At 52.2% G+C, this 137,445-nt stretch overlaps 7 protein-coding genes and 1 long non-coding RNA gene across 33 annotated transcripts; 3 read left to right on the top strand and 5 right to left on the bottom strand.

Annotated features, from left to right (window-relative positions):
• Positions 1-1,443: 1,443 nt before the first annotated feature.
• Positions 1,444-16,885, bottom strand: LOC104667422. Its single transcript, XR_004052672.1, has 6 exons — positions 16,024-16,885; positions 8,987-9,054; positions 6,452-6,570; positions 5,292-5,333; positions 3,869-4,032; positions 1,444-2,231 (listed from the first exon to the last, which is right to left on the bottom strand). It is a non-coding gene; the product is annotated as an uncharacterized LOC104667422 (long non-coding RNA).
• A 7,528-nt stretch (positions 16,886-24,413) lies between these two features.
• On the bottom strand, positions 24,414-34,616 carry ZNF70 (zinc finger protein 70). Of its 3 annotated transcripts, none has more exons than XM_010369835.2 (2): positions 32,957-33,338; positions 24,414-28,050 (listed from the first exon to the last, which is right to left on the bottom strand). In XM_010369835.2, the coding sequence occupies exon 2, from the start codon at positions 27,969-27,971 to the stop codon at positions 26,631-26,633; it is 1,341 nt and encodes a 446-aa protein (XP_010368137.1). In that variant the 5' UTR covers positions 27,972-28,050; positions 32,957-33,338; the 3' UTR covers positions 24,414-26,630. The 3 variants fall into 3 exon arrangements, with proteins under 3 accessions (XP_010368137.1, XP_030770669.1, XP_030770668.1); XM_030914809.1 differs by lacking the exon at positions 32,957-33,338 and adding an exon at positions 34,547-34,616 and having other exon boundaries at positions 25,379-28,050; XM_030914808.1 differs by having other exon boundaries at positions 25,379-28,050; positions 33,227-33,324.
• Positions 34,617-34,960: 344 nt separating this feature from the next.
• VPREB3 (V-set pre-B cell surrogate light chain 3) lies at positions 34,961-36,672 on the bottom strand. The gene is made up of 2 exons (XM_010369838.2): positions 36,540-36,672; positions 34,961-35,416 (listed from the first exon to the last, which is right to left on the bottom strand). Exons 1-2 carry the CDS (start codon positions 36,586-36,588, stop codon positions 35,094-35,096), a joined length of 372 nt encoding a protein of 123 aa, XP_010368140.1. The 5' UTR covers positions 36,589-36,672; the 3' UTR covers positions 34,961-35,093.
• Positions 36,673-46,642: 9,970 nt separating this feature from the next.
• C13H22orf15 (chromosome 13 C22orf15 homolog) lies at positions 46,643-49,483 on the top strand. Of its 14 annotated transcripts, XM_030914797.1 has the most exons (8): positions 46,643-46,968; positions 47,202-47,366; positions 47,706-47,792; positions 47,858-48,021; positions 48,258-48,332; positions 48,412-48,521; positions 48,908-49,076; positions 49,341-49,452. In XM_030914797.1, exons 1-8 carry the CDS (start codon positions 46,959-46,961, stop codon positions 49,350-49,352), a joined length of 792 nt encoding a protein of 263 aa, XP_030770657.1. In that variant the 5' UTR covers positions 46,643-46,958; the 3' UTR covers positions 49,353-49,452. The 14 variants fall into 14 exon arrangements, with proteins under 14 accessions (XP_030770657.1, XP_030770656.1, XP_030770655.1 ...); XM_030914796.1 differs by having other exon boundaries at positions 47,202-47,300; positions 47,879-48,021; positions 48,908-49,481; XM_030914795.1 differs by having other exon boundaries at positions 47,202-47,300; positions 48,908-49,481.
• CHCHD10 (coiled-coil-helix-coiled-coil-helix domain containing 10) lies at positions 49,454-52,069 on the bottom strand. The gene is made up of 4 exons (XM_030914807.1): positions 51,458-52,069; positions 50,998-51,217; positions 49,748-49,895; positions 49,454-49,646 (listed from the first exon to the last, which is right to left on the bottom strand). The coding sequence occupies exons 1-4, from the start codon at positions 51,496-51,498 to the stop codon at positions 49,627-49,629; spliced, it is 429 nt and encodes a 142-aa protein (XP_030770667.1). The 5' UTR covers positions 51,499-52,069; the 3' UTR covers positions 49,454-49,626.
• Positions 52,070-57,034: 4,965 nt separating this feature from the next.
• Positions 57,035-68,617, top strand: MMP11 (matrix metallopeptidase 11). The gene is made up of 8 exons (XM_010369833.2): positions 57,035-57,188; positions 63,492-63,721; positions 64,662-64,805; positions 64,885-65,018; positions 65,162-65,403; positions 65,496-65,712; positions 66,527-66,784; positions 67,710-68,617. The coding sequence occupies exons 1-8, from the start codon at positions 57,081-57,083 to the stop codon at positions 67,841-67,843; spliced, it is 1,467 nt and encodes a 488-aa protein (XP_010368135.2). The 5' UTR covers positions 57,035-57,080; the 3' UTR covers positions 67,844-68,617.
• Positions 68,618-71,011: 2,394 nt separating this feature from the next.
• SMARCB1 (SWI/SNF related, matrix associated, actin dependent regulator of chromatin, subfamily b, member 1) lies at positions 71,012-115,894 on the top strand. 2 transcript variants are annotated; one of them, XM_010369832.2, is made up of 9 exons: positions 71,012-71,343; positions 76,726-76,837; positions 78,518-78,647; positions 85,372-85,509; positions 87,727-87,854; positions 97,809-97,975; positions 106,873-107,063; positions 114,929-115,060; positions 115,522-115,884. In XM_010369832.2, the coding sequence occupies exons 1-9, from the start codon at positions 71,251-71,253 to the stop codon at positions 115,559-115,561; spliced, it is 1,131 nt and encodes a 376-aa protein (XP_010368134.1). In that variant the 5' UTR covers positions 71,012-71,250; the 3' UTR covers positions 115,562-115,884. The 2 variants fall into 2 exon arrangements, with proteins under 2 accessions (XP_010368134.1, XP_010368133.1); XM_010369831.1 differs by having other exon boundaries at positions 71,044-71,343; positions 76,726-76,864; positions 115,522-115,894.
• On the bottom strand, positions 115,868-120,453 carry DERL3 (derlin 3). Of its 10 annotated transcripts, none has more exons than XM_030914784.1 (8): positions 120,197-120,446; positions 120,014-120,076; positions 119,850-119,923; positions 119,640-119,733; positions 118,943-119,159; positions 118,327-118,417; positions 117,605-118,225; positions 115,868-116,275 (listed from the first exon to the last, which is right to left on the bottom strand). In XM_030914784.1, exons 1-7 carry the CDS (start codon positions 120,287-120,289, stop codon positions 118,132-118,134), a joined length of 726 nt encoding a protein of 241 aa, XP_030770644.1. In that variant the 5' UTR covers positions 120,290-120,446; the 3' UTR covers positions 115,868-116,275; positions 117,605-118,131. The 10 variants fall into 10 exon arrangements, with proteins under 10 accessions (XP_030770644.1, XP_030770647.1, XP_030770643.1 ...); XM_030914787.1 differs by having other exon boundaries at positions 118,943-119,138; positions 120,197-120,442; XM_030914783.1 differs by having other exon boundaries at positions 120,014-120,079; positions 120,197-120,440.
• Between the last annotated feature and the right edge of the window lie 16,992 nt (positions 120,454-137,445).

Genomic DNA, 137,445 nt, shown 5'->3' with positions numbered 1-137,445 from the left:
GAGGCCAACCAGCATGGGAGGGAGAGTGGCCAGTCCACACTCAGTGCCCTTTCCTGTCTTGCAGGGTCCCACGGTGTCATCAGCAAGGGTCTGATCCGCTCACTGATGTGGAAGCTTCAGAGGGAGGAGCAGCTCCAGGAGCTCATCCTGGACCCACTGGCCCCTGCCTGCAGGAGGATGCAGGAGAGGGTCTGGCACCTCCTCCCCATGAGGAAGGCGAGAACAGGAGAAGCACTGGTGATGACCCTGACACCCAGCGGTCACCAAGAGCCTCCTGCGTGCCAGGCATTGTCTCCAAACCTCACATTTAGACAACCCTCCAGGGAGGCGATGTCTGCCTTCACAGGTGAGGAAACGGAGGCGCAGTGTCTTGTCTCTCACCCCAGACCACACGGGATCACAGTCTACATCCTGGCCTAAAAACCGGGGGAGCACAAAGACTCAGAGTTTGCGGTGATTGGGGGTGTTCCCACACTGGGCCCCTCATTGTGAGGATGGGCCCGTCACCGACCCCCAGAGTCCCTGCCTTGGCTGTGGTCACATCCGTTTGCTGGGGGTACCTCTTGCCTTCCCTAAGTCCAGGCTTCTCTTTCTTCTGAGAGTCTCATTAGAGGCCTGGGTATTTCTCCAAGTGTGGCCCCTGAATCAGACCCTGGGTGGTCTGTGGAAATGCATGTTCCCAGGCCCCAACCCTGCCCCATCATCTTAGGTTTGCACAGAGGTCCTTTCCCATGGGACCAGGAGAGTGGCTTTCTAGGAGAGAGCTTTCTCCCTGAAACTGCGGCCTCTCCAGCCTCCCCACATCCTCCTGTGTCCACTGTGACCACCATCCTTGCCATCACTTTCTGTGTCATCCCCAAGGGGAGCTCCTGAGGACAAGACTTTGCTCTGTTTGCTGCTCCAGACCAAAAGGTCGCAGTAGGAGAGCTTTGGCTCCAAGTTGAAATTCACCTGGCCCAAAAGAGCGCTGAGATGGGAAAGCCCAGCTCTTGCCTCAGCGTCTTGCTGTGTGAATGAATCAGTGAATCACCGCAGGGTGGGGACAGGGTGGCACCTTCCCTTGAGGGCTAGGTTGTGAGGGGGTGAAAAGAGGCCCACTCAGGCTGTTAGGAATGCCCTGTGTTGGCGGCCTGCTGGGAAGTACGTGGCCCTGGACGCACAAGCCATTAGCCTGCTCCTGGAGCTGCTGTAGTCACCCATGGGCAGGGTGTGCCTGAAGGCCACCAAGGCCCTCACCACGCTGCCAGAGGCCCCCGAAGACTGCAAGGTCCTGCAGGCAGGCCCACGTGCACACCTTCCGTGTCCCTGAGGAGGACTCTTACGACAAGGCCTACGAGGGCAAGACCTTACGGCAGGCGACCCAGATCGCCATGGACGTCATTGAGTGGAAGCCCTGAACCCCTCATTGGGTCAGATCTGATCAGCCACCTTTACACCTGAATCAATGCGCTCAGTCTCTTTATTTCAAGTCGGAATGGCACTGTTTGTTCCTGGAGCACAGTTACATCTCTTCTCACTCTCTTGGCAAAGGGGAAATGCCAGGCCTAGGAGCACCGGGTCCTGGGTGGTAAAGGCCAAACCCAGTGCTGGGGGTGGGTGGGAGGTGGCCTTGGAGTTTTACTGTCTGCTGGGGCCAAGAGTTCCCCTCAGAATGTAGACAGCAGAACTGAGACCTCCAGGCACAAAGCTGGGGGCAGGAACTTGGGCTGGGGTAAGGAAGGAACCCAGCTGCAGCAGGCACCAGCCAGGTTTCAGAAGCTCCAGTGATTGACCCATGGGGTGTGGCTGGGTGTCACTCTCCTCAGTCAGGTCTGCCCCCTCCCACCCTGGGTGGCAGGAAAGAAGGCAAAAGGTGAAACCCAATGCAGGTTCTTTTGACTGAGGATGACTACGTCTTTTGACTGAGGATGACAGGCTCCCCCAGGGATGAGAGCTCAGGAGAAGGAGAGGTTCTGGTTTCCTCCTTAAGATCTTCCCAGCGAATAGCTGCATTCTCCAGTCACCCAAGCACGCCCTCAGGCTGGCCTGAAGCCCAGCCACCTCGAAGGCACATTCCTGGTGCTGTCCAGGAGAGGAGCCTAGGAATCACAGGAGAGTCTCCGTCACTTCTTTACGCCAAGCCTGGGAAAATGCCTGACTGCAGAGCTTGAGTCTCCCTCAGATGTCCCTGCAGCATGTGATGGCCTGCCCTTTGGGTCAGCACCCTGGTCAGCTCCTAGAAGGGCTTCACCCTGGATGAAGAAGAGACAACCCCTTTTCAGTGAGTGCAGGCTCCCAGCTTTGTGCACTGTGACGTCATCCCACTAAGCAGCCTCCACGCCAGCATCTCCTGGGCTCCCACCTCTGCAGTCCAGGCTGAGGAGAAATTAGAGATGTGGGAACTCATCAGCCAGGGACAGAGGTGCCTCTGTTACAAGGGGAGGGCCAGGAACACAGCCTGTGTTAGGACCTAGAAGTCCTGAGCACCATATTCTTGCCTCCATTGTCCAGGGCCCATTTACCACACCATTATCAGCTTCCGGGATTTAAGAAGCTGTTACCAGGAGAGGTATGGGAGCCAGCCTAGAAGAGGCAACTGGTCTTCAACTATAGCCCAAAGGCACAAACTGCTACCCCAGACAGCTGAGGCTGGACACACCACCAGATTGCTCTTGTAGGGCACCACGTGGTCTCCATGTGGCTGAGCCCAACTGTCCATCCTCAGGCCTCATCTTTCTTCAGTCATGAGCATTTCCCCAGCGAAGCCTCACCACCTCCCCCTCCCTGAAACACTTCCAGGAAACGAGGCCACTTCTCTGCAATTTTGGTTGTTCAGTAACGTGGTATTGTGCTCTTTAAGAAACTGATACACACTATGGTATGTTTAAGCCTTTAAGGAAGTGGGAGGATACTGGGGGCTGCTGTGTGAGCACCTCTATGCTATACCAAGTCAGACCAGTGAGGGAAACTGGACCGCTAAACTGCAGGGCTACCTCCCCCTCCAGGATGCTTTTCACATCTTCCACAATCCCCTCACTGGAGTCCTGCCATGGCCCGGACTCATCTTAGGCCTCCCTGTTCTCTCCATCTGCTACTAGGGTGCCTTCCAATCAGATAATGAGCAGTGCTGTCACTGAACTGACTTCCCCGGGGGACTCATGGTCTTTGATGCATTCCAGGCTCCACCACAGTCTCGGCATCCACAGGCAACTGTGGTCCTGGCTGCTCTCTGCCATCAGGTTACCCTTCCATTTTTACTTATTGCCTAAAGAACTTCATACAAAATTCTATTTAAAAGCAGTTTACCCACAGTCCCACACAGAAAACATTAACATTTTTTTTTTTTTTTTTTTTTAGACAGAGTCTTGCTCTGTCACCCAGGCCGGAGTGCAGTGGCATGATCTCGGTTCACTGTAAGCTCCACCTCCCGGGTTCACGCCGTTCTCTCACCTCAGCCTCCCAAGTAGGCAGGCAAATCACCTGAGGTCAGGAGTTCGTGACAATACAAAAATTAGCTGGGTGTGGTAGTAGGCGCCTGTAATCCTAGCTACTCAGGAGGCTGAGGCAGGAGAATCGCTTGAACTCGGGAGGTGTAGGATGCAGTGAGCTGAGATTACACCACTGCACTCCAGCCTGGATTACAAAAGTGAGACTTCGTCTCAAAAATAACAATAATAATAATAAACCTTATATAACATGTTATTACAGTGGAATAGTATGCAACAGGAAAATGAAAGAACTATAGTTACACTTAAGAACATGAATGAATTTCAAAAACATAATGTAAGCAAAAAAGCCAGATGCCAAGAAATACATATTGACTTATGCTGTGTATAATAGTTCAAACCTAGAAAATTCTAAACAAATCATTAGCGGTCAGAGCGCTTACCTTAAGGGAGATGGCGGATAAATTTCAGGAAGAAAGTAGGGCTGTCTTCCCTTGTATCTTCAAGCGGGGAGCTCCCTCTCACCCTCTCTCATATTTCCTTCTGTACAATGATGTTGAAAGTCTCTAACAAAGAGGGTGCTGGTGACACATAGGTGGTCAGGGGTCTTACGAGAAAAAACAAATGACAGCATCAAACTCAGAGTTCTAGGTCTCACTTAGTTTTATATCTCACTATGTAAAATGCTTTCTGTAGCAGGGACTGAATCACATCGTGCTTCCTGCATACTTCTTGGTGATCTGTGAATAAGAAGTCTAGAACGGGCCAAGCATGGTGGCTCATGCCTGAAATCCCAGGACGTTGGGAGGCGGATGCAGGCGGGTCATGAGGTCAAGAGATCGAGACCATCCTGGCCAACATGATGAAACCCCATCTCTACTACAAATACAAAAATTAGCAGGGTGTGGTGGTGCATGCCTGTAGTCCCAGCTACTCAGGAAGCTGAGGCAGGAGAATCGCTTGAACCCGGGAGGGGGAGGTTGCAGTAAGCTGAAATCACGCCACTGCACTCTGGCCTAGCAACAGGGTGAGACCCCGTCAAAAAAAAAAAGAAAGAAAGAAAAAGAAAAATAAATCTAGCCCTTAAGAGATGAATATCAACTTAAAGAACAAAATCGAAGCCAAATTTTTGAAGAGAGGAAATAGTGTACTACTATCTTTTGTGGGAAGGAACTCTTGGCTTTCCCCAAAAATTAGAGAACTGGGGAGAAAGAAACCTCATCTCAGAATCTGTGATTGAGTTGGGAAGTGGAGGCTGGAAATGTGCTCAAGGTTAAACTTTCTTCCTCCTTTCAAAGGAGACTGAAGTTTTACCAGTGAGCCCAGAGTGAATATTCACTCCACCATCCACCCCGGGAGATCCCTTTAAACCAGGAGCGCACAGTGAGGACAGAAACATGAATATGCACTAACAAGTCCTGAAAGTTCAGAGGGTGATTCTCCATTTCCCCTTGGCACACAGCAGAAGAACTGTTTCTCTAGGTTCCAGGAAATGCCTGTGAGAGAGCTGTGTCCCCCAGATTCCCTTCATCACAGATGACACCCAGTGCTTAAGCCTACACCCCTTGTGCACAATCCCTAGGAGTACTGACTAATCCAAACCAAAGGCTCTGATGTTCCACAGGCAGAAAAGAGCAGGTGGACTGCAAAGAGAATCTCTCATGAACGCGGCACCCCCAAAGCCCATAGAGACAGTTCTCACCATGATGCCAAGAAACTGAAAAAAAGCCAGACCTCACACGTATTTCCATTTTCCTTCTGATTTCATACTCCCTCCTTCAGCCCCTCCTCACAAGTAGCAGGGATAACCTGGGGGCTCCTGGGAACCTTTTCCCATTGGATTTTTCCTGGCACGTAGTTCCCTACCTGGATGAGTCTCTTCATCACTAATACTCTCCAGCGTTAAGTCTTTAGAAAGAAAAACACCAGGATAAGTCATTAGACAGAGTGACTCACCCACTCCTCCTACTTTAGCTGAAGCTGAATGATGGGCTATTCTCCCACCCCACGCTGCTTCATACATGATCCCCTAATCTTTCTTCTGGGTTGACAAACCTCCCTACAGCTTCTCGGGCCAGAGTTCTATACTGGCAAAATCACTTTCATGAGAACCCCAATCCTCTTTCCCAGCAGGAACCCAGAATCAAGTTTCTACACACTGAAGCTAGCAAGTTTTTCCCTCTGTAAGTGAGTTATTTCATGGTACATACCGTTTTCTTTCCAAGCTGTTATCTGCAATTATATAAAACATCGGCCGGGCGCGGTGGCTCAAGCCTGTAATCCCAGCACTTTGGGAGGCCGAGATGGGTGGATCACAAGGTCAGGAGATCGAGACCATCCTGGCTAATACGGTGAAACCCCATCTCTACTAAAGAATACAAAAAACTAGCCGGGCGACGAGGTGGGCGCCTGTAGTCCCAGCTACTTGGGAGGCAGAGGCAGGAGAATGGCGTGAACCTGGGAGGCGGAGCTTGCAGTGAGCTGAGATCCGGCCACCGCACTCCAGCCTGGGCGACAGAGCCAGACTCCATCTCACAAAAAAAAAAAAAAAAAAAAAAAAAAAAAGAAAACATCATGAGAATCAGATTCTGCTGCGCACTTCACACAGATCTGTTATTCTCTGGACAACAATAAAATACCAAAAGGCAGTACAGTGATTGAGCCATAGGTCAAAGTCCCCAAAGCCTAGCACAGAGGATAGCTATAGAAAAACAAGACCTTTATTAGCAGAATTTACCTTTAAATTTAATTTTATATGCAAATGCACAATGCTTAATCTAAGGAGGAAAACTGGTATTGTGGAAAATGCCTCAGCATTCCAGGCATACTGGATGCCGTCATTGAAAAGCACGCTAGCAGACCATGTATCAGTTGGGAACACACGCCTACTGAATTCCAGTCCCACAAAGAGAATAGTGTACAGTGTACATAATGTGCACTGCCAGATTTTCATATCAAAATTAATTGAGAAGTAAAGCAATCAGGAAAGCAACATTGCTGTAGAAGACAAAAACAGTGGGTCTTACCTGGACATCATCATCATCGTCATCATCACAATCAACATCACAATCAACATCATCATCATCACCATCTTCGTCTTTGCATTGTGGTGAGCATCTTAAAAACAGGCTGTCCTCAGGATGAGCTGGAAGGACACAGAGGAAAGATCAGTGCACTGGTGGCTGGTGACTGTGAGTCACTCAGAGAGCTTTGCTGGATGTGGTGTATGGAGGTGGCTGATTAACAAGCATGGACTGAGTTGATGCTGGGTCTGTAACCCCTGATGGAGGGGATGGCAGAGAAGGGATCAGGAAAGACCATGAGACATGGACACCTTGGCCTTGTACTAGAGGCATCAGGCAGCAACACAAAACAGTCAACCCAAAATGGAACTAAAATGCACACTGAGGGTCAACGGAAGAGTGCCTTCCTCCCTGCGGTATAATCCTATTAATATATTTGATGCCTATTTTTCAGACATACATGGTGTAGAATCAAAATCGGGCCGGATCAGCCTATCCGCAATGGAGGCCGAGACGGCGATCATAGTCAGGAATGAACATCTGGCGACCAGTGAAACCCCGTCTCTACCAAAAAAGCGGGCGAGTGGCGGGCTGTGTCCCGTTTCGGAGCTGAGTGGGGAATTGCGTGAACATGGAGCGGACTGCAGTAGCTGAATTGGCCATGCACTCCAGCCGGTAAAGCAGCTCCGTCAAAAAAAAAAAAAAAAAAAAAAAAAAAAAAAAAAAAAAAAAAAGAAATCAAAAATTTCTATCAGTCATGTTAGATCTAACTTATCAGCTGTCAACATGAAGATCCTGGGAAGTAAAGCAGGTACAAATAAGTGGAAAGCCATCTTGTATTCCTGGATAGGAAGAGCAAACCTGACTAACACACAATACTACACAATGATCTACACACTCACAACAATTACTATCAAACTGGTAACAGCCATCTGTGCAGAAATGGAAAAGATAATCCTATTATTTCAATGAATTTTATGTGCCTCAAGTAACCATGATGATGCCAAAAACATAGTGTTAGAGGATACACATTCATGAGATTGAAATCCACACACACACAAAATACAAAAATTCAGACAGCATGGTTCCAGCACTTATAAGTTTCACAGATATAGAGAGCCCAGGATTGAATGCACACATATACAGTAAACTGATCTTCAACAAAGGTGTCAAAAATACACAATAGGGAAAGGTAAGCCTCTTCCACAAATGATGGTAAAACTGCATATTCTCACTCAAATAAAGACAGAATGCTGACAGTGTGCTCAAGGTTGTGCTTCTCCCTCCATTTCCAAGACACTGGAGATTTTGCAGTGAGCCCAGAATGAATTTTCATTCTGTCCTCCAAACCCAGCAAGAGCTCTTGATACCAGAGGTAAGCAGGAAAAACAGACAAATGAGTGTGCTGCCAGGAAACCGAACAGTTTATAAGGTGAGGATTAATTTCTCCTATGCATCTGGGCACATCACAGAAGAATTCTGTCTCCAGGATTAAGTAACTGCCTGTGACAGAACTGTGTCCCAAACAAAAGACTTTGACATTTTGTAGTGGCAGAGGCAGAAAAGAGCAGGTGTTCTAGAAAGATCATCTTTAAATAATAAAACAAGGCCGGGCGCGGTGGCTCAAGCCTGTAATCCCAGCACTTTGGGAGGCCGAGACGGGCGGATCACGAGGTCAGGAGATCGAGACCATCCTGGCTAACACTGTGAAACCCCGTCTCTACTAAAAAATACAAAAAACTAGCCGGGCAAGGTGGCGGGCACCTGTAGTCCCAGCTACTGGGGAGGCTGAGGCAGGAGAATGGCGTGAACCCGGGAGGTGGAGCTTGCAGTGAGCTGAGATCCGGCCACTGCACTGCAGCCTGGGTGACAGAGCGAGACTCTGTCTCAAAAAAAAAAAAAAAAAAAAAAAAAAAAATACCTAAAGCCCCTACACATCAGTCAATATGTGACACCTGGGAAAATTGTGACCTCATAGTACTCAGCCTATGAGGAACCAGGGGAGGGACCTGCACACTAGGGGATAAATTGGTGGTTGAAACTCTTCTGGGTGGGACCGGGTGTGGTAGCTCACACATGTAATCCTAGCACTTTGGGAGGCTGAGGCAGGCAGATCACTTGAGGTTAGGAGTTCAAAACCAGCCTGGCCTAACATGGTAAAACCCCTGTGTCTACTGAAACTATTAAAAAATTAGCTGGGTATGGTGGCAAGTGCCTGTAATCTCAGCCACTCAGGAGGCTGAGGCAGGAGAACTGCTTGAACCCAGGAGGTAGAGGTTGTGGTGAGCCAGCATCATGCCACTGCATTCCAGCCTGAGCGACAGAGCAAAACTCCATCTCAAAAAAAAAGAAAAAAAAAAAAAGAAACTGTTCTGGGTGTGTCTGCCCTCAGACACCCAATGTTGCAAGACCACCATTAAAAGTCTCGCTTTCTCTGTTCTGCGGGCCTGAGTTCATTCTTTGGATTTGGATGGGTGAGTTTGTTTCTCACATCAGGAAAGCAACATTTCCTCAGAAGGCAAAGAAAGGGTGTCTTACCTGGACATCATCAATGTGTTCCTCACTTGGTGTTAGAGATTGTAAACTCAGGCTGTCCTCAGGGGGACCTAAAAGGACACAGAGTTAATGTCAGTGCCCTGGGGGTTGGAGACTGTGAGTCCCTCAGGGAGCTTTGCTGGATGCGGCATATGGAGCGCGGGACTGAAGATTCTGACACCATCTCAGAGAAACAACTATGTTCAAGTAGTGAGCATGAGGGAGTCTCACCAGATACCTCGCATCTTAGTCAGTGCCTGGACCTAATAAGGCTCTTGCATTCCCAAGTTCCAGAAGATATTAACCAATCAAAACTCAAGGCTTTGATGTTTGCTGTCACATAGAAAGGAAAAACTGGTCTTCTGGGAAAGGTAATCATTAAAATCAGAGCAAGGAAAAAAATGGTTACAAAATGGTTAAAAAAAAAAAAATATTTACAGTACACAAAGCCCATGGACACTAATTGTCTCTCACCTCTATCTTATTAAAATACAAAAGGAACAAGTCAGACTTCTACACATATTTCCTTTGGTTCTGACTTTCTCACCCTGTTCCTAGGTTCCAAAGCAACAGGTGTCACCCAACTGCTCCCAGAGATCCTCCTAGAGTATCATTCTCCACCTGCAGGTCTGCCTCACTGCAGCTGCCCTCATGGACAGAGCCTGGGCGACAGAGCGAGACTCCGTCTCAACAAAAACAAAAAACAAAAAACAAACAAAAAAAGGAAATACCTGGCTACAATTTTTTTTAAAAAATTAGGCCGGGCGCGGTGGCTCAAGCCTGTAATCCCAGCACTTTGGGAGGCCGAGACGGGCGGATCACGAGGTCAGGAGATCGAGACCATCCTGGCTAACATGGTGAAACCCCGTCTCTACTAAAAAATACAAAAAACTAGCCGGGCGAGGTGGCGGGCGCCTGTAGTCCCAGCTACTTGGGAGGCTGAGGCAGGAGAATGGCGTAAACCCGGGAGGCGGAGCTTGCAGTGAGCTGAGATCCGGCCACTGCACTCCAGCCCGGGCGACAGAGCGAGACTCCGTCTCAAAAAAAAAAAAAAAAAAAAAAAAAAAAAAAAAAAAAAAAATTAGCCAGGCATAGTGGCATGCACCTGTGGTCCCAGCTTCTTAGGAGGCTGAGGCAGGAGGATCACTTGAGCCAGGAGTTGGAGGCAGCAGTGAGCTATCACCACAATACTGCACTCCAGCGTGGGCGACAGAGCAAGATGCTGTCACAAAAAAAAAAAAAAAAAAATTAAGGCCAGATGCGATGGCTCACACCTGTATTCCCAACACTTTGAGAAGCCAAGGTGGGAGCATTGCTTGACCCCAGGAGTTCCAGACCAGCCTGGGCAATATAGTTATATATCATCTCTACAAAGAATATTTAAAAATTTAGCCAAGTGGCCAGGCGCGGTGGCTCAAGCCTGTAATCCCAGCACTTTGGGAGGCCGAGATGGGTGGATCACGAGGTCAGGAGATCGAGACCATCCTGGCTAACACGGTGAAACCCCGTCTCTACTAAAAACTACAAAAAACTAGCCGGGCGACGTGATGGCGCCTGTAGTCCCAGCTACCCGGGAGGCTGAGACAGGAGAATGGCGTGAACCCGGGAGGCGGAGCTTGCAGTGAGCTGAGATCCGGCCACAGCACTCCAGCCTGGGTGACAGAGCAAGACTTCGTCTCAAAAAAAAAAAAAAAAAAAAAAAAAAATTTAGCCAAGCATGTTGGCAAAGGCCTGTGGTCCCAGCTACGTGGGAGGCTGAGGTGGAAGGATCATCTAGACTCAGGTCAGGAAGGCTGTTGTGAGTTGAGGCAGCACCACTGCACTCCAGCCTGAGCAACACAGTGAGAACCTGTCTCAAAACAAAAACAAATCAACAAAAAAGAACTTTCCCTAGGTTGGTGCGGTGGCTCATGCCTGTAATCCCAGCACTTTGGGAGGCCAAGGCAGGCTGATCACCTGAGGTCAGGAGTTCAAGACCAGCCTGTACTACATGGTGAAACCCTGTCTCTACTAAAAATATAAAAATCAGTTCGGGGTCATGGTGCATTCCTGTAATCCCAGCTATTCAGGAGGCTGAGGCAGGAGAATTGGTTGAACCTGGGAGGCAGAGGTTGTAGTGAGCTGAAATTGAGCCACTGCACTTCAGCCTGGGTGATAAAGTGAGACCCTGTCTCAAAAAAAAAAAAAAAAATTCTCATTACTCCAGGGAGTTCCCTCTGACTGCTCCCAGTCAATCCACCTTCCAGCCCTGACCCAGGCAACCACTGATCTGCTCTGTGTCACTATGGATTAGATCTGGTGTTTCCAGAATTTCACATCAATAGAATTATATGGGATGCTCTTTTGGGTCTAGCTTCTTCCACACAGCATGTTCTTGAGATTCATCCATTTTCTGCATGTTTTAGTATCTTGTTCCCAGGTATCACTTTTAGCAACAGGAAACAGAACAAATTTCTTGAGTATATCAATTACACACCCTATTCAGGCAAGAATCTTTGAATCAATTTTATGACATGAAATGGTGTCTACCACTTTGCAGCTGCTGAAAAGAAGAGACACATCCTCGAGTGCAATGGGACGATCTTGGCTCACCACAACCTCCACCTCCCAGATTCAAGCAATTCTCCTGCCACAGCCTCCTGAGTAGCTGGGACTACAGGTGTGCGCCACCATGGCTGCTGGATAATGTTTGTATTTCTAGTAGAGACAGGGTTTCACTATGTTGACTGGGCTGATCTCAAATTCCTGATCTCAGGTGATCCACCCGCCTCAGCCTCCCAGAGTGCTGGGATTACAGGCGTGAGTCACCACACCTGACCTCTCTTTCTTGTTTCCCTGAAATTCCTTTTCTCTCACAACATTATCAAGCTCAGTGTCAATTTTCCATAAGCTGCAAAAAAAAAAAAAAAAAAAAAAAAAAAAAAAAAAAAAAAAGGCCAAGGAGCTCAAAACCTAACATATGAAAAGGGAAAAGGCAAGAAGGGAATTTTAAAGAGGAGGAATGAGGGGCATATAATGTGTTTCTTGATTCTACCTGATATAAATTTCTAACTGTAGCCTGGGCAGCATAGCAAGATCCCATCTCTACAAAAAAATACAAAAACCAGCCAGGAGTGCTGGTACACACCTGTGGTTCCAGCTACTTAAGAGGCTGAGGCACAAGGATCTTGAGCCCAAATTGAGGCTGCAGTAAGCCGAGACCACATCACTGCACTCCAGCCTGGGTGCCAGAGTGAAACTCTGTCTCAAAATAAAAAGAAAAAAGAAAGAAAGAAATTACTTTGTTTATTTCTCTGAACGCCTGTGGTCTGCAATTCTCCTGCCTCCGGTCACCCAAGTAGCTGGGACTACAGGTGTCTGCCACCACGCCCAGCTAATTTTTCTGTATTTTTAGTATCGATGGGGGTTTCTCCATGTAGGTCAGGCTGGTCTCGAACTCCTGACCTCAGGTGATCCGCCCGCCTCGGCATCACAAAGTGCTGGGATTACAGGTGTCAGCCACCACGACCAGCCGAAAGTTTCCATTTCCAGCAAGTTCCTGGGCAATAATTATCATGGCCAAGAATGACAGTCTGAGAACAACTGCTCTGGAAGATTTTATCTGTGACCCAGAGCTTTGACCCTTTTGGGGATTTGGTGTCACGTCCTCACTGCTGGAGTTTGCTTCTTTAGTTAACAAAATCTGTCATTGCTCCCAAATCACCTGGTAGGGCTTATTCATTCTTCCTTGAGTTGAGCTTCTTTATCTTTGTTGTTATTAAAATGTAAGTTTCAAACATTTCGTTTTTCTTTTAGGGGCAGGGTCTTGCTTTTACCCAGGCTGGAGTGCAGTGGTGCCACCACAGCTCACTGCAGCCTCCCGCCGCTGGGCTCAAGCGATCCTCCCGCATCAGACTTCCAAGTAGCTGGGACTATAGGCACACACCACTACAACCGGCTAGTTTTTTTGCTTGCTTTTTAGAGTCCTGCTCTGTCGCCCAGGTTGGAGTGCAGCAGCACCCTCTCAGCTCACGGCAACCTCTACCTGCCAGGTTCAAGCGATTTTCCTGCCTCAGCCTCCCGAGTAGCTGCATTACAGGCATGCGCCACCACACCTGGCTAATTTTTGTATTTTTATTAGAGATGGGGTTCCACCATGTTGGCCAGGCTGGTCTCAAACTCCTGGCGTCAAGTGATCCACTCGCCTCAGCTTCCCATAGTGCTGGGATTACAGGTGTGAGCCACCGCACCCGGCTTGGCTTGTTTCTTTTTTTTTTCTTTAATGTGGTAGCTGGGATCTTGCTATGTTGCCCAGGTTGCTTTTGAACTGAACTCCTGGCTTCAAGCGATCCTCCTACCTTGGCCTCCCAAAGTGTTGGGATTACATGTGTAAACCACCGTACTTGGCCTCTAATTTCAGACCTCTCTTGTCAGGAGTTTGGTGAGATTTATGTAGGAGAGGTCTCTGTGTTACCATGGGCTCTCCACTAACAACTTGCTGTGTGCCCAGCCTAGCCTCAGGGCCTTCTGCAGGCTTGGTGTGGCCATGCCTCCCTTGACTGCAGCACAGGGCAGGTCTCCTCCAGGCCCTACATCCCAGTCACCCTCCCCTCAAGGTCAGTGTGGGGGAATTTATCTGTACATCACTCTCTAGGGTAGAGGAGGTGTTGGTTTTGCAGGAAGCTAACCCAGTGCCTGGCATCACATACTAGCTGGGTTACTGTGACTGACTTTATCACTCCATATACCATGCCTGTTAGGAGGGCATAGGTCACCCTTGCAGCGCTGGTACAGGCCTCAGCTGAGTAATACCCCGTGATGGTGCCTGAATGGTCCAGGAAAAGGTAGGTTCAGCAAGGGGTGAATGAGGGCAGGGGGAGCCCAGGGGACGCTGGGAAGGAAGGGAGATGGACAGCGACTGACAGGACCACCCATGCCCATCAGGTGCCGCCAGTCCTGCCAATGACACCCAAGGCAGGAGGTCATTTCCCCCGCCCCCGCAATGAGACAGAGACTCACGATGTTGCCCAGGCGGGTCTTGAACTCCTAGCCTCAAGCAATCCTGGTTTCGCCTCCTGAGTAGCTGGGATTATAGGCATGCACCATCACGCCATGCTTTTTTCTTTTCTGTTTTTTAGGACATCACTGTGGTTTTATTGTTGTTTTGTTTTGTTTTGTTTTTTGGGACAGTCTCACTCCGTCACCCAGGCTGGAGTGCAGTGGCGCAATCTCAGCTCAGTGCAACCTCCACCTCCTAGATTCAAGCCATTCTCCTGCTTCAGCATCCCGAGTAGCTGGGAATACAGGCATGCCCCACCATGCCCGGCTAATTTTTCTATCTTTAGTAGAGACGGAGTTTCACCATGTTGGCCAGGCTGGTCTCAAACTCCTGACCTTAGGTGGTCCGCCCACCTTGGCATCCCAAAGTGCTGGGATTACAGGTGTAACCCACCATGCCTGGCGGTTTTTTTTGTTTGTTTTTTGTTTTTTGAGATTGCCGGGGCTGGAGTGCAGTAGTGAGATCATGCACACTGCAGTCTCAAACTCCTGGGCTCAAAGGATCCTCCTGCCTCTGCCTCTAGGTGTACGCGACCACACCTGGGTAATTTTCAATTTCTTTTTTTTTTTTTTGAGACGGAGTCTTGCTCTGTTGCCCAGGCTGGAGTGCAGTGGCGCCATCTCGGCTCACTGCAAGTTCTGCCTCCCAGGTTCATGCCATTCTCCTGCCTCAGCCTCCTGAGTAGCTGGGACTACAGGCACCCACCACCATGCCGGGCTAATTTTATTGTACTTTTAGTAGAGATAGGGTTTCACCGTGTTAGCCAGGATAGTCTTGATCTCCTGACCTCGTGATCTGCCCACCTTGGCCTCCCAAAGTGCTGGAATTACAGGCGTGAGCCACCACACCCAGCCTCAGATATTTTTGTAGAGACAGAGTCTCACTATGTTGCCCAGGCTGACCCGGAATTCCTGGGTTTCAGCAATCTTCCCGCCTCAGCCTCCCAAAGTAGAAATATCAGTACTGTTGTGATTAGCTACCATTTATTGAGCACCTACTGTTGCTCAGTCCTGTGCTAGGGATTCAATGTATGTTATTACAGCCTTCTATGAAGTGGGCAATATCACAATATCATGCCTATTTCACAAATGAGGAAAGAGATTCAGAGGGCTCAAGTTACTGGTACAGAAACCAAGTCTGTTTGGCTCCAAAGTCCAGGCCCTGCCCCCCTGCCCTCTCCCATGACCCAGAAGCTTGAAGGGCACTGAAAAAGAGGAAATTAATTCTAGCTAATGAGGGCCAGAAGGTGCTGGAACCCACAGCTCCTGCTTCCCGGAGTTCCCTTCATCAAGCATCAAACAGCTTCTTTAACCTGAAGGGTCCAAAGCAATGGCCTCATAATCTAGTGCCTTTCAGAGGGAGGCCAACAGCTATTATTACCCCCCACTGCCAGATAACTCAACTGAGGCCCAGGGAAGGAAACCTGTGCCTGGGACTCCGGCATCTCAGTGGTCCGGAAGAGAAGCCAGGAGTCGCTGATCCTAAGGAGCAGCGTCCAGTGAGACAGGAAGGGATCAGGCACCGGGGTTGCTGGAGCCACGGGGCGACCTCCCCTTTTTCCTGGCTCTTTCCACATGCCACAGTCAAGGACAAGAACATTTTAGGGGCTGAGACTTATTCTACAAACACGGACAATTGCTGTAGCAGAAAGGGTGTGGTACGGGGTGGGACCTGACAGGACACGTGGGAAGAAAGAATGAAGAGGTGAGGGGCTGAAGGCGTGGGAGCAGTTTTCCTGGCCAGGCAGGCATCACTGTGAGGTCAGCGCAGAGCCACTCTACCCCTAGTAGCGTGGGTTGGTGGGTTTGCCATAAGGGCTGCCTGGGGACACTGATTAGTCCCGGTAAAGGTGACTGCTGAGCTCCAGAAGATGCGCCTGGGAGTGTTGGGGGCGCAGGCTTCCTGAAGGGGGATTCCCAGCAGGGTGGCCCGAGGCAGGTCTGGCGCCCCCACCCTCTCGTTTAGAGGCTGGGAGGACTGGCGTCCCCGAGGTCCCACTCACCTCCGAGGCCATGTTGGGCGGTTCCTCGTCGTCCGGAAGCTTGGGTCCTCCAGGTCTGGAAGACAAGGGTTGACTGACGACCTCCTTGGCCAGCAAGGTCCCCGGGCCGGGCCGACTACGAGCTCAGGGCATTGCGCTTGGCCGAGCGCAGCCGTTAGTGACGCGGACGTGAGCGCGCGCCCGGTTCTCGGCGTCCTCCGCGCCCGTCCCGCCCGTCCTGCCGCGGCGCACTCACCTTCGCCGGGCCGCGCGGACAGTGTCGCGCTCGCCACTGGCCTGACCTTTTCCGGCCTGGACTGCAGCAGCTGGCGCCCGGCCCTGTCCCCGCCCCTGGCGGCAGCCGTGCCAATAGGAGGCCGCCGGGAGGAGTGGGCGTTGCCTCCGTCCTCCAATCCTGGCTGTGGGCGGGGACACCTCCGGCTGAGCTGGAGGCTGTGGGTCCCGGGACTGGGAAGCCGGCGGGGAAAGGGACAGGGGTACCCCGGCGGGGAAGGGGACGGAGCTGGGGTTGGGAAGGGTGGTGCCTCGGCGTTCGCGCTGTGGCCAGCAGACATGCAGGGGAGTGGAGACTCGGGCCATGGGTAGAGGCTATGACATCAGGCCTGGGCCTGGCGGGTTCACAAGATACATAAGGTGAAATGGCATGTTCGCTCATTCATTCATTCATTCATTCATTCATTCATTCATTCATTCATTCAACAAACACATACGGAGCACCTTTATGTGCCAGATACAGAGTTAGAAAGGCATCCAGGAAAAAGGAAGGAGCATAAGAAATAAAGCCTGTGGCAGGCGCGGAGGCTCACAGCTGTAATCCCAGCACTTTTGGGAAGCAGAGGTGGGAGGATCGCTTGAGGCTATGAGTTGGAGACCAGCCTGGGCAATATAATAAGACCCCGTCTCTACAAAAATGTAATTAAAAAAAGAAAATAGCCGGGCGTGGTGGTGCACCCCTACAATCCCCTAGCTATTCAGGAGGCTGAGGCGGGAGAACTTGAGCCCAAGAGTTGGAGGCTACAGTGAGCTATTGTGCCACTGCACTCCAGCCTGACTCCTCTAAAAAAGAAAAGAAATGAGCCTGGGCACGGTGGCTCACGCCTGTAATCCCAGCATTTTGGGAGGCTGAGGTGGGCGGATCACCTGAGGTCAGGAATTTGAGACCAGCCTGGCTAACATGATGAAACTCCGTCTCTATTAACTGGGTGTGGTGGTGAGCGCCTGTAGTCCCAGCTACTCAGGAGGCTGAGGCAGGAGAATGGCTTGAACCTGGGAGGCAGAAGTTGCAGTGAGCCGAGATCGCACCACTGCACTCCAGCCTGGCAACAGAGTGAGACTCTGTCTCAAAAAAAAAAAAAAAAAAAAAAAGAAAGAAATTAAACAGAAAAGAAATGAAGCCTGACTTCAAGAAGTTCCAACATAGCATGGAGGAGGAGTGCAGGGAGCACAAGGGGGTGGGTGTAGGGGGGCGTCTCTATTGTGTACTCAGGGAAGATGTCCTTGATCTGATTAATTATTCAACCAAAATGACAGGCTGGATTCTAGGCACTGGGAGTACCCTGAAGGGGTTTCCAGTAAACCTGTCCTCTGCATTGGGTCTTGGAGGATAGGGGGAATTTGCCCAAGGAAGAAGGGGAGAAGAACATTCCAGACAGAGGGAGAAGTCTGGACAAAAAGGGTGACTGGCCTGCTTGGAGAACAGGAAGTCATCCAAGTGGCTATAAGAAAAGGTAGGGAGGAGACATGGAGGAGTTTGGGGGAAGGCTGTGAAGAGTTTTGAAGGTCAAGACAGGGAGTTTAATCTTGGTTCTTTAGGTCATAGGGAGCCCCAGTCAATTTTAAAATCAGAGGAGCCAAATTTATTTTATTTTTATTTATTTATTTTTTGAGACGGAGTTTCGCTCTTGTTGCCCAGGCTGGAGTGCAATGGCATGGTCCCGGCTCACCGCAACCTCTGCCTCCCAGGTTCAAGCAATTCTCCTGCCTCAGCCTCCCAAGTGGCTGGGATTACAGGCATGCAACATCACGCCCGGCTAATTTCGTATTTTTAGTAAAGATGGGGTTTCTCAGTGTTGTTCAGGCTGGTCTCGAACTCCTGAACTCAGGTGATCCACCCCCTCCCCGGGCCTCCTAAAGTGCTGGGATTACAGGTGTGAGCCACTGCTCCCAGTCAAAACCCCATCTTAAAAAAGAAAGAAAGGAAGGAAGAAAGATAAATCTAGCTATAGTATTGAGCTATATGGGACGGAATAGAGGAAGAAAAAGAGACCAATGGGGGGAATGTGTTATAATTTAAAGACTTTAAGCTCTGGCTCAACTTGAGTTGAATTATTTGGAATTCCCAGAATATATCCGACTGTTTCAAGCCTTCCTAAATGCTCTTCCCTGTGCCTGGGATGCCCTTCCCTCAGTGTCGGTCTTGCTACCTCCCATTCATCCATCAGTATTTTAGCCAAACATCAACAATGTCAGGTTGATCCAGGTGTCCAACTCTGAGCTCCCATGTGATCCTGAGTAGTACGGGCATTTAGCAATCTTTTCCTGATTTGGAAGCACTGTAGTAGTGCCTTCTGGGCCTTCTCCACCACCCAAGTGGTAAGCTCCTTGCAAGCAAAGCTTCATCTGATACATTTTAGTGCCCTGACTCCCAGCCCTCTCCTGTCTTCCCCCACAGAAGCCCTAGAACTGGGCTGCAGCTGACCACTGGGAAGCCAGGAAAGACTGTGAGACCAACTGTATGCGATGTTATCCTGAAAAACGCGAAAATGGAGTGGCAAGTCCTGAGATCCACCAGCTAGTGTTGAGGCCTGGCATCCCTTTCTGGGAGGCTTCCTGTGAAAGCCAGTGGCATTCTGCAGACGTGAGGTCATACTTCTGAATATGCAGCAAAATACTGGGGCCAAACGCTTTGACAAATGAATTGAGGCTAGAGAGGTGGAGAAGTGGTTTGGCAGCAGGGCTGTAACCACAATACCTAACATGGGTAAGTCACCAGGTGGCAGGCTCTGAGCTAAAATCCATCTGATTGCATCTTCATGACAGTACTGTTTATAGATAAAGAAACAGAAGCCAGCCGGGCATGGTGACTCACACCTGTAATCCCAGCACTTTGGGAGGCTGAGGCAGATGGATCACCTGAGGCAGGGAGTTTGATACCAGCCTGACCAACACGGAGAAACCCCGTCTCTAATAAAAATACAAAATAAGCCAGGCGTGATGGCGCATGCCTATAACCCCAGCTACTCAGGAGGCCGAGGCAAGAGAATCACTTGAACCCAGGAGGCAGAGGTTGTGGTGAGCCAAGATATTGCCATTGCACTCCAGCCTGGACAACAAGAGCAAAACTCTGTCTCCAAAAGAAAAAAAAAAACAGAAGCTGCAAAGGGTTAGGTGTTAGAGGACATGTACACAGATAGAAGGGGACACTCAGTCTGGCTGCCCAGATGACAGAAGAGAGGTTGTCAGTCCAGGTTTCTTTGTAGCAAACAGCAAGCTTGCAAGCTTGGTGGAGGTGATGCTGTAGGTATGGGGAAGGGAACTCAGGAAGAAAAGAAAGACAGGAAAGCAGCATAAAGGCTTGCAAAAAAAAAAAAAAATCAAAAACAAACAAAAAGCAGACAAATCAAAAGAGTCTGCAGCCAAGTCCCTGACAGTCAACACTGAAATGGACTTGAGCCTTTATCTTGAGGAAGCATCCTTGGTATTAAAAACTCATAAGAGGCCCGGGCACAGTGGCTCATGCCTGTAATCCCAGCACTTTGGGAGGCCGAGGCAGGTGGATCACCTGAGGTCAGGAGATTGAGACTGGCCTGGCGAATGTGGGGAAACCATGCCTCTAATAAAAATACAAAAATTAGCTGGGCGTGGTGGCGCACACCTGTTAGCCCAGCTACTCAGGAGGCCAAGGCAGGAGAATCGCTTGAACCTGGGAGGTGGAGGTTGCAGTGAGCCAAGATCACGCCACTGCACTCTAGCCTGGCAACAGAGTGAGACTCCGTCCCTGAAAAAAAAAAAAAAAATTAGCCAGGTGCAATGGCGTGCACCTGTAATTTTAGGTACTCGGGAGGCTGAGGCAGGAGAGTCGTTTGATTCTGGTTGCAGTGAGCTGCGATCGCACCACTGCACTCCAGCCTGGGCTATAGAGTGAGACTTCATCTCAAAAAAAAAAAAAAAGAAAGAAAAAAATACTTCAAAATACTAATAGTGTAATAATCAACTGCACCTCATAGTTTGCTAAGCACGTTTGCATTCCTTATACCTCTGAGCCCTCCAAGGCTGTGAGTGGCATCATTCCCCCGTTACAGCTGAGGACCCTGAAGTCAGAGGCTGTAACTTGAGGAATGGGCTCAGAGCAGATCCTGGCACTGAGCCCAAATGTGATAAGAAGAGAGACAGGTGGGTCCAATGGCAGACCTATAGTCTATCCAGAAATGACATTCCACATATGGTTAATAACTCCTAGAGATGGGAGTGAGGGGTGAGCATGCCCTTTTGAGGTTAAATTAGTTAATATATATTAAAATATTAAGATGAAAATAAATTATGCCTTGCTCAATAGTATTAATGATAGAATTTCTTGTATAAAAAGAAATTACAGAAAGAACCAGAATACAAACTCTAACGATTTGTTGTTTATGTACAGATGTATAGCAAAATATATACACAAATTTAAAAAATAAAATGCTGAGCTAAACTCTACCATGCAAATTCAAGAAAAGTAAAGGGCTTCAATTATAATATTTGGAAAAGACAAGTTTAAGCTAGAAATATTAAAAGAGGCAAAGAAGGTACGAAAAGGCATAGTTTTTCTTGTTTTTTTTTTTTTTTGAGACGGAGTCTTGCTCTGTCACCCAGGCTGGAGAGCGGTAGCATAATCTCGGCTCACTGCAACTTCCGCCTCCCGGGTTCAAGTGATTCTCCTGCCCCAGCCTCCCAAGTAGCTGGGATTACAGGGACACACAACCATGCCCAGCTAATTTTTTGTATTTTTACTAGAGATGGTGTTTCACCATTATGGCCAAGCTCGTTTCGAACTCCTGACCTCAAGTGATCCGCCCACCTCGGCCTCCCAAAGTGCTAGGATTACAGGCGTGAGCCACTGTGCCGGCTGAGTTTTTCAATATATCTCTATTAAATATATATGCCCCAAACATGATACTTATTTATTGATAATTTATACCCTGCCTATTTCTCAAAAATGACTTGAGAAAAACTGCACAACATAGCGACAATACACATACAGAAATTAAAAGTGAAACAGGAATACATAAAGATATAACACACAAAAATCAAACTATGATTAGATCAGGTAAATGAGTGTTCTGTTTTGGTGTCACAGAGGCATTTAAAAATATAGTAAGTACTACAGATCTTTGTTCCAGCAAAATTCCTTCATGCACATACCCAGCTTTGTTTGATCCCTAGGGGTCTACAACCACTAAACCCCTACATGCTAAAGACTCCTAGGCAGGCCATAGACCCCAGGTTAAGAACTCTAAAGTAAATGAAAGTCAGAGAAAAGTATGGATTTGAACAAAATAATGAAAAAATGGAGTTAACAAATAGAAGTGGTAGAACAGAAACACATTTTGAGATTACACAAATGCTTTTATAAAAATTGATAATATATCCAGGCCCAAAGAAGTCCTATGGACACTTAGAAATGTTGACACCACATACAATAAGAGATAAGCAGCAATACCCTAAGCATTCATCACTTAGAAATATATATATATTTTTTGAGACAGAGTCTCACTCTTTCGCCCAGGCTGGAGTGCAGTGGCGTCATCTCAGCTCACTGCAAGCTCTGCCTCCGGGATTCACACCATTTTCCTGCCTCAGCCTCCAGAGTAGCTGGAACTACAGGTGCCCACCACCACGCCCAGCTAATTTTTTGCATTTTTAGTAGAGACGGGGTTTCACCGTGTTAGCCAGGATGGTTTGATCTCCTGACCTCGTGATCCGCCTGCCTCAGCCTCCCAAAGTGCTGGGATTACAGGCGTGAGCCACCGCACCTGGCTATTTTTTGTTTTTGTTGTTGTTGTTTTCCCAGAGACGGAGTCTTGCTCTGTCACCCGGGCTGGAGGGCAGTAGCACAATCTCGGCTCACTGCAACCTCCGCCTCCCAGGTTCAAGCAATTCTCCTGCCTCAGCCTCCCCAGTAGCTGGGATTATAGGTGCCTGCCACCGTGCCCAGCTAATTTTTATATTTTTAGTAGAGATAGGGTTTTACCATGTTGGCCAGGCTGGTCTCAAACTCCTGACCTCGTGATCCACCCACCTCAGCCTCCCAAAATGGGATTACAGGCACACACCACGATGCCCAGCTAATTTTTTGTATTTTTCCCATCTCTACGAGTTATTAACCATATGTGGAGTGTCATTTCTGGATAGACTATAGGTCTGCCATTGGGCCCACCTGTCTCTTTTCTTGTCACATTTGGGTTCGGTGCCAGGATCTGCTCTGAGCCCATTCCTCAAGTTACAGCCTCTGGGATTACAGGTGTGAGTCACCAAGCCCGGCCCACTTAGAAATATTTTTAAATAATAACACTTGGGCAAAAGGAAATTCTTAATACTATAACAAAAAACACCACATATCAAAACTTACGGAGTGCAGACAAAACTGTAACTCTAAGAAGGAGGAAAAAAAAATGGCCGGGGGCGGTGGCTCACATCTGTAATCCCAGCACTTTGGGAGGCCAAGGTGGGCGGATCACAAGGTCAGGAAAGCGAGACCATCCTGGCTAACACGGTGAAACCCCGTCTCTACCACAAAAAATTAGCCGGGCATGGTGGTAGTACCAGCTACTCGGGAGGCTGAGGCAGGAGAATGGCGTGAACCCGGGAGGCAGAGCTTGCAGCGAGCTGAGATCATACCACTGCACTCCAGCCTGGGCGACAGAGCGAGACTCCCTCTAAAAACAAAACAAAACAAAAATCATAGACCAAAGTACCTACATTTACTTCAAATATTTAAAATATGATTAATTATATCTAAGTAATCTTAGAATTATAAAGTAAAAAAAACAAACAAAAAGGAGAGAGAACACATATATGCTGACAAAACAAAGAGATTAGTAAATAAAAGCAAGAGTTGGAGTTTTGTACTACTCAGCAACATCTAAGTAAACCACTGCCGTAAAAAGAAAAAAAAAGAACAAAAACAAAAACAAAGAACAACTAAATTAAAAGATAACTGATTAAAATATCGCCAGGGATGATCTTTTATAACTGTACACTGTTTGAGAATCTAAATAGAATAAGAGGGTTTTAAATAAATATCTAATAAGCCGGCCAGGCGCCATGGCTCACGCCTGTAATCCCAACACTTTAGGAGGCCAAGGCAGGCAGATCAGGAGGTTAGGAGTTTGAGACCAGCCTGACCAACATGGTGAAACCCCATCTCTACTAAAAACACAAAAGTTAGCCAGGCGTGGTGGTGCGTGCCTGTAATCCCAGCTACTCAGGAAGCTGAGGCAGGAGAATCACTTGAACCCAGGAGGCAGAAGTTGCAGTGAGCCGAGACAGCACCACTGCACTCCAGCCTAGGCGACAGTGAGACTCTGTCTAAAAAAAGAACAAAAAACCCCCTATAAAACAAGGAAAGAATTTGAACAGAGGGAATGAGGCTCTGGGGCTCTGGTCATACTTCCAAAAAAGAAAAGTACCTGGTCTTATCATGTTTATCTGTTAACCCCTGGGGGAGAGGGGGATCTTCATCTCCATGTTACACAAAAATTAGAAAAAGAGAGGGAGGGAGAGGAGGAGAAAGTACATATTTCAAAATGCAAGAACAGCACAGAATTATGAGCTGGGAGTGATGCTGGAGTGAGCAGGGGTGGCCTGAACTCCATGTGCTCAGAGTGGGTAAAGCAGGTTGGCCGAAACAAGGGTTTATGTGCAGAAAAGCTCCTGAAAGTTGGTTTTAAGGAGAGTGGTGACTTGTGCAAAGTGATGCTTTAAAAATCAATTTGGCTGGGGTGTGCAGGAAGGATGGGGAGGGAGAGACCAAAGGTAGGTAACAGACATTTGCCAGATGATAACGGTGGGGGAGAGGGGCAGGGGTAAAGAGGAGGTAGATCTTTCAGGGGCCCCTGCTTGATGTCACCTGCTGTCCCAACTGCATTCTAGCATTCTCTCTTCACTCTTGATAGAGACAGACCTGAAATGAGGCCACTTGCAAGCAATGCCCAGGGCACCACCCAGTTGGTCCAACTGGTCACACAGAGGGTTCTGGTGGACAATGGAGTGCTGGTTAAACGTTAAATGTTTCACATACATAGCAAAGACAGGGGCTGGACAGAGGCATGACTGGAACTCCCACCATGACCTCTCCAGCCCATCATATCTGTCATTTGGAAATCTCTGGCCTATCAAGCCCAACTTAATTATGGCTTTCCCATGTTTATTCATCAAAACTAGGCATAATGGCCATGCTGAGCTTCTGATCAGCTGCAATAGCCAGTGTTACCATGATGAGGTTATGTTAGCTCAGCCATAAATGTTTAGGAAACTTCAAAACAGACTAGACTGCCTCCTTCCCCACTAGCTCTAAGGAGCCCGAGGGAAGTCAGGACTAAAGAGATCTCCGAAATCCCAGACAAACACTTTCCAAGCGCTCAACTGACCATCACTGCCTGAGCCCATCCCTGAGGCTCCGGGTACAGGGAGCAGGGAGTGGGGGCACTGAGACAGAATGGCCTTCAAGCTCTGCTCAGCCAAAGCCAGCAGGCTGACATTGGAAGCTGTCAAGAGATGCATAAAAGCCCAGCACAGGCTGGGTGCGGTGGCTCATGCCTGTAATCCCAGCACTTTGGGAGGCCCAGGCAGGCAGATCATGAGGTCAGGAGATTGAGACCATCCTGGCCAACATGGCGAAACCCCGTCTGTACTAAAAATACAAAAAATTACTCAGGCATGGTGGCACGTGCCTGTAGTCCCAGGTACTCAGGAGGCTGAGGCAGGGGAATCGCTTGAACCCAGGAGTCGGAGATTGCAGTGTGCAGAGATCACACCACTGCACTCCAGCCTGGAGACAGAGCAAAACTCCATCTCAAATAAAAAAAGCCCCGCACAGGGCCCACAGCCTGGCTGCACACTAGGAAGTTATAATCACCTGGGGAGCTTTAAAACCTGCCACCACTGGGGCTGATTGAACTGGGCCGGGTGGGACACAGGCAATGGTACTGTTTAAACAAGCCCCACATGAACTCCTAGTTGGCAGGCGGGGAAGACAGAATAAGGAAGCGCGGAATGACACTGCTGCTACAGGAGGCACAGGATGGCATCCAAGAGGACGTGTCCTTGTGTGGGACAGTGCATCCACAGGCATACACAGCCCAGGCTGCAAGGGGCGGAGGGAGGGAAAGCCCTCTTCAGTAAGACGTCCCACCGCTCACAAACCAGATGGGAACATCTCTCCAGTCCGCAGAAATGCACAGGGGTGGGGCAGGGGTCACTCTGGGAATCTGTCCTCAGTCACCATGACTGCTCACAGTGGCCAAAGCACTTTCACCATGGCCGCATTCTGAATGGCAGCCTGGCACCAACCCTTAGAGGCACGTGGCCAGTTCCCATTACCCCAACTCTTGGATGGGGAAATGGAGCCTGGGGAGGTTACAGAACTTGTTCAAGTTCACGCAGCTAGGAGGGGGTGGAACTAGGACTTGAACCCAGACCTTCTGATTAGAACACGGCCTCCTCCAACAAGCCACCCAGCTTCCCAGGTCCCCTGACGCTGGGGTAGGAGGGCTGCGTCATTGTCAGACCAGACCAGACCCAGGCCCTGCTAATGTCCAAGGCACACTGTGGTCTTGGGGACACTGTGTCTCAGGGAGGGGTTATTCCTGGAGGGCAGTCACGTCCAGTGCCCAGGCTGAGTCACAGCTGGGTGTCAAACATCCTCCGGCCAACAGGATCAAATCTCTATCCTCCTATAACAGAGCTGTCTGAGGGAAACTGCCCTAGGGCTAAGGAGAGGGTTAAGAGACCATGCCCAGGGGCTCACCACCCTGTATCCCCCAATCCCAAGCCCCACCCTCCAGACCTGCCTTTGTTCTGCAGACCTGTTTTGGTTGTCCCCACCAATGTCCAACCCAGTGAGAAAATTACTTTGCTGCTGACACTTCTACTTTTGAATTCATTTTTCTTCCACTGATTTGGACTGTGAGTGTGGTTTCTGTCTTCTAAAAGTGCCAGACTGCAGCCTGATTTAAAGAGTTCATTTGATATTTTCCTGGGTTTAACTCAACTTTCTCCCTCTTGGCATTTATTCTTCTTCTGGATTCTGGGAAAAGCAAAGACAGAGTAAAATGAAAATCTGTAGGCTTGGGAGTCAAATGCAAGAAGGAGAAACTGAAAGCCAGCTCTCTTTTCCAGCTGCCCTCCCTATCGCCCCGACTTCTCTTCCATGCAGAAAACCTGCTGAGAGCTGGCGTGCTTGGCCGGGGGCCATGTGGGGCCTTCCTGCTAGTGGGATGTTCAAGAGCGCTTAGGTTGGAGGGTTTCCATTCAGCATCAGGGAGGTAGGTGGGGTCTTGGAGACCATGCGATGTGGAATAAGGGCTCCATCTAGCACAGGCTTTCAAGCTTTGTGTGGGCTCCTCTTTCTATAGCTTCTCCCCAGAATGAATCTTCTGATGGCGAATCAGGTGCGAGCTCCCCCGGAAGGACTTGCCACACAGATTGCACACATAGGGCTTCTCTCTGGTGTGGGTTTTATAGTGCTCGATGAGGGCTGACCGGTGCCGGAAGGCTTTGCCACACTCGCAGGTGTAGGGCTTCTTGCCAGTGTGGATTCTCTGGTGCTGGATCAGCGCAGAGCTGTGGCAAAAGGCCTTGCCACACTGACAGCACTCGTAGGGCTTCTCACCGGTGTGGATGCGCTGGTGCTCGATGAGGGAGGAGCTCTGGCTGAAGGCCTTTCCGCACTTTTGACATTTGTAGGGTTTCTCGCCGGTGTGGGTCTTGCGGTGCTCAATGAGGTTGGAGCTCTGGCTGAAGGCCTTCCCACACTCATCGCATTTGTATGGTTTCTTCCCAGTGTGGATCCGCTGGTGTCGGATGAGGTGTGACCTGTGACAAAAGGCTTTCCCACAGAGATCGCACTCGTGAGGTTTCTTTAGGGTATGGATCTTCCGATGCTGGCTCAGGCCTGAGCTCTGGTTGAAGGATTTCCCACATTCCTTACACTGATAAGGTCTCTCTCCTGTATGAATCCTCTCGTGTTTTCTGAGGCTGGAGCTCCGGCTGAAATCCTTCCCGCATTCCCTGCATTCGTAGGGCCTCTTTCCGGTGTGGATCTTTTGGTGCTGTGTGAGGGCTGAGCTCTGGCGGAAGGCCTTCCCACACTCCCGGCACTCATAGGGCTTCTCCCCGGTGTGGATGATCTGGTGCCTGAGCAGGTGGGAGCTCTGGCTGAAGGCCTTCCCGCACTCACAGCACTCATAGGGCTTCTCCCCAGTGTGGATCACCAGGTGTCGGAGCAGGTGCGAGCTCTGGCTGAAGGCCTTCCCACACTCTCGACACGCGTAGGGCTTGGCTGGTTGTGGGGTTCTGTGAAGCGTGTTAGGTCCTGAGTCCCCTCTGTCTGTTTCTGCACAATCGCATGGACTGGGTTCTTCACTGTGGATTATCTGACATACGCTGAGGTCAGATTTCTGGAGAAAGGTTTGTCCGAAGAGCTCATCATCCTGGGGTCTGGTTCCTGGGGGGATACTTTGATGCTGAACAGGGCTTGAGCACAAACTGAAATTCCCCTCGTAATCATCATGTTCTTCGTCTTGCTCACCAAGAGGGATCTCCTTGTAGATCACAGCCATTTGCTCCAAACCTCTTTCCTGAAGAAAAGGGTCCCCCAGGTCCTCCCCTGGGAAAAGTCCTCGTTGTGACTCTAACCTGTTCTCAAATGCAAAGGTCTCACCAAACTTGGTTGCTGGGGGAACCTCCATTGTGAATCTGCTATCATCCCCAATGGTTGTATTTCTTTAAAAATGTTCTTCTTTGGGCTACACTTAATGTTCTGACAATCTGAAAAGAAAACAGGAACGCTGTCAAGTCAGCAAGTCAAGCAGCTCATGTCCTAGAATGCCAGCTTCCTGTCCTAGAATCTAGAAATAACCAAATATGCATAAGACACAATCTTGCCCTGAAGACGATCCCAAATGAGTTAGAGGCAAGTTTTGCTTAGCACAGACAACTGAAGGCAGACAGACAGACACAATCAAGTGCCACATCATGGTGTCCTAGACTCTACGGGCTGAAGGTGTTCAGAAAGGTGAGCTAAAACAGGAAGTGAGGGCTGGGCGCGGTGGCTTACACCTATAATCCTAGCACTTTGGGAGGCCGTGGCTGGCAGATCACTAGAGGTTAGGAGTGACCAGCCTGGTCACATGGTGAAATCCCGTCTCCGCTAAAAATACAAAACAATTAGCCGGGTGTGGTGGTGGATGCCTGTAATCCCAGCTACTAGGGAGGGTGAGGCAGGAGACTCACTTGAACCTGGGAGGCAAAGACTGCAGTGAGCAGAGATCACCCCACTGCACTCCAACGTGGGTGACAAAGCGAGACTCTGTCTCAAACAACAACAACAACAACAACTAGGAAGTGGGGCCACTGCAGAAAAGGAGCAAGACTCCAGCTACTGGGTGACAGAAAGAGAAAGAGAACTCTTCCCTTACCCTACTTCAGCCGCACTCCCTCCAGCCAAGTGCCCCAGCCTGGGAGTCAGCATAGCTGCTGTTATTCTCACCCAACTGGTCCCCTCCTATCTACTTCCTGAGGCTGCATGGGCAGCGTCTCTGTCTCTCAGTCCTCACTGCCACTCTGCAGCTCAGGCTTCAGTGCTACCTCCTGGGATCTTTTTAGTGCTCACCTCCAAACTAGCTGCTGACCTCTGGTTTCCACCTCTCCCTCTGGTGCATGCCCTACACTAACAATAGAGTCAAATATCTAAAACGTAAGCCCGATTATGGATTATGGTGGTTCCCTTCTTTTCTTTTTTTTTTTTTTTTTTTGAGATGGAGTTCACTCTTTCGCCCAGGCTGGAGTACAGTGGCGCGATCTTGGCTTACTGCAACCTCTGCCTTCTAATTTCAAGTGATTCTCCTGCCTTGGCCTCCCAAGTAGCTGGGATTACAGGTGCCCGCCACCATGCCTGGCTAATTTTTGTATTTTTAGTAGAGACCGGGTTTCACCATGTTGGCCAGGCTGGTCTCAAACTTCTGACCTCAAGTGATCTACCTGCCTCAGCCTCCCAAAGTACTGGGATTACAGGCGTGAGCCACCGTGCCCGGCCTGGTGGTTCTCTTCTTAGGATCTTGTGACAGCCCAACTCCTTCACACCTGGCCCTTCCAATCCACCTCCTGCCTGTCTCTCCTATACACTTCTTCTTTTTTATTTGAGATAGGCTCTCGCCCTGTTGCCCAGGCTGGAGTATAGTGGTGTGATCTTGGTTCACCGAAACCTCTGCCTCCCAGGCTCAAGTGATCCTCCCACCTTAGTCTCCTGAACAGCTGGGACTACAGGTGTACGCCACCACACTCTGCTAATTTTTTTAATTATTTCTTTTTGTAGAGATGAGGTCGCACTGTATTGCCCAGGCTGGTCCCTCCAACACTTCCAATTTTCCAGCTCGATGACTAATTTGCACTCCTGTTGTCTGGTCCTAACAGGTAAGGACCATTCTCAGACTGCCACTTGCTCAGCCTTCAGGACTTGTCCAAATGTCCCCTTTTCTTTGCACCCTCAGGTTGTTCACCATCTCAGGCCCTCACCATTAGCTTGAAAATCCCCTAAGGGCAAATACTACACTCCTTCATTTCAGAAGCTCCAGCCCCCAGCACAAAAGCATAATTCCAGTGAACAAAGTTGTTGAATAAGTGATCAAATGGAGGAAAAGCCCTTTGTTTTTGTGCTAGAACTGTCACTTTTTTTGGTCAAAGAACACTTTAGTCAAATAAGTCAACTGTCTAGGACAGGGGTCCCCAACTCCCAGGGTGGGGGACAGGCACCGGTCTGTGGCCTGTTAGGAACCAGGCTGCAGAGCAGAAGGTGAGTGGAAGGTGAGCGAGCATTACAGCCTGAGCTCTGCCTCCTATCAGATCAGCAGCGGCATTAGATTCTCATAGGAACTCATACCCTATTGTGAACTGTGCATATGAGGGATCTAGGTTGTGCACTCCTCGTGAGAATGTAACACCTGATGATCTGAGGTGGAACAGTTTCATCTCAAAACCATCCCCCATGTCCCCCACCCATTCAGGGAAAAATTGTCTTCCGCAAAACTGGTCCCTGATGCCAAAAACGTTGGGGATCACTGGTCTAGGAGATACAAATAAATAAAACAGACAAAAGCAGAGCTGCTCCAGTTGAAGGATGGCGCATTAGCAGGGACAATGAAGGAAGCTAGAACAGCCCACTCAGCACTCCCCCTCCCAGCTGTGGCCCCTGAAGAAGCCCCAAAGAGCTCTATTCAGAAACTTCTGTGCTAGATAAAGGCAAAGTCTTCAGGTGACACAATAACGATAACAACAGCTCATATTCACTGAGCACCTACTATGTGCTAGGCATTAATAGGTCCTTCATGGCACCTCATTTAATCTTCACAACTCTATACAAAGGTACTATTATCCTTATACTGAATCTAGGGAGTAACTGCCTTAAAATATATATATACTAAATTAACCAGAATAGTCAGAACTCATTTCTACTTGAAAAAAATTTTTTTTTGTTGAGACAAGGTCTCACTCTGTCACCCAGGCTGGAGTGCAGGAGTGGAATCACCGCTCACTGCAGCCTTGACCTCCCAGGCTCAACTGATCCTCCCACCTCAGCCTCTCAAGTAGCTGGGACTACAGAGGCAAGTCAGCACACCCAGCTAGTTTTTTATTTAGAGATGAGATAATATTATGTTGCCCAGGCTAGTCTTGAACTCCTGGGCTCAAGCAATCCTCCCACCTCCACCTCCCAAAGTGCTGGATTTCAGGCATGAGCCACCATGCCCAGCAGAAATGATTTTTTTTTTTTTTTTTTTGAGACGGAGTCTCACTCTTGTTGCCCAGCCTGGAGTGCAATGGCGCAATCTTGGCTCACTGCAACCTCCGCCTCCTGGGTTCAAGCAATTCTCCTGCCTCAGCCTCCTGAATAGCTGGGATTACAGGCACTTGCCACCAGGCCCGGATAATTTTTGTATTTTTAGTAGACACGGGGTTTCACCATGTTGGCCAGGCTGGTCTCAAACTCCTGACCTTAGGTGATCCGCCCGCCTTGGCATCCCAAAGTGCTGGGATTACAGGCGTGAGCCACCACGCCCGGCCCAGAAATGATTTTTTAAAATGATTTTTCAGCCAATAGAAAGACTGGATGTATTTTAAAAAAGGACTGAACTAAAGTATTTTCTTTTTCCAGGACGGAGTGCAGGGGTGTGATTACAGCTCACTGGAACCTCTGGCTCCCGGGCTCAAGTGATTCTCCCATCTCAGCCTTCTAAGTAGCTGGGACACCATCCTGGCTAACACAGTGAACCCCGTCTCTACTAAAAATACAAAAAAATTAGCCGGGCTGGGTGGCGGGCACCTATAGTCCCAGCCACTTGGGAGGCTGAGGCAGGAAAACGGTGTGAACCCAGGAGGCGGAGCTTGCAGTGAGCAGAGATCGCGCCACTGCACTCCAGCCTGGGCGACAGTACGAGACTCTGTCTCAAAAAAAAAAAAAAAAAAGAAAAAGAAAAAAGAAAAAAAGAAAAGAAAAGAAACAAAAGTAGCTGGGACTACAGGCACGTGCCACGCCTGTCTAATTTTTGTACTTTTTGTAGAGACGGGTTTTCGCCATGTTGCGCAGGCTGGTCTCGAATTCCTGAGCTCATGCGATCCACCCATCTTGGCCTCCTAAAATGCTGGTATTACAGGCATGAGCCCCCTCGCCCAGCCCTAAAGTATTTTCAAAAATTCTTAGATCACTTCAACTCCTCTCCCCCTCCCCCTCCTCTTCAGCAACCCATAATCTCCAACGCTTCCAGCTCTCTCACTCAATTTATGCTTTTCGACCTCATGAAATCCAAGCCATTTTTACTCTAGTTCTCCTTTGCCAGTTCCACCCCTTCTCCATCCAGCTTAGACTCTCTCTATACTATGCGAGTCACTTAACTCTCATGCTCCAGCACCATGCTCCTCACCTCCTCGTCCGGCTGCAACTAGCCGCTAAGTCCCAGCCTTCTCTACCAGTTCCTCCTAAGTTGTTAAATGTTGCCAAGAAAAATCATACAACTATGTATGGCATCACGACAAATTTCGAGTTTCTGATTTCAGCTGGGACCTCAGCTCTGGCATCCGACGACCTCCTCATTGCCAAGTCCCTCTCTTCTCAGTCCTCACCTTCCCACCCCATCTGGCACTGCTCTCCAATACCTCCTTCTCAAAACCCTTCATTTCAGAGGTTGCAAATTGGCAGCCTGGAGATCCTGCTACGTTATGTTTGGCTCTCGAAGAGTTCGGCTTTTCCTGTTCATTTTCCTTAGTTGCCAATATTTAAAACTCAGTAGGTTTCTGGCTTTCTCTTGAAAAACGAAGATGTGACAATATCCCTTCACCCGCCCACATTGCCTACCTGGGTGCATGAAAGCTTTGAGCTACCCCCACAACCCCATCCCCACCCTCGCTTTCTTCCCTTGGCTTCTGAACGCTTTCTTCCCAATTTTCATGCCTTCCAAGTTCTCTTTCTTGATATCTTTAGATTGCAACTCTTCCTCCTCCCACCTGTTAAATCCTGATGTTCTCAAACTTCCCTCCGTAGAGGTTTTCCATTCCCACTACGTAGCCCCTACACGCTGAAGTCTCCACTCAGGATAAAAAGTTGGCAACCCTTTATCTGTCTCCCACAACATGTTAAGTGTTTTTGGACCCAAAATGCAAAGGTCTGCAACTCCATGCTTCCCACCTCTGTCAGGGCCTTCTCCGGGTCCTTCTGCATCTGTCATCCCATCCTCCAGAGAGTCCCTAGGGCCTGGGCACCCTGCAAACCCTTAGTGTAGTCAAGGTTTCCTGGCTGGGGGCCCAAGAGTGGCCACGGACCCGCACACGCTGCCCAGGCGGCGACGTGGCGCCCCTACAGGTTTCCCCGCTATTGGGGACACGCGCACCCAGGGCCACCGGAGAGACAGGTGGTCAGGCGGACTTGAGTCACACCGACGGACGCGGGGCCACTCACCTGGGCCGGGGCGGGGCAGCTCACCTGGGCCGGGGCGGGGCCGCAGGCGGGCGGGGCGGGGCCGCACCTGAGCTGCTCCAACCCGCGGCCGAGGCGGCCGACGCTGCCTTGCTCCGCTGCAGCTGCGGACGCTGCGCCCGCGGCCGCCCTAGAGCCCAGAGCCCCGCCCCCGACCCGCGGGCACTTCCGGGACCACTCTAGGCCGCGCGGAGGTCCCGGCGTCTCGGTGGTCCCACCGCGCCGGGGTTTGCCGCGGATAGCCGCCCGAGCCCCGGAACATAAGGACCCGAGTCAGGAGAGCCTCTCCGGTCGACATGGTGGCTCTGGCCCTCCGGGAAACAGAGATGGGCAGGCGTTGGCAGGAGAGTAGAGGAGGAAACAGGTCGGGACGGGCGGGCGGACCTCGAGCCGCCGGCACTCGGGGAATCTGCGCTGGGGCTGGGTGCAAGCCAGAAGCTACTGAAGCAGCTGGGGTCTTCAGGGAAAGGAGAGTGGAGCCCCAGAGCTGTCGACCCTGTCACTCTACACAGGCACCGGGGTCCTGTTAGGATCTGCCTCCCTCAACCTGTTTCAAGGGTAGCCCTGGTCCTGCCTGCCCTCCCCGCCCCCAACAGAAAGAGATGAGAAGGGGCAGGCGAAGAGCTAGGAGTGTCTGCGGGACCATCCCAGGACCCTGAGCCCTGCAACTCTCTGCATCCCAGGGCTGACTTCGACCTGAAGCGCGGTCTCTCAGGCGCAGTGGGAGGGAAGAGGAATGTGTTACTGAAATCTGCGCCCCCCCTGGCCGGGCGCAGTGGCTCACGCCTTTAATCCCAGCATTTTGGGAGGCCGAGGCGGTTGGATCACGAGGTCAGGAGTTCGAGACTCAGCCTGACCAACATGGTGAAACCCTGTCTCTACTAAAAATTAGCCAGGAGTGGTGACACGCGCCTGTAATCCCAGCTACTGAGGCAGGAGAATCGTTTGACCCTGAAAGGCGGAGGTTGCAGTGAGCCAAGATAGTGCCATTGCACTCCAGCCTGGGTGACAGAGCGAGACTCATCTCAAAAAAAAAAAAAAAAAACAAACATCTCCACCCGCTCCTTGCTGCTGATGGCAAGACTGACTCCTCCACCCAGTATTCTGCCCATGCCCGCCCCAGCTCAGGTGCAGCTGCCCAGCTTGTGGGAGAGCTTCCCTCCACAGACCTTGGCCCAATCACAGGACATCAGGAGAACACATTGTCCCGAGAAAAGAGATTCTGCCCCAGCCGTCTGCCCACCTGCCTTCAGCACCCTCAGCCATGGCGCTCGAGTGCCCCCGCATGCTACCTACACACACCTGCCTTCCTGCCCCATCAGTGCTCTGTCGGGCCTTGGGCACAGACTCCAAGGGGTAGGCAGTGGCTGCCCCTCCCCAAGCCAACAGCCTGAGCTTCATGGGGACCAGCCACCCTAGAGCCATAACCCTTGGACCATAACCAACCATGCAGAGTTGGGGGCATCAAGGGCTGGTTCCTTTTTCTCCCTCCAGCTCCTCAGGTCACAGGAAGGTCAGGCTACCAGTTTGATTCCCCAGGGGGCCAGGGGGGAGTCTGGGCCATGCCCCAAGAGTCTCAGGTGCTTCCTCTTTGACAACAGTCCCCAGAATCCCCATTCCCCCGCACACTGCACCCCACCCCAAGAGTGGGTCTTCAACTCCCAGACCCACCACAGTCACATTTTTCAGCCAGGATCTCATGACCCTCACAATAGCTGTTGTTGACATGTTGAATATTATTAACCCATTTTACAGAGGGGAAGCAAGGCTCAGAGAAAGTTAAAAACGGACCCAAGGTCAGGGGCAGAAACGGGAGGCAGAGGGGAGGCACTCCTCTCACACCCCACCCCTAGGGACCAAAGCCGTAGCCAACAGAGCAGTAGTAATCCGCGTCATCTTCAGGCTGCACGGGACTGATGGTGAGGACACAGGCATTGTGGGCCTCATCCTTGGCTGCAGAGAATCGATCAGGGATGTCAGCAGGCCGGTGGTGATCCTCCTCCGAGCGGTAGTAGAGGAGATATCGAGGGGCACTGCCTGCCCGCTGCTGGTACCAGGACACACCATAGTCCCTGATGGTGACGTGCTGGGGGCTGAGCGTGCAGGAGAGTTGAGCCACTTGGCCTGGGAAGACCAGCAGTGCATCCGGCTGGGCCAGGACTGTCTGGGAGACTGAGAGACACAAACCCACTCAGGCCCAGCCTGAGCTCCTTCTCTCCCACCCCTGCCCTATGAAAACTTGGTTGGACTCCATGGAGGCTTCCAGTTCCAAAGGGCTCATAGCCCAGTGCTATGGGATTAGCAGTGAATGGGGCGCAGGAGGCCTGGTTCTGTGTGACTTAGGGTGCCCTCTCTGGACCTCCATCTCCCTTTGTGAGTGAGGGATTTGGAGTTAGCCCCCAAGTCCCCATTAGTGCCATACCCTAAAGGATCCGTGTTCAGTTAAAGGCCCAGAGCTCAGAAGGTTGGACTAGCAGCCTCTAGGTCCCTCTGCTACCCACCCACGTTTCTGAAGAACTGCACCCCTCCTCCCCCACTTCCCTGCCCACTTCACTTCAGCTCTTCCAAACCCTGAATACAGACTAACCAACCCCAGGAACCTCCTGGGCTGTCCCACACATCTACTCAGCCTCAGGCAACTGGCTGCAGGGACCCTCTCAGGGAGGTTAGATTGCCTCAGGTCCTGTGGGGTAGGGACCAGCCCACAATAGCTTCCCCTGTGAAAAACTAAGAAGGAGACCCAAAGTCAGAGTCCGGGGCTCTAGTGATCTGGTTGTTCACCAATGGGAAAATCAAAACCCACACAGGGAAGTGATTTGCCCCAGGTCAAGGGCAGAGCTGCCTGAAGCCAGGTCACCCCTCTACCTCAATACCCCATCCAGCCAGGCGTGGTGGCTCAAGCCTATAATCCTAGCACTTTGGGAGGTTGAGGTGGGCAGATCACCTGAGGTCAGGAGTTTGAGACCAGCCTGACCAACATGGAGAAACCCTGTCTCTACTAATAATACAAAATTAGACAGGTGTGTTGGCGCATGCCTGTAATCCCAGCTACTCAGGAGGCTGAGGCAGGAGAATCACTTGAACCCGGGAGGTGGAGGTGCATTGAGCCGAGATTGCGCCATTGCACTCCAGCCTGGGCAACAAGAGCAAAACTCCGTCTCAAAAAAAAAAAAAAAATACCCCTCCCAGCACCTGCTCTACTGTCCCCATCCATTTGCCTCCTTGCAGGGGCCTTCTGGGTTCAGTACTGTTCCCCACCCCACACCCAGGTGAGTGAGGCCCAGGGAGGATTCACCTGACAGGAAGGTCCCCATCAGAAGGAAGCTGAGGCACCAGCAGGCCATGGCCAGAGGCAGGGAGGCAGGCAAGGAGAAGTTCTGCAAGGCTATATGCTCCAGGTGCTTTGGGGCACAGGGCTGGGAAGACCACTGGACCACAACAGAGCATGCAAATCAGCCTATTGACTGAGGAAGGAGGGGTGGTGACTGGCGCCCAATGGCCAAGCCCCATCTTCCCAAATGCCAGGGTCCTGGCACCACAAGGCCTTCCAAGAACAGGAGCCCGGCCTGGCGCGGTGGCTCAAGCCTGTAATCCCAGCACTTTGGGAGGCCGAGACGGGCGGATCACGAGGTCAGGAGATCGAGACCATCCTGGCTAATATGGTGAAACCCCGTCTCTACTAAAAAATACAAAAAAAAATAGCCGGGCGACGAGGCGGGCACCTGTAGTCCCAGCTACTCGGGAGGCTGAGGCAGGAGAATGGCGTAAACCCGGGAGGCGGAGCTTGCAGTGAGCTGAGATCCGGCCACTGCACTCCAGCCTGGGCGGCAGAACAAGACTCCGTCTCAAAAAAAAAAAAAAAAAAAAAAAGGAACAGGAGCCCAGAAGTTCTCATGTGCAGTTATAGCAGGTAGAAATCTACTTTTTTTATTGAGGTACAACTAGCATACAGTAAAGTGCATAAATCTTAAGTGTATAGCTTGATGATTTTATGTATATGTATGTATGCTCGCACATGCACGCGTGTGCACGCGTGCGCGCGCGCGCACACACACACTCCTGCAACCTCCACCCAGATCAAGATTTAGAAAATCTCAGCTGAGGGCGGTGGCTCACGCCTATAATCCCAGCACTTTTGGAGGCCGAGGAAGGCGGATCACTTGAGGTCAGGAGTTCAAGACCAGCCTGGCCAACATGGTGAAATCCCATCTCTACTAAAAATACTAAAATTAGCTGGGCATGGTGGCGGGTGCCTGTAGTCCCAACCACTGGAGAGGCTGAGGCAGGAAAATTGCTTGAACCAGGGAGATGGAGGTTGCAGAGAGCCAAGATCACACCACTGCACTTCAGCCTGGGTGACAGAGCGAGACTCTGTCTCAAAAAGAAAAAAAGAACATCTCCATCTCCCCAGAGGCCCCCTCAGTTAATAATGACCTGCACCCTCAAGGGAATCATCATTCTGACTTCTATCACCTTAGATTAGTTTTTGCCTGCTCTAGAGCTTCAACTATAAGTGGAACGACAGTGTGCCCTCTTTTGTGCTGCTTCTTTTGTTGAACATGATGAGAGTGATCCATGTGTGTGCAGCAATATTTCATTCATGCCCATAGCTGTGTGTAATCCATTGTGTGAATGCACCGTAATCATTTTCTCCATTCTCCTATTGTTAGACATTTGGATGCTCTCCAGTCTTTGGCCATTACAAAGAAAACTTCTGTGAATGTCTCTGTCCATGTCTTTTGGTGCACTCATTTGTGCTGGAGAGACACCCAGGAATGGAGCTGCCAGACAGCAAGGAAAGAATACATTTAGCTTTACTAGGTCTGCTAGGGTTCCCCATGTGTTTGTATTAATCTGGTCTTCCACCAGCAGAGTAAGAGAGTTTACAGTGACTTCGCATCCTTGCCAGCACTGGACATTAATTATCACAACCTTTAATTTGCCAGGATTCCAAGTAGATGAGGTGGTTTTGAACTTGGGTTTGAATCCTAGCTCCTGCTCTTCTTAACTGCATGACTTCGGCCAAGTTACTTCCCCCTACTGTGCCTCAGTTTTCTCATCTGGAACATGAAGTTAAGCATAATGCCAGCCTGAGGATTATGAAAATGCAAAGATGGGACCTATTTGCTAAGTGCTGGCCACAGGGGGTGGATTAACCATGTCATTTATTTTCTGTATTCCAATGCTCTGTAATCTGGGGACTTGTTGACCATTGTGGGACTGACCCTCCCAAGGTTACCCAGTCTCTATAGATAGTAAATAACTCTTTTTCTTTTTTATCAGACAGAGTCTCGTTCTGTCGCCCAGGCTGGAGTGCAATGGCGCTATCTCCGCTAACTGCAACCTCTGCCTCCCGGGTTCAAGCGATTTTCCTGCCTCAGCCTCCCAAGTACCTGGGATTACAGGCATGTGCCACCAGGCCCAGCTAATTCTTTTTGTATTTTTAGTAAAGATGGGATTTCACCACATTGGCCAAGCTGATCTCAGTCTCCTGACGTCAAATGATCCATCTACTTTGGGCTCTCAACGTGCTGGGATTACAAGCATGAGCCACCTCACCCAGCCATGAGAGTAAGTAACTCCTCTAAAAGCATGCTTTTCAAACGCAAGTCAACTAATCCCAACCCCCTCAACTCCCTCCTTAATCTGCTCTTATACTCCACCTGCCCTAATCTCTCCAGGTCTACGCACCAGACAACTAGGGACAGCTCACACTCCAGAATCCACTTTAATTATTCAGTCCTAAACCTGCCAGCCCAGCCTTGGAAACCACAATAGAGGCCCTTGCCCACAGTTTCGCCCACTCCTTCTGCTTCCTGTGTGGCACACCTTGGTGTACTCCCTTTTTTAGGGGAACTTTGAGTAACAAACTATCTTTTCTTTTCTTTTTTTTTTTTTTTTGAGGCGGAGTCTCGCTCTGTCGCCCGGACTGGAGTGCAGTGGCCAGATCTCAGCTCACTGCAAGCTCCGCCTCCCGGGTTTACGCCATTCTCCTGCCTCAGCCTCCCGAGTAGCTGGGACTACAGGCGCCTGCCACTTCGCCCGGCTAGTTTTTTTTGTATTTTTAGTAGAGACGGGGTTTCACCGTGTTAGCCAGGATGGTCTCGATCTCCTGACCTCGTGATCTGCCCGTCTCGGCCTCCCAAAGTGCTGGGATTACAGGCTTGAGCCACCGCGCCCGGCCACAAACTATCTTTTCTTTCTTTCTTTCCTTTTTTTTTTTTTTTTTTGAGACAGAGTTTCAGAGTTTCGCTCTTCGTTGCCTAGGCTGGAGTGCAGTGGTGGGATCTCAGCTCACTGCAACCTCTGCCTCCCAGGTTCAAAGTGATTCTCCTGCCTCAGCCTCCCAAGTAGCTGGTATTTTTTTTAGTAGAGACGGGGTTTCACCACGTTGGTCGGTTTCACCGTGTTGGTCTGGCTGGTCTGGATCTCCTGACCTCATGATCTGCTCTGCTTCCCAAAGTGCTGGGATTGAAGGCAACCGATTGATCACAAACTATGTTTCAATGACACTTTCCCCCTGCTCCACCCCTCCCCTCCCCTTCTCTTTCCTTTCTTCTCTTCTCTTTTCTTTTCGTTTCTCTTGAGACAGAGTCTCGCTCTATCGCCCAGGCTGGAGTGCAATGGCAGGATGCTCGGCTCACCACAACCTTCACCTCCTGGGTTCAAGTGATTCTCCTGCCTCAGCCTCCTGAGTACCTGGGACTACAGGCATGCACTGCCATGCCCAGCTAATTTTTGTATTTTTAATAGAGACAGAGTTTCACTGTGTTGGCCAGGCTGGTCTCAAACTCCTGACCTCGTGATCCACCTGCCTCGGTCTCCCAAAGTGCTGGGATTAAAGGCGTGAGCCGCCACGCCCGGCCACAAACTATGTTTTCAATGGCACTTCCCCCCTCCCCTCCCCTCCCCTTTCCTCCTCTCCCCCCCTCCCCTCCCCTCCTCTCCTCTCCTCTCCTCTGCTCTGCTCTCCTCTCCCCTCCTCTCCTTTCCTTTTCTTCTTTTCTCTTTTCTTTTTGTTTTTCTTGAGACGGAGTCTCGCTCTGTTGCCCAGGCTGGAGTGCAGTGGTGCGATGCTTGGCTCACAACCTCTGCCTCCTGGATTCAAGTGATTCTCCTGCCTCAGCCTCCTGAGTACCTGGGACTACAGGCACGTACCACCATGCTCAGCTAATTTTTGTATTTTTAGTAGAGACAGAGTTTCACTATGTTGACCTCGTGATCCTCCTGCCTCCATCTCCCAAAGTGCTGGAATTACAGGCGTGAGCCACCGTGGCCAGCCTTCTTTCTCTTGTTTCTTTGAGACAAGGTCTCATTCTGTCACCCAAGCTGAAGTACAGCGGCCTGATCATAGTTCACTGCAGCTGTGAACTCCTGGGCTCAAGCAGTCCTCTCACCTTAGCCTCCCGAATAGCTAGGACTACAGGTGCATGCCACCATGCCTGACTAATTCTTTTGTTTTTGTTTAATTGATGTACTTATTTTGAGACAGAGTCTTGCTCTGTTGCCCAGGCTGGAGTAGAATGGTGTGATTGTAGCTCATTTGTAGCCTCAAACTTCTGTGCTCAAGTGATCCTCCCACCTCAGGCTCCCAAAAAGCTAAGACTACAGGTGTGAGCCACCATGTCCAGCTAATTATTTAAAAAAATTTTTTGTAGGCCGGGCACAGTGGTTCATACCTGTAATCCCAGCACTTTGGGAGGCCAAGGCGGGCGGATCACAAAGTCAGGAGATCGAGACCATCCTGGCTAACAAGGTGAAACCCTGTCTCTACTAAAAATACAAAAAAATTAGCCGGGCATTGTGGCGGGCGCCTGTAGTCCCAGTAGTCCCAGCTACTTGGGAGGCTGAGGCAGGAGAATGGTGTGAACCCAGGAGGAGGAGTTTGCAGTGAGCCAAGCTCCCGCCACTGCACTCCAGCCTGGGTGACAGAGCAAGACTCCACACAAAAAAAAAAAATTTTTTTTTTAGAGACAGGGTCTTACTATATTGCCCAGTCTGATCTTGAATTCCCAGCCTCAAACAATCCTCCTGCTTCAGCCTCCCAAAGTGCTAGGATAACAGGCATAAGCCACCGTGCCTCACAAGAGTGCATCATTTTAATTGGTTTTATTATTATTCAGGTAAGGTAAGGCTAACATCAGAAAATAATTGTGACACTGGGCATAGTGGCTCACGCCTGTTATCCTAGCACTTTGAGAGGCCGAGGCAGGAAAATTGTTTGAGGCCAGCAGTTTGAGACCAGCCTGAACAACAGAGCAAGACCCTGTCTCTACAAAAAAAATTTTTTGACTGGCCAGGCGTGGTGGCTCACACCTGTAGTTTTAGCTACTCAGGAGCCTAAGGTGGGAGGATCACTTGAGCACAGGAATTTAAGGCTGCTGTGAGCCATGTTTGTGCCAGTGCACTCCAGCCTGGGTGACAGAGTGAGATTCTGTCTCAAAAAATAATAATAAGGCTGGGTGCAGCGGCTCATGTGTATAATCTCAGCACTTTGGGAGGCAGAGGCGGGGGGATCACTCGAGCTCAGGAATTCGAGACCAGCCGCAACATGGTGAAACCCCGTCTTTACGAAAAACACAAAAAATTAGCCAGGCTTGGTGGTGTGCGCCTGGAATCACAGCTACTAGGGAAGCTGAGGCGGAAGAATCGCTTGAACCTGGGAGGCTGAGGCTGCAGTGAGCTGAGATTGCACTACAACCTGGGCGACAGAGTGAGACTCCATCTCAAAAAAAAAAAAAAAAAAGAAAAAGAAAACAAAACAAAAAAAGCATGGGAGGGGCTAGGTGGCCTGTGCCTGTAATCCCAGCACTTTGGGAGGCTGAGGTGGGTGGATCACAAGGTCAGGAGTTCGAGACCAGCCTGGCCAAAATGGTGAAACCCTGTCTCTACTAAAAATACAAACAAAATGTAGCAGGCGCCTGTGATCCCAGCTACTCAGGAGGCTGAGGCAGGAGCATCACTTGAACCCAGGAGGTGGAGGTTGCAGTGAGCCAAGATCGTGCCATTGCACTCCAGCCTGGGTGAAGAGAATGAGACTCTGTCTCAAAACAAACAAACCTGGGGCACTTTTCCCCAGGACAGAACCATATCTGGGGACCCACGTCCAGCAGAATACAGCTCAGGAGACTGTAAGTGTGGATCCTCCAGTGCCTGGAGCCAGAATCTGGAAGGAAAGGCCACTCCAGGCCTGGAGCCTCAGCTCTGGTAGTCACCATCTGCCATCCAAGGATCTCCTCTTCATCACCACCAAGAAGGGAATCAAGAGACTCTATCTTGACTGTCATGGAGATACCCTGAGGAGGTGTCAAGAATGGAGTGGGACCTGGGAAGGGGCTATATAGCCTCCCCAAGGGAATTCTGGAGGCTGTGAGTTAAAAAGAGGGCACTGTTTTTGGTCTTTTTTTTTAGTCAGGGTCTCACTGTGTCACCCAGGCTGAAGTGTAGTGGTATGATTTTAATTAATTTCTGCCTTGAACTGGGCTCAAGTAATCCTCCCGCCTCAGCCTCCCCGAAGAGCTGGGACTACACGTGTGAGCCACCACGCCCAGCTAATGTTTTTATTTTATTTTATTTTATTTTATTTATTTATTTCTTTGAGATGGAGTCTGGTTCTGTCGCCAGGCTGGAGTGCGGTGGCCGGATCTCAGCTCACTGCAAGCGCCGCCTCCCAGGTTTACGCCATTCTCCTGCCTCCGCCTCCCAAGTAGCTGGGACTACAGGCGCCCGCCTCGTCGCCCGGCTAGTTTTTTGTATTCTTTAGTAGAGATGGGGTTTCACCGTATTAGCCAGGATGGTCTCCATCTCCTGACCTTGTGATCTGCCCATCTCAGCCTCCCAAAGTGCTGGGATTACAGGCTTGAGCCACTGCGCCCGGCCTTATTTTTTATTTTTTATTTTTTTTGGAGATGGAGTCTCGCTCTGTCACCCAGGCTGGAGTGCAGTGGTGCAATCTTGGCTCACTGCAACCTCTGCCTCCCGGGTTCACGCCATTCTCCTGCCTCAGCCTCCTGAGTAGCTGGGACTACAGGTGCCCACCACCACACCCAGCTAATTATTTTTATATGTTTAGTAGAGACGGGGTTTCACCGTGTTAGCCAGGATGGTCTTGATCTCCTGACCTCGTGATCCACCTGCCTCGGCCTCCCAAAGTGCTGGGATTACAGGCGTGTGCCACTGCACCCGGCCTAATGTTTTTATTTTTACAGAGATGAGGCCTTACTATGTTGGCCCAGGCTGGGCAGATCCCGACTTCCAGTGATCTGCCCGCCTCAGCCTCCCAAAGTGTTGGGATTACAAGCATGAGCCACTGCTCCTGGCTGCCCCATGTTTAAATAAGTTTGGGAAGTGCTGCCTGTTTCTGCAACACTGATTGGAGTGCTTATTACATCAAGGTGCTGAGCACAGAGACAGCTCTTTAAAATGTATCACACTTAATTGTCACCACAGCCCTGCTAAGTCATGGGTCACATCCCTCTTTTACAGATGGAAACACCAAGGCAGTCCAAAGGAAAGTGCTTATCCAGAGCCAGAGTCTGACAATGGCCGGCTTCATGAAAGACTCAGCTTTCCTCCACCCTCACTGTCCAGAACTCTGCCTGCAAAGGGCAGGACATAGGTGAATCATGGGGACTGGGAGCACTTCTAAAACTTTGGGATAAGGGAGCTGGGAAAAGGGAGGCGCTGTTCCAGGCATCCACCTGGTGCCCTGGCTGGAGAGGTCTGGTGGAGGGTCATGGGGTGGGGGCAGGAGACAGAAGTGGAGAGACAGAGACAGAGGGGAGGCAGTAAGCAGGATGGAAAGAGAAAGGATAATGAAAAGAGACATGGAGAAAAAAAGTCAAAGAAAGGATGAACACGGAGAGGCAGAAAGACAATGTGAGGCCGGGAGCAGTGGCTTGCACCTGTAATCCCACCACTTTGGGAGGCCAAGGCAAGAGGATCGCTTGACCCCAGGAGTTCAAGACCAGTCTAGGCAACATAACGAGACTCCGTCTCTACAAAATTAAAAAGAAAAACATTTCAACAGGCATGGTGGCATGCACCTGTAGTCCCAGCTACTCAGGAGGCTGAAGTGGGAGGATTGCTTGAGCCAGGGAGGCCAAAGCTTCAGTGAGCTGTGATTGTGCCACTGCACTGCAGCCTGGGCAACAGAGTAAGACCCTGTTTCAAAAAAAAAAAGAGAACAGAAAAGAAGAAAGGAAGGAAGGAAAAGAAAGAAAAAGAAAGAGAGAAAGAAAAAAGAAAGAGAGGGAAAGAGAGAGAGAGAAAGAAAGAAAGAAAGAAAGAAAGAAAGAAAGAAAGAAAGAAAGAAGAAAGAAAGAAAAAGAAAGAAAGCAGGAAAGAAAGAGAAAGAAAGAAAAGAAAGAGAAAGAAAAAGAAAGAAAGAAAGAGAGAAAGAAAGAAAGAAAGAAAAGAAAGAAAGAAAGAAAGAAAGAAAGAAAGAAAGAAAGAAAGAAAGAAAGAAAGAAAGAAAGAGAGAGAAAGAAAGAAAGAAAGAGAAAGCAAGCCAGCCAGCCAGGTGCAGTGGCTCACGCCTGTAATCCCAGCACTTTGGGAGGCCAAGGGGGGGCGGATGACCTGAGGTCGGGAGTTCGAGACCAGACTGACCAACATGGAGAAACCCCGTCTCTACTAAAAATACAAAATTAGCTGTGTGTGGTGGCACATGCCTGTAATCCCAGCTGCTCGGGAGGCTGGGGCAGAAGAATTGCTTGAACCAGGGAGGCGGAGGTTGCGGTGAGCCAAGATTGCACCATTGTACTCCAGCCTGGGCAACAAGAGGAAAACTCCGTCAAAAAAAGAAAGGAAGGAATGAAGGGAGGGAGAGAGGGAGGGAGGAAGAGAAAGGAAAAAAGGAAGAAAGGGAAAGGGGCAGGGAGAGAGTAGGGGAGAGGAGAGAGAATGTGATAGACAGGAAGAAAAAGAAGATAGAGAGGAGGGGAACAAGAAGGGGAGAGACTGGGAGAAGCAGGCAAATGCAAAAGACATGAAATGGCTGGGCGCAGTGGCTCATTCCTATAATCCCAGCACTGTGGGAGGCCGAGGCAGGCGGATCACCTGAGGTCAGGATATCGAGACCAGCCTGACCTTCCTCATCTCTACTAAAAATACAAAAATTAGCCAGGCGTGGTGGCTGGCACCTGTAATACCAGCTATTCAGGAGGCTGAGGCAGGAGAATCACTTGAACCCGAAAGGCAGAGGTTGCAGTGAGCCAAGATTGCACCACTGCACTCCAACATGGCTGACAGAGCGAGACTCCTTATCAAAAAAAATAAAAATAAATAGGTCAGGCTTGGTGGCTCAGCACTTTGGGAGGCCAAGATGGACAGATTATTTGAGGTCAGGAGTTCGAGACCAACCTGACCAACATGGTGAAACCCCATCTCTATTAAAAATACAAAAAAAGGCCGGGCGCGGTGGCTCATGTCTGTAATCCCAGCACTTTGGGAGGCCGAGGCAGGTGGATCACGAGGTCAGGAGATCAAGACCATCCTGGCTAACATGGTGAAACCCCGTCTCTACTGAAAATACAAAAAAAAATTAGCCGCGCATGGTGGCGGGCGACTGTAGTCCCAGCTACTCAGGAGGCTGAGGCAGGAGAATGGCATGAACCCAGGAGGCAGAGCTTGCAGTGAGCCGAGATCGCACCACTGCACTCCAGCCCAGGTGACAGAGCGAGAGTCCGTCTCAAAACAAACAAACAAACAAACAAACAAACAAAAAACTAGCCAGGTGTAGTGGTACACACCTGTAGTCCCAGTTACTCGGGAGGCTGAGGCAGGAGAATCGCTTGAACTTGGGAGGTGGGGGTTGCAGTGAGCCGAGATTGTGCCACTGCACTGTAGCCTGGGTGACAGAGGGAGATTCCATCTCAAAAAAAATAAAATAAATAATAATAATAATAATTAATAAGCATAATAAATAAATAAAAGACAGGAAATGACGGTGAGAACCTGTGTGAGGGACTAGCTAATGGCGAGTGCTAACAAGGAGGTGCTTGTGACCTGCTATGGACCTGGAATTTGAGGGTGATGGAAATGTTCTGTATCTTGACTGTGGTGGTGGTTATATGAGAGTTGGCGAAACTTGAAAACACCAGAAAGGGTGAACTTTACTGTACTGTATGTAAATTACACTTCATCCAGCAGAGGTGGTTCACAACTGCAATCCCAGCACTTGTGGGAGGCTGGGGCAGGAGAATGGCTTGAGCTCAGAAGTTCGAGACCAGCCTGGGCAACATAGGGAGACTGTCTCTAAAAAAAACAATTAGTCCCAATGATGGCATTCCCCGCCTCAGGGAATGCCAGCGCCCACTTCTTCTGCCACCCCTCCCCCATGGGTCCCGTTAACCGGATACAGGGAGGAAGGCATTTCCTGCCTAGATGTCTCCGCCCCCACTGCCATGGAGACCAGCTTGGAAGCTTACGGGAGCTGCTGTGGCCCAGGGCTCAGTGGGGAGGAATAGGAGGCCAGGAGTCTTGGACTAGCTGCAGGGTTTGAACTAGGCTGAAGCAGCAGAACCACAGAGGTGGCTGAGCAGGGGTCTGACCCTGGGGCCACCTAGCCGCACTCACACACCCACTTCTCCCTCCAGAGCCCTGCCCTGAAGCAGGTCTCTGCTCCAGGCCTTTCCTAGTTGGGGAATCGGGAGTTGGGGGATCAAAGTCCCCCACATCTCCCTCCCCCGCTGCAGCTGTGTTTATCAAGGTGATGTTTGGGGGTAAGTGGGGTCCCCTGTCTTGGCAGGCGGGTAGGGAGATGAGCACACTCAGAAGCTGCTTCCTTCCGCTCTTGGGGAGGGTGGGGAGGCAATGGCGGGAAAGGGGGGTGGTGCAGATGGCAGGGGTCGGGGAAGCGGCTCTGTGAGAAGGCAAAGCGAGCACCTGGAGCGAGTCCCTTAAAGGGAAAAGCCGAGCTGAGTTCTGCTCATTCACGAGGACTCCTCTCGGCCAGCGTCCGCCGCATCACCCTGGAGCAGGTTTTTAAACCGCGCAGTCTCTTCCTCAAGCTTCAGCGTGCATCAGACACCTGAAACACTAGCCACAGTTGCAGGTTCCCCATCCCTCCGGCTGGAGGCGGGTCGGCCCTGTGCGGTGGTGGAGGGGAAGAGGAGAGCTGGTAGGGGAGGGAGCGCGGGGATGGGCTGGGTCCCTTGGGGGCGGGGCCAGGGAGGAGGCTGGGCTGGCGCGCACTTCATGCTTTGCAGGACTCAAGAGATCAACACTTAGGGGTCACCCTATATGGGAGAAAAGTCAACACACACGGGAGATGGATGGAGGGGTCTCCAAGGCAGTTTAAGCAACAGATGTCGGAGCTGTTGTGCCTGGGGCACAGTCCTAGCCCCCTAGGCCCAGTCGCAGCTCTGGGAAAGGGAGAGATGGGACGGAGAGACAGAGGACCCCAGATGCGGAGGAAGGTAAGAGATCCCACATGCTCACCTTTGCCCTTCCTCCACAGCCGGCTGCTCCATGCTGGTGAACACTTCTTGCAGGCTGGTGAACCTCACCGCCCACCTGAGGCAGAAAGCAGGGTTGCCCCCAGATGGTGAGGAGACAGGGAGGAGAAGGAGGGGCTGAGGGGTCCCAGGCAGGGGTGCCAGCCCTGCCCAGCCTCTCTCCATGTCCTCCCAGCGACCATTGCTCTTCTGGCTGAGGACGGCAACCTAGTGAGCCTGGAGGAGGACCTGAAGGAAGGGGCTGCACAGACCCAAACCATGGGCAACTCCCTGCTGAAGGAGCGAGCCATATATGTCCTCGTTCGGACCATCAGTAAGGTGGCCCAAGCTTCTCTCCCCTGCAGCTATGTTAGAATGTAAGAGGGGGGCATAGCAGACCATAGACCACCCAAGGCCCTGTCCAGCCTCCCACCTCAGCTGGGGACCTAGCCCCATTCCATCCCTACCCCATGCTCTGCCCCCAGCCTGGACTAGCAAACAGTTCCAGAGTGAGAGGCAGAGTAGGGACCATCAGGCCAGTCAGGTGTCCTTCATCCTCTCTCCACATGCCACAGAGGGAGAGGACATGGTCCCCACCCGCTATGAGTCCCTACTGGAGAACCTGGATGACCATTACCCAGAGCTGGCAGGTGAGTGTCAGGGTACAGCCCAGGGGGAGGGCACACCTTCTCCCTAGCCCCTACCAGCAGGACTTCCCGGGCCTTCCAGAGGAACTGCGCAGGCTGTCAGGCCTCTCCTCTGCGGGCCACAACTGGAGGAAGCGCATGGGCACCCGGCGTGGCCGTCATGAGCAAAGCCCCACTTCAAGGCCCAGAAAGGTGAGCTCCCTGCCACCCAGGAGTTGCTAGCTGGGACCAGGAGCCAGGTACGGAGGAGATATGGACACCCAGGGAGACACCCAGAGTAGGACCCCTTCCTGTGGGAGGGACACATACGATGAGAGGCAGACCCTCAACAGCAACTCCACGCACCTATACCCCCAGACGGAACACACTGTACCCTGAGACAGGTCCCCACCACCCCACTGGAATGCCAGCTCACTAAGGGCTGGAATGTCCTCAGGCTTCACAGATGTGGCATAGGGGCTGGCACACAGTAGGAGCTCAGTGCACAACTGCTGGATGAACTCAACGAAGGCGGCAGCATGGTGTGTGATGGCACGGCCCACACTGGGTTCAAAGGGCTTGTTCTTCCATTCTGGCAGGCCTGGGGACCTGGCACACTACTGCCAACTAGCCAAGTTGGACTCAGACCCAAGGGGGTTAGCCATGACCTCTGCCTTGTGTGATCAGGTGCAAACAGACAGCAACCCAGCACGACTCCTCTTGCGGAATCTGGAATTGCTGAGAAGTTGCATCAGCAAGAGGGGCAAGGTCAGACAGGATTTAAGGCTGCTGGGGGCACCTAAGCTGTGGGTGCAGAGAATGGGATGCGGAGGCAGAGACAAGAAGGGTAGACGTGGCAGGTATCCCTGAGAAAGGGGAGAACCATGAGTTCATCCTGGAATTCCACCCTCAGAGTCAGATGCCCTTGGGATCACCTACTAATGCCTCTCCACCACACTCTGGACTGCCCAAGATATCTGTCCTGTGCTAACCACAGTGCAGATTGCAACAGGGCTCCTCCTCCCCACCCAGGGCCCTGATTAAGGTGATGGATTGCACACTGTAGTGAGACATCCATCCTGACCCCACCTCATCAGCCAGGGAGCTCCCTGAAGACAGGCCATCGAGAGAGGCACACAACAGGCTGTGTTCTAAAATAAACTTTTAATTGCACATTTGTGTCTTAGGTTATCTGTGGGGTGAGAAACCTCCTCACTTCCAATCCCAGCTATCCAGGTACAATCCGGTGTTGTGGTCTGGCTATCGGCGAGGGGCAGAGGTGGGTGCAGGACTGGCCCCCAAGTTTGCACCAACCTCTTCAGGGCAGTGAGCTCAGACCTGTGAAGGGAGGAGCAGCACAGGCTGGTGGTCAGCCTGCAGGTGCAAGAGGAGGGTCGGCCTCTCCCCCTCCCCGCCTGGGTTGGGGTCCACTCACTCACCATGGTTGTACTTGCACTGCTTCAGAGCCTCGCTGAAGCCCTCACACAGGGACAGGTCACTCTGAGTGGTCGAACAGTCCAGGAACTGCCTGATCTCATAGGCGCAGGGCCCCATCTGCAGGTGCTGGGGGGCAGTGGGGGTGGGGACCTGGGGGTACAGTGCAAGAGGCTGTAGGATCAGCTTGGAGTTGGTACCTGGAAGTGTGTTTCAAAGCTGGGGCCACCTGCCCCTCCCCACATCCCCAGCCTGGGTGTCCCAAGGGTCCTAGGCAGGCTGAGTGACCCAGCAGTGGAGGCGGCTAGACAGCGTGTTTCTGCTGCCTTCTTTTTCTTTTTCTTTTTTTTTGAGATGGAGTCTCACTCTGTCACCTAGAGCGGAGTACAGTGGCATAGTCTCAGCTCACTGCAACCTCCGCCTCCTGGGTTCAAGCGGTTGTCCTGCCTCAGCCTCCCAAGTAGCTGGGACTACAGGCGCCTGCCACCATGCCCAACAAATTTTTGTATTTTTAGTAGAGACGGGGTTTCACTATGTTGGCCAGGCTGGTCTTGAACTCCTGACCTCATGATCCACTTGCCTCGGCCTCCCAAAGTGCTGGGATTACAGGCGTGAGCCACTGCACCCGGCCTCTGCTGCCTTCTAATTGGCACTTTTGGGGGGGGGGCAGGGGAGGGAGGAGAAGGCTCTAGAAGAGCCCAGTACTCTGCCTGGACTCTCAGAGTAAGAGCCCCACCCCCACAAGTTTTAGCACCTTCCTGGCTCAGCTACACTAATCCTGACCCCTGACCTAGCCACAAAGCCACCTTTGGCTTAGGGTGGGTAGGGTCCCCAGCAGGGGAAAGGTCATCAGGGAAGTGGCTCCCCTTCACCCTTGGGCCCAGCGGCCACAATGCACCGACCTGGGTGCGGGGAGAACAGGGGCTCAGGAAATCCACCATCCCTCCCCTCTGCTAGGGTTAGCTGACCTTGGGCAAGTCTCTGAGCCCTCAGGGCCTGGGTTTCCCATCTTTAAAGGGCTGGTTGGTGTCTCTCCCTGGGAGCTTAGGGACCCTGGCCTCAAGGGAGGGGCTGGGAAACCTGCCTCTAAGTGACAGTGAACTCAAGACCAGTGGACTAGGACCCTTCCTGGGCAAAGAATCCTGGGCTGAAGCAATGGTGAGTACACGCGGACACTCCTCACTGGACACTTGGGCAGCACCCTGTGTGGCCTTGAGAGAATCCTGCCTCAGTTTCTCTTGGACCCGCTGCTCACCTGCTGGGCAGCAGGCTGGGAGGGCTCCGAGCTCCCCCCGCTGAAGGCTCCGGTCAGGGCGCTGCCCATGACGTGTCCCACAGCCGAGCCCACGGCTACCCCTGCGGCCGTGGTCGCCATCTGAGCCATGAGCCCCGGCTGGCCCGAAGGGGCGGAGGCTGGGGCGGCTGCTGAGGGAGGTGGGTGCGCGGGCGGGTGGGCAGAGGGCGCGACGGGGCGGCTGCGGAGGTGGAGGAAGCAGGGTTAATCCTGGCCAGACCTCAGGCCGGGGGTGCTGCAGCTCCTGGAAACGACCCCCGTAGAGGTGGACGACCCCTGTCTCCACACGTGGGGGCTGCTCCCCCGCCCCTCCCCCCGCCAAGATGGCGCAGCAGCAGCCAAGGTCACTCTGCGGACGCCCTTGGGGGAGTGCCCACGCTTCCCTAACCCCCTCCCCACAGGGCCCTTGTCCCCCTCACACCTGGCTGGCCGGGAGGCCATGCTGCGGCTTCCCCGAGGCATGGTGGCGGCGGTGGGACCCGGGCTACCTTAGAGACGGCGGCAGCGGTTTGGTCGCGGGGACAAATGCCGCAGCGCTTGTCACAGCCGGCGCAAAAAAGGCGGGGCCCAGGGTGGGGCCTCAGGGACCCGCCCCCAAGGGGGAGGTGGCACTGCCCCCCAAGCCTGTACCCCTTCGCCCGTCCTCCGGACCTCTCCCTTCCAGCAGCTCCGGGTCTTGGCTGGAAATGGGACCTTGCTCCCTCCCTATGCTTGGCAGGCTGTGCGGGTTCTGGGGACGCGGGCCAGTGTGGCAAAACGCCGAGGGCTTAAGGAGGGGGACGGTTCCTTCTGTTAGGACCACCGCAGAGGGCAGGGAGCGGAGTTGGGGGTTGTTGCGAGCCCTGGAGGGGAGAGGAGACGGGGAGGCGACGGGCTGGGGCCAGCCGGGAAGGGGACGCGAGGTTCCAGGCCAGACTCCGCTCTTTGTCCCCTTCTGGGCTCGGCTGTCTGCCCCCTTCCACCAGACAGGGTCTGCTGACCACCGCGTGGCCTCGGCGTCTCGGGTGGCCTAGGGCAGTGAAGCGCGGCCCTGGGGAAGGCCTAGAGCAACCCATCCCCAGAATTCCCACGAGGGGGCGTCCCAACCCGTCTTCGACTGTCTGGGCCAAAATGCGCTGCCAACGCCGGCAGCCTTACGCAGCTCCCGCGGGGGATGAGATGAGGCCCCCAGCGCGGCCCTCAACCCCACCAGATTCCCCGGGCCGGCCCCGCCACCTAGTCCCCGGCTCCGCGGGTGCAATCCCCGACACTGACGGCCTTTACGCGACATCCAGGCAGCGTGTCTATCCCAAAGGCCTAGGAGCATTTGCCTAGCTCAGTCAAATCTAGCGCAAGTTGAAGCCTGTAGCCTCGCAATTTTAGCAGCTTGGTTCCAGGCCAGGTGAGCTGGGGCGCGGATTTAGAACACCTTCCTGCTCTTCGGAAACGTGAGGTTTATTTATTTATTTATTTATTTATGACATGGAGCCTTGCTCTGTCAGGCTAGAGTGCAGTGGCGATCTCGGCTCACTGCATCCTCCGCCTCCCAGAATCAAGCAATTCTCCTGCCTTAGCCTCCTGAGTAGCTGGGACTACAGGCTCATGCCACCACACCTGGCTTTTTTTTTTTTTTTTTTTTTTTTTTTTTTTTTTTTTTTTTTGAGACAGAGTCTCACTCTGTCGCCCAGGCTGGAGTGCAGTGGCCGGATCTGAGCTCACTGCAAGCTCAGCCTCCCAGGTTCCCACCATTCTCCTGCCTCAGCCTCCCGAGTAGCTGGGACTACAGGTGCCCGCCACCGCGCCCGGCTAATTTTTTTTGTATTTTTAGTAGAGACGGGGTTTCACCGTGGTCTCGATCTCCTGACTTTGTGATCCGCCCGCCTCGACCTCCCAAAGTGCTGGGATTACAGGCGTGAGCCACCGCGCCCGGCCTATATTTGTATTTTTAGTAGAGACAGGGTTTCACCATGTAGGCCAAGCTGATCTGGAACTCCTGACCTCGTGATTCGCCCGCCTCAGCCTCCCAAAATGCTGGGATTACAGGCATAAGCCATCGCGCCCGGCTGAACTTGAGGTTTTTATGGTCTTTTCTGGGTGACTTTGCCGTGGTTGTTATTATTACTCCTAGGTGGGGGAAGGCAGGGACTGTCCCTCATCACTGTTTGCTGTGCCCACAGAGGACTCCTGGCACCGGGATTGTGGACAGGGTGCAACACCAAGAACAAAAGCACCCGGAATTAGGGGTGTTGGGTCACCAAGTAAGAGAGGAGGCCCCTCTGTAAGGAAGGAGGAGGTCGAGGGGCGAGGGGAGCGGTGCCTGGGGCGTTTGGCCTTGCCTGGCATGCTCAGTTCTGTGTGTGCACAGTTGTCTCTGGCCATGCATGCTCTCCGTGGAAGTCAGGTGCAGCCCTGTGTTCTCACACACTGCAGTCCTTTCAGCCAGCCTGTGAACAGGGCCCTTCCCCACACTGAAGGGGGGTGACCACCCACTTTGAGGGTGGCCTCCCAGTGAGGTGAGCACACAAAGGGTGGGCCATTCTTTCCTGGAAGACTCGCCAGGCCTGGTCCTGCCGCTACTCCCTTGCTCATGCAGTCCCTGCCACCTGGTTCCTGTTTGTCAAACCAAACAAACTGCACACTTCTCATGGTGGTCCCCTGGGCCTAAACTGCAGAGAGTTGTTCCTTCAGCTCCTGTGGCTGATGGACTGCAGATTCCACAAGGCATGGCCTTGCACCTCGGAGGCACCCAAGACCACTTAAGTGGGTTACACAAATGAAAATGAGGCTAAAAGAATGACATTGAAACAGGCATTGAAATGCCTACTTTTTTTTTTTTTTTTTTGAGAAGGAGTCTTGCTCTGTCCCTCAGGCTGGAATGCTGTGGTGCAATCTCCACTCACTGCAACTTCCGCCTCCTGGGTTCAAGCGATTCTCCTGCCTCAGCCTCCAAAGTAGCTGGGACCACAGGCGCATGCCACCATGCCCTGCTAATTTTTTGTTTTGTTGTTGTTGTTTTGTTTTGTTTGAGACGGAGTCTCACTCTGTTGCCAGGCTGGAGTGCAGTGGTGTGATCTCGGCTCACTGCAACCTCCACCTCAGGTTCAAGTGATTCTCCTGCCTCAGCCTCCCAAGTAGCTGGGACTACAGGTGAATGCCACCATGCCCAGCTAATTTTTTTGTATTTTTAGTAGAGATGGGGTTTCACCATGTTGACCAGGATGGTCTCGATGTCTTGACCTCGTAATCCACCTGCCTCAGCCTCCCAAAGTGCTGGGATTACAGGCGTGAGCCACCACGCCCGGCCTGAAATGCCTACTTTTTAAAAGTGAGGCACTTTAGCAGGGAACAGTGGCTCATGTCTATATCCCAGAACTTTGTGAGGCCCAGGCAGGCAGATTGCTTGAGTCCAGGAGTTCAAGACCAGCCTGGCCAACATGGTGAAACCCTGTCTCTACAAAAAATACAAAAATTAGCAGGGCATAGTGATGTACACCTGTAGTCCCAGCTACTTGGGAGGCTGAGGCAGGAGGATCGTTTGAGCCTGGAAGGTGGAGGTTTCAGTGAGCCAAGATCACACCATTGAGCAAGACCCTGTCTCAAAACAATAAAAATAAATAAAAGTGAATGACTTTAAAGAAAAGATTGCCTGCCAGTCGTGGTGGCTCATGCCTGTAATCCCAGCACTTTGGGAGGCTGAGGCGCGTGGATCACCTGAGGTCAGGAGTTCAAGACCAGCCTGGCCAACATGGTGAAACCCTGTCTCTATTAAAAATACAAAAATTAGCTGGGTGTGATGGTGGGCACCTGTAATCTCAGCTACACTGGGAGGCTGAGGCTGGAGAATCACTGGAACCCAGGAGGCGGAGCTTGCAGTGAGCTGAGATCGCACCGCTGCACTTCAGCCTGGGTTACTAGAATGAAACTTGGTCTCAAAAAAAAAAAGACTGGGCACGGAGGCTCACACCTGTAATCCCAGCACTTTGGGAGGCCGAGGCGGGTGGATCACGAGGTTAGGAGACCGAGACCACCCTGGCTAACATGGTGAAACCCCGTCTCTACTAAAAATGTAAAAAATTAGCTGGGCGTGGTGGCGGGCGCCTGTAGTCCCAGCTACTCAGGAGGCTAAGGCAGGAGAATGGCATGAACCCAGGAGGCGGAGGTTGCAGTGAGCCAAGATTGCATCACTGCACTCCAGCCTGGGCGACAGAGCGAGACTCCGTCTCAAAAAAAAAAAAAAAAGAAGAAGAAGAGAAAAAAGATTATGAACTGTCTAGGTTGTAAAAATCACTCCTGTCTTACTTCTCCTTGCCCTCTAGGAGTCTCTGTGGAGTCTTCTTGAATAAGCTGTGAAACGTTTCCCCACCCGCTTCCCTTTCTTGGCCCAGGCTTCCTGACCACAGCTTCACCTTAGAGCAGCTCAGAGCGCTGCCTGCCAGGATGGGAGCCACTGCCTGGATTGTGGCTCTGCAGGGCCACCCATGATGGAACAGGTTGCCTGGTGAGGTGCTGAGGCCCTTCATCATTTCAGGGGGTGTACAGCAGGATTGGGTAACCCCAAAAATCAGGGATGAGACTGGAGGATCCCTTCCAGAATGTGGACACACCCCCTCCTTTGAGTCTAACCTCCTTTCTTTTTTTTGTTTTGAGATGGAGTTTCACTCTGTTGCCCATGCTGGAGTGCAATGGCACAATCTCGGCTTACCGCAACCTCCGCCTCCTGGGTTCAAGTGATTCTCCTGCCTCAGCCTCCTGAATAGCTGGGCTTACAGGCATGTGCCACCATGGCTGGCTAATTTTTGTATTTTTAGTAGAGACAGGGTTTCACCATGTTAGTCAGGCTGGTCTCCAACTCCTGACCTCGGCCTCCCAAAGTGCTGGGATTACAGGTGTGACTCACTGTGCCCCAGCCTCTCACCTCATTTCTTTCAAGTCTCAGGTGGCTAGCCTGGAGGGGTCCCCAAGGGCTTGCTGGGCCCTGACCAGGGTACACCCTGGGGGCCCAGTACTCCACTCATCCACCTCCCGCATCCTTCTGACAGCACCCTCCCCCCAGCTGACCAGGTAGAGGACCTCCTGACCCCTCCACTTGTTTGCTGGTATGGAAAAGCCTGGCTCCTCCCTCTTGGAGCCTCAGTTTCCCTATCTGTAAGCTTTGGTCTATCCAAGCTGAAGGACTGGCCAGTCCCTGCCATTTGCCTCACTTTCCCCTGGGACACATTTTAATATCCCTTTCCTGACCAGGTGCAATGGCTCACTCATGTAATCCCAGCACTTTGGGAGGCCAAGGCGGGCAGATCTCTTGAGGTCAGGAGTTCGAGACCAGCCTGGCCAACATGGAGAAACCCCATCTCTACTAAAAATACGAAAATTAGCCGGGCACGGTGGCACACGTCTGTGGTCCCAGTTATTTGGGAGGCTGAGGCAGGAGAATCGTTTGAACCTGGGAGGCGGAGGTTGCAGTGAGTGGAGATCACATGCCTGCACTCCTGCCTGGGAGACAGAGAGAGCCTGTGTCTCAAAAGAAAATAATAATAATAAATAAAATAATATCCCTTTCCTCAGAGGGGCTATTGTGTCATCTTCTAGAAGGATCCGTTGAGGCTCTGAGGGGTGGGGGAACTTGCTTGTGGGTAGGACCACCTGTCACAAGCTAGCAGAGGTCAGAGGTCTGGCCACCAAGGAGACCCAGTGGGATGCGCCTTCACAAAGGTGGGGGTACGGATGGGACCCATGAAACCCGACTCCTCTCAGACTCTAGCCAAGTCTAAGACTTTGGACGGCCACCACCCAGCGGAGAAACTGAGGCCCAGAGTGGCATGGGTTGGCCAGGGTCACCCAGCACCAGACAGGGACTTGGCCAGCCCCGGGGCAGGACCCTGCCTCCGACCCTCGACCCCGCTGGGCCGTCCCCTCCCCGTTCACCTCCCCCACCCGGGCCGCGGTGGCTAGGAGAGCTCAGAACAAAAGGCGGCGGGGGGCGGGGCCGGGGCGGGCCGGGGGTGGGGCGGAAGCTATAAGGGGCGGCGGCCCGGCGCGGCCCAGCAAGCCCAGCAGCCCCGGGGCGGATGGCTCCGGCCGCCTGGCTCCGCAGCGCGGCCCCGCGCGCCCTCCTGCTCCCGATGCTGCTGCTGCTGCTCCAGCCGCCGCCGCTGCTGGCCCGGGCTCTGCCGCCGGTGAGTGCCCGCCACTCGCCGGGCGCTCCTCGCCGAAGGGGCGCCGGGCACGCGGGCTGGGCCCAGCGGCAGATCCGGACCCAAGGGGGCGCCCCGGGTGGCCTCCTGCGCCCGGTACCCTAAACGCTTTCTGGTTCCCTCTAGGCGTGATAGACAGCGAGCTTCCAGTCCCTGCGGGTGTGAAGGGGAGCCGGCGCCGGCATCGCTCGGGCTGGTGGGACGGGACTCCACGCTGGACTCACGCTTGCTCCCAGCGTGGGGACCTGCCTCTCGCGCTCCAGCCGCTGGTGCTGGAGTGTGCGTTGAAGGAAGTAGCAGAGGGAGTGGTTACAGGGCCCCCTATTCATCGCAGGGACAAAGCAGAGCAGATCCCAGGCAGGTGTCAGCCTGCAGGTGTGTGGCCACAGTTAGTACACCTCCAGGTGTGCGGTGGGATGGAGGATAAAGGGAGAGCTGGGAGGGCAGCGCTGTGCTGCGGGAAATGGGGTCTGAGCCTGGAGATGTCCCTCGCGGGCACCTGCTGGCAGCAGCTTCGGGAGGCTTGGAGCCAGGAGAACATGAGTATGAAATAGTATGAGTGCAGTGTGTGTGTGACTGAGAAGTGGCTGTCAGAAAGAAGCAGGGAGAGAAAGGAAAGGGAGAATTTATGTGCTCAGGAAAGGAGAAGAAAGCCCAGGTAAGAGAGGACGGCAGAGTGAGGAGAGGAGGGACTGTCATGGAGGTGTGTGTGACAGCTTGCATGTGTCCCAAAAACTGCCCCTTCCCTGAGGCACTTCCAGGCACCAGTCACAGGGCCTGGGGCCAGAGCCTGGGCCACTGTGGGTCCACAGCTCCTTGGGTGCCTGGGCCACTCCACTCCACAGCGGATGCATCCAGACAGCTCGGGCAGAGAAGGGAGCAGGAGGGGGTGACAGGCAGGAGTCTCAGGACTGGCTTGGTGAGGAGGGAGGCCTGGCCAGGCTAGGAACCTCTGTCCAGCCACTCTGGCTCTGCCCTGGGCAGCCTTGTCCTGTGCTGGCTATGGGAGCAGAAAGGGATGGGATGGGTGAGGTAGAGCGCAGGAGGGGCATCTCAGTCTGGAGTCTTGCCTCCTTCCCAGCCCCTCTTGGTCCCTAGGACTTGGGACAGAGTCAGGAATCACTGTGGGTAGCCATTGAACCCACAGGTCTGGAAACTGGAGAGATCTGGGTTTGAACCATGCGACCCTGGGTGAATCCTGCCATGCCTCAGAATCTTACTTACTCTATCTCTAGTGGGAGTGGGGGTGGGAAGGGGCAACAGTGCCTACTGCTGTGCCCACTGCTGAGCAATGAGGTGATGCCAGGCTCACTAGAAACACTGTCACCTGTAGCCGCCACTTTGACACTTGTGCATGGTCAGTGCTGGAGCTGGGGGCCAGCTTGGGGTGGGGTCTGAGCTGGACTGTGGTCTGTCATTCTGCAAACACGCAGGGAGCATTTGGGGTCACCTGTGATGTGTTTATCCCTAGGCTGCCTTCAGCAGGGCTGGGAGAACTCTGTAAATATTTATCTAGCCCAGTTTCCAGTTTTCAGGGTTGATGGAAGCCCTGCAGTCCGATGGATGAGATGAAGCTACCATCCTTCCTAGAGCCAGCAGCAGAGGGGTGAGAATAGGAAAATTAGGTGAAGGCTTGAGGGAGAAGATATCCCTGCTTGCCAACTGGCTGTGCGAGTTGGGCAGGTTGCTTGACCTCTCTGAGCCTCAGAGGGTCATGATGATACCTGCATGGTGATGCTCCCATCTTCCTCCATAGCCTAACAAGTGCCTTCCTCGAAGGCTCACCTCCCACTGACATCAGAAGGCATAGCTATAATTAATTATACCCACTAGACCGACTGCAAACTGAGGCCCAGAAAGGGGCACAATGAGCCCAGCCTTCTGCAGTGGTTTCCTGGCACCCTGGGGTCCTCTCTTATCTCCCCTCTATCTGTTGCCTCCCATTTTCTGGATTGCAGGTTGACTCCGGGGCGGGGGTGACTCTGAGTCTCTAAGCTCTGCCGGGACGCTAGATCAGCTGAGAATTCCTTGAATGTGTCTGAGGCTGAGGTTTGGTGCCTGCCAGAGGAGGGCGGAGCTAAGTGAGCTAAGAACCCACCACAGGGCAGGCCAAGGGAGGCTACTGGCCAAGACAGAGGGAATGCACTGGAAGCAGGAATGCTTCTTGGGAAAGTAGGTTTTGGAGAAAAGCCAAGAGCTGGAGAGACAGGGGGAAGCCCTGGATATGGGAGGCTTGAGCCCCAGGTCTAGGCCCAGCTCTTGCATGACTTGCTGTGTGATCCCAGGCAAAGTCCTTAACCTCTCTGGGCTCTGTCTCATCCTCTGGGAAATGGGGGAGCTGTTTGTTCCTCAAACTCCCCAGGGGTGTAGATGAGGCCAGGGGTGGCCTGTGTCTATCACCTCACCTCACTGAATCCCAAGAGTCCTGGGAAGGCCAAGCCTACCTGTCTCATAAGTAGCAAGCTGCTTCATGCCACACCTTGTAGTTAGGGCATCTGGCCCCAGGCCAGAAAGGACTCGGAAAGATGAAGTGTGGGAGGACAGTGAGGCAGACAGTGTGTGTCCTATCCCAGCCATGGGGAAACTGAGGCCAAGAGCTCATGGGTTTTAAAAAAAAATCATGGGCTCTAAAAACAACCTCACTAGCTAGAGGCCTCATTTCTAGAATCTCCTGCTCACTCACTTTCTAAGAATTTAATGAACGAGACATGGACAGGGAGAAGAGACCTTGATATGCCGGAAGACCCCGCACAAGGCGCTTCTCTTTTCTAGGCCTGAAAGTTGCCTTCTAGCTGTGGCTTCTGTTTTACCATTTGAAGCCTGGAGATTTGGTTGGGAAGCTAGAGGGGAGGTGGGTGATGGGAGCTATAGGGACTGGCAAGGGCAGATTCCCAAACATGGGAGGGGAGGGCCTACAGGGACAAGGAACAGGGCCAGGTAAGAGGTGCTTCTCTGTGCCAGAGGCTACAGCAGGCATTACAGAAGGATGTCATGTAGCCCTTTGCTGTGGCACCGTCCCCATTTGACAGATAGAAAAGTTAAGGCTAAGAGAGGAAGATGACTTGTCTAGAGTCTCCATGTCATAGAACTAGGCCTTCTGAATCTCAATGGCTGGCTCTTTTTGCTACACTAAGATTGTCATGATCCAGGGGTTTGGGCATGGACTGGGTGCCTCATGACAGAAGGACAGGAAAGGACAGTGGAAGGGGTGGGGCATGCCCATGGCTCTCCCTCCATGGCTGTCTGCACCAGGACTCACTGGAGGGCAGAGGAGAGAAGAGATTTCTGGCCATGGGCATAGACAGAGCTGGCAGGCTGGGCTCTGGGTTGTTTGGAGCTCTTAGGGGACAGCACAGCTCTGCCCTTTCCAGAGAGGGTCTTCATACCCCTGCCAGGCTGGGGAAAGCAATCTGTTTCTCCTGTAGGTCAAGGGGGCAGTGTGGCCAGGAGGAGGAGGCAGGCCCCTCTGGCAGCCCACATCCTCCATGGGAGAACTTGGACATGTAGCATCTCCACCTTCCTGGTGGGTATTGGAAGCCCAACGAACCTGCCTGCAAAATGCCCGGGAAATAGCAGGCGCTGAATAATTTGAGTTCCTTCTCTTCTGTCACCAAGGTGAGGCCAGCCTGGGTCCCTTCTTCAGGGGAAGGGTGACTCAACCCCTGCAGAGCAGAGGTAGGAGGGAGCTGGGTGGGCTGTGAGCACAGACAGTCCGCTGCCTGCCAGCTGTTATTTGAGCAAGCTGCTGAACTCCTCTGGGGTGCATTTCCTCATCTTGGAAACGAGGGTGATGATGGTGGAGTTGGTGAGAGGTTCCATCAGGGGCTAAGAGCAAGTCCGTGGAGCTGTTGCCAAGGTCCTAACCTGCAACCAGTGATGAGTACGTATTAACAATAAGCCCAGGCTGGGTGCGGTGGCTCACGCCTGCAATCCCAGTACTTTGGGAGGCTGAGGAGGTGGATCATGAGGTCAGGAGTTCAAGACCAGCCTGGCCAAGATGGTGAAATGTTATCTCTATTAAAAATACAAAAATTAGGCCAGGCGCGGTGGCTCAAGCCTGTAATCCCAGCACTTTGGGAGGCCGAGACGGGTGGATCACGAGGTCAGGAGATTGAGACTATCCTGGCTAACACGGTGAAACCCCGTCTCTACTAAAAAATACAAAAAACTAGCCGGGCGTGGTAGCGGGCGCCTGTAGTCCCAGCTACTCGGGAGGCTGAGGCAGGAGAATGGCGTGAACCTGGGAGGCGGAGCTTGCAGTGAGCTGAAGTGAGCTGAGATCTGGCCACTGCACTCCAGCCCGGGCGGCAGAGCGAGACTGTATCTCAAAAAAAAAAAAAAAAAAAAAAAAAAAAAAAAAAAAAAAAAATTAGCCAGGTGTGTGGCTGGGCATGGTGGCTCATGCCTGTAATCCCAGCACTTTGGGAGGCCGAGGCGGGTGGATCACGAGGTCAGGAGATCGAGACCATCCTGGCTAACAAGGTAAAACCCCGTCCCTACTAAAAATACAAAAAAATTAGCCAGGTATGGCAGCATGTGCCTGTAGTCCCAGCTACTCGGGAAGCTGAGGAGGAGAATGGCGTGAACCCGGGAGACGGAGCTTGCAGTGAGCCAAGATTGCATCACTGCACTCCAGCCTGGGCAACAGAGCGAGACTCTCAAAAAAAAAAAAAAAAAAAATTAGCCAGGCGTGGTGGTGGGCACCTGTAATCCCAGCTACTCGGAAGGCTGAGGCAGATAACTGCTTGAACCCAGGAGGTGGAGGTTGTAGTGAGCCGAGATCGTGCCACTGCACTCCAGCCTGGGCAACAGGGTGAGACTCTGTCTCAAGAAAACAAAACAAAAAACCAATAAGCCCAGAATCAGCCAGAACCCACAACCCAGTGAGGCTGCTGCTGTGCCAGGTAACCATGCAATAAGCAAGCTCGGAAACGGGAGGAAGCTGCTGCAGAGCCTCACACCATTAGTAGTTCCATAGCCTCCGTGTTCAGAAGGCCCCCCTTCATGGTGGGGTGTTCTTGACTCCTCAGCTCTGGGATCAGGAGCAGGGAGCGTTGGGACAGTGATCAGATCCCTGGGGTGTCTGGAGCCTGGGAGAGCTGCCAAAGGCTGAGGGTGAGGTGGGGCCTGGGTGGCTGAGCTCCTGCCCCAAATATGGCTGTGAGGAGGCTGCAGTTGCCCGGACCAGACAGGTGCTGAGTCTCTCAGCAAACAGCACAGCTCCATCCCTCTCCTTCAGTGCAGGAAGGAGACTTGGCTTCTGTGCGGTATCCAGAACCAGGCCTTAGCCTTAGCCCTGGGCTGCCAGGGTCCTGGCCTGGCCTTGCCGTGCCCTTGCTGGGTGACTTTGCATGGCCTCCAACCTCTCTGAGCTTCCGTTTTTCTCATGCACAAGAACTGTAACTTCTGCCCTGGAGACTTATAGATGGGTAGCAGGATGTAGCTCACGTCTGAATCGCCATCTGTGGTCCTGGGGCTTTGGCGAATGGGGCTGGGCACCTGGTAATTAACTGTCCCCACCCTCCCCGCTTGAAGAAGGCAGGCAGATCACAGATCAGCTCCCACCTTACTCCTAGCCCTGGTGGGGTGTGACCAAAACTGCCTCTGCTAGAAGCCAAGCCTCAGTGACCAGGTGCCTTCCCGGGTGCTGGGCCTGTGCTAGGTGCTGTACGTACCTCACCTTGTCCAGTCCACAAATCAGTGTCACCCCCAGCAGTCAGATTACACTGACTGAGGCCACACTGCAGGGCTACAGCCGCTCCACGCTGGGGAGGAGGTGGGGGAAATCCTGGACAGGAGAGAGGGCAGAGCCTGCTCACACGACAGGGACAGCAGCATGGGGAGTGACCCAGGTGTGTCTGAACTTAGTGGACACAGGAAGAAAGGGAGGTGGAAGTGAATTTCTGTGGGGAGCAGGAGGAGGTTGCCTGGTGTTCCCTCGGAGGAAGCTTTTTACGGTCTATTCCTGGAGTGGCTCATAGCCAGTCCCAGTGTGCCCCTACCCCCAGACCTCATTGGCCTAAGTAGCTGGAGTAGGTGACAGGCAGCCCAGGGTCCTCCACGCTGTGGGGGACAGCTTGATGCCCTGGAACAAGGTGTCAGGAAACCAGAGAGCCAGGCTGATGCCAAACGGCCTGGCCACGTGCTGGTCCCCTTTTCCTCCCATTTGCCCTGCCACACAGTGGGCTGGGCTTGCACGTGGATTTGCTGATGCGCCACACCTCTAACTGTGGGCCATGTGGACCTTAGGCCTGACCAGACCCTCGTGTCATCTCTCCTGCCTAGGACGCCCACCACCGCCATGCCGAGGGGAGGGGGCCACAGCCCTGGCATGCAGCCCTGCCCAGTAGCCCAGCGCCTGCCCCTGCCACGCAGGAGGCCCCCCGGCCTGCCAGTGGCCTTAGGCCTCCCCGCTGTGGCGTGCCTGACCCACCTGATGGGCTGAGTGCCCGCAACCGACAGAAGAGGTTCGTGCTGTCCGGCGGGCGCTGGGAGAAGACGGATCTCACCTATAGGTAGGGGCCTGGAGCAGGACACTAGGAAGCCACCTGTGTGTCCGTGGGTAAGCCAGCCTCCCTCACAGCTGCTGCTTGAGATGCAGGCCAGGGGTAGATCTTTGTGTCTAACAGAACTGTGTGCCTGCTGAACCCCAGTGGGGGCATCTATGGGCAAACACCCTGAAACCCTGACTTAGACACACACACATATGGAGACCCTCCCTCAGCAGAGGGGCAGTGCCTCTGTCATCATGCAGAGTCCCAGCACATGCCTGCGGACAGGTGTTCAGTCACTCAGGCAGCCTTTACTAGAGACCTGTAAGGACCAGGCTCTGGGACTCCATGGTGAATGAGGCAGACATAGCCCCATCCTCAGTCTGAGGTGGGTGTCAACCATGTCATTGTCCAACTCTACCATCACAACTTGGGCTTCGAGCAGGTGGAGACAGTGGTAAGCAGGGAGAGGCAATAGTGGACATCTCACTGGGTGAGCTGGGAGGACCCTGGGCAGGTGATGGGGAAGCTGGGACTCACACATCCTGCGGGTGGGGACCCAGCCTGGGAATGAAGAATGGGCTGGTGTCACACAGCATTGGAGCTGAGACTGGGGTCTTCAGAATTTCCTAAGTGGGGGTATGGGAACCAATGGGGGCTCAAGGAACCAAGGTCTCCCCACAGTGAGTGGCACTGTCAGGTCTAGGATGGGGGTCTCAGGACCTCTGCTCCTGGTTCTTTCCACTGAATGCAGACACTTGTATTTGCCTAAGTATGAGCAAACCACATACACATGTGCCTGTGTGGCCAGGGAGACCAGTGCGCTGAAGCTGAGGCCCAGAGCACACCTGGCCTGTGTCCTCAGTGTTCACACACCCATCAAGCATCCAGGGGCAACTCCTGGTGCCGCAGCCATCGGGGGCTGTCCCTTCCCTGAGGCCCAGGCCCCTCCATCTCCCTCCAGGATCCTTCGGTTCCCATGGCAGCTGGTGCAGGAGCAGGTGCAGCAGACGATGGCAGAGGCCTTAAAGGTATGGAGTGATGTGACGCCACTCACCTTCACTGAGGTGCACGAGGGCCATGCTGACATCATGATCGACTTCGCCAGGTGAATGGGCGGCCTGGGACCTCTCCGGGAACAGCCTCACCTGCCAGCAGCCACTGACCCCGTCCCCACCCATCTGTAGGTACTGGCATGGGGACGACCTGCCGTTTGATGGGCCTGGGGGCATCCTGGCCCATGCCTTCTTCCCTAAGACTCACCGAGAAGGGGATGTCCACTTCGACTATGATGAGACCTGGACTATCGGGGATGACCAGGGTATGGGCTGGGGACCCATTTTCCAGATGGGGCAACTGAAGATCATAAAGAATGGGGACTCGCCAAGGTCACTGAGCTGGGGTCTGGAGCTGGATGTCCTGGGCAGGAGGTTCGGGGGTTGCTGAGCCACCTCCCTTTTCCAGGCACAGACCTGCTGCAGGTGGCAGCCCATGAATTTGGCCACGTACTGGGGCTGCAGCACACAACAGCCGCCAAGGCCCTGATGTCTGCCTTCTACACCTTCCGCTACCCGCTGAGTCTCAGCCCAGATGACCACAGGGGCATTCAACACCTATATGGCCAGCCCCGGCCCACTGTTACCTCCAGGACCCCAGCCCTGGGCCCCCAGGCTGGGATAGACACCAATGAGATTGCACCGCTGGAGGTGAGGCCCTGCCCGCCAGTCCCCCTGCTCCTCTGCTGGCCGCTGTGGCTGCAGCATATGCCCTCGGCATGTGTCCCTCTCTTCCCCCACAGCCGGATGCCCCACCAGATGCCTGCGAGGCCTCCTTTGACGCGGTCTCCACCATCCGAGGCGAGCTCTTTTTCTTCAAAGCGGGCTTTGTGTGGCGCCTGCGTGGGGGCCAGCTGCAACCCGGCTACCCAGCATTGGCCTCTCGCCACTGGCAGGGACTGCCCAGCCCTGTGGACGCTGCCTTTGAGGATGCCCGGGGCCACATTTGGTTCTTCCAAGGTGAGTGGGGGTTGGGGATCTGCTCGAGAGACTTCCCAGAGCCAGGAACGTTATGGCCAAAGGCAGGAACAGACGGATCCTCAGGGACACAGTGGACAGGGAGAGGTGCCCCAAAGCCTGGGGGCCAAGGGAGAGAGTGTGCTTTGCTCCTCAGGCACAGGTAGGAGGCTCCCGGAGGTGGCTCTTGAGATAGGAGCAGCATGGAAGGGATTGCACGGTGGGGCCGCGTGTTGGTGCATTCAACCCTCATAGCCACCCCATGGGGCAGGGTTCTAGAGATGCGGCCTCTGGGGCTCCCAGGCAGTGAAGTGACTCACCGAGAGTGTGGCTGGGAAGAGGCAGGGCAGGGAATTGATCCAGGTCTGTCATCCTAGAGCTGGGATTTCCATCTTCAACTGGCAGAGATGAGAGCCTGGAGCGTTGCAGATGCCAGGGACTTCACAAATGAAGGCACAGCATGGGAAACCTGCGTGGGTTCCAGGGCAGCCCAGCCTGCAGGGCCCCAGGGAGTGGTCAGCAGGCATTTGTCATGGCCAAATGCCAGTGGAAGGAGCAGGCACCCAGACAGCCCTCCACTGAAGAGAGTAACCTCGCCCATGCGCTAGTTTACAGAGCATTCACTGACCCAGCTTATCCCAGGCCTCCCACTTCCCTCTGCGGGTGGCGTGCTGAGCAGGCATTATTGGCCTGCATGTTTTACTAATGAGGAAGCTATGGCTGGGAGAGTCTGTGGTGGGGGTCAAGCAGGTCCACAGTGGCTGGGCATGGCAGTGGTGGCTGGGCAGGTCCTTGCAGCCTCTTCCCTCTCCGGCAGGTGCTCAGTACTGGGTGTACGACGGTGAAAAGCCAGTCCTGGGCCCCGCACCCCTTACCGAGTTGGGCCTGGTGAGGTTCCCAGTCCATGCCGCCTTGGTCTGGGGTCCTGAGAAGAACAAGATCTACTTCTTCCGAGGCAGGGACTACTGGCGTTTCCACCCCAGCACCCGGCGTGTAGACAGTCCTGTGCCCCGCAGGGCCACTGACTGGCGAGGGGTGCCCTCTGAGATCGACGCTGCCTTCCAGGATGCTGATGGTGCGTTGGGGATGGGGTAGCTGGTGGGAGGTGGGCACAGCAGCCGCATCTCCCACCTGGTGGTGGCTGGGCTCCCACATGCCTGCAACAGGAAGCCTGGCTCTTCATCACAGGTCCTTTGCCCAGCACCATCTGCCCTCCTCTCGGTGGCCAGCTAGTGCTGCATTCCATGTTGCAGATGAGCAGACTGAGGGTCAGAGAAGTGCAAGGTCTTACCCTGGTTCCTCAACCACAGCCAGTAGAACAATCAACTGCCGTACACTGAGGGCCAACAATGCTCTAAGCTCCTTACTGGTCTCATCCAGTTCTCAGAACAGCCCTCTGATGTAACACCTGTTGTGAACCCAGTTTCCAGAGGAGCAAACAGAGGCTCAGGCAATGAGGCCCCTAACCTCGAATTCTACCCTGATGGTCCCTGCTCCTAACCACTGACCCACCCAGCCTCCCACAACCACAGAGGGCTAGAGCCAGTCCAGTGCTCCCTCCCCTGCTGGGCTCCTCTTCTGTGTTCTTTCTCTCACATCAGGACCCACTAGGACAGCTATCCTAGGATAGCCTCCAGCTCCAGGACTCCACGATGCCCGTCAATAGCCTGGTTAATGGGTGCAGGAGAGAGTGATGTGGAGGGTGGTAGAGGCAATGGGACTTGCTTTCCTGAGAGGTGGGACTCAGGCCTCTGAGGCTCTGGGTACCTGTCAGGCTGGGTATTAGCCCAGCCCAGATTCCGGGGCAGGCAGAAGGGCTCCCTAGAGGGAAGAGAGGTTCCAAAAGGCTGGCCCTGGATCCTGCAGGACTCGAGGAACTCAGCAGTGGCCAAGGGCTACTCACCCAGCCCTCCCTTAGTGCCCATCCCTGGGCACAGCCTGACAGGCAGGAGTAGGGCCCAGTGTCCACTCGCCTAGGCTTGACCACCTTCTCTTCTCAGGTTATGCCTACTTCCTGCGCGGCCGCCTCTACTGGAAGTTTGACCCTGTGAAGGTGAAGGCTCTGGAAGGCTTCCCCCGTCTCGTGGGTCCCGACTTCTTCGGCTGTGCCGAGCCTGCCAACACTTTCCTCTGACCATGGGTTGGATGCCCTCAGGGGTGCTGACCCCTGCCAGGCCACGAATATCAGGCTAGAGACCCATGGTCATCTTTGTGGCTATGGGCACCAGGCATGGGACTGAGTCCCATGTCTCCTCAGGGGGATGGGGTGGGGTACAACCACCATGACAACTGCAGGGAGGGCCACGCAGGTCGTGGTCACCTGCCAGCAACTGTCTCAGACTGGGTAGGGAGGCTTTGGCATGACATAAGAGGAAGGGCAGTCTTGGGCCAGCTATGCAGGTCCTGGCAAACCTGGCTGCCCTGTCTCCATCCCTGTCCCTCAGGGTAGCACCATGGCAGGGCTGGGGGAACTGAAGTGTCCTTGCTATATTCCTGTTGTGAAGTTCCTTCCAGGGGCTGGCACTGAAGCAAGGGTGCTGGGGCCCCGTGGCCTTCAGCCCTGGCTGAGCAACTGGGCTGTAGGGCAGGACCACTTCCTGAGGTCAGGTCTTGGTAGGTGCCTGCATCTGTCTGCCTTCTGGCTGACAATCCTGGAAATCTGTTCTGCAGAATCCAGGCCAAAAAGTTCACAGTCAACTGGGGAGGGGGAGTCTTCATGCAGGAGACCCTGGGCCCTGGCGGCTGCAACATACCTCAATCCTTTCCCAGGCTGGATCCTCCTGAAGCCCTTTTTGCAGCACTGCTATCCTCCAAAGCCATTGTAAATGTGTGTACAGTGTGTATAAAGCTTCTTCTTCTTCTTTTTTTTTTTAAACTGAGGATTGTCATTAAACACAGTTGTTTTCTACCTGCCTGCTTGGTCTCTTTTTGTGAATGTTCAGCTAGGATGGGGAGGCCTGGCCGCTACTCAGCCCTGTCCTGGGAGCCAGGGTCAAAGTCCGCCAACCCCAAGCCTCTGGCCCTTGGGCTGGGCACGGTGCTCAGGGCTCCTTCTGCTCCATTTCTACATCACATTTTGTTATAGTGACTTCTTAACTGGCTCCCCACTTTCCTACTTGTCCCCTCTGTTCATCCTCCAGGGTGGTGGTCATTTTATCTGCTCATGCCACAGTCCAGCCTTCCATACATAGCTGTGGTTTCTGCATCCATAGGCTTAACTAACCTTGGGTAGAAAAAAAAAATATTTCAAAAAAGGATGCAAGGCCAGGCGTGGTGGCTCACACCTGTAATCCCAGCATTTTGGGAGCCCAAGGCGGGCGGATCACGAGGTCAGGAGATCGAGACCATCCTAGCTAACATGATGAAACTCCGTCTCTACTAAAAATACAAAAAATTAGGTGGGCATGGTGGTGTGCACCTGTAGTCCTAGCTACTTGGGAGGCTGAGACAGGAGAAAGGCGTGAACCCGGAAGGCGGAGCTTGCAGTAAGCCGAGACTGCGCCACTGCACTCCAGCCTGGGTGACAGAGTGAGACTCTATCTCAAAAAAATAAAAAATAAAAAAAGGATACGGCTGGGCACAGTGGCTCATGCCTGTAATCCCAGTTCTTTGGGAGGCCAAGGTGGGTGGATCACCTGAGATCAGGAGTTCAAGACCAGTCTGGCCAACATGGTGAAACTCCATCTCTACTAAAAATACAAAATTAGCCGGGTGTGGTGGCAGGAGCCTGTAATCCCAGCTACTTGGGAGGCTGAGGCAGGAGAATCACTTGAACATGGGAGGTGGAAGTTACAGTGAGCCGAGATAGTGCCATTGCACTCCAGCCTGGGTGACAAGAGCAAAACTCCGTCTCAAAAAATAAATACATAAATAAATAAAGGATAGTTACCTCTGTACTGAACATGTATGGACTTTTTTCCTTGTCGTTGTTCCCTAACAATATAGTATAACAACTATTTATATAGCATTTGCATTGTATGGGGTAGTATAAGGAATCTAGAGATGATTTAAGGTATACAGGAAAATGTGTGTAGGTTATATGCAAGTATGACACCATTTTTATAATGGACTTGAGCATCTGTGGACTTTATTATCTGCAGGGGGTCCTGGAACCAATTCCCATGGATACTGAGGGATTACTGTACTTTGGTTTCCCACCGTGAGGACACTGAACAAAGCAACTTCAGTCACTGCCCTTCCCAACTCTCCAGTGTCTCCTTGCCTTACCTTCCAGCCCCATGTGTGTCTTTGTAATAGCATTTACCATAGTTGCATTTTTTTTTTTTTTTTTGTGAGAGAGACAGGATCTCCCTTTGTTGCCCAGGCTGCAGTGCAGTGGTACAATCAGCTCACTATAACCTTAAACTCCTGGGCTTAAGGGATCTTTCCCTCTCCACTTCCCAAGTAGCTAGGGCTACAGGTGCACACCACCGTGCCACACCCAGCTTATTTATTTTGAAATGTTTGTAGAGACAGGGTCTTGCTGTCTTGTCCAGTCTGGTCTCAAACTCTTGGCTTCAAGTGATCCTCCCTGCCTTGGCCTCCTAAAGAGTTGGGATTATAGGCATGAGCCACTGAGCCCAGCCACAGCTGCAATTTCATTAGACTGAACTGTATGAAATCATCAGTAGTGGGCCACTGTTTTACTCCCTGCATTATTCAATCAGTTACATAATTGCTTTGAGACTTTCATTAGTTTCACTAGCTTCAGGCTGTAAGAGCCAAGAGGCAGAGCCGCAGGACTGGGCTGCCTGGTTTCGCTCCCCACCATAGGGCTGGGTTAAGCAGAGTGCGAAGCTAAGAGGGGAATGGAGAAGGTGGAAGGTGTCCCTCCCTTCTAACTCTGGCTCATCTGATGCACCAGCCAAACCAAATACCACCTGCGCCTTTGAACATTGCCAAGCCTCATCTGCTGTTGTCATTTTGCCCACCTCCACAACTCCAGGGACAGCCGTAGGCCCGGAACTGGGATATCTGTTCCTATGGGCCTGCCTATCTGCTCAGCTGCACTGCGTTTTAGGGGTGGGAAAGCTAAGGCACGAGCCTGGGGTACCAAAGCATGCCAAGACCACTCAGGCTTCCAGATACTAGGTCCTCTTCCTTCAGGTCTCACTTCATTTCTTTTCCCCTGGGTCAGTTCCAGTCCTGGCTGTAAGACTGGGAAAGCTACTGCTTGACTCAGGACCTCAGTGGCTATTTTTGTCCGTGAGAAGTCCTCTACACCACGACTTGGGAGGCAGCCTGGGAGAAAGAGAAATTAGTCGTGGCTCCTTTAAGGGGTCCGCGGAGGCGCGCCCGGCCTTTTGTTTGAGCGGCGGCGCGCGCGTCAGCGTCAACGCCAGCGCTTGCGCACTGAGGGCGGCCTGGTCGTCGTCTGCGGCGGCGGCGGCGGCTGAGGAGCCCGGCTGAGGCGCCAGTACCCGGCCCGGTCCACATTTCGTCTTCCGGCTTGGGTTTCCCTCGGCCCGGCACGCCCCGGCCCCACCCCAGCCCTCCCGATCTCTCGCAGCCCGGCTCCGGCCGCCCGCCTCTGCCGCCGCAATGATGATGATGGCGCTGAGCAAGACCTTCGGGCAGAAGCCCGTGAAGTTCCAGCTGGAGGACGACGGCGAGTTCTACATGATCGGCTCCGAGGTAGCCCGCGGCGCGTCCTCGCCCTCCCCGGGCTCAGCCCCGCGGGAGCCCTGGGGCAGGCCCATGCGCCGAGAGCGCGCGTCTCCATTCATCGGGGCGGGCGGGCGCGCGCGCGCGCGCTCGGGGCTGCAGGGCGTGGCCTAGTGGGCGTGTCGGGCATGGCCCCCGCCCCCTCATCGACCTGGGATTTCCTTACCCTTTTCGCCGAGGTCCGCGGTCTGCAGTGCTACCAGGATTTTGGCGCCGCGAGGGGCCCCAGTGGTTCCGCGCTGGGTTGGTTTCCAGCCAGACGCAAATCAACGGGATATTGAGTTAGCCCCTGCCACGCTTTAGGGACCACACTGCTGCCTTTGACCCTTTTTAGAGGTTGTAAATTTCACGTGCGCCCCTCCTCCCATTGCTACTTGTGGAAACCTGAAATGGCAGACTGGAAACCTCGGACTTAGTGAGGGCTCATCCCCATTGTGTTTGTTGCCTCTAAGGTGGGCAGTGGAGGTGTTTTGACCTTTGTTTACCAGTGAAGAAACAGATTGGAGGATGTTTGCTTTTGGGTGAATAAGAGGCCCCATGCCTAAGCCAGATCTTTCAGCAATTCTGAAGCAATTGACACTTTCCATATCTGTGAACTGATTCTGAATTGTTACGGGGAAAGAGCCTAAGGATGTTTAACCCTTAACTAGAGAGGCTGCATTTTGTTGCATGAACTGGATGACTGACTTTAGGAAAACCGTACAACTGGCCTTTAATGGCTGTTTGTTCCCAGTATATTAGGTTCTTGTTTTTCGTTTTTTATAGAGACGGGGTCTCGCTATGTTGCCCAGGCTGGTCTCCAACTCCTGGGCTCAAGCAGCCCGCCTGCCTGGGTCTCCCAAAGTGCTAGGATTACAGGCATGAGCCACCACGCCCGGCCATATATTAGGTTTTTCCAGATTGTCTCAAACTAGCCTTTTTTGCTCCAAAGGCAGTTCCCAGCTAGTATATGTTACCTTTTTAAAAAAATTATGGATATGCAGTTCAGATGTACAAATGTCAAGCAGTAGAGTCTCATGTAAGGAAGTAAGTGCCAATCCTGGAGAATTAAAGCTGTCATGAAATGCAATGAGTTTCTTCTCCTTGTAGCAGTTTTTAGTGTCATATTCCAGCATTTTATTCATGCTTTATTTTGTTTTATTTTTATTTTTGAAAAAAGGTCTCACTTTGTTATCCAGGCTTTGGTGCAGTCGTGTGATCCTGGCTCACTGCAGCCTTGACCTCCTGGGCTCAAGCGATCCTCTTGCCTCAGCCTCCCAAGTAGCTGGGACTACAGGTTTGCACCACCATGCCCGACTACTTTTTGTATTTTTTGTAGAGATGGAGTTTTGCCATGTTACCCAGGCTGGTCTTGAATTCCTGGGCTCAAGTGATCCTTGCACCTCAGCCTCTCAAAGTACTGGAATTACAGGTGTGAGCCACCGCACTCACACTCAGCACATTCATACTTTTTAAACTTGTGGGGGCCGGGCGCGGTGGCTCAAGCCTGTAATCCCAGCACTTTGGGAGGCCGAGACGGGCGGATCACGAGGTCAGGAGATCAAGACCATCCTGGCTAACACAGTGAAACCCCGTCTCTACTAAAAAAAAAAACAAAAAACTAGCCGGGCGTGGTGGCGGGCGCCTGTAGTCCCAGCTACTCGGGAGGCTGAGGCAGGAGAATGGCGTAAACCCAGGAGGTGGAGCTTGCAGTGAGCTGAGATCCGGCCACTGCACTCCAGCCTGGGCGACAGAGCGAGACTCCGTCTCAAAAAATAAATAAATAAATAAATAAACTTGTGGGGTTTTTTTCTTTCACAATTGAGCATAGCATGAATGAATGAAGCTTCAAGATGGTCTCACTGAGTCCCATGGCTTGAGACTAAGGTCAATAGCGTCAGAACTTTAGTGTTAGCATTTTCCACCCTTTTTTTTTCTTTTTTTTCCTGGACAAGGTCTGACTCTGTCACCCAGGCTGGAGTGTAGTGGTGCAATCTCGGCTCACTGCAACCTTTGCCTCTCAGGCTCAGGCCGTCCTCCCACCTCAGTCTCCCAAGCAGCTGGGACTACAGGCTCACACCACCACACCTGGCTAATTTTTGTATTTTTAGTAAAGATGGGGTTTTACCGTGTTGTCCAGGCTGGTCTTAAACTTGTGAGCTCAAGTGATCTGGCCGCTTTGGCCTCCCAAAGTGCTGGGATTATAGGTGTGAGCCACTGTGCCTGGCCTCCATCAATTTTTATAAAACAAAAATTGCAGGATTCAATAAAATTTTCACGTCACTTAAATTACAACTGTTCAAGGTTGTCACTTAAATTACAACTGTTCAAAGTGCTGGGGAGGTGGAGCCAGTACCTGTCCATCTGCCACAGTTCAGAATGGTCCTCATTGGCTGGTAGGCACCTGCCTAACTGCAGAATGCAAAAAGCTGTTGAATTTCAATACTAGGCGAGTTGTTTACCTGATCTAATGGGTGTAAAAGTAATCAGTTTTGGGGGGAGAGGGGAGGGATTGCATTGGGAGTTATACCTGATATAAATGACGAGTTGATGGGTGCTGATGAGTTGATGGGTGCAGCACACCAACATGGCACAAGTATACATATGTAACAAACCTGCACGTTGTGCACATGTACCCTAGAACTTAAAGTGTAATAATAAAAAAAAAAAAAGGTAATCAGTTTGGCTCTGAGTGAGTGACACTTCAAAAGAAAGCTTTCATTTATTAGTTGGAGCAAATTGAGAAGCTGGGCGTGGCCAAGTGGGAAGAACCTTGGGAGGCCTGGTTCCAGCCCTGCTCTGCCTTGGTGTCGCGTTTCTCACATGTATAATGTGAATACTTAGACTAGATGGTCTCCAAGATCTTCCCCAAAACACATTGTAGTTTCTAGAAAGTTAATTACAGTCTTGTCTTTCAGCCCCTTCACTCCTGGGCCTCCCAGTAAGAATAATCTTCCTGAGACCCAGCCTGTAAGAGACTCAGATGGACGGGCAGTTTGTTTTTTTGGACCTGACTTAATCATCAGAACTTCAGAGTTTAGGGAAGGGTTCAAGGTCAGAACTCTATTGAAATTCAGTAGCTCCAGTGACAGTGGTGGGTGGATGGTCCCAGCACACTGCCCGGTGGAAAACAGGCACTGTATTCAGAGAGGTGGGCCAGCCAGAGCAACATCCCCAGTGCCTCCATGTGCCATCTGTGGCGCTGTCTTGGGAGGGCATCTGCATTTACTATGAGTGTGTGTCACTGTTCTGCCATTAACAGACAGCTGTATTTACCAAACAGAGTCACGGAGCTTTGAGGACCATAACAGATCCCCAATCCAGCACCTTCATTTTGTATTCAGGAAACCTGGGTCCCAGGAGGGTGAAGGCTGGTTCAGAGAAAAGCCAGGAAGGCAAGCCCAGTTTCCTAAGTTCTGAAGGGGCTTTGGGGGGCATCTAGGAGTCTCAGAGCCCTGCAGGGCCTGCAAGGTAGTCATAGTGGGGAATATTGTCAATTTCTTTTTTTTTTTTTCTTTTGTTTGAGACGGAGTCTTGCTCTGTCACCTAGGCTGGAGTGCAGTGGCCGGATCTCAGCTCACTGCAAGCTCCGTCTCCTGGGTTTACGCCATTCTCCTGCCTCAGCCTCCGGAGTAGCCAGGACTACAGGCGCCCGCCACCTCGCCCGGCTAGTTTTTTTTTTTTTGTATTTTTTAGTAGAGACGGGGTTTCACCATGTTAGCCAGGATGGTCTCGATCTCCTGACCTCGTGATCCGCCCGTCTTGGCCTCCCTAAGTGCTGGGATTACAGGCTTGAGCCACCGCGCCCGGCCTGTCAATTTCTTTTAAAAAACCGAATGGAAACTCTACATTTACCATGATGCTGGATGACACTGACACACAAGCCAAATAACACAGAGGGGTCTGTGCCTTCTGTGTGGAAAGCGAGTGAGTTGCTGTGGCTGCTCTTCTCTCACAGTGTTTAGTAGCCCTCGTTGTTGATTATAGTCACTGCTGAAAATGGAGAAACATTTTATTTAATACTATGCCTGGGTCTCATACCTATGATCCCAGCACTTTGGGAGGCCAAGGCAGGAGAATCACTTGAGCCTAGGAGTTTAAGACCAGCCTGGGCAACATAGTGAGACTCTTGTCTCTACAAATTTTTATTTTAATTTTTTTTAATTAGGCTGGGTATGTGGCTCACACCTGTAATCCCAGCACTTTGGGAGACCGAGGTGGGCAGATCACTTGTGCCCAGGAGTTTGAGACCAGCCTGGGCAACATGGTGAAACCCCGTCTCTACAAAAAATACAAAAATTCGCTGGTTGTAGTGGCACGCAACTATAGTCCCAGCTACTCAGGAGGCTGAGGCAGGAGGATCGCTTGAGCCCGGAAGTTCGAGGCTGTAGTGAGCTATGATCACACCACTGCACTTGAGCCTGGATGACACAGTGAGACACTGTCTCAAAAATAATAATAAAAATTAAAAATAAATTTTAAAATTAAAAATATATACTATGTTGGGTAGATAAAATGGGAAAAATAATAGAAGTAGTCCTTCATGCGGTGAAGTTCAGAGTTGCTGAGCATTTGGCAGATGAGTAAAGAGACCCAGAAAATGGGAAGTGATCCCAGGTTACAGATGGAGCCAGCACCTAGCACCCAGTCTACTGGCCATCCCCTGCAATGTGACTCCGAAGCGATCATACTTGAAAAGTCAGTGAGACAATAGGGTACCCTCATAAAATCTTTAGGACTAGATTTATTTTCCTTAAGGAAGTCACACTTTCAGTACTTGGTACAAGCAAACTGAAGCCATTGTTTGAGTCAGTGATGATTTATATAGCAGTCTGGTGATTGCCAATAATCTGGTGATTGCCTTGTAAACCTTTTGGAAAATTCCTTTGGTATCCCTGGTTTGGGTTGCGTTACTAAACAAAGCAGCACAGGCCATGGGGGAAATTATCTGGCATCTGTCTAAAATTAAAAGACCTTTTTGGTGTTTATTACATCGTAAAAATATCAAAGTCTTGTCCTTAAGATAAAAGAAGGTCAAGGAGGCCTTGCATTTCTGGAAAGTGCCAGAGATCCTTAGTCCAAAATCAAAATCACCACGAGTTTCTTACTAAGCTCTGGGGGCCTCCCACTCAGGCGTCTGCCCAGGCGTTTTGGAACTTGGTTCTGTTGTCAGGATGCACACATGCAGGCCAGATGTGCACTGCTGGTGAACCCTTCGTATCAGCAGAATGTGTTTTAATGCTGCGGAAAGCTTGGCGCCTGGGGGCCACCTCAAGGCCTGTTTGTCTGTTGCTTGATTCAGTCTGCACCAGGACTCTCCCCTTCCCTGTGGTGCTGCGACCCTCATAATGAGCCTTCTTGCTTTACTCATAGGTGGGAAACTACCTCCGTATGTTCCGAGGTTCTCTGTACAAGAGATACCCCTCACTCTGGAGGCGACTAGCCACTGTGGAAGAGAGGAAGAAAATAGTTGCATCGTCACATGGTAAAAAAACAAAACCTAACACTAAGGGTGCGTCTTCACGAGGGTTTGTAAACCTGTTTCAAAACCACTCGCTTATGTCATGAAGATAAAACGTTTTCACTCCAGAGTGTCTTCACTGCAGCCTTGGCCTTAGTCGGGCAGGGAGCATCCCAGGGGTGGGCTGCCCTGTGAGCACTCCAGGCGAGGAAGCGGCTCCAGGGAGCCATTGGTGGTCCACTGTCAGGTATTCCAGCAGGGCCAGTGGGTACGTGAGCGGGCCGGGGCTGGGACAGTAGCAGGTGCTGTGAAGACATGTTGGTCTCAAAACGTTTTAGGAATGCTGCGATGCTCTGCCATCTGCCGTGGGTGTGTCGCCATAATCATCTTCCATGCAGCCCGAGTGGCGGGTGGTGGTCCCAGCTCCCACTCCCCTCTGGGGCTTTCACCGCTTGCTTCCCAGAGCACATCCATCCCATAGCACTTCATCCTGGCAGCCAGTGTGCTAGAGCTCATGTGCATGTCCCTGCTCCTGGTGGCCTGCGTGTGCCTGGGGCTTGCTAGTTGAGCCGCCCAACACTAGTGAAACTAGTGGGCTTTGGGTCACGGCAGCTCTGTGCAGGGTGAAAGGGTGCTCTTCAGACACCCTGGGGGCTCTGCAGGAGACACTCCCATGGAGACATTTGGGTATGGACACAGCATGTCCTTTGGCAGGTGGCAAAACTGCTTCCCACGTGGCAATGGCGCCTTGTAGAGAGCTGCCCTGGGCCTGGGTGTGTCTGTGAGCACGTGCGCGATGCTTCGTAGTCTGCCCTGTTTGTTTGTGTCTGTAGGTGCTGCTGTGGTTTTGTCCACTGCGGGAAAGTAGTGGTTCTTTTAATGCAGGAGCCGGAGCTTCTTTTTGATCCGCTGCTATGACATTTCTACTCACTTGCTTAAAACAGTTTCCTTTTTGTTCCCCCTCTTCCCCCAGCAGAGCATCAGTCGGTAACACAGTGAGTCCCCAGCTTTGCTTCCCCCTCCGCAAGTCCCTGGGCTAAGTCTTGGGAGATACCTTCCCCATAAGCGATTGATTTCTCCAGGAGAAGCCAGACTGGGCCCACAGACAGGTAGCTCTTGACGGAGGTTCCCTGGAAGAGCGAGGGGTCGAGCTGCCTAGAATCTGTCCTGCTTTCCAGGCAGCCCATCTGGACCCACTCGGGGATAGAAATTCGGGTTTGGTGTGAAGCAGCTCTTTCCAACTCTCTGGGCTCTTGTTTTAAAAGAAAAGCATTCTTCATCTCCCATTCCATCTCCCCACCTCGCATCGTGTTGTGGATTGTGGTGGTGTCAGACCTCTTCCCACTGGGGCGTTACTCTGGGGCCTTTCTTTTCCCGAGTGAGGACCAAGGTGTCCCCGCTGGTCGTGCTGTATTGTAGTTGCTGGTACTGCCCTGAGCACTACCCTCTGCCCCTGAGCCAGTGCTCCTGGGGCAGATTAGTCTAAATCAGTCCCTTTGGAGGCTCTACCCGGCAGGACTTGTAAGTGAAGCACTCAGTCCAGATTGCCCTTTTGGAAGAGGCCAGCATTCGGTAGTAGTGAGTTTGACACCTTGCTTTTCCCACCTCCCGCATGCGAGGACCTTGATGTGCTGCATCCACTTGGCTGGCTGCTGTGTGCCACCGCCACCAGCAGAGTGACCCAGTGATGTCTGTCTGTTACAGATCACGGATACACGACTCTAGCCACCAGTGTGACCCTGTTAAAAGCCTCGGAAGTGGAAGAGATTCTGGACGGCAACGATGAGAAGTACAAGGCTGTGTCCATCAGCACAGAGCCCCCCACCTACCTCAGGTAATGCGTTCCTGGCCAAGACATCTCTGGGGACATCTGTGGGGTCTTTTCTCAGACTCAAGAACTGGTTGGGTTGAAGTTAAATTGAAACACTTTTTGTTTTTTTTTTTGAGATGGAGTCTCGTTCTTGTTGCCCAGGCTGGAGTGCAGTGGCACGATCTCGGCTCACTGCAACCTCTGCCTCCCAGGTTCAAACGATTCTCCTGCCTCAGCCTCCCGAGTAGCTGGGATTACAGGTGCCTGCCACCACACATGGCTAATTTTTTTTTTTTTTTTGAGACGGAATTTCACTCTTGTTGCCTAGGCTGGAGTGCAGTGGCATGATCTCAGCTCACTGCAACCTCCACCTCCCGGGTTGAAGCGATTCTCCTGCCTCAGCCTCCCGAATAGCTGGGATTATAGGCATGCTCTACTATGCCCAGCTAATTTTGTATTTTTAGTAGAGATGGGGGGTCTCTCCATGTTGGTCAGGCTGTTCTCGAACCCGACCTCGGGTGATCCGTCCGCCTCGGCCTCCCAAAGTGCTAGGATTACAGGCGCGAGCCACCGCGCCTGGTCCTAATTTTTGTATTGAAACACTTTTTAACTGTTCCCTCTGTTTTTATACATTTTCTTAGCCAGGTTTCTAAGTTTCTTCTGTATCATTGGAATTTCTAAGAAACGTAAGCCAAGTCCTGGATTCCAGGGAACAGTTACAAATGCTTGGAAAGCGGGACTCGCGTGAGGCACAGTGGCTTACGCTTGTAATCCCAGCACTTTGGGAGGCCAAGGCATTGCTTGAGGCCAGGAATTCAAGACCAGCCTGGGGCAACACAGCAAGACCTCATCTCTTAAAAAACAAATAAGCGGGACCAATTTGTCAGAAAAATTAGTGACTCACATAAGCTCACAAAAGAAACAACAATAGATTTGAACGTATAAAAACTTAGAACCTGGTTGGGCGTGGTGGTTCATGCCTATAATCCCAGCACTTTGGTAGACTGAGGCGGGCAGATCACCTGAGGTCGGGGGTTCGAGACCAGCCTGACCAACATGGAGAAACCCCGTCTCTACTAAAAATACAGAATTAGCCAGGTGTGGTGGCACATGCCTGTAATCTAAGCTACTCGGGAGCCTGAGGCAGAAGAATTGCTTGAACCCGGGAGGTGGAGATTGCAGTGAGCCAAGATCGTACCATTGCACTTCAGCCTGGGCAACAAGAGCGAAATTCCATCTCAAAAAACAAAACAAAACAAAACAAAACTTAGAACCTTTAGAAGAGTATTTATAGTAACAATTAAAAAAGCAAGTAATTGGAAAGTTACGATGTTACATCTAGAATCTATACATCTAGATTTATACAACAAACTTGGATACCCCAACAAATAGATAAAAGATGGTCCATACCCTAAAGTACAAGGGAGTAAACAAACATGGAAAGAATTTGCCCTCCTGTGTAATTTCAAAAATTCCAACCGTAAGACTGAGCATGGTGGCTTATGCCTGTAATCTCAGCACTTTGGGAAGTCAAGGCAGGAGGATCACCTGAGTCTAGGATTTGACTGTGTTGGCCAGGAGACCAGCCTGAGCAACATAGTGAGACCTTATCACTACTGAAGGTTAAAAAAATTAGCTGGGTGTGGTGATCACACCACTCTCCTCTAGCCTGGGTAACAGAACGATACCCAGTCTCTTAAAAAAAAAGAAAAAAAAAAAAGGCTGGGCATGGTGGCTCACGCCTGTAATCCCAGCACTTTGGGAGGCTGAGGCGGGCAGATCACCTGAGGTCAGGAGTTCGAGACCAGCCTGACCAACATAGTGAAGCCCCCATCTCTACTGAACATACAAAATTGGCCGGGCATAGTGGCGCATGCCTGTAATCCCAGCCGCTCAGGAAGGCTGAGGTAGGAGAATCGCTTGAACCCAGGAGGCAGAGGTTGCAGTGAGCCGAGATCGCACCATTGCTCTCCAGCCTGGGCAACAAGAGTGAAACTCCATCTCAAAAAAATAAATAGGGCCGGGCGCGGTGGTTCAAGCCTGTAATTCCAGCACTTAGGGAGGCCGAGACGGGCGGATCACGAGGTCAGGAGATCGAGACCATCCTGGCTAACATGGTGAAACCCCGTCACTACTAAAAAATACAAAAAACTAGCCAGGCGAGGTGGCGGGCGCCTGTACTCCCAGCTCCTCGGGAGGCTGAGGCAGGAGAATGGCGTGAACCCAGGAGATGGAGCTTGCAGTGAGCTGAGATCCAGCCACTGCACCCCAGCCTGGGCGACAGAGCGAGACTCCGTCTCAAAAAAATAAATAAATAAATGGCCGGGCGCGGTGGCTCAAGCCTGTAATCCCAGCACTTTGGGAGGCTGAGACGGGCAGATCACGAGGTCAGGAGATCGAGACCATCCTGTCGAACATGGTGAAACCCTGTCTCTACTAAAAATACAAAAAAATTAGCAGGGTGTGGTGGCGGGCGCCTGTAGTCCCAGCTAGTCAGGAGGCTGAGGTAGGAGAATGGCGTAAACCTGGGAAGTGGAGATTGCAGTGAGTCAAGATCGCGCCACTGCATTCCAGCCTGGGCAACAGAGTGAGACTCCGTCTCATAAATAAATAAATAAATAAATATAAAAATTCCAAGCATAAAACAAAAAACTGGCAATGTAAGGAATTGGGGAAGGTGTGATGGAACTGCGCTCGTGTATGCTGGAGGTGCTGGGATTACAGGTGTGAGCCACTGTGCCCAGCCAGGAGTGCCCTTTTTGTAAAGCATCCTGACATCAAACTTTTTTGTTCTCTGGCCCACTAATACCACCCCTAGGAATTTGTCCCAAAGAAATATTTTCAAAGAACAAAATGAATCAATAAACCCACTATATGTACAGAGATTCTTTGTAGCATTGTGAATAATACTGGAGAATATGGAGTCGCTTAAGTACCCAGCCTTAAGGAAAGCCTAGGTTAGTGACGGGTCAGCCACTTGAATGGATAAAGGTGTGACCCGTACGTGGTGTAATTAAGTAGATTCCGCAGTGACCCGAGACGGGTCCTGTGGGTGAGACGTGCAGAATACAAGATTGTACCCATCTACCTTGTGCATTCAGCTCTCGAGAAAGTATGCATTTCTCTGCACAAAGCCCAAGGAGCATTAAGGAAGAAAAAGGATTATTGTTCAGAGTGATGTGGTTATGGAAAATCTTTTTTATGATTCCCCCCAAAGAAAAGTGGCACACCACCAGGCTGGCCAGTGTTACAGGCGTGTGCTTTGCAGATTCTTTTTCCCCCAAGGGATGTGGTAAGAACATAAGGATGGCTTGGCCTTCCCAGGGAAGTTGCAGAAGGAAATTGTGTACATATGGATGGCACTTTAATTCCGCACATGTCAGCTGGGAATCTTTTATGGGGCGATAAAACAGTTTCTTGGTGATCATGACGTGAGGAACAGCTGCAGGAGTGGAATTCCATTGCCCTGGAGGTCAAGTCTTTAGGGGTGGGGGTTGGCAGAGGTTTGAGGGAAATAGCTTTGGCTGACTCCACATTACTCAGTCAGCCCAATAGGGGGACGGGCACCCTACCCATCCTGTCATTGGACAATTTGAGCAGAGGCTGGGTGCCCTCTCTTACGGATCCTGGGATTGCAATAGAAGGAAGGGTGTTTTTTTGTTTTGTTTTGTTTTGTTTTTGAGATGGAGTTTCGCTCTGTCACCCAGGCTGGAGTGAAGTGGCGAGATCTCAGCTCACTGCAACCTCCGCCTCCTGTGTTCAAGTCATTCTCCTTCCTCAGCCTCCCTAGTAGCTGGGATTACAGGCACCTGGCACCACACCCAGCTAAATTTTCGTAGTTTTAGTAGAGAAGGGCTTTCACCATGTTGGCCAGGCTGGTCTCAAACTCCTGACCTCAGGTGATCTGTCCACCTCGGCCTCCCAAAGTGCTGGGATTACAGGTGTGAGCCACCACATCCTGGCTGGAAGGTTGACTTTTATAACTCAGATTTGCAGATTCTGTGTATGGCTGAGCGTGTTAGTCACATTCACTGTGTCTGGTGACACTTGCATTGTTCACTTGGGTTGGTAGCTAGACCTGGAAATGAGAACTTGCTACTGAGATAGGGCAGGATGAGGGGGCAGGGGCTCAGCCCAGGCTCTAACATATCCATTCAGAGAAGAGGAGGTGGTCAAGATCTGTGGTTTCCAAATACAGGCTCAGCTGCCTGGGAATCATCCATGGAAGCTGCAAATAACCCATCTTCTTGGGCCCTTCCTCAGAGGTGGGAAGTCACTTCACCTGGGTGGGGCTCAGGAATGTGCTACTTAAAATTTTGCATTCTGGGGTCGGGTGTGGTGGGTCACACCTGTACTCTCAGCACTTTGGGAGGCCAAGGTGGGAGGATTGCTTGAGCCCAGGAGTTTGAGACCAGACTGGGCAACATAGTGAGACCCCCATCTCTATTAAAAAAAAATAAAATAAAATTACACTCTGAGTCCGAGCGGCCAGGATTAGGAGCCATGACCCAGATAGGCTGTAGAGGGGACCCCTGTCTTGCTGTCCCCTCTCTTAGTCCCTGCCCAAGCGGATTTCATGTTCCCCAAAATGGGTACTACAAAATCCTCCCTACCCCTACCAGCGATCAAGGGGTAGTCTCAGTCTTAGCATCAGACGTGTAAGTGACTCCCACTTTAGAAGGGAAAAGAGTTAAAGGGCCCAGAGTCCAGGCAGGTCTTGGATATTGCTTCTGCCCCCCCACCCTCTGGAAAGGAGAAGGACCTTTGTGCTATCTTCCCGGGTCCCTCTTTAGAGGGCACTGTCAGACGTTTGTTGGCTGGGCGTGGTAGCTCATGCCTGTAATCCCAGCACTTTGGGAGACCGAGGCGGGCGGATCACAGGGTCAGGAGATTGAGACCATCCTGGCTAACATGGTGAAACCCCGTCTCTACTAAAAATACAAAAAAATTAGCCGGGCAAGGTGGCGGGCACCTGTAGTCCCAGCTACTCAGGAGGCTGAGGCAGGAGAATGGCATGAACCCGAGAGGCAGACCTTGCAGTGAGCCGAGATGGCGCCACTGCACTCCAGCCTGGGTGACAGAGCGAGACTCCATCTCAAAAAAAAAAAAAAGAAAAAAGAAAGAAACGTTTGTCATGACTTGCTCTGAACTGTTGAATACTTATTGCGGAAGTGGTTGCGCAGGTGTTGGGGTTACAGAGGGAAGTGACATAGTCGCTGCCTGCTCCTGCTCACAGCCTTGCCAGGGAAAATGGGAACGCACATACTACACCAGGCACCCAAATGCTCTCATCTGTCTCGCCCAGCCCTGGAGCCTTTGCCTTTGTTTAAAATAGTTTTTGAGGTGTGTGTGTGTGTGTGTGTGTATATATATATGTGTGTATATATATTTTTATCGAGATAGGGTGTTGCCATCTCACCCAAGCTGGAGTGCAGTGGCTGATCTCGGCTCACTGCAACCTCCGCCTCCTGGGTTCAAGTGATTCTTATGCTTCAGCCTCCTGAGTAGCTGAATTATAGACATGTGCCACCATGCCTGGCTAATTTTTGTATTTTGGGTAGGGTTGAGGTTTCATCATGTTGGCCAGGCTGATTTTGAACTCACCTTTTTTTTTTTTTTTTGAGACAGAGTTTCGCTCTTGTTGCCCAGGCTGGACTGCAGTGGTGTGATCTCGGCTCACTGCAACTTCTGCCTCCTGGGTTCAAGCGATTCTCCTGCCTCAGCCTCCTGAGTAGCTGAGATTACAGGTGGCTGCTACCACACCTGGCTAATTTTAGTAATTTTAGTAGAGACAGGGTTTCACCATGTTGGCCAGGCTGGTCTCGATCTCCTGACCTCAGGTGATCCACCCGCCTTGGCCTCCCAAAGTTTTGGGATTACAGGCGTGAGCCACCGCGCCTGGCCTGGTTTCGAACTCTTGACCTCAGGTGGTCTGCCCACCTTGACCTCCCAAAGTGCCAGAGTTACAGGCGTGAGCCGCTGCCCCTGGCGCTTTTGGTAAAAGTAACCTGGAATTTGGGAGAGAAGATCAAACTCTTCATGGGACATGGGTTATTTAAATTACTTTGGATGTCACCTCTGGAAGGTATTTATCAACCCATCTTCTCACTTCTACTGGTCTGGAAGCTCGGAGGCCAGAGGCCTTGCCTAGTCCATCTCAGGATGGCTGGTATGTCTAAAATGACAGCCTGATCACGTCTCTTCCTTCAAAACCCTGGGGACTCCCAGCCACCTGCTGAGTAAAGTCATCTTCTCACGGAGCATGTGAGACCTGTGATCAGGCCCCTCCCTGGGGGCCCCCTCCCTGGACTGCCCTTCAGTCTCTCCTCCCTGCTGCTGCCCGTGCCCCTCCCCGCCGTGAACCCTGACTTGGTGTCTAAGGCTCTGCTCTGTTGTCCACCCCTTGTACAAGCCTCCCCTTTGTACCACTTCCCACATCTCCAGGAAGTGCTTCCGTGGAGCCATGCCTGGCTCATAGTGCAGTACACCATGGCCGTGGGTTAGCAACTGACCTGCGTGCTGGGCTGTGTCTGGTACCCCTCCATACCCTTGCCCTTGCCCAAGTGCCTCTAGCATCTGATGACAGCTTGGGGAGCAGGGTCCTGCAAAATCAGGTGCACAGACAACTCCCACGGGAGCCTTGAGCCTTACAGAGGTACAGTGGGCATCCCTTGAGCGTGAGTTGATTCCTGGTGGGCAGGATCAGGCTCCTAGACTGACTGGGGGGACTTTTCTTGTATCTCCCCAGGGAACAGAAGGCCAAGAGGAACAGCCAGTGGGTACCCACCCTGCCCAACAGCTCCCACCACCTGGATGCCGTGCCGTGCTCCACGACCATCAACAGGAACCGCATGGGCCGGGACAAGAAGAGAACCTTCCCCCTTTGGTGCGGATGTGTCGCTGCGCTCACCCTCTGTGCTGATTCTGCCTTAGTTCTCCAGCACATTTCAGTCACCTCCTCCCCAGAAAAACACTGCTTTGACGTTGTGCTCCCCACAATGCTACAGTACCTCCTCTTCTTTGAACCGCTGTGTTTGCCTGACCTCCAGGACATTGTCTGTAGCCTCCTTGGCTCTGTCTGCTGTCACCTTGCTGTGTCCTCCTCACCTCTCTGGCCCCTCAAGTGGAGTTACTTGGGGCGCGGTCGTTGGGCCCTTTCTCTGCCCTCAGTTTCACACGAGTGGGTCACAGCCAGTCTGATGGTTCAGATGCCATCCACATGACTCCCACTGCTCCACCGCTTCCCAGAGGCTGCTGGAATAAACCACCACAAACTGGTGGCTGCAAGCAGTGCACAGTTCTTCCCTCACAGTTCTGCCCAGGAGCCTGGATTTGGTTTCACTAGACCAAATGCATGTGTGGACAGGGCCGTGTTCCCTCCAGAGGCCCTCGGGGCAATTCGGTCCTTGCTGCTTCCAGCTTTGGGGGCTGCCACGTTCCTGGGCTTGTGGCTGCCTCACTTCAGTCTCAGCCTCTGTAGTCACGTGGCCTTCTCTGCATGAAATCTCCCTGTCTGTCTCTTAGAAGGACACGTGGTGATGTAATTTAGGGCCCTTCCGGTTAACCTCTCAGGATCTTTCACTTAATCGTATCTGCAAAGTCTCCTTTTTTGGCCATATGAGGTGACAGTCATAGGTTTTGGGGATTAGGCTGTAGATGTCTTCGGGGTCTGTTTTTTACCTCTGCGGCCCAGACTTCCTCAGCTGCCCTCTCCCCCTCAGCCTCATGCTGCCTGACGACTTCTCCATCTCGGTGCATGGAGATCCAGCCCTCTCCCTGCTCAGGCTGTAGGTTTCTTTCCCAAGGCCTGCCTTTTCCTCACACAGCAAGTCCAGTCTCTCCAGGGTCCCACCCGGGACTGCCTTGGCCAGCCCCCCACTGCTCTCCCTGGGGTCTCTAGCAGCCCCTGCCTCCCCTCCCTGTTGCCTTCTCAGCTCTGCAACTGGTGTGTCCTCTGCTCCAGGCATATCATGTCACCTCTCCACGCAAAATCCTCCAGGCGCCCCATCACCCTTGGAGCAGAAGCAGGAGTTCTCACTGGGGTGCCAGGCCCAACCTGGCCTGGTGCTGCCACTGCCATACTCTGCCCCACTCACTCTGCCTCAGGCCTGAGATCGCCCTCACTGCTGTCAGACCTCCCAGAGCTTCTGCCCTGCGGTTGCCTCTGCTAAGGTTTAGCCCGTTCTCCCTCCTCCCCTCTTTCCTCTTTCTTTCCTTCCATCATTTCTCCTTCCCTCCTTCCCATCCTCCCCCCTCCTCCTTCTCCTTCTCTCTTCCTTCCCTCCATCTCTTCTTCCCATCCCTAGTTGACTATCCTCTTCTCCCTTAGAGTGGCCACCCCTTTCCTCCAGCACCCCTACCCCTTTCCCTGTCTGTTTCCCAGCGCATTCATGCCTGGCACTCAGCTCGTTTCTCTCTCTCTTCCATCTGCCTCCCAAGGTCGCTGGGGGCCCTTCTCAGCCCTCTCCATGCTTCCAGACGCCCTTAGGTGTCCTCTGTCCTCCAGCTCCATCTCACCAACCTGCCTGCCCAACTCTTCCCTCTTTATCTCCCCAAAATACTCAACTCCATTGCTTGAAATCCTCCTGGGACTCCCTCAGGGCAGTGGCCAGTTTGCGTAGCCTGAGAGGAGAACTGTGGGTGCTTTGACACCCGCTAGCTTTATAGCATCCCTGACCACTGCCCCCCATGGAATCTGTGCTCTGTGGTCTGTTTGTGCGTCCTCAGCAGTTCGTCCATTCACCTGCTTTGGCCTTACTGGAAAATTTCCTCTTCTGGAAATGCTGTTCTCCTCGCCCACAGCCTTCTGTGAAAGTCCTGTCAAATTTCAGACATAACTATCCCTTCGCAGGACATCTGGGTTTTGTTCCAACACTGCCCGGGTCGATCCTATTGCAGACAGACTGGTGCTTGTCATTTATGGCCCCACCTGTCCCCATTAGACCGTGGCCCCGGGACCCCTGCTGCCTCAGCTGTTAGCTGATAAGTGACCATGTTCCCCAGATGGGTTTGCAGAGGCCTGCTGTGCAGAGAGGGAGGCTGAAAATTTTCATACCTAGGGCCCTGGCACCCTCACTGACTGTTGCTTCCATTTCACTTTCAGTTTTGATGACCATGACCCAGCTGTGATCCACGAGAACGCATCTCAGCCCGAGGTGCTGGTCCCCATCCGGCTGGACATGGAGATCGATGGGCAGAAACTGCGAGACGCCTTCACCTGGAACATGAATGGTACAAGGCAGTCGGGCTTGGCTGGGCCTGGCCCCAGCCCCTGTGTGTTATGTGGGAACAGTCCCCTTTCCTACCAGCTGCCTGTTAGGCAGATTCTGGACCTGACACGCAGGACATCGGGGCATAGTTTTGGAGGCTGTGGGCTCTGGGTTCAGCCCTGGTTCAGTTGCTGTTCACTGTGGGTTGGGCATGTGAACTTCGGACTCCTTTCCCCATACTGAGGTTGGGTGGCCCAAGGGGCCTGGCATGGGAGGTGGCTGGTCTGCATAGCATGGATGATGATGACAGTGCCACTCAGACCTAGTTCAGCCCCCGAGCCCTGCACACACCTGCCTTGGGTCCTGTCCACCACCCTGTTTCTGCTGTGTGAAGCTGCATGTGTGCCCCATGCCTCTCTCCTCCCCTGACTGGTCATCTCTTTAGATATCCTCACTCTGTAAGTCCTGGGTCAGATGCCATCTCTTCTGGCTCTTCCTGGGCTTTCAAAGCCTGAACAGAACTCAGTCTTTGTGCAAATGTAGACAGAAAGGTTAGAAGGGTATGCATCCCAAGTGTCTAGACTGCTTATCCCATCTGGGAGGGAGGATCATGCATGCATTTATTTTCCTATTTTTTTCTAAGTCTGTTAGAATGTATTTTTGTTATTTTATTTTATTATTACTGTTTTTTTAGATCTTGTTGAATACCAGGTTTTTTTTTTTTTTTTTTTTTTTTTTTTTACTTAGTGTCTGTATCCTGCTGAATTTTCATAATGAACATACTCTTTATATTCAGACAAAATGCAGGGAATATCATCTTTATTTTATTTTACCTATTTTATTTTATTTGTTTAAGAGACAGAGTCTCACTCTGTTGCCCAGGCTGGAGTGCAGTGACACTCTCATAGCTCACTGTAATCTTGAACTGCTGGGCTCAAGCAATCCTCCTGCCACAGCCTGCCAAACAGCTAGGAATACAGGCATGTTCCACTGTGCCGAGCGTTATTTTTAAATGAGTGAATGTTTAAAATCATCAGATTCTCACCACCCGAGTAATGTTTTCAGTTTTACCTTTTCTGTCAATTCCACATGCAAACATATTTAACATAGTTGTCACTATAGAGCAAGTCTTATTTTATTTTTGTTCACTTATCATAAGTATCTTTCTGGTTTCTCTTTTTTTGTGGGGGGAGATGGAGTCTCACTCTGTCGCCCAGGCTGGAGTGCAGTGGCGCAATCTCAGCTCACTGCAACCTCCACCTCCTAAGTTCAAGCGATTCTCCTGCCTCAGCCTCCTGAGTAGCTTGAACTACAGGCACCCGCCACCATGTCTGGCTAATTTTTGTATTTTTAGTAGAGATGGCGTTTCACCATGTTAGCCAGGCTGTTCTTGAACTGACCTGAGGTGATCCGCCTGCCATGGCCTCCCACGCTGCTGGGATTATAGGCGACAGCCACTGCACCCAGCCTCTTTCTGATTTCTTTAATCTTCAAACAGTGCAGCATTTTCTACTGGGTCGAGGTATCTTTGTTTGCTAAAACACCCTCTGCTGTAGATGTCTCCACAGCAGATAACATAGTTGCAGCATTTTTTTCTCCAAAGGGATTTTCTAAGGGAGGAGAATATGAGTGGTTGTGGCTGCCTTGAGGTTTCTGGAAGGATTAGGCTGCTTCCTTTGGTCATCCCCAGGCACTCGGCATGCTAGGCCTGAGTGCTAGGACTACCACTTGCTCACACTAGTGCCAGGCCTGAGTCCAAAGGCTTTTGCTCAGCCCTGAGAAGAATGTCTGAGAGCCATCTGCCAGGTGCCTGTCCTGTAGGTCCCACAGGTCAGCTGGTGAGTGGGGACGCCAGTGAGAGGAGACATGGGTGAGGAGGACACTGGCAAGAGACTCCAGGAGGTTGTATTGAGTGTAGATGGGGACAGGTACAGTTCACTGGTCATGCCCCAGAACAGGGACAGGACAGCCCATGGGGACCAGGCCACCAGTGCTGCACAATGCCTGTTATCTCTGCCAAGCTCCCCGCTTATCTCTGCTGGCCCACATCAGAGTTATTTGTTAATTCTTGTCTCTCCCTCTCCATTTCAACCCTTTAAAGTCAGGGGCCTTGTTTTTCATTGCCATTTTTTTCTTTTTTTTTGAGATGGAGTTTCGCTCTTGTTGCCCAGGCTGGAGTGCAGTGGCACGATCTCAGCTCACCACAACCTCTACCTCCCAGGTTCAAGTGATTCTCCTGCCTCAGCCTCCCGAGTAGCTGGGATTACAGGCATGTGCCACCATGCCTGGCTAATTTTGTATTTTTAGTAGAGACGCGGTTTCACCATGTTGGTCAAAGTGGTCTTGAACTCCTGACCTCAGGTGATCCGCCCGCCTCAGCCTCCCAAAGTGCTGGGTTACAGGTGTGAGCCACTGTGCCCGGCTGCTGTTTCTCTTATCATATAATCTAGCGCAGCATAGGAATTTAGTTGTTTACATTGGATCAGTCCATGCTCTGTCTCGTTATGTTTCTTTGAGCAACACATAGAAAGTTCTGGTTTGTTTATACCCCCGCCCTGTTCCAAAAAGCATGTAAGGAAGCTTACCATGAGTACACTGGGCCCAAATGACTAAAGCAAATGAAAATGGAGTGGTTAGGAAAAACTGGATAAAGAAGAAATGTTCAAGTTGAAGAGGGAGCTTGTACTCAGATTTTATTTGGTGAACATTGCTGGGAATTGGGCGTGGCTCTGGGCCTTTTTAGAACCAGGCAGAGTGAGACGTGAGGATCATTTGCACACTCAGTGTGGTCAATGTTAGCAGCAGCCTGTGGCTCTGAAGAAGTAGAACCACACGTGGTCCTGGAATCTGAGATTTCCTACAGCCCTCAGGAAGAGGGCACGGTCTAGTAAGGAAGACCAGGATCATCCATGAACTCCACAGTGAGTTTCACTGGGCTGTTCCTCCTAGGAGTCCTCATGTAAAATATGATGTCCACTGAAAGTAATTTAGAACACAGTCTTAACTGGTGGAGAACCAAAATAGTGTTGTTCTGCGAACTCTTCCTCAGCTCTGGGTGGTATTTGGTGTTTGTAAGAGCTGTGATTCTTAACTGGTGGTTAGAAGGCCGTGCCAAAATTGTTACTGATTTGCTTTGAAATTTCAAATCATCTTGAAGGTGGGCATGAGAGTCTTTATCACAGAGGGATTAAATATGTAAAGTAGCATTACTGGAGTAGCATGAATGAAGTGTATGTTCTTCAGGCCACCTTCAGAATCAGGATTGGCCAGGCGTGGTGGCTCACACCTGTAATCCCAGCACTTTGGGATGGTGACGTGGGAGGATCACTTGAGGCCAGGAGTTTGAGACCAGCCTGGCCATGATGGCAAAACCCCATCTCCACTAAAAATATAAAAATTAGTCGGGTGTGGTGGTACATGCCTGTGGTCCCAGCAACTTGGGAGGCTGAGGCACAAGAATCGCTTGAACCCAGGAGGCAGAGGTTGCAGTTAGCTGAGATCATGGCGTTGCACTTCAACCCGGGTGACAGAGTGAGACTCTGTCTCAAAAAAAAAAAAAAGGAATCAGGATTTTTCTCAGGTTTCTGGTAGGTGTTGTGATGCGTTTGAAGTTATCTTCTCTGAAAAGGACTTGAAGTAGGGCTTCTCTGAATCACTGGTGAAGTATGGTGTCACCTGCCTTAACAGTCTGCTGAGGAAGGGAAGTATTAAAATCCTCCAGAAAAGATGAGCTGCCTAACCAGAACACATGCAGACATAGATGCCATCTTCGCCCAGAAGGGGAGCAAGGGAATCGCCTCAGGAAGAGGTTTGGAATCTGTCTTGGCACACAGGCAAAGGAGTGATTAGGGTCCTGAGTGTCTACACTTGGCTATAGAAGGCAAGTTTTCAGAGATTTATATCCATATGCTTGTTTTGGACTCTAAAAAATTAAATGAGACTGAGCACAGTTGCTCACACCTGAGACTGAGGCAGGCAGATCACTTTAGCCCGGGAGTTCAAGACCAGCCTGGGTGACATGGTGAAACCCCATTTCTACAAAAATTCACCAGATGTGGTGGCACATGCCTGTGATCTCAGCTACTTGGGAGGCTGAGGTGGGAGGATCGCTTGAGCCTGGGAGGTTGCTGTTTCAGTGAGCCGTGATTGAGCCACTGCACTCCAGCCTGGGCAACGGAGTGAGACCCTAACTCAAAAACGTTTTTTTTTTAAGTTAAAAAAAAATCAAATGACAGATTCAAGAAGCCAAGTGAAGCCCATTATGATTAACCCAAAGCGATCCATGCAAAGACACATCCTAATTAAACTTCTGGAAACTCAACACAAAGAAAAAAATCTTGAGAGCAATCAGAGAGAAGGACAACTTACCTGTAGGGAAAAGACCGTAAGAATAATGGTAGATTTCTTTTCCTTTTTTTTTTTTTTTTTGAGACGGAGTCTTACTGTGTTGCCCAGGCTGGAGTGCAATGGCGCTATCTCGGCTCACTGCAAGCTCCGCCTTCTGGGTTCACGCCATTCTCCTGCCTCAGCCTTCCGAGTAGCTGGGACTACAGGCGCCTGCCACCACGCCTGGCTGATTTGTTTGTGTTTTTTAGTAGAGACGGAGTTTCACCATGTTAACCAGGATGGTCTTGATCTCCTGACCTCGTGATCCGCCCACATCAGGCTCCCAAAGTGCGGGGATTACAGGCGTGAGCTACTGCACCCAGCCAAATGATGGTAGATTTCTCATGTGAAACTGGAGGCGAGAGGAAGTGGCATGATATTTTTCAAGTACTGAAAGAAAAGAACTATTAATCTAGAATCTTGTACCAGTGACAATATTGTTCAGGAATGAGCGATATTGGACATTCTTAGTCAACACATTCTTAGATGAAAGAAAACTAAGTGCTGGGTGCAGCAGCTGACGCCTGTATTCCCAGCACTTTGGAGGCTGAGGCAGGCGGATCACGAGGTCAGGAGTTGGAGGCCAGCCTGACCAACATGGTGAAACCCCGTCTCTACTAAAAATACAAAAACAATTAGCTGGGCGTGGTGGTGCATGCCTGTAATCTCAGCTACTCGGGAGGCTGAGGCAGGAGAATCACTTGAACCCGGGAGACAGAGGTTGCAGTGAGCGGAGATCACGCCACTGCACTCCAGCCTGGGCGACGAGCGAGACTCTGTCTCAAAAAAAAAAAAAAAAAAAAAAATACACGGACCTAAATGAAAATGCAGCATATCAAAATTTGTGGGATAAAGCTAAATACAGCAATGCAGATTTTCTGTAGCACCAGTGCGTACATTAGAAGACAGGAAAAGCTTTCTTCAAATCGATAATCTAAGCTGTCATCTCAAGAACCAGGAGAAAGAGAAACAAAACCAAGCTAAGCAGAAGGAAGGACATTTGAAGAGCAGAAATCAATGATGTTGCAAACAGAAGTCAAACAATAGAGAAAATTAATGAAACCTAGCTAAGTCTTTGAAAGATTAATAATAAACTGAGTTTTATTAATCTTTGCCTCTAGCAAGGCTGACAAAAAGAACGTAACTTACCAATATCAGGAATGAAATGGGATGTCACCACAGACCCTGCAGATATCAATATTGCAAACAATTCTTTAAGTTTGACAACTTACACAAAATGGATGAATTCCTTGCAAAACACAAATTAGCACAACTCATCCAATATCAGATAGATAATTTGAGTTGCCCTGTAACTATTAAGGAAACAGAATTTGTAATTTAAAAACCCCCAAAAATGGCCAGGCACGGTGGCTCTTACCTGTAATCCCAGCTCTTTGGGCAGCTGAGGTGGGAGGATTCCTTGAGCCCAGGAGTTCAAGACCAGCCTGGGCTAGCAGGATCCCATCTCTGATTAAATTTTAAAATATAAAACATTATTTTTAAAGAGGAAAAAAATTCTCCCCCCGAAAAAATCTCTGGGCCCATATGATTTCACTGGAGAATTCTATCAATCAAATGTTGAAAAATGAATTAACACAAATTCTACACAATCTCTTCCAGAAAATAGGAGAGTGTACTTCCTAATCAAATTTATAAAGCTCCTATTACCCAGATATCAAACCTAAAGACAGTACCAAAAAAAGAAAAATACAAACCAACATCCTTTATGACTATAGATGCAAAATCTTTAGCAAAATATTGGGAAATAGGATTCAGCAATATATAGAAATAATTATATACTGTGACCAAGTGGGATTTATTTCAGGGATGGAAGGCGGGGTCAATATTTGAAGCTCAATCAATGTAATCCACCGTATTAACACACTAATGAAGAAAAATCACAGGATCAGATCAGTTGATACAGAAAAAGCATTTTGTAGAACTCAACACCTGATGATAAAAATGCTCAGAAAAATAATAGCAGGAAACTTCCTCCATTTAATGGAAGCATCTATTTAGTACAAAAAGTCCTGTCGCTAATTTTTTTTTTTTTTTTTTTGAGACAGAGTACCGCTCTGTCACCCGGGCTGGAGTGCAGTGGCATGATCTCAGCTCACTGCAAGCTCCGCCTCCTGGGTTCACGCTATTCTCCTGCCTCAGCTTCCCTAGTAGCTGGGACTACAGGTGCCCTGCCACCACACCCGGCTAACTTTTTGTGTTTTTAGTAGAGACGGGGTTTCACTGTGTTAGCCAGGATGGCCTCGATCTCCTGACCACATGATCCACCCGCCTCGGCCTCCCAAAGTGCTGGGATTACAGGGGGGAGCCACTGCGCCCGGCCTTCTGTCGCTGACATTTAATAGTGAAAGGTTGCATGCTTTCTGCCAGAGATCAGGAACAAGCCAAATATGTCTGCTGTCACTATTCGTATTCAACATAGTGTTGGAAGTTCTAGCTAATCCAATAGGCCGAGAAAAGGAAAAAAAGACATGTAGATTGGAAAGGAAGAAAGAAATAAAATCCTATTTGCGGATGACATGATTGTCCTTGTGGAAAATCCCAAGTGCTCTACAGAAAACTTGGAGAACTAATAACTGAGTTCCCCAAGGTCACATGATACAAGGGATACAAGGTAAACATACAGAAATCCATTTTATTTCTATATACTATTAATGAGTACCTAGACACAAATTAAAAATACATTACCATTTATCATCACTCAATAAAAAAAGGAATAATTAGGTATTAATCTAACAAAACATGTACAGGACTTACATACCACAAACTGTAAAACACTGATAAAAGTAATTAAAGAAGACCTAAATAAGTAGATATATCATATTCATGGATTAAAAGACTCTAGATGATGTCAGTTTTCCCCAAATTGATACACAAATTTAATGCAATTTCTATGAAAAATCTCAGCAAGGTTTTTTTTGTAGATATAGACAAAATTGTTCTAAGATTTATATGGCAAGGCAAAGAAACTAAAATAGATAAAGCAATTTTTCTTTTTTTTTTGAGATGGAGTTTTGCTCTTTTGCCCAGGCTGAGGTGCAGTGGCGTGATCTCAGCTCACTGTAACATCCGCCTTCCGGTTTCAAGCGATTCTCCTGCCTCAGCCTCCCGAATAGGTGGGATTACAGGCGCCCGCCACCATACCCGGCTAATTTTTGTGTTTTTAGTAGAGACAGGGTTTCACCATGTTGGCCAGGCTGGTCTCGAACTCCTGAACTCAGGCAATCCACCCGTCTCGGCCTCCCAAAGTGCTGGGATTATAGCAATTTTGAAAAAGAGTGAAGTGGGAGTAATCATTCTACTCAATCTCAAGGCTTACTATATAGCTGCGATAATCAAGACTGTGTGGTGGTGGTGGAGTGACATACCGTGATGGAACAGACCCACACAAACGTGCCCTCCTGATTTTTAACAAAGATGCAAATGTAATTCAATGGAGGAAAGACAGCTCATTCAACAAAATGGCACTGGAGCAATTAGACAATCATAGGCAAATAGGCTAGGCGCAGTGGCTTCTGCCTGTAATCCTAGCACTTTGGGAGGCCGAGGCGGGCAGATCACCTGAGGTCGTGAGTTCGAGACCAACCTGACCAACATAGAGAAGAAACTGTCTCTACTAAAAATACACAATTAGCCAGGCGTGGTGGTGCATGCCTGTAATCCTAGCTACTTGGGAGGCTGAGGCAGGAGAATTGCTTGAACCTGGTAGGTGGAGGTTGCCGTGAGCCGAGATCGCGCCACTGCACTCCAGCCTGGGCAACAAGAGTGAAACTCTGTCCCCACAAAGCAACAAAAAAACAAAAAAAAGGCCATGGGTAGTGCTCACGCCTGTAATCCCAGCACTTTGGGAGGCCAAGGCGGGCGGATCACCTGAGGTCAGGAGTTCGAGACCAGTTTGACCAACATGGAGAAACCTCATCTCTACTAAAAATACAAAATCAGCCCGGCATGGTGGTGCATACTTGCAATTCCAGCTACTCGGGAGGCTGAGACAGGAGAATCACTCGAACCCGGGAGGCCGAGGTTGCTATTAGCCAAGATCACACCACTGCACTCTAGCCTGGGCAATAACAGCGAAACTCCGTCTCAAAAAAAAAAAAAAAGGGCAAAAGACCTGAAGAGAAACTTCATTAACGAAGTTATACAGGTGGCAAATATACGTTGAAAAGCTTTTCCACATTTTTAGCCTTAGGGAAATGCAGATTAAAACTACACTGTTATTCCACATCTATAAAAAGTGGTGACAGCATCAGATGCTGGTGAGGATGTGGAGGAACTGGGTTACTCATAAGTTGCTGGTGGGAATGTCAAGTGGCTGGAAAACTGCCCTGGAAAACAGTTTGGCAGTTTCTGTTAGAAACTAAACATGCAACCAGTGTACCTGAGCATTTATCCTGGAAAAATGAAGACATGTTTACACAATAGCCTACGCATGGATGTTCATAGCAGCTTTATTTGTAATAGCCAGAAACTGGAAATGACCTAGACAGCCTTCAGTGAGTGAATAAAATGTGGCCCCTTCATACCACAGAACGTCACTTGGCAGTAAAAGGAAGTGACAACCTGGATGAATCACTGGATACAGATACAGTCCTATATCTTGACTTTTTTGGAGGAAACTGGGCACAGTGTGCATGGAATTTCTCTGTGTTGTTTCTTGCATCTGCACATGAATCTACAATTACTTAAAAATGTTTAATTTTAGAATGTCCTGGGCAGTGTATTCACTGGGTGTTTACCCAGTGCACCTGAGGTTCCTGCTGTTGCTGCCCCGCAGGCTGTTAGGATGCTAGTCCCCAGCGTGTCTTTAGGGCAGGGAGGAAATAGTGGGGTTGTGGCAGACCTGCTTCTTGATGGAATCCTGCTGTCTGCTCTGAAGGAATTTTTCTTGGCTTTTTCAGCTTATCCCTGCAAGGCGTCTTGTCAGTAAGATCTGGGCGGAGCAGGGAGCGAATGTTGACTGAGGGGACGTTGCTAAGGTCTGGCTGGCCACAGATGGTCCCTGTGAGCTCCCATCTGGTACAATTACTTTTCCAGGATCTGAGATCTGTAGGGACCTCCACAGTTGTGACCTTGTTGAGGCCCTGCTGCTGCTACTGCAGTCACAGGCCTGGAAATTGCTATGGCTTGGCACAGTGTGTTTTGCTCACATGAGGCCTGGTATTGGGCCAGCCTCTGTGCCATCACGTCTGCCACCAGTTCAGCACAGAGGGGAGTTAGAGAGATGGCACGCAAGCTTCGATGTGTCTTTGCTGGCCTTGCCCGGAGCATCTCATTAGTTAGGATAATCTCATGCGCCCACCCAGCTATGAGGGGAATAGGGGGAGTGTTTATGGCCATGACCACCCCCAGGGTATTCAGCAGGAGGTATGTGCAGCATGAGGGCTGGTGGCCTGCTAGTCATGTGCTTCCTCCTTCCACTCCCAGTTTCCAGGAAGGCCACCCTCAGTGCCCTAGTTTTCCTCTTCTACATCCGGAGATGTTTGACTTCGAAGAGGAAGGGGTGAGGGAGGCCGGTCCATGCCCAAGCATGGTACAATTTGTTGGCATCCCTTCCCTCTCCTGATTTCAGAGAAGTTGATGACACCTGAGATGTTTTCAGAAATCCTCTGTGACGATCTGGATTTGAACCCGCTGACGTTTGTGCCAGCTATCGCCTCCGCCATCAGACAGCAGATCGAGTCCTACCCCACGGACAGCATCCTGGAGGACCAGTCAGACCAGCGCGTCATCATCAAGGTGGGTGACTTCTCACCCAGCACTGGAGCCTTCCTGGCCCTCAGGGTGGGTGTCATCATAGAGCACTGAGGGTACAACAAGGCCTCCCTCAGCAGAAGCCCGTTTTTGGGTTCCATGTCGTCTGGAAAGTCATAGCACCTGGCTTTGCTCCCTGCAATCACCCAGGAAGGGCATAGGCTGAGTTCTCATAGTAAAGTGTTACATACATTCTGGACACATTCAGGGGGTGCCTCTGAGGCACTGCCAGGCTCTGAGCAAAGCTCGGAGGTTTAGAGAAGGTGAAGGCAGCTGATTGGCTGGGCCAGGCTGAGTGCTCCAGGGTGACCTAGTAACCCAATAAGATGCTGCCTTAGCGGCCATATTACAGGTGAAGAGGTAGGTACATGGAGAGCTGAGATCACCTGTGGAAGTTTGGCCAGCTGAGAAGTGGTGGGGCTGGCAATTGGGCGCAGGCCTGCACCCTGCAGAGCCTATAGCATAATCCTTGCTATGCTGAGCTGCCACTGCCAGACTATGCCTTGAGGGTGAGGGGAGCTTTGAAAATAGGAAGATACAAGAAGTAGGTGAAATTGGCACATGTGATAACTCTAAAAAGGTCAGTGGTTTGGTTTGATTTGATGCTGTGCCTTTGGCTTCCATTTTAGAAAAACATTGATGTATAAAAATAAAAGCCATGTTACAAAGGGTTCCTGAAAATAGTCTTTGGGGTGGAGGAGCCTCGGGAGGGATGCCTCCTGTGACCAAGGGACGCCTCTGCCCCGTGCGCCAGATGGAGCCTGGGCCCACTTCTTCCCACTGTGGTTCTCCGTGGCACTTTACAAAGATTTTGGAAAATAACATGGGGGAATCACCAGCAACTTCCTCTGTGGTCCCCCAAGTAGAGAACAACTAAATATCTTAGTTAGTTAAGACAGTCTCACTGTCACCCAGGCTGGAGTACAGTGGCACGATCTCGACTCACTGCAACCTGCATGTCCTGGGTTTAAGCAGTTCTCCTGTCTCAGCCTCCCAAGTAGCTGGGATTACAGGTGCCTGCCACCATGCCAGGCTAATTTTTGTATTTTTAGTAGAGACAGGGTTTCACCATATTTGTCAGGCTGGTCTCAAACTCCTGACCTCAAGTGATCCACCCACCTCAGCCTCCCCAAAGTGCTGGGATTATGGGCATGAACCACTGCACCTGGCCTAAATACTGTGTGTGTGTGTGTGTGTGTGTGTGTGTGTGTGTGTGTGTGTGTGTGTGTCAGAGTCTCACTCTGTCGCCCAGGCTGGAGTGCAGTGGTGCCATCTCGGCTCACTGCAAGCTCTGCCCTCTGGGTTCATGCCATTCTCCTGCCTCAGTCTCCCAAGTAGCTGGGACTATAAGTGCTCACCACCACACCTGGCTAATATTTTGTATTTTTAGTAGAGACTGGGTTTCACTGTGTTGGCTAGGATGGTCTCAATCTCCTGACCTCGTGATCCACCTGCCTCAGCCTCCCCGAGTGCTGGGATTACAGGCCTGAGGTGCCGTGCCTGGCCAATACTTTGTTTTCTTGATTAATATTTTAAAATTGTGGTAACATGGCCGGGCGCGGTGGCTCAAGCCTGTAATCCCAGCACTTTGGGAGGCCGAGACGGGCGGATCACGAGGTCAGGAGATCGAGACCATCCTGGCTAACACGGTGAAACCCCGTCTCTACTAAAAATAAATATAAAAAAACTAGCCGGGCGAGGTGGCGGGTGCCTGTAGTCCCAGCTACTCAGGAGGCTGAGGCAGGAGAATGGCGTGAACCCAGGAGGCGGAGCTTGCAGTGAGCTGAGATCCGGCCACTGCACTCCAGCCTGGGCGACAGAGCGAGACTCTGTCTCAAAAAAAAAAAAAAAAAAAAAAAATTGTGGTAACATTTATAACATAAAATTTACCATTTTAACCACTTAAGTGTAAACTCAGTGGCAGCACATTCACATCCATGGCTGTGTAGTTATCACTACCATTCATCTCCAAAATTGTATCATCATGTAAAACTGAAACTGTGCATCAAACACTAACTCCACATTCCCCCTCCCCCAGCCCCTGGCAAGCACTGCTGTTCTGCTTTCTGTCTCTATGAATTTGACTACTTGAGGTGTCTCATTTACATTCCATAAGAGAATCATGCAGTATTTGTCTTTTTGTGACTGACCTGTTTCACTTAGCAGAATGTCTTCAAGGTTCATTTATGTTGTACCATGTCAGAATTTCCTTCCCTTTTTAAAATGTATTTATTTTTAGACAGTATCTTACTCTGTTACCCAGGCTGGAATGCAGTGGCGCAATTACGGCTCACTGCAACTTCTGCCTCCTGGGCTCAAGTGATCCTCCCAGTTCAAGCTCCTGAGTAGCTGGGAAGGAAACTAGGACTACTGGCACACTCCACCACACCCGACTAATTTTTTGTATTTTTTTGTAGAGATGGGGTTTCGCCATGTTGCCCAAGCTGGTCTCAAACTCCTGGGCTCAAGCCATCTGCCCACCTGAGCCTCCCAAAGTGCTGGGATTATAGGCGTGAGCCACCGCGCCCGGCCTCCTCTCTTATTAAAGCTAAATAATATCCTGTTGTGTGGATCTGTCACATTTGTATTTATTCATCCCTAGATGGACGGGCTCGGGTTGCTTCCACATTTTGGCTATTGTGAATAATACTGCTACGATCCTGGGTGTGCAAATATCTGTTGGTGTCCCTGCTTTCATTCATTCATTCATTCATTCATTTAGATGGAGTCTCATTCTGTCACTCAGGCTGGAGTGCAGTGGCGCGACCTTGGCTCATGGCACTGTGCCTCCCAGGTTCAAGTGATCTCCTGCTTCAGCTTCCTGAGTAGCTGGGATTACTGGCGCCCGCCACCACGCCCAGTTAATTTTTTGGATTTTTAATAGAAACGAGGTTTCACCATGTTGGCCAGCCTGGTCTCAAACTCTGCCTCGGCCTCCCAAACCAAATGATCCGCCCGCCTCGGCCTTCCACAGTGCTGGGATTATAGGCGTGAGCCCTGTGCCTGGCCCCTGCTTTCATTTCTTTTGGGTGTATACCTAGAAATGGAATTCCTGGATCATACGGTGTTTAGTTTTTTGAGGAACCACTATACTGCCTTTCTCAGTGGCTGCACCCTTTTATATTCCTACCAGCAATGCACAAGGGTTCCAATTTCTCCACATCCTCACTGACACTTGTTAGTTATTCTTTTCTTTTCTTTTTTTAAGACAGTCTTGCTCTGTTACCCAGGCTGGAGTGCAGTGGCATGATCTTGGCTCACCGCAACTTCCACCTCCTGGGTTCAAGGGATTCTCCTGCTTAAGCCTCTCGAGGAAGAGCTGGGAAGATACATGCCACCACGCCTGGCTAAATTTTGTATTTTTAGTAGAGACAGGGTCTCACCATATTGACCAGGCTGGTCTCGAACTTCTGACCACAAGTGATCTGCCCACCTCGGCCTCCCAAAGGATTGCAGGCGTGAGCCACCATGCCCGGCTGGTTTGCCAGTATTTTTTTGAGGATTTTTGCATCAACATTCATAAGGGGTGTTGGTCTGTAGTTTTTCTTTCTTGTAGTATTTTTTGTCTGACTTAAGTATCAGGGCAATGAGTTAAAGAATAGTTTGAGAAGGATTGGTATTAGCTCCTATTTAAATGTTTGGTAGATGGCCAGGTGCGGTGGCTCTCACCTGTAATTCCAGCACTTTGGGAGGCTGAGGCGGGTGGATCACCTGAGGTCGAGAGTTAGAGACCAGCCTGACCAACATGGTGAAACCCTGTCTCTACTAAAAATCCAAAAATTAGCCGGGTGTGGTGGCACACGCCTGTAATCCCAGCTACTCGGGAGACTGAGGCAAGAGAATTGCTTGAGCCTGGGAGGCAGAGGTTGCAGTGAGCCGAGATGGTGCCACTGCACTCCGGCTTGGCCGACAGAGTGAGACTCTGACTCAGTCAGTCAATCAATGTTTGGCAGAATTCACCAATGAAGCCATCAGGTCTAAGGCTTTTCTTTGTCAGGAGGTTTTGGGTTATTGATTCAGTCTCTACTTGTTAATACCTTTTTGAGAAGAATACAAATTTGTTTCCCATAACCTGTTTCAGTTTCACATTATAGCGAGCTAGGAGGAAAAGAAGGGACAATGGTAGGAGAGAAGTGGGGTGAGGATGGGAGCGGCAGCAAGCACCTGGCCTGTGTCCTGAGTATGGTCTGCTGGCTCTGGAGGGCAGCCCTGAGGTCTCCACTCTGTGCTCCTCTTTGTCTTGTAAACATGTTGAGGATGAGGCCATGTGGGCTAACCCACCCAGCCGTGCGGTTCCAGATGACTGGGATTGGTCACACACAGGGTCCTCATGAAGCCTGACTGGCAGCTTCCCTTAGTTTTTCTCAGAATTGAGCCCACTTTCGTTGTTGTTATCCTGATGGGGCCTGAGGAGGAGCCATACAGGAAGTTGCCCAGCAGCTGTAATCCTCTTGGGACTGTCCCCTGCCCCACCAGAAGAGGCTTCCTCAGTGACCCTCTGACTTACCTGTGATTCCCACCTGGAGGATGGTGGTAGCTGGCAGGTTGAGAGACCGTCCTCAGGCAGATTTCCTGCTCTTCCCTTTGGGTCAGACCAGATGTCACAGGGTGGACACAGCTGGCCCAGGGAAGCCTGTGTTATGTGGGACAGACTGTGTTTTTCAGGCCAGAGGCCTCCTGGGCACCGTGACCCTGGGAACAGTGACCTGTCTTAAGAGGAATAGAAGGTCACACCCAGGGTTTCCCATCTATAACTTGGACTCATAAGAGCTGGGTATTTCTTGCTTTCTTCCGTCCTTTTTTTTCATGACTCACTACAGCCTTGACCTCTTGGGCTCAAGTTATCCTCCCATCATGGCCTCCCGAGTACTTGGAACTATAAGCACGTACCACCATGCCTGACTAATTTTTAAATTTTCTGTAGAAAATGGAGTCTCGGCTGGGCACCGTGGCTCACACCTGTAATCCTAAGACTTTGGAGAGCCGAGGTGGGTAGATTGCCTGAGCTCAGGAGTTCAAGACCAGCCTGGACAACATGGTGAAACCCCGTCTCTACTAAAAATACAAAAAATTAGCTGGGTATGGTGGCATGCGCCTGTAATCCCAGCTACTCTGGAGGCTGAGGCATGAGAATTGCTTGAACCTGGGAGGTAGAGGTTGCAGTGAGCCAAGATTGCACCATTGCACTCCAGCCTGGGCGACAGGTTCTTCCCATCCCACTGACTGTCTCAAAAAAAAAAAAAAAAAAGAAAAAAGGAAATGGAGTCTCACTGGGTTGCCCAAACTGGGCGTGAACTCCTGGGCTCAAGAAACCCTTCCACCTTGGCCTCCCAAACTGCTGGGATTACAGACATGAACCACCGTGCCTGGCCAGAGCTGGGTGTTTCTGTAAGGACATCTTTCTTTGTCTTGATCCTGGAACATGACTGAAGGAAAACAGGAATCTTTGGAGCCATGGCACGTGAGGACCATCTCTCTCCTCAGAAAGAGTGCCTTAGGTTGGAGCGGCCTCCTACAGATATTCTTGGCAATGCTGGGACCAAAGCCCAGGCCTGGCTGCCCTTGTCAGGGCACCTGGCCCAGGTCGGCTTTTCCCAGTTCCAGCAGGGGTTGGCGGATAGGGGAGGAAGCTGGGGACATGGTACTGCTGAAATTGGAGCCATCAGACCCAGTGGCACTGTCCAGGCCCTGTCAGGAGAGTGCATGGGGTAAGATGTGAGTCGGGGCTGGGGGAGGTGGGCAGGGACCTGGCCCTGCTATGCACCTGCTTGGGAGTCCTTGCCCTGCCTTGGCTCTGTGAGTCCACCTGGAGTCCAGCGCTCCTCACTACCCCACCAAGGCCACTGCCAAATGGCTCCCTCCCTCCTTCCCTGCCTTACAGTAGAGGTCTCAGCATGGCAACTCATCCCGTATCTCTTTTCTGCCCAAAATACCGCAGAAGCTTCCCACATCCCTCTGTGGAAGCCAAGCCCTTCCAAAGGCCTCAGGGCCCTCACTGCCCTCTGCTCCAGTCCCTCGCCACCCTCATCTCCTCCCTTTTCCCCTCACTGGGCTGACCTGGGTGCCAGACCTTGGCTCCCCAGGCTTTTACATGACTGTGTCCCCCACCTGGGACTGTTCTCCCCCAGGGAGCCACATTCCTGCTCCCGGGGTACATTCACTTCTTCCCAAAGGCCACCTTCCTAGAAGCCTTCTTAGCCTCCTGACTTCTGAGGCCAGCCCGGACTTTCTGCCCCTCCCTCCCTTTCCTCCCTGGCACTCCCGTGCTGTCTGGCACACTGCATGCTCACTTAACCTACTTAGTGTCTGTCAGTACAGTACCCCCACCAGCATGGCTTTTTTTTTTTTTTTTTTTGACACAGAGTCTCATTGTGTTGTCCAGGCTGGACTCGAACACCTGAGCTCCAGTGATCTTCCCACCTCAGCCTCCTGAGTAACTGAGACTACAGACATGCACCACCTCACCTTTCTCAGAGCAGCCTTTGGAATGTTTGTCTCTCTTGTTCCTCTCCTTGGTAGACACACAGTCTAGACTTCAGAATAAATGAATGTGTTAGTGACTGAATGGCAGGGGACAGGCAACTCCATCCATGAGCCCAGGGCAGGGAGGGCTTGCTGGGTGGGAGCCATGTGCCCATGGTCCTATGGAGTCCTGTTGGGTGGTTCCATGGGCTGTCTGCTGCTGCATGCTCTTTTTAGACCCAGCACCCACATGGTTTGCTTGGCATTAGATTCCAGTTGGGAAGGGCCAGTACCTCCTATTCCGGTCATCATCAGGCATGGGCATATGTGGAGACAGCAAAGGACATGGGGGCCTGACTGCAGCCCCCATTGCCTGGCTGCATGCCATGTACAGGATGGTGCAGCTCTGCTGCTTGGCTTCCTCCCTCTGCGTAAGGATTCCTTGATGCCCGGAACAAATACACCGTGCCTATGCTAGGATTCCTGGAGGATTGTTTCAGACAGTCCTAAGTGCTGTGAAGAAAATAGGAGAGGTGCCAGCATGGTGGCCTGCATGTATAGTCCCAGCTACTCAGGAGACTGTTGGGGGAGGATCTTTTGAGGCCAGCCTGGGCCAACACAGAGAGGCAGCAGGGAAGCCTGAGGGGAGCAGAGGGCTCAACCACAGGGTCTCTTCTCTGCCCAAAACACTTGATATATTGCCTGGGCCTTGTAGAGACCTTGTCTCTACAAAACAAATTAGCCAGACATGGTAGTGCCTGTCCTTAGTCCCAGCTACTCAGGAGGCTGAGGCAGGAGGGTCCCTTGAGCCCAGCAGTTCAGAGCTATAGTGAGTCATGATCATGTCATTGCACTCCAACCTGAGTGACAGAGTGACATCCTGTCTCCAAAGGGGGAGAAAATGGAGAGAAGGGTGTGGAAAGGGGCTGATGGGAAGGGGAGCTCTCAGGAGCTGGCACTTTAGCTTAGACCAGGATGCTAAGAAGAGGCTGGCCCTGCCAGATGAGGGGAAGACCATTCTAGCAAGTGGGTGGTGGTGTGCAGGGCTTAGAGGCACAGGGCTTTATGAACATGATTGGGGATTGGGGTGCCCTCATCTCTAAAAGGGGGCAGAAATCTCCAGAAGGGCTGGGCTCCAAGGCAGTGGTGAGTTCTTCCTGCAACTGCCCACCCTGATCCTTGACTTAAAACCTAAGGATAGGCGGGGCGCGGTGGCTCACGCCTGTAATCCCAGCACTTTGGGAGGCAGAGACGGGCGGATCACGAGGTCAGAAGATGGAGACCATCCTGGCTAACACGGTGAAACCTCATCTCTACTAAAAAATACAAAAAAATTATCTGGGCGTGTTGGCAGGCACCTGTAGTCCCAGCTACTCGGGAGGCTGAGGCAGGAGAATGGCATGAACCCAGGAGGCAGAGCTTGCAGTGAGCCAAGATCGCGCCACTGCACTCCAGTCTGGGCAACGGAGCAAGACTCTGCCCCCAAAAAAAAAAATCTAAGGTGAATGGGCAGGTGCCCTATGGCCTGCTTGCCCCATGGAGCACTGGACAGCAATGAGGGATGACCCCAACCCCACATTCTAGTGGGAGGAGTCTTACAAGCATGACGCAGAGTGAATGAAACTGGACCCCGAAGGGTCCATCTTATTCAGAAGAGCCATACGTACTCAAGGGGTGAGAAGTCAAAATGGTGCTTCCCCAGGCGGGGCGGGCATAGGTGGGAGCTCCTGGAGTACAGTCTGTGTGTTTTCTCCGGCTGGGTGCTGGCTTCCCAGGTGTCCACTGGTGAAAACCCCGATAGCACACCCAGGGCCTGGGCCCTCTGGCTGTGAGTCATGCGCAGCAGGGAGTCCTCTGGGGAGTGTGGGAGGAGCTGGCCCAGCACTGTGCTCCCCACAGGCTTCCCTGTCACCTCACTGTGTTGGCCTAGAGTAGGGTGCATCTGTGAATGTGTTAGGCAGGGTTTTCTGAGAGGGCAAGCTCTGTAAAGGCATAGACATTGGCTTAAGACAGGACTTAGGGATGCCTTAGCTGAGCCCTGCCTTGCCGGTGTAGTCACGTAAGACTGATGGCAGCAGGAGCGAAGGGCAGAAAGGAAGGTCTCCACCAGCACAGGGCACAGCGGGGATGGGATGAAGGTAAGATGGACTCAGGTGCCCCCGGGGCCACTTCAGGGCCTCTTGAGGGTGACTGTGCTGGGCCCTGAGCCAGAGCCCCTCGTGGCAGACAGGAGGGTTGTGGGGTCAGCCTTGTTTCGGGGATGGGGAACTGGAAGGACAAGGGCCACCTGCAGTTCTCAGCCGGTGGACCCTGGTGGGCAGGGCGCACCCCAGGCCTGGCAGGCCCCCACTCCTCGCGGCCTCCCTGGGCTGGGGGCAGTCCTAAAAGCTCTAACTCACGTCCTTTGGTTGTCGTCACAGCTGAACATCCATGTGGGAAACATTTCCCTGGTGGACCAGTTTGAATGGGACATGTCAGAGAAGGAGAACTCACCAGAGAAGTTTGCCCTGAAGCTGTGCTCAGAGCTGGGGTTGGGCGGGGAGTTTGTCACCACCATCGCATACAGCATCCGGGGACAGCTGAGCTGGCATCAGAAGACCTACGCCTTCAGGTAGGATCGCGCACGAGTCTCTTCCTCCCTCATCTCTCTGCAAAACTGTTTTGAGAAAAAGACTTCTCTGTGTGAGTGGTGATACCTTTGAGGCTTTCTCAAGCTTCGCAGCACCATCTGGCTGGGGTCTGTGTGTTTGCTGTGTCCCCCTCCTGCCCTGTGTGTCTCACCAGGGCTCCGCTGTACCAGGTAGGGTTAGAAGCACTTAACACAATAGCTGGCAAAGACTTGAGTTCTGTCAGGGCGAACCTCAAGTCCTTACCTCCACGGAGCCCTGGGCCTGCCCCCCGCCATCCACCATTCAGTCATCCTGCCCCACACCTTCTCTCTCTGCTCTTGCCCAGACGGTTATTTTGGTCAGAGTGGCCCCTGCCCAGGGTTCTTCATCTGTTGAACTTGAATTCTGTCTTAAACACAAAGGCCCACCCAGCTTTCAAGAATCAGGGGTCCCTAGCAGCTCTTTCTTACTGTAGTAACTCTGCCTTTGGTCAGTCAGAGAGCATTTGATGAGTACCATGCTGGCTGGAACCCATCCTGGCTGCCCTGGAAGATAGAGACAGGTCACCTTGATCCCTGCCTGCAGCATTTGGGCTGGCTGAGATGGCGGTGGAGGTGTGAAAAGAATATTCCAGTCCAGTGTCCTCTGTGCTAGGGATGGGGATGGACCTGGGAGAGGCCCTCCTGTTCCTGGCAGGAGGTAGGACTTAGAGTTAAAAGCGAGGTCAGGGCCCAGCACAGTGGCTTACACCTGCAGTCCCAGCACTTCGGGGAGCTGCGGTGGATCGCCAGAACCCAGTAGTTCAAGACCAGCCTGGGAAAAACATGGGGAGACCCCATCTCTACAAAAAATACCAGAATGAGCCAGGCATGTTGGTGCACACCTGTAGTTTCAGCTACTCAGGAAGCTGAGGTGGGAGGATCGCCTGAGCTCAGGAGGTCGAGGCTGCAGTGAGCCAAGATCATGCCACTGCACTCCAGCTTGGGTGACAGAGTGAGACCCCATCTCCAACAACAACAAAAAAATAGCGAGATTGAGCTCTCCCAGCTCAGCAGGACTCTAGGACTGGAAAGCCCTGTGGTTTCTAACCGTGTCCTCTGTGTTGGGATGGGGTGGGGGTGCGGCAAGCATCCCTACATCAAAACAGGATGTTTGGCTTTAATCTGCTCATCAGACTATCACCTTCCACATCTGCAGTCATCACTCAGGGAAGACAGCTTAAAATGCTACATGAGGAGCAAATAGGAAGGTCTGTTTTGCAAAGCTATGACAATTAATGGAGCTCGTTAGGTTTGTGTCTAACTTGTTTTCCCAGACATCCCAAGAGACAGCTTTCTACGACTTCCCGTAAATCTGAGCAAGGAAGAAGGAATGAGAGCCACCCACGGGCCTGGGAAACAGCTGAGCCCCTGCCTGAGTGCAGTGGTGCTGAGATCCTGTGACCTGCCCCCCAGCAGCCCTGCCAGTCACATGGTTCTGCTTCAGAGACAGGGCAGCTCAGAGAGGAGGCTGGGGGTCTGGCGTCTGATGCCTCCCTGTTCCCGAGGGGTGTTGCCTGGGAGTGCAGCTGTAATGTGCATTCACCCTGCACAGAGCCAAGCCCTATGGCCAGAGAGCCAGTCAAGGGTGGCCTCACTCCACCAGAGTTGGGTCTGAGGACCCGGGAGGTAGTGATGTTGCAAACATCAACACTGAGCACCTCCTCCCCCAGAGGCTGAGCCAGTCAGAACCCTCATTCTGGGCTCGCAGGTATAGGTGGCAGACTAGCTGCCCCCAGCATCCGGCCCCTACGGTGTTGACCCTCACCTAGCCCTGCAGCCGCTGTGCCCACAGTCCGGGCTCAGGAGCTGAAGTCCCCGGGGCCTCTTGACAGGTCCTCGCAGCATCCTTTCTTTCAGCCACCACAGCACCATCCCTCCTGCTCTGACCCGAAGGTGACCTGAGCCTGAATTCCTTGCCAAACTCCAGGCCCTCTGCAGTTTGCAGAGTGGCTCCAGAGCAGGCCCCCTGGGGAGTCCCTGGTGGTGGCAGGTCAGGACTTAAGAGGCGGATCCCCTCTTTATCTCAACGACCACTTAATGCATTCCAGTTGTGGGGCCTGGGGGTGTCACAGACCCCCCACCCCCTGCGGTCTCTTATACTGAGTGTGCAGGTTTCAAATCTTTAGGGTTAAAGGCAAGGCCATCCCGCAGGGGAGGACCAAGGTGAGCACACGTCCCTATCACAGCAGCCAGGCGGTAGGGGCAGCCTGCCTGGGGACCTGGGAAGTGTCCTGAGTGGCCTTTTAGCATCAGGAGGGCTGCGTGTGTCTTCCTACTCCCCATACTAGAATACAGCCTCAATGACAGGACAGGGCCTTAGGGTTGGACTGTCATCCCTGACTCCAACCCGCGTTCCCCCCACTGCACCACCCCACCCCATGGGATCTTAGGAGGGACTTTATTTAACTCTGTCCCCAGGGATACCAGTGTCAGTCCTGCCTGGCCCCGCCTGCGGAAAGGAGGATGGGCCACTGAGTCCCCAGGTCCAGGGACCAGTCAGCTCACAGAGAGCTAGACCAGGAGTCCTGGCCTGGTCTTTGCCACGCAGAAAGCTTGGCAACTGCTGTGTCACATAACTTCCTAAGAAGGGTTTTCAGGCTGGGCGTGGTGGCTCACGCCTATAATCCAGCACTTTGGGAGGCCGAGGGGGGCGGATCACCTGAGGTCAGGAGTTGGAGACCAGCCTGGCCAACATGGCAAAACCCCGTCTCTACTAGAAGCAGAAAAATTAGCCAGGTGTGGTGGCGGGCACCTGTAATCCCAGCTACTCAGGAGGCTGAGGCAGAATTGCTTGAACCCGGGAGGCAGAGATTGCAGTGAGCTGAGATTGTGCCATTGTGCTCCACCCTGGGTGACAGAGCTAGACTCCATCTCAAAAAAAAAAAAAAAAAAAAGAGTTTTCAGCTCTGGGCCTAGGTCACCCCATAATGGAAGCACTCACTGATTCCCCAAGAGCCAGTCCCTCCATCTCTCCCAGCCAGAGCTCAGTGCCTGGCTTCCATACCCTCCTCGGCAATGGGGACATTGGATCCACGGTACAGTGGGGCAACTGCTGGCCACAGGACCTATGTGCGCAAGGCCACTATGCCCACACCTCGGGGGAACCAGGACAGAGAACAGCCTGCTCCCTTTGGCAGTGGGACAGACAGGAGACAAGCATGAAGGGGAAACGGGCATGTGACAAACTGGTCAGAAGCGCTAGGCTCCTAGAGGACAGACTGGGACCAGAGTGACACAGACGTCATAGAGCCAGTGGAGTAGGATGAAGGGCCAGTGACAGGAAGGAGACAGGGCTCAAGGGGAAGGAGGCTGGGCTAGGCAGAGCCTCTGAGGAGAGCTGATCCTGCAAAGTTACTGGCACCTCCCCTGGGCCAGCCCTGTGTTCCTGGCCAGGGACTGGAGGAGACAGTGCCTTATCTGGCAAAGGAGACAGATTCACGTGCATGGCCATCAGTGTGCCATGGCCACTGAAAGCACTGGAGGCTGTGGGCATGAGGAAGGGCAATGGGGGGGCATAGAACCTGGGGTGAGGATGGCCAGGGCAGGTGCTGACGGGGGACTGCAGCAGGAAGGATCGAGAGGAGGCCAGGGACAGGCAGGTGCTTGAGAAGGAAGGTGGGCCTTGTGGATCAGGCAGGGCATCTGCCCAGGGGGCTCTGCACACTAGCAGTCCTACACGTACAGGGTGGGGATGAAGAGATACTAAGGGTCAGGGAGCTTGGTAGCTGGGCCTGCGTGAGGGACAGAGAGGCAGTGTCCCTCTGATGGCACAGCATGAGGAATTAGGCTGGAGGATGTCAGGGACACGTTGGGCTGGTTGAGTGTGAGCCTCAGAGGTTCCTCCCGAAGCTCTGCTCACCAGCCCTGGCCTGATTTCAGGTTTTATTATTATTTTTAACAGCTTTATTGTGATATTCATAAACCATACAATTCACAAATTTAAAGTATATAGTGCAGTGGTTTTTGATATATGCACAGAGCTGTGTAACTATCACCACCGTCAATTTTAGGACTTTTTTATCACCCCAAAAGGAAGCTCCACACCCTGCAGCAGGCAGTCCCGTTTCTCCCCGCCGTCTGTCAGCCGTAGGTGTCCACTCACCCACTTTCTATCTGTAGATTTGCCTATCCTGGGTACTTCATAGAAATGGAACCATCTAATAGGTGGTCTTTTATGACTGACTTCTTAGCGTAATGTTTTCAACGATTATCCATGTTGTAGCATCTTTTATCAGGACTTCATTCTGTTTTATGATTGAATATTATCTCATTGTGTGGATAGACCACATTTTATTCATTCATCAGCGGACTGACTTTGGGTTGTTTCCATTTTTCGGCTATTGTGAGCACTGCTGCTGAGAACATTGGTGTACGAGTTTTTGTGTGAACATCTGTTTTCAATTTTCTTGGATATATACCCAGGAGTACAATTGCTGGGTCACGTGACAACTCAATGGTTAGCATTTTGAAGAATTTCTAGACTGTTTTCCAAAGTGGCTGCACCATTTTGCATTCCCACCAGAAGTGTGCGATTCCTGTTTCTCTGAACCCCGCCGACATTTGCTGTTCTCTTTTTGATCACAGCCATCTGAGTAGGTGTGAAGTAATTGTGGTTTTGATTTGCATTTTTCTAATGACTGATGATATGGAGCATCTTTGCCTGTATTTCTGGCCGTTTGTGTATCTTCTTTGGAGAAAGTGATTTGCTAGTTTCTTAATTGGGTTGTCTTTTTATTGTTGTTATAATTGTTCTTTATGTATTCTAGATACAAGTCCCTCATCAGATACATGATTTGCAGATATTTTCTCTCATTTGGGGGATTGCCTTTTCACTTTCTTGATAGTGTTCTTTGAAGCACAAAAGTTTTCATTTTGATGTAGTCCAATTTATCTTTTTTTTTTTTTTTTTTTTGAGACGGAGTCTCGCTCTGTCACCAGGCTGGAGTGTAGTGCTGTGATCTCGGCTCACTGCATCCTCCGCCTTCTGGGTTCAAGCAATTCTCCTGCCTCAGCCTCCCAAGTAGCTGGGATTACCGGCGTGTGCCACCACACCTAGCTAATTTTTAATTTTTAGTAGAGACGGGGTTTCACCATGTTGGCCAGGATGGTCTCCATCCCTTGACCTCATAATCCACTTGGCTCAGCCTCCCAAAGTGCTAGGATTACAGGCGTGGGCCACTGTGCCCGGCCGGTAATTTATCTATTTTTGTAGTTTGTTGCTAGTGCTTTTGGTTTCATATCTGAGAATCTATTGTCAATGCAGAGTCATGTTGCCCCAGCACCATGTTGAAAACTACTCTTCCTCCATTGCGTGGACTTGACACCCTTGGAAAAATCAACTGAGGCTCCTGGCCGCCTCGGAGGTGTTGGTTGCAAACATAAGGGTGACATCAAGTTTTGGCATCTCCCCTTCCTGGTCGAGTGGCTGTGGGCAGGTCGTTTTCCTTGAAGTCTATCTATATTTTGTAATTTGTAACGTGGGGATAATACTTGTCTGTTGCATCACGTGAGGTCATGAAAGTGAGATCACATTGAAAGTAAACCTCAAGATACTCGACCGGCATCAGTCCTGGCTCTGTCAACTCAGACATGACCATCCCTGCCTGGGTCTCTTTGTCCCCACCTGGACACTTTAGGTGGTAGGAAGGTCTGGGGTCCCTGGTGGCTTCGAAGCCCATGAACCAGAATTCCCTGGAAGGAGTGGGGAGCAGGGTGGCTTCCAGGGTCCCCAGCACCGTTTGAAACTCAGGACAGCATCTCCCTGCCCATATACCCCCCAAAACCCAAGGCAGGCTAGTGCTGGCTCTAGGCCCATTCTTAACGTGGTTGGTGCGAGCATTTATTTTAGAACAAACCCACTGGAGTGGAATCTTCCCAGTGTCAAGGGGAGGTAAACAAAGAAGCCTCTGGGACCCACTCACCAGCTCTTATTTAAGAGGAAAACATGTTTTGCTCCCCTTGGTGTGGGCTCGGTGCCTTTCATGTCTGCCCTCCAAGGAAGGCTGCTGGGAGCCCTCATGGTGAGGAATGCTGTTTGAGGTCTGAGGCTGGGGCGGTCCCTAGACTGCTCACCTCCCCCCCTCCCCCCGCCCATGCTGGCCGGGGACCAGCTGTCAGGAGCTGCTGAGGATGGGCTAGCCCCAGAGGCCCACACAGGTTGGGGTGCCGACACTGCCTCTGGCCCTGCGTCTGCATCACCAGCATGAGCTCGAGCTTCTGGGACTCATGAGCATGGACCTGGTGGGCTGAGCGTCAGCTGTGAGGGGTCAGGCCTGCTGCAGGGAGAGCCAGCCGCAGCCAGTGCCCTGTGCTGTGCCTTGTGTGCTCACAGTCCCCGAGACCCCAGGCTGAGGAGAGCAGCACCGAGCCCAACCTGGAACTGGCTCATGGCTCCTGGTGCTGCGTGTGCGCTCACTGGTGTGGATGTAGGGAGCCGGGGCTCGCTCTGCAGGCAGACCCGTCCCACAACCTTGAGCACCGGCTACAGGGAGGCCGTGAGAAGGTCCCTGGCCCCTAGGAAGCTCCCTCAGTGGATGTGTGTTGGCTGCTTTAATAACAGTCATCTTTCAAAAGCCTTTCACAGCAATAAATGTTTCCATATTCCAGATGAGGTTTGCAGGGACCTGTCTTCTCTTATTCTATCAGTGTCCGCCTGGCGCTTCCCCTGAGCCTGGCCTGTCCTTGCTCCTCCCAGAACTCACCGTGTTTTGCAGGGCCGCGGGCTGGCAGGGTGTCCTCCCAGGGCTGAGCCTAGGGAGAGCCAAGTGGAGGAGAAAGGAAAGGACCGTGGAGAGGGGAGGGGAAGTGGGAGAGTCATGGTTAGGACCGCAGTCTGAGGCCTTCTGCCAAGCCAGGGGTCTGGTGTCACTCAACCGGGAAACACTGTCAGCACCCAAAGCTGCTCTCTCAGAGGTGGGGGTGACGGGAGCCACTGCATGTGGGAGGCACACAGGCCCTGTGGCATCCACAGCTGTGGTCTCTTTAGCGTCCTATCACAGACTTGCAAATCAAGGCCCAGAAAGGGGGCAGCCAGCCACCCTCCCACCTACCCCAGCACTCCTGTGTCCACCCCATGCCTGTGTGGCCTCTGCCCTTGCTGCCCCCTCCTCTGCTGTATCCCCTTGGCAAGAGGAGGGTACCTTGGGACAGAGTCGGGTGGTCCTTACGAGACCCAGGGCAGAGTGTGGTCCAGGGATATGGCTTCAGTCCAGCTCCCTGCCAGCCAGCTGTCTGATCCTAAGCACAGACCAGCCTCTCCGGGGGTTTTGTTTGGCCAGGAGGTGGGCTGAGGGGCAAGTGTGTAGAACATGCAGAAACAGGCTGTGCAGTAGCCCTCAGTAGTGGGGCGCTGGGGACTTCTGGGAGACTCCTTTGCTCTCATTCACCATCCATCCCTTTTCCCTGATCAGTGGGCCCTGGCTCTGGACACTGGGTGGAGCATACAGTCCTCCTGCTCCTATGGGTTCCACCTCCTGACTGTGGCACTGTGGCATCAGCGTGGCCCAGCCCATGCTGTCCTGTCAAGGAGGACCACCTCCACAGCCAATAGCCCCCTCCTCCATCTCAGAGACAGAGAGATGCTGGGCGCAAAGGGCCTGTTGAAAGTTCACTTTGAAGGGAAGCCCGTGGGGTCATGGTGACACCACTCTTGTTCTGGAGAGGCGCTGGCGCCTCCAGCAGCTCCCTTGGGGTTCAGGTGACTGGAGCATCCCCTAGGTGCCAACAGTGCTGCTGGGAGGAGCAGGGCACAGACAGGGGCCAGAGCTTTCTGAGGACTCTCCATCTGTAGCTGGAAAAGTCATTCCTTTCACTGCCTCCCCTCGTAGTGAGAACCCTCTGCCCACAGTGGAGATTGCCATCCGGAACACGGGCGATGCGGACCAGTGGTGCCCGCTGCTGGAGACGCTGACAGACGCCGAGATGGAGAAGAAGATCCGCGACCAGGACAGGAACACGAGGTACCCCTGGCCCTGTGGTCCTGGGCTCTGCCTACAGGCACCTGGCTTTCCAGGCAGGGGCAGGGCCATTGCCTTTCCCAGTCTCCCATGGTCTTTGGGAACCTCTAGTGTTGCTAGAGGCAGGCAGGCTTCTGGATGATGAGGCCCCATCCAGGCAGCCTTCTGGGTGATGAGGCCCCATCCAAGCCCCAGAGTATGTTTCCCTGCAGGGAACAAACATAATTCCTCAGGCTGAGGGTCTGACCACAGCCCAGATCCAGGTTTTGGGGTCCCTGGAGTGATGAGCAGGGCTTGAGTGGCAGACAGGTGAGGCTGAGAGAAGGCTGAGTCCAGACCTGCTGGGGGCCATATCCTGCCTCTGTTCCCACCCCCATACCTGGCTGCCCTGTAGAGCCTTGGGAAGGGCAGCGGCCAGGCTGGGAACTGGCCCTGACTCATTGCCCTCCCCACTCCTCTTCCAGGCGGATGAGGCGTCTCGCCAACACAGCCCCAGCCTGGTAACCAGCCCATCGGCACGCGGCTCCCACGGAGCATCTCAGAAGATTGGGCCGCCTCTCCTCCATCTTCTGGCAAGGACAGAAGCGAGGGGACAGCCCAGCGCCATCCTGAGGATCGGGGTGGGGGTGGAGTGGCGGCTTCCGGGTGGCCCTTCCCGGCACACATTCCATTTGCTGAGCCCCAGTCCTGCCCCCCACCCTCCCCGCCCCTCCCCAGTCTCTGGGGTCAGGAAGAAACCTTATTTTAGGTTGTGTTTTGTTTTTGTATAGGAGCCCCAGGCAGGGCTAGTAACAGTTTTTAAATAAAAGGCAACAGGTCATGTTCAATTTCTTCAAAGTTTTAGCATAAAAATAATGAGAGCCAGAAGTGGGGCTGAGGCTTGGGGGGACAAAGGTGGCATGTGAACAAGGCTGGCACACAGGCCTCGCCCTCCTCTGCCTCAGATTCCCAGGTGGGCGGGTGAGGGTGAATGGGGCTTCTGGTAGCACCTCAGCTCCCCTCAGCCTGTTCTCCTTCCAAATCCAGAGAGCTGAGAAGAGTGGCTGTGAGGCTCAGGGCAGAGGCTCTCTGCCTTTCAGCAACAGCCCTAACCCTGCTCCCCTTGCTTGGCCTCAGAAAGGTGCCGTGAGCTCTCCTGTTGTCCCTGGGCCGCGCTGGCTCTGCTGTGTTCAGATGGTCAGGCTACTGCCAGCTGGGGCCTTGCTGCTCTGAAGTCCCCTGCGGAGGGCCCAGTCCTGTGTGGGCACTGCTGGGCTGTCGCCAGCCTGGGTGCAGGAGGGCTATTCTAGCTCCAGCGGCACCCATAGCCAGGTCAACTGGGGCCCTTTCCCACCCCAGCAGGTGCTGTGGCCTGGGCCAGCTCCTGCCTCACAGGCCAGCTGTGAGGAATATGGGAATAGCCCTCCTATGCAGGGAGGAGACAGAGCCCAAGGTCCCTTCCCAGCCCTGCCTCCAAGGAGTTCGTGTCCCCTCTGTGTTCTCATCTGTAATAGGGAGGGGTCCCCACTCTTTAGAATGGACATAGGATCTGGGAGGGCAGCAAACTGGCTCGCAGCTCCAGCCTCACTGAAGGGAGTGGGCACAGATCCCAGCACAGACTGCTGCCACCCTCAGCTGTTGGCAAGTCCCTGGCTGCCAGGGCAGGGCTAGGGTCAGAGATTGCTGTGCTCCCTGGAGGTGGGGTAGGGCCCCATGTGGGCAGAGGCAGAGCTCTGATTAGGGATTGAGGTTCTTGGTCGCTGGGATGTGAGATGGGGGCTCCTTTGAGCACGTTAGCATGAGACTCTACCGAGGGAGTTTGCACTCAGGGCCTCTGCCCTCCATCAAAGAGTGGAACTCCCCAGAGCCCCACGCACAGCAAGGGGACAGCTGGGCCTTACTGGAAGGCCTTGAACAAAAGGGAAGATTCCCAGCCCAGCTGCTCTTGGACATGAACAGGTTTCATTGCTGAGGTGTTTGTTCCATCCATGAGGCAGGAACCTTGGCAATGAAAGGGTGAGGCAGCCCTGTGTCTCCACAACTGGTGGGATGGAAGGAACCTTGGCTGCCTCACCCCACAGGTCGGGCAGGGCCACCTGGCTGGGAGGTGCCGGGGAGGCTGGGCCCTCACTCCTGACTACCAGTTCACACCGCCGCAGAGTCAGCTCCACAAGGTCTGGCTACAACGTGGAGGGCAGATTCAACAGAGAACAGTGTTGTTACCATGAAAATGACAACCTGTAGCTGGAGGAGGCCCCGTGCCACTGAGCATCCAGAAATAAACCACAACATGGACAGGCCTAGAGCAACAAGGAAAGCTGCCAGGTCAGAAGAGAAAAGTGAGCCGTAGGGGTCAGATAAGGCTCACACAGGTCCTCAGCTAAAAAGAGCAGGAACAGAACCTTCCAGAAGTCCCTCCCTCACCTAGTCTCAGGACTCTGCTAAGGTGAAAACTTTAAGGCTCTGGGGTCATAGAAAGGGCAGAAGAAAGACCCAGTCCTGGCCCTCTTTGCACCTGACTCCATGGGGCTTTGGTGTCACCAGATGATAAATGAGTTATAGGCCCACCTGTCAGGGTGGCTGATGAGGAACAGGAGAGGCTAGATCGGCATCAGCCTGAAGGCACCACTGGCCGGAACATCTATCTGTAGGCTGGCTCGGCACAGTCTAGGAGAGGCCTGTCCTGGCCCCAGCAGCCGAAATCTGGTGGCACGGAGCAGAGGCCTATGGTGGGCAGGACTTGCCCAAAAGCCCTGGTAGGGCCAGGATGAGAACCCTGAGCCTGTCACCTGTGAGCTCAAAGCTCAGCCGGGCAACCATGGGCAGTTTCTTTGCCCTCTATGGGCACCCTATCCTACCACCTACAGTTGGGCTGAGAGGCCACACTGAGTGAGGACGGGGCAGGCAGAGAAGGATGTGGCTGGGTGAGGTGGGGAAGCCAGTGCTGTGGGCCGAGAGACTGCAGGTCATTCTGTTTATTCGGGTGGGCCCTTGCATGGACCCAGCCTTTAGGATGGGTTTTTTCTGCCCCAAGTAGGGATCACAGGTAGGATGCAAGCTGCCAGAAGCCTCTTAGGCCTGGCCCTCAGTGGGGGTCACTGCTGCGGGGGTGGCAGATGGGGTCCTGGCTGTTCCTCAGGGAGGGGCAGGTAATTGGGGTCTTCTGCAGGGGCATCCAGAAGCAGCTTTCTGTGGGGAGAGGCCCATGTTGAGCAGAGGCCAGCACAGGTCCCCATCGGTGGGGATCCATCTGAGGGCGGGGAGAGGGAGAGAGAACTCTCAACACTCACAGGAAGCCAGGGGTCAGCAGGAGCCTCTTGCCTCCAGGCTGGTTGGGGAAGACATCCTCCAGGAAGTAGTAGATGTGGCCCACGGCAATCCCTGTGAGACAGCCACGGACTGCAGGGTCACCCTCCACAGCCCAGAGTCCTAGACCAGCAGAGCCTGCCCCAGGCCCCCATCCACAGCCTGGTGGCCCTGCAGGCCCCAGAGCATGAGTTCCCCAAAATCTTGCACAGAGTATCAGCCCAGGGTGGGCCCTGAAGGACAAGCTTAAAGGGCCCAGAAGCAGACAGGACACAGGGAGGGGAGGGCCTGAGAATAGTGGAGGAGTGGGAGCCACGGGGCAGGAACCCTGCCCCGCCCATCCCCACCCCCATCCCCACCCCCATCAGAACCAAGCATCAGCAGATCAGCCCTGAAGATGCAAATTATGTGGGCCGGGTGGCTTGAGGGGCTGTAAGAGCACAGCAGCTGGGAGGGCAGGAAGATGGGGATGGAGCCAGATGAGAGGTCCAGATGTGAGCAGAGCTCCAGCAGGAATGGGAGAGGGGCCCCAGGGCATAAGCAGCGTGTCCTGAGGGGAGTGGCCAGCCTGGGGTGGACTGGATGTACCAGGAGGCTCACCCAGCAGGTCCACGAGGATGGAGTTGCCCAGCAGCAGCGAGAAGCCCATGAGCGCCCAAGGCAGGAACGGTGCCTGGAAAGTGAACAGGCCAAAGAAGTTGACCCTCACCCGAGGGCTGCGGCGGCTCCACACGTACACCAACATGGCCATGAGGGCCTGGCCCAGGAAGAACAGGCTGCCCAGGAATCCCAGCAGCTGGGCCAGAGTCAAGGTGCTCTGGTGGCAGGCCTCAGCCCAAGCTCAGGGCCCCTCTGACTTCTCAAGTCCCTGGAATTCTTCCCCTCATCCCCCCTCTGTGCTATTCCCTCATCAAGATGAGCCCGTCCAATAAAGGCGACAGACAGTCCGCTTCAGGTCCCACGAGATCTGCCCTTCACATCTACAGCCTCATCCCAAGGTCCAACCACTGCCTGTCCCTGCCCCAGTTTCTCCCGGCTACTCACATTCAGGGCTCAGCTAGTGGCCCTGACACCCCACCTGGCTCCTTTGTGCATCGCCTTGTATTTTGCATACAGCACTGAAGATCTAGCCCTGGCCGCTGCAGCTGAGCACAAAGTCGACCCTCAACACATACTAAGCTAGAGAGAGCGACTGTGTCCCTTTCTGGTATGGCTGTTCACGTCAAGCCCCAGGACCAACACAGGCCGGACCCCGAGGCGCCCTAGCCCGAGGTTCCACAGCCTGCGGGAAGGATACGGTCATCAGGACGCCCCCGAAGAGAAACATGAAGACGAAGTCGGCCGTGCGGCCGCGGAAGGAGCCCTCTTCCAGCATGCGGCAGTAGCGGAACCTATGGCGTCGGTATAGGAAGTGCCACCAGGCGGGGCCTCAGTTTCCCCGTCCCGGGCTCTCCCAGCCTGGCGGGCCTGCCCTCCACCCAGCCTATGTCCACAGGGCGCAGGATACACGAAGAGTATGTTGAAGAAGAAGCTGAATCCCAGGGGCCCAAAAAAGAGGAAATTGGTGACGAGTCTCCAGACCTGCGGAGTACGGGCGGTCAGGTGCGGGGTGGGCGGTCAGGTGCGGGGTGGGCGGTCAGGTGCGGGGTGGGCGGGGCGGGGCGGCCTCACCTGGAACTTCCGGAACACAAGGTGCGGGTTGAAGTAGAGTTGAAACGGGCTGAGGAGCTCCAGCTGCTGTAGAACCAGGGGCCAGTCAAGAGCTGCCAGGGAGGCACGCCGTAACCATGGCAACCCTCACCCTCCCGCCAGAGGCTGTAACCAAAGCCACGTCCGGTCCGCCCGGCCGCTTACCACCGCCGCGGTGGTGAGGACACAGGCTGCGGTGTAAGCCCGCGTCACCGCCGGCACCTGCAGGAACTCGGCCGCTAGTCCCTGCCACGCCATTGAACCTTCTCAAGCACGCGTGGCCCAGCCAGCAACGCGCTCTTTAACCCGCCTCCCAGCCCCGCCTTCTACCAATCCGCATCCGAGGCGCTGCGCGCCCCGGCTGAAAAGAGAGCCCCTGGGACCGGCAGCCAATGGAAGGAGGAAGAGGGCAATTGGGACGGAAAGGGAGAGTGGGCGGGTAGAGGCTGGTGGCCAATGGGCAGGCGCCAAGGTTGAGCACGTGGCGGTTGTTGTGGCTGCGGTGGTGGCGCGGGAGAACGTGTGGCCAATGAGGAACTGGTCACTTCGCGGCTTTCTAGGAGAGGACCAGTAGTGAGGACCCACGACACCACGGGGGCGGGGCTAAGATCGTAGGATTAGAGGAGCGAAGACCCTAGCAGGCGAGGCAAAACAGGAAGGGGCGGGGCGCGTGGGGGGCGCAGGGAGTGTGGCGGCTCAGACAGTGCTAGCTCACTTCCAGCTCACTGACGACCTAGCCACAACGTTCTCCTCGCTGCGAACCCGAGACAGGCCCACCAGACCCACAGCAGGGAGGTATTCGGGAATGTGTCCAAACCTCCAGGGCCCCAGTCAAATGTGCTGGCCCCTGTCAGGGTTCTTCTTGGGGGCCCACGGAAGGAGCGGCTGGACTGGGGGATTGAGTCCAGGTGGGGCCCGACGGTTGGAGAGGCGCACCAGAGCAAGTGGACAGGCAGGAGAGAGCCTCAATATTTTGGTGGAAAATAGAAATTTCCTCCCTCCTTCCCTCCTTCTTCCCTCCTTCCCTCCTTCTTCCCTCCTTCCTTCCTTCTTCCCTCCTTCCCTCCTTCCCTCCTTCCCTTCCCCTCCCTCCCTCCCTCCCTCCCTCCCTTCCTCCCTTCCTTCCTTCCTTCCTTCCTTCCTTCCTTCCTTCCTTCCTTCCTTCCTCCGTTTACTAAACAACTCTATGCTGGGGATACAGCATCCAGTAAAAGACACTGTCTCTTAGAGTCCAGCCAGGAGGCAGTCAATACAATAAGCTAGTGCTGACACTTGATGAGAGTATTGCCAACTAAGGGGTGGAGACACGTGGGGGTCCGCAGTGCTAGGTGGGGTAACCTGGGATGCCTCTGGGAAGATGTGAAGTTTGTCACTTTACAAGGATCCCTGTGTCCATTAGGATGGTAACTGTGAAAAGCAAAACGATAAAGTGTTGTCTAGGATATGGGGAAATTGGAATCCTTGGGCACCATTGGTGGGAATATAAAATGGTGCATCTGCTGTGAAAAACAATATGACCATGACTCAAAAAACTAAAATTAGAATTACCGTGTGATCCAGCAATGCTACTTGTGGGTACATATCCAAGAGAATCAAAAGCAGGGACTTAAACAGATATTCATACACCCATGTTCATAGCCCCATTATTCACAGTGGTTCACATCGGTTCACCCAGCGATGAGACAGACCAAGTGTGGTGTCTACATGCAAAACAATACCATTCAACCTTAAAGGACTGAAATTCTGACACGTGATGCAACATGGGTGACCCTTGAAGACATTAAGCTCAGTAACGTAAACCAGTCACAAGGCTGGACGCAGTGGCTCACACCTGTAATCCCGGCACTTGGGAGACCGAGGCAGGTGGATCACCTGAGGTCAGGAGTTTGAGACCAGCCTGGCCAACACGGTGAAACCCCGTCTCTACTAAAAATACAAAAATTAGCTGGGCGTGGTGGCATGCACCTGTAATCCCAGCTTCTCGGGAGGCTGAGGCAGGAGAATCGCTTGAACCCGGGAGATGGAGGTTTCGGTGAGCCGAGATTATGCCACTGCACTCCAGCCCGGGCAACAGAGTGAGACTCTGTCTCAAAAAAAAAAAAAAGCAGTCACAAAAAGACATACTGTATGGTTCCACCTATATGAGAAGGATCAGGGAGTTATTGTTTAATGAGTGCAGTTTCAGTTTGGGAAAATGAAAACGTTCTGGAGATGGATGGTGGGGATGGTTGCATAAGAATGTTTAAACCACTGAACTGAACACTTAAAAATAGTTTGGACAAATTTTATGTTATGTATATGTTACTAAACTTAAACAAAACAAAACAAAACCCTCTGTGTTTGCTCTTAGGGTAGTGGACTACCAGAGGAATCCGTGAGCAGGGGGAGGCTTTAAGGGACAGCGATTATTTGGGGGGGTGGAATCTGGAGGACGAGGCAGGGTGGGATACGGGTTTGCCCACAGATGGGTCAGGGCTGAGAGAGGGGAGTCCAAGCGGATTCAGAGGACTGAGCTGCAGAGTGGATGGATGGTGGTCGTCTTTGTTGAGATGGAGGACTCGTGGGGAGAAGGTGAGGGGGATAGAGGGTCCTGTTCTGGCCTCATCAAATTTGAGGCATCTGTGTGACATCGCTTGGAACAATCTGAGTGTGGTGTTGGGGTAGGGGTTGGAGCAGACAGTCCTAATGTGGGTGCTGTCATCCAGTAGTAGATCAATGGTATGTGTAGCTTTGGGCATGTGTGAGATGCTCAAGGGGCAAGGGTCAATGGAGAAAAGAGGCCAGGCCTGGGTAGCCTGACCTGCAGTAGCCAGGGAGGGAAGGCAGCCCCAGCTGGGGAGGCCGAGGGAGGCTGAGCCGGGAAACGGCTTCAGGAGCCAGGCAGTGATAATCCAGGGAGACATGGCCCGGGAAGGGACTGAGTTGCAGCCATGCTAAGGCTCCTGGTAACCAGGATAATGGCAGGCAGGAGGGAGAGGGAGGCACACAAATGGATGTGCCTTCACAAACAAGGGGAGTGCAGCCTTGGAGGGAAGTGTGGAAGACGAGGTATGCTCTGGACAGGGCTCTGAGGTCCCCCGAGGAGACTGGAACTGGCCAAGAGGGAGAACTGGCTGAGAAGGTTCTCAGGTGGATCCCAAGAGCATGAGGGTCCCACAAGCGCCCTGAGGGGGGTTCCCTGGGGAGTGGGGTGAGACCAGTGCCTGATGCGAGTGGGTTCAGCAGCCTTCCTCCCTGCTCTGGAGGGGAGGGGGAGAGCCTGGAGTGCTGGAGGGATGTGCATTTGCTGGAGGGATGTGAGAAGGTCTGGCTTCATACAGGAGGGGTTGGACCAAGACTCTGAGGGGTTAGGGACTGGGAGCAGGGTGAGGGGACCCCCGCAGACAACCTTGGTTTTCCAGCAAAGCAGGCTAAGGTCATGTTGGAAACATGCCAGGCAGAGCAAATCCCACCCTGGCAGCCACAGTGTGCGGCAGGGCGGGGACCCAGGGCCTCTGACACCGGCGCGGGCGCCCAGCGGGCACAAAGGAGCCGGTACAGGAGGTCGGGTTTCATGTCAGCGTAGGAAAGGGGAGGTATTCCTCCTCCAGGCACTTAGCAGGCGCTGGCTGGCCCTCAACTCAGGGTCAGGCTGGGGCTAACAGGAGGGGCCGTCATTGTCGACCAGGGCGTCTGTCTCCCCTTCGATTAGGGGCCGATAAGGCAGGCGCCCAGATTGGGGGCTGAGAAGCACATTCCTGGGAGGCCAGGAGCCTGGGGTGGGTGGGACGGGCCAGCCAAGGCTGGGAGGGAGCATGGCAGGACATCCAGGGAGCAGCGGCTGAGTCCACTGAAGAGGCTCCCTTTCCCGAGCCCCAGGATATCCTCAAATGGGGAAACTAAGGCATATAGGGAAGCAAAACGGGCCTGGGGCAGACCTCCATTCTTTTTTGTCCAGTCTGAGGCCCAGAACAGGCCACTCTGGAAACACTAGGTCCACTTCTCCTTGGACCCTTGAGCCCCTCCACATAATTCTTTATGGAGAGAAGCCCTGGTTATCCCCAAGTTCCCAGGGTCCTAGTGAAGAAGTGCCTTACACTAACCTCAGGGTGGCAGACCTGCCGGCTGGGCCAGCCTTCTTTCTCTTGTGCTGAGGACGGTGGATGGGCGGGGGACCTGTGGGGTAAGGTGACAATGGGCTCTGCTCCCCATGCCACCTCCCTGGCGTTGTGACCCTTCCTGCTGACTCCCAGAGGACACCTAGATCTCCTATCCAGGCCCTCTCAGTGTCTGTAGACAGGAGAGCGCCCTCTGTATACTCACCCCACCCAGCTTCTCCCCTCACTGGCCTCACACACTAGGAGGGGCCATCCTCAGCCCCCAAGCCTGGAGTCAGCTCTGTACCCAAAGCCCCATGTTGCACGTTTCTTTGTTTGTTTGTTTTTTGTTTTTTTCTAGAGACAGGGTCTTGCTCTATTGCCCAGACTGGAGAGTAGTGGTGTGATCACAGCTCACTGCAGCCTCAACCTCCTGCTCTCAAGTGATCCTCCCGCCTCAACCTCCCAAGTAGCTGGGACAACAGGCATATGCCACCATGTCCCGCTAATTTTTAAATTTTTTTTGTAGAGATGGTGTCTCACTGTGTTGCTTAGGCTGGTCTCAAACCCCTGTCCTCAAGCAATTGTCCCTTGGATTCCCAAAGTGCTGGGATTACAGGCGTGAGCCACCATGCCCGGCCCCCTATGTCACACCTGACATTCCCATGGAACTCTCTAGGCCTTTCCCTTCTCTCCTATGCCTCATCACCACCACTAACTCTTATTCAGGCTTCTGGTTCTCTCCTCTAATACTGTCCCAGCTCTCTAAACTATTCATTCTGTTAAAAAAAAAAAAAAGAGGAGGAAGGCTGGGTGTGGTGGCTCATGCCTATAGTCCTAGCACTTTGGGAGGCTGAGGAAGGCGGATTGCCTGAGCTCAGGAGTTCAAGACCAGCCTGGGCAACATACAGAAACCCCATCTCTACAAAAAATACAAAAATTAGCCAGACGTGGTGATGCATGCCTGTAGCCCCAACTGGGAAGGCGGGGAGAGCCAGGGGGCTGAGGCGAGAGGATCCTTGAGCCAGGGAGGTCGAGGCTGCAATGAGCAGAGATTGCACCACTGCACTCCAGCCTGGGTGACAGACTGAGACCCTGACTCTTAAAAATATATATTTTTAAAAATATGTTTCCTGGCTGGGCACATTGGCTCATGCCTGTAATCCCAGCAGTTTGGGAGGCCAAGACAGGCAGATCACCTGAGGTAAGGAGTTGGAGACCAGCCTGGCCAACATGGTAAAACCCCGTCTCTATTAAAGATACAAAAATTAGCCGAGTGAAGTGGCACTCACCTGTAATCCCAGCTACTCAGGAGGCTGAGGCAGGAGAATCACCTGAACCCCGGGGGCGGAGGTTGCGGTGAGCCAAGATCATGCCACTGCACTCCAGCCTGGGCGATAGAACAGACTCTGTCTCAAAAATAATAAAAATAATAAAATAATAAAATAAATGTGTTTTTAAAAAGCAAAATAAATAAAATTTAAAAAATAAGAGAGGAAGAGCAGAGGGTAAAAGTGCCTCCTACTCCAGGAAGCCCTCCCTGATCACCTTCAAAGGGACCAGAGCTCACCTACTTCTGTTAGAGTCCCAAGCACTTAATTTTTAAATATATTTTATTCTAAAGGCAGTCCATGCCTGTTGTAACTAACCACAAGAATCAGAAACAAACTGAATGTTTGTGTACCTGCTGATGCAGCTGTATTTTCTTCTTGATGACACACAGTGCCTCTTTCGGGCCCTGAGCACCTGTCCATTGGGGGACCTCTCCTCAGGGACTGTAAGCATGGGGCCCACCCCCTTCGAGCACAGGAACCCCTGCAATTGCTGTGAGTAGGCTTCCAGCCAGCCCCTCCCAGAAGCAGCTGTGTTCCCCTTGGCCCTTCCTGTCTGGGCCACGGGCTATTTTTAGCACGGAAGCCGGAACCCACACAGCAGCAGCTGCTTGTGGCCGGAGTGCCAGAACAACAAACCATCCAGGTGGGTTGTGTCAGGCTGCAGAGGGAGCAGCCTGGGCCTGGCCCTCTGAACCTGGTAGCAGAATCTGGACTTTCCAGGAATAAGCTGGTCTCTGGGTGGGATGGGGAGGGAGGAAGCAGAATGGGGCAGAGGATGGGTTGCACTAACCAGGCCAGGATAGGGGAGGGCCTGTGCAAAGGCCCCGAGGTAGCTGGGGGAGAGGAAGAGAGCAGGGGAGAGAAGGTGAAGGAGGCAAGGAAGAAGAGTTGCTTGTGATGGGAGGGAGGAGCGGGGCCAGGCCAGGCAGAGGTGTGTTGCCTGTGGTTTTTGTCCTAATCAGATGAGCAGGGGAGGAGAGTGGTGGCCTGCAGTGGCTCGCATTAACAGCGAGGGAGCGGGAGGGTCAGGATGGGTGAAGCCACAGGCCTCAGTGAATGCTCGGTAGTGGGGGTGAAGGTAGGAGGGCTCCTGGCCTGCCCCGCGTGGGGGACAGTGAGCCCCCACCGGGCGGAGACATAGGTGAATGGCCAGTAAGGGAGGGAGACCACTCATTGAATTGGGCAGGTGAGCTTGGGGTGCTGTGGGGTGGAAGCCCTCCCTGCCCTCCACCCAGTCCTCCCAGCTCCTTCCCTCCTGTGGCCCTGGTCATTCCTGCTTCGTGCAGAGGGGCTTCTGTTGTCCACGTAACAGCCCTTCTACCCCTGGTTTCTGCTGTGGAGCTGGCACAGGCAGGGCCTTGGTAAACAGGGAACCCTGTGAAGACAGACCTAGACTCCAGGGCTGGAGCTGCAGCCTCGGGGCTGGCATTGTGACCTGGCCACTCCCTTCCCTCTCTGGTTCTCAGTGTCCCTGTCTGTGAGATGGGGGTCAGAAGGGTCCATGTGTAGAGTCTCTTTCAGCTCCAAGGTTGTACTCTGATCTATAATGAGGCTATCAGAGATTTCTGGGAGGAAGCCCCTTCCTGTAACAAACACAGCTGGCCTCCCCATCCAAGGCCCATCTCTGCTATGAATGAGTGAATGCGTGTGAGCGAGAATGCACCAACAGAGGAAGCCGGAGGGCCCCGCCAGTCCTCTCTGCCTGATCTGTTCCTCGCTGTCTCCTCTCAGCCAGGAACTCTCATGGGCCTATGGTCAGGAACAGCCACAGAGGCCTACAGGGCTGGGGAGGGAATCGCTGTGGGTGCCTTTTTCCTGCAAGAGCTCAGCTTCTGGCCAGGGGAGGAGACACTGAATCCCATACCAGGCAGGGAGTGGAAATACACTGGTGAGTGGTCAAGGGCAGCCGTGGGGCAGGAGAGCTCCTGATGAGGACAGTAAGAGGAGGGGATGTGCTAGGCAGGGAAAAAGGCTTGAGCAAAAGTGGGGAGGCAGGAATGGGCCCGTGTGCTGCTCATGGACTAGGCAAGGACCCGTGAAGGGCGGGAGATAATAGCCTCTCAGTGATCTATAGCCAGACTATACCGTGGCTTTTACTAAACTCACCGAAGCCTCATCACCACCTGATGAAGTAGGTTACTATTACAGTTGAGAAAATAGGCTCAGAGAGGTTAAGTAACCTGCCTGAGGACACACAACTAAAGAGGCACAAAATCAGCAGTCCTGGGCTTGCCACCATGATGGGTGATGGAAGGGATCCATGCAGAGGAAGTGAGCTATCCCTGACCCCATCGCTGGGCCACAGGGGAGTGGGGGTGTCACCAACCAGCTAACACTGTGCAGCCCCAGACCCTTTTCCAGCTCTGGTTTGGAGGTGAGACCTTCTTGCAGCCTCTGGACTCCCAGGGAGTGTCTCCCACATGAGACTCCACTCACGAGCTGCTTCCCTGCTGTCTGGGCCTCGTTTTACTGTCTCTGACTCTTCATGGCTGTGAAACCATCCCCATTCAGCCCCCAGCTGCCAGACCTGCCCGAGCCTGTGTCCTGACTGTCATGACCCAGAGCAAATTGCCAGGAATTCCCACTTCCTGCTGTGGCCGCTGCCAGAATGTCAAAGCCACCTCCGGCCAAGCACCCCAGAGCTCCAGAGCCTCTGGTGGGGGCCTCCCCCTCCCCCGCCTCAGCTATTTTCAGGCTCAGCGCTGTGGGCAGTGTTTGGGGAGAAACAGATTATCTGTTTGGCAGAGTCAGCCATCTGGCAGGGTCAGGGATGTGAGCTTACATAGATAGAACCTGAGACAGCTCTGTCTTGGACTTTGAGAAAGCTGGGCGGAGTGGCATGTGGCTGTAGTCCCAGCAGAGGCAGGAGGATTGCTTTAGCCCGGGAGTTCGAGGCCAGCCTGGGCAACAGCATGACACTCCATCTCTACAAAAGCAAAACTAATCTTTAGGGACTGGGGCCACCACTCTGGAAGGCCCTGCCCAGGACCAGTGACTCAGAGCCATGGTCTGGTAGAAGGAGAGGTTCAGAAAGGCCTGGGTTCAGCTGAGTGCGGTAATCCCAGCACTTTGGGAGGCTGAGGCTGACAGACCACTTGAGGTCGGGAGTTCACGACCAGCCTGACCAACATGGAGAAACCCCGTCTCTACTAAAAATACAAAATTAGCTGGGTGTGGTGGCGCATGCCTGTAATCCCAGCTACTCGGGAGGCTGAGGCAGGAGAAGTGCTTGAACCCGGGAGGCAGAGGTTGCGGTGAGCTGAGATTGTGCCACTGCACACCCAGGCTGGAGCCTGGGTAACAAGAGCAAAACTCCATTTCAAAAAGAAAAAAAAAAAAAAAGCAAGGCCTAGGTTCACCACACCTCCCACCCGGCTTGCATCCACTGATAGCCCCAACAAGCAGCCAGGCCCTGCTCCCACTAGGGGCATGCTCCCCATGCCAGGTGATTATCCGGCCGCTGGGATGGGAGGCTTCTAACAGTGGGCTGAGATGAGAACCCAGGTGACCCATCCTCTCACAGTGACACTACCAGAGCCTCTGCCTCCACGTCCTCCTCCAAACACTCACCCAGCCCTCCAATGCCCTTTACCTTCATGAGATTAGGAGGGCCTCTTTAAGAAAATGAATGCAAAACAGCCAGGCACAGTGGCTCACACCTGTAATCCCAGCACTTTGGGAGGCCAAGGTGGGCAGATCACCTGAGGTCAGGAGTTCAAGAGCAGCCTGACCAACATGGCGAAACCCTGTCTCTACACAAAAATTAGTCAGGTGTGGTGGTATGTGCCTGTAATCCCAGCTACTCGGGAGGCTGAGGCAGGAGAATTGCTTGAACCCAGGAAGCGGAGGTTGCAGTGAGCCGAGATCACGCCATTGCACTCCAGCCTGGGCAATAAGAATGAAACTCCGTCTCAAAAAAAAAAAAAAAAAAAAAAAAAAAAAAAAAAAAAAGGAAAGGAAAGAAAAGAAGAATAATGCAAAACAAATACAAGATTAGGTTGCAAAGTGAGTATTTGAAATGCAAACAAATGACAAATTTGGTTGCCCCTTTGGAGAGAAGAGAAAACCGAGGCTGTGGCATGGCACAGGGAGGACTTTCTTGAAGTGGTGAGGGCAGACTCAGGAAGGCACACCTGTTCCACTGCTTGCACATCCCAAACCTGCAGAAGGTGGTCTAGCCACAGCAGACTGGCTGCTTTGGTATCTCCCCACCCCCTTCCAAGGGGCCCTGCTTAGAGGCTCCCCCTTCGCCCCAAGGAATGCAGGCGTCAGTGCTTCAGACTCTGGCCTAACCACCGTCCCCACCTCCCAGGCCCCCACCCTTTCCCTCCAGATGTGGGCACAGCTGTATTTTTAGAACAGCCGACCACGAGGACATTCTTTCCTTCTAATTAAGATGGCTTTAAATCTTTCATCCGCAATCAGCCCCATTGTTCAGTCCTTAAACATCAAAGGGTGACCAGGAGGGGCTGCCTCAGCTGGTTGTGGGGTTAGGGTTTGTTTTCTTTCTTTCTTTGTCTTTGAACTATTACGCTGGAAATGAGACCCAGAACCGGAGTAGATGTCAGTTCTGAGGAGGAGGATGAAGCAGAGCTTTGGGTAGTTTGCAGGACCTGCTGCTCTGCACCCCAGTCAACCCCAACCTTGACTGGGGTTGTCCAGCTGGGCTGCAGCCCTCCAGCACACCCATCTGAGGTTAGGGTCTGTCTGGGACAACTGGGGGATCAAAACAGGCCCTGTGTTGGCTAGGCGTGGTGGCTCTCGCGTGTAATCGCAGTGCTTTGGGAGGCCAAGGCAAGCAGATCACCTGAGGTCAGGAGTTCGTGACTAGCCTGGCCAACATGGTGAAACCTTGTCTCTACTAAAAATACAAAAATTAGCTGGGCATGGTGGCTCACGCCTGTTAATCCCAGATACTCGGGAGGCTGAGGCAGGAGAATCGCTTGAATCGCGGAGTCAGAGGCTTCAGTGATCATCAGGACTCCTGACCTCTGGCCCCTGCCCTGCAGGAGGCTCCTGGTGTGGGACAAAGATGCCCACCCACGTGGGGGGAATAGGAAAGGCTGCAGGGAGGAATGGCCTCTGGGTAGCCTTGAACCGCGTTGCAGTCCTCCGTGCTACAGCACTCTCAAGCCCACTGACAGACAGATGAGGAAACCGAGGCTCAGAGAGGCCAACAGGCTGGCCTAGAGCTGCTCAGCCCACTAGTAGTGAGGTGCTCAGGAACGCTAGGTCCCCGTTGTCAGCCATGCCCCGCCCCCCTCACTCACCCCCAGGGATGGACCAGGCCAGCTGCTGCCTGAGTCTTGGCTTCAGGTAGGAGGCACCTGTCCTACCCCGCAAGGAGCAGAGAGGAGAGCCACGCAGGCAGTCCGAGGCCGGGGGGAACTGGCATCGGGTTTCTCAGCTCCCCGGGGTCCTGGCCCACCCGGTCCCGCGCGGCTGGATGTGAGGACAGGGGAAGTAAAATCGCACCGGGGCGGGTGGCGCAGGGCGGGAGGGTGCAACCTGGTACAACGGCCAGGACTTGAGCACCCAAGGGCTGAGGGGCAGACAGGGCAAGGCAGAAAGGGGAGGCTCCCCAGATGAAGTGCCCCCTACCCAGCGGCGCTTGGGTGCAGGCCTCCGTTTCACCGCCAGCACTGAACCTTCGCGAGTCTTCGGCTATCGCTGGTGCCGGGTTCCGCAGAGCCCGGGCTCTGTCGCCCCCTCGCGGCCGGAGCCGGTCTAGGCGGCGTCGGGGAAATCCCGAAAAGCCTGCGGGGAAGCACCTGAACGCCAGCGGGACCCGGGCGCGGTGAGCCCATTCATTCCCCGAGGGCTGGGAAAGTCTTCATCAGGAGGTGGAATCCCTGGGAGGCCCCCAAGCCGGGCCCCGCCTCCCTAGGCCCGTGTAATGGGCATTTTGTAAGACACTTCGGGGACACGGAGACACCCCACTAGAAGAGCCGGTGGGCTCCGGGGTGGGGTGCGGGCCGAGTGGGAGTCAGTATCACCAGCGGGCTGCGCTGGATTGATTGTTTTGTTTATTTATTTCTTAATATTTATTTATTTATCTATCTATTTATTTATTTATTTTTGAGAGGGAGTTTCGCTCTGTTGCCCACGCTGGAGTTCAGTGGCACCATCTTGGCTCACTGCAACTGCTGCATCTCCGGCTCAAGTGATTCTCCTGCCTCAGCCTCCCGCGTAGCTGAGATTACAGGCACCCACCACACACCCGGCTAGTCTTTGTGTTTTTAGTAGAGATGAGGTTTCACCATATTGGCTAGGCTGGTTTCAAACTCCTGACCTCTGGTGATCCGCCTGCCTCAGCCTCCCGCAGTGCTGCGATAACAGGCATGAGCCACCGCGCCCGGCCTGTGTTGATTGTTTTTAGTTTGAGCTGCACTCTTCCCTGTTTCCTGCTTGTGCCAGGGCAGATCTCTGCTGGCTCTAGGCCTCAGTTTTCCCGTCCTTGGAGTAAGAGGCCCTAGCATGTAGGAAGGTGTGTGAGCAGCTGGTGGCTGTGGGCAGTTCACCTCCATCTCCACCTTCTCACCTGGGAAACATACTCGATGAGAATCAAATGCAGAAAGCCAAGGGCGGAAAGAGTCAGGGGGTGTTCTTTTGACCCCTCCCCCAGTGCCTCCCACTCATAAGATTTGGCCCCGCTGTTGGGGTGAGGCCGGCGGGGAGCCCCAGCCTGAGGGTCAGCGGGCTGGCCCTGGCAATGTGAGGAAGACCAGCTCTGCCAGCCGGGCTGTAGGGCTGGTGCGGGCACGGGCTTGGCCTCGCAGAGCCTCAGGGACTCCCCCCTGTAAATGAGGTTGACATCTACATGCAGGTAGTTGTACCTAGCACTGCACAGGGCGGATGTGAGCACCAGGCTGCTACAAATACAGCTATGACTTTCACATGCTCAAGGTTAAACTCCCAGTCAATGTTTGCTGAGGTGAAACCTAGAGCTTCCTGGCCAAAGGATAATAATGGCTGGGGAGCCCACACATGGGGACCTGTCTCCAACGAGATGGGGGTGGTTTTAGGGCATCCAAGAGGCATTTCAGGGAGAATCAAGGGACAGCCAGATATCGTTAATGGTGGCCAGATCAGGGTCCAGTCTGGCAGGGTCTTGGATTCAAGGTTAAACCCAGTTCTAAATTTGGAACTTATCCCCAGGCTCGCCCCCAGGCTTTTACTATGTAGACATGTATTCCCACACACATTAGGTACAGTTTTGTAATATTTCCAAACAATATATAGGCATAATAGTGTATGCGTCTTTCTTTCTTTTTTTTTTTTTGAGACGTAGTCTCGCTCTGTCGCCCAGGTTGGAGTGCAGTGGCGCCACCTCGGCCCACTGAAAACTCTGTCTCCCGGGTTCACGCTGTTCTCTTGCCTCAGCCTCCCAAGTAGCTGGGACTACAGGCTCCCGCCACAACGCCCGGCTAATTTTTTGTATTTTTAGTAGAGGCAGGGTTTCATCGTGTTAGCCAGGATGGTCTCGATCTCCTGACCTCGTGATCCGCTCGCCTCGGTCTCTCAAAGTGCTGAGATTACAGGCGTGGGCCACTGCGCCCGGCGCGTATGCGTCTTTCTGCAACTTTGTTCATGTAGCGTTGTGATTCACACATGTTGATATTGTTCCTCTAGTCTAGTCCACTGATTTTCACTGATGAGTGGTATTCTATCTTATTCCACAGCTTATTTCTCCTTTTTTTGGAGGATTGACATTTGTTTCCAGTTTTCCTATAGTACAAACGATGCTGCATTTGTGAACAGTTCTTGAATGTGGGATTAAGAGTTTCTCCAAGGTAAACCCAGGAGTGGAATTGCTGGGGGGGAGACGTAGGTGAATCAACTTCCTTGATCTGCCCAAATTGCACTGATTTACATTTTCCCTCCCTCTCTCCCTCCCTCCCCATCCCCCCTCTCTTTTGTTTTTTTGAGATAGGGTCTTTTTTTTTTTTTTTTTTTTTTGAGACGGAGTCTCGCTCTGTCGCCCAGGCTGGAGTGCTGTGGCCGGATCTCAGCTCACTGCAAGCTCTGCCTCCCCGGTTTACGCCATTCTCCTGCCTCAGCCTCCCGAGTTGCTGGGACTACAGGCGCCCGCCACCTCGCCCGGCTAATTTTTTGTATTTTTTTTTTTTAGTAGAGAGGGAGTTTCACCGTGTTAGCCAGGATGGTCTCGATCTCCTGACCTCGTGATCCGCCCATCTCAGCCTCCCAAAGTGCTGGGATTACAGGCTTGAGCCACCGCGCCCAGCCTGAGATAGGGTCTTACTCTGTCACTCAGGCTGGAGTGCAGTGGTGTGAACATGGCTCACTGCAGCCTTGACCTCCTGGGCTCAAGCCATTTTTCCCACCTCAACCTCCTAAGTAACTGGGACCACAGCTGTGTGGTGTGCCACTGTGCCCAGATAATTAAAAAAAATAAATTATAGAGATAGGGTCTCACCACATTGCGCAGGCTGGTCTGAAACTTCAGCCTCAAATGATCCTCCTATTTTGGCCTCCTAAAGTGCTGGGATTACAGGCATGAGCCACCACACCTGGTTCCAACTGACATTTTCATCAATAGTACATGCGTGTTCCAGCTGATTGCCAGCACCACTTGGTATTGCCAGAAGTAAGCTGTTACTCTGTTGAGTGGGAACCAATATGCTGATGTGGATTTAATTTGCATTTCCTGATTACTAATGCAGCTATCTTTTAATTAGTTTTTTGGTCACTTCAGTTTCCTCTTCTGTAAATTCGCTGTTCACATCTTTTTTTTTTTTTTGAGACAGAGTCTCACTGTAGCCCAGGCTGGAGTGCAGTGGCACGATCTCGGCTCACTGCAACCTCCGCCTCCTGGGTTCAAGTGATCCTCATGCCTCAGCCTCCCAAGTAGTTGGGACTACAGGCCAAGCCACCATGCCAAGCTAATTTTTTGTATTTTTTTGGTAGAGATGGGGTTTAATTTTTTGTATTTTTTTGGTAGAGATGGGGTTTAATTTTTTGTATTTTTTGGTAGAGATGGGGTTTAATTTTTTGTATTTTTGGTAGAGACGGGGTTTTACCATGTTGTCCAGGCTGGTCTTGAACTCCTGAGCTCAAGTGATCCGCCCCGCCTTGGCCTCCCAAAGTGCTGGGATTATAGGCATGAGCCACTACGCCAAGCCTGTTTGCCCATTTTCTTTTCCTTATTGGTATGTGGGTATTCTATATACATTCTGAATACTAATACTTTGTTGGTCATATGTTGTAGATACCTTCTACTTGGTGGCTTTAGGTTTCACCTTTTTAAAATATATATATATATATTTTATTTTATATATTTATATATTTTAAAATATATAAATTTACATAATTTAAAATATATAAATTTATATAATTTAAAAGTATATATTTATATATATATTTTAAATATATATATTTATAAATATTTTTTAATTGAGATGTGGTCTCACCACGTTGCCAGGGCTGGTCTTGAACTCTTGAACTCAAGTGGTCCTCCCACTTTGGCCTCCCAAAGTGCTAGGACTACAGGCTGAAGCCACCGCACCTGGCCAGGTTTCACCTTTTCATGGCGTCTTTTGTTCATTTGAGACAGGGTCTCACTCTGTTGCCCCGGTTGGAGTGCAGTGGTGTGATCACCAATTATTGCAGCCTCCCAAAGTACTTGGATTACAGGCGTAAACCACTGTGCCTGGTCCATTAATGGTGTTTTCTGACACACAGATTTTTAATTTTAATGAGGTTAAATCCTCATAAGAAATCTGCATGGTTTATCCTTGTTTATCCTGAGGTTATAAAAGTTTTGTATATTTTCTCTTTTTTTTGTTTTTGTTTTTGTTTTTTGTTTTGAGACAGAGTCTCGCTCTGTTGCCCAGGCTGGAGTGCAGTGGCCGGATCTCAGCTCACTGCAAGCTCCGCCTCCCGGGTTTACGCCATTCTCCTGCCTCAGCCTCCCAAGTAGCTGGGACTACAGGCGCCCGCCAACTCGCCCGGCTAGTTTTTTGTATTTTTTAGTAGAGACGGGGTTTCGCCGTGTTAGCTAGGTTGGTCTCGATCTCCTGACCTCGCGATCCACCCGTCTCGGCCTCCCAAAGTGCTGGGATTACAGGCTTGAGCCACCGCGCCCGGCCTTTTTTTTTTTTTTTTTTTTTTTGAGATGGAGTTTCACTCTGTCATCTAGGCTGGAGTGCAGTGCCATGATCTTGGCTCACTGCAACCTCTGTCTCCCAGGTTCAAGTGACTCTCCTGCCTCAGCCTCCTGAGTAGCTGGGACTACAGGCGTGTGCCACCACACCCAGCTAATTTTTGTATTTTTAGTAGAGATGGGGTTTCGTCATGTTGCAGGCTGCTCTGGAACTCCTGACCTCAGATGATCCACCCACCTTGGCCTCCCAAAGTGCTGGGATTACAGGTATGAGCCACCAGGCCCAGCCTAATTTTTTTTTTTTTTTTTTTAAATAGAATCTTGCGGCCGGGCGCGGTGGCTCAAGCCTGTAATCCCAGCACTTTGGGAGGCCGAGACGGGCGGATCACGAGATCAGGAGATCGAGACCATCCTGGCGAACGCGGTGAAACCCCGTCTTTACTAAAAAATACAAAAAAACTAGCCGGGCGAGGTGGCGGGTGCCTGTAGTCCCAGCTACTCGGGAGGCTGAGGCAGGAGAATGGCGTAAACCCGGGAGGCGGAGCTTGCGGTGAGCTGAGATCCGGCCACTGCACTCCGGCCTGGGCGACAGAGCGAGACTCCATCTCAAAAAAAAAAAAAAAAAAGAAAAAAAAAAAAAAGAAAAAAGAATCTTGCTCTGTCACTCAGACTTGAGGGCAGTGGCACAATAATGGGTCACTGCAACCTCAGCCTCCCTCACTGCAATCCTCCTACCTCAGCCTCTGAAGTAGCTGTGACCACAGGTGTGCGCTATCACACCCAGCTATTATTATTATTTTTTGAGATGGAATCTCGCACTGTGGCCTGAGCTGCAGTGCAGTGGTGTGATCTTGGCTCACTGCAACCTCCGCCTCTAGGGTTCAAGTGGTTCTCCTGCCTCAGCCTCCCAAGTAGCTAGGATTACAGGTGCCCACCACCATGCCCAGCTAATTTTTTGTATTTTTAGTAGAGATGGGGTTTTACTGTGTTGGCTAGGCTGGTCTCAAACTCCTGACCTCGTGATCCGCCCGCCTCAGCCTCCCAAAGTGTTGGGATTACAGGCGTGAGCCGCCTCGCCAGGCCTTTACTTTTTTTTTTTTTTTTTTTTTTTAATAGAGATGAGGGTCTGCTCGTGTTGCCCAGGTTCATCTTGAACTCATGGGCTCAAGATGATCCACCTGCCTCAGCCTCCCAAAGTGCTGGGATTACAGGTGGGAGCTACTGCATCCAGCCTAAAATGTTTAAAGTTAGGTTTTTGTATTAGGTTTGTGTGCACCTGGAATGACTTTTGTATATGAAGTGAGACAGAGGTCCAGTTTTCATTTTTCCCCATATAATCAATTGTCCTAGAGCCATTTATTAGCCCGTCACTTCCCGCTTTTTTTTTTTTTTTTTTTCCTGAGATGGAGTCTTGCTCTGTCGCCCAGGCTGGAGTGCAGTGGCGTGATCTCGGCTCACTGCAAGCTCCGTCTTCCGGGTTCACGCCATTCTGCTGCCTCAGCCTCCCGGGGAGTTGGGACTACAGGCGCTTGCCGCCACGCCCGGCTAATTCTTTGTATTTTTAATAGAGATGGGGTTTCACCATGTTAGCCAGGATGGTCTCGATCTCCTGACCTCGTGATCCGCCTGCCTTAGCCTCCCAAAGTGCTGGGATTACAGGCGTGAGCCACCGCACCCGGCCACTTCCCACTTATTTTTGAAGGGGGAAAAGGCAATGGTTGTTTTGAAAAAAATTAACCTATCTAAATAAAATATCAGCAGTTGAAACTAACAATGTATATTACAACAGTATTATGACCAAGTTGCCTCTACCCCAAGAATTCAAGAATGGTTTACCATTAGAAAGTTTATTGATGTAACTGATCTCCCTAACAGATTTAA

The sequence above is a fragment of the Rhinopithecus roxellana genome, chromosome 13, assembly GCF_007565055.1.
Source record: "Rhinopithecus roxellana isolate Shanxi Qingling chromosome 13, ASM756505v1, whole genome shotgun sequence".
NCBI lineage: Eukaryota > Metazoa > Chordata > Mammalia > Primates > Cercopithecidae > Rhinopithecus > Rhinopithecus roxellana.
Note: the sequence above shows the minus strand (reverse complement) of the source record. Positions and strands in the feature narration are given on the sequence as shown.

What these genes read in the sequence shown, in the direction of transcription:
- ZNF70 (XM_030914809.1), bottom strand. Translation starts at nt 27,971, where the DNA reads ATGGAGGTTCCCCCAGCAACCAAGTTTGGTGAGACCTTTGCATTTGAG.
- VPREB3 (XM_010369838.2), bottom strand. Translation starts at nt 36,588, where the DNA reads ATGGCCTGCTGGTGCCTCAGCTTCCTTCTGATGGGGACCTTCCTGTCA. An exon ending in GATGGGGACCTTCCTGTCAG is followed by an intron (nt 35,417 to 36,539) that starts GTGAATCCTCCC and finishes TGTGTCTCTCAG; the next exon opens with TCTCCCAGACAGTCCTGGCC.
- C13H22orf15 (XM_030914793.1), top strand. An exon ending in GGAGGGGAAGAGGAGAGCTG is followed by an intron (nt 47,367 to 47,705) that starts GTAGGGGAGGGA and finishes CTTCCTCCACAG; the next exon opens with CCGGCTGCTCCATGCTGGTG. An exon ending in TCGTTCGGACCATCAGTAAG is followed by an intron (nt 48,022 to 48,257) that starts GTGGCCCAAGCT and finishes CACATGCCACAG; the next exon opens with AGGGAGAGGACATGGTCCCC.
- CHCHD10 (XM_030914807.1), bottom strand. Translation starts at nt 51,498, where the DNA reads ATGCCTCGGGGAAGCCGCAGCATGGCCTCCCGGCCAGCCAG. An exon ending in CCCAGCCTGCTGCCCAGCAG is followed by an intron (nt 49,896 to 50,997) that starts GTGAGCAGCGGG and finishes CTGTACCCCCAG; the next exon opens with GTCCCCACCCCCACTGCCCC. An exon ending in GCAGTGCAAGTACAACCATG is followed by an intron (nt 49,647 to 49,747) that starts GTGAGTGAGTGG and finishes CTCCCTTCACAG; the next exon opens with GTCTGAGCTCACTGCCCTGA.
- MMP11 (XM_010369833.2), top strand. Translation starts at nt 57,081, where the DNA reads ATGGCTCCGGCCGCCTGGCTCCGCAGCGCGGCCCCGCGCGCCCTCCTG. An exon ending in ATGAGATTGCACCGCTGGAG is followed by an intron (nt 65,404 to 65,495) that starts GTGAGGCCCTGC and finishes CTTCCCCCACAG; the next exon opens with CCGGATGCCCCACCAGATGC. An exon ending in TGCCTTCCAGGATGCTGATG is followed by an intron (nt 66,785 to 67,709) that starts GTGCGTTGGGGA and finishes TTCTCTTCTCAG; the next exon opens with GTTATGCCTACTTCCTGCGC.
- SMARCB1 (XM_010369831.1), top strand. Translation starts at nt 71,251, where the DNA reads ATGATGATGATGGCGCTGAGCAAGACCTTCGGGCAGAAGCCCGTGAAG. An exon ending in TCTACATGATCGGCTCCGAG is followed by an intron (nt 71,344 to 76,725) that starts GTAGCCCGCGGC and finishes CTTTACTCATAG; the next exon opens with GTGGGAAACTACCTCCGTAT. An exon ending in CAGAAGACCTACGCCTTCAG is followed by an intron (nt 107,064 to 114,928) that starts GTAGGATCGCGC and finishes CTCCCCTCGTAG; the next exon opens with TGAGAACCCTCTGCCCACAG.
- DERL3 (XM_030914783.1), bottom strand. Translation starts at nt 120,289, where the DNA reads ATGGCGTGGCAGGGACTAGCGGCCGAGTTCCTGCAGGTGCCGGCGGTG. An exon ending in TCGGGGGCGTCCTGATGACC is followed by an intron (nt 119,160 to 119,639) that starts GTATCCTTCCCG and finishes GCCTGCCACCAG; the next exon opens with AGCACCTTGACTCTGGCCCA. An exon ending in CATCCTCGTGGACCTGCTGG is followed by an intron (nt 118,418 to 118,942) that starts GTGAGCCTCCTG and finishes GCTGTCTCACAG; the next exon opens with GGATTGCCGTGGGCCACATC.